Source organism: Salmo salar, chromosome ssa23, assembly GCF_905237065.1.
Source record: "Salmo salar chromosome ssa23, Ssal_v3.1, whole genome shotgun sequence".
NCBI lineage: Eukaryota > Metazoa > Chordata > Actinopteri > Salmoniformes > Salmonidae > Salmo > Salmo salar.
In genome coordinates, this window is record NC_059464.1 from 31,125,334 (window position 1) to 31,269,512 (window position 144,179).

Sequence of the window (144,179 nt, forward strand, 5' to 3'; positions counted from 1 at the left end):
CAGCCACCATAGTCATAGACTGTTCTCTCTGCTACCGCACGGCAAGCGGTACCGGAGCGCCAAGTCTAGGTCCAAGAGGCTTCTAAACAGCTTCTACCCCCAAGCCATAAGACTCCTGAACATCTAGTCAAATGGCTACCCAGACTATTTGCATTGCCCTCCCCTCTTCACACCACTGCCACTCTCTGTTGTCATCTATACATGGTCACTTTGATAACTCTACATGTACATACTACCTCAACTGGCCGGTGCTCCCACACATTGACTCTGTACCGGCACCCCCTCCTGTATATATTGTTATTTTTTGCTGCTGCTCTTTAATGGCTTGTTACTTTTATCTCTTATTCTTATCCCTATTTTTTTGAAACTGCACTGTTGGTTAGGGGCTCGTAAGTAAGCATTTCACTGTAAGGTCTACCTACACCTGTTTTATTCTGCGCATGTGACTAATACAACTTGAAATACAGGACTGTTCCAGGAATAGTGTGAGATATTGACACCATAACACATGGTCAACTTACTAGACTACAATGTCCATTGCAATGAACTTTGAATACTGGTATCCCCGTCAGCCGACGCAATTTTATACACATGAACACACAGGCTTCAGATGAGCACATCAACTTCAATAGAGTAAATAAATTGACAATGCGTCAGTAATACTCTATCATTATTTAGAGAGAACCCCCCCAAAGTTGGACTTTTGTTGCCTTTTGGAGAGCTCATGTCTCATTCGGGGGAGCTAAGCCCCCGACTCCACTGTAATTCACCTTGTGCTTCAGTCCTTGATCGCTGTCCAGACTGCAAGGGAGACTAGACTCTAGTCTAAACTAGAGACAATCAAAGATTTGTATCGTTTTCAGACCAGCTTTATATGCTGCGTCTGAGTCGCTCGGTATTTACTGTGCCAACAAGTAATTGTGAACAGTGAACAACAGGTCTTTATGGCTGACCTGAGTTGCTCTGTAGCAGCCTGAGAGTATATGATCATATTGGATGCAGCCTTTTGCATGAATAGGCCTAGATGTAGAATGTGTTTTCAAACACCTTCCCATTTCCCCTACCATATCTTCAGTGTTGTCCCAGTTGCTGCCACTGCTCCATGGAAATGTGAACAGCAATAAGGTGATCATCACAGAGTTCCAGGAGTTTTGTCGCCAGAAATTGACCTCTACTATTTCCAGCCCCAAGAACTCAGGAGACATCCCCACCAGGTAACTTTAAACCTGATTTACTAAACATTTGCTATTTTACATAATGAGTAAATCATATATGGTCACTATTAAACTCATATTATAAACTGGGTGGTTCAAGCCCTGAATGCTGAATTTGGCTAACAGCCATGGTATATCAGACCGTATTCCATCGGAATGACAACATTTCTTTTTACTTCTCTAATTATGTTGGTAACCAGTTTATAATAGCAATGAGGCACCTCTGGGGTTTGTGGTATATGGCCAATTTATTTACCACGACTAAGGGCTGTCTCCAGGCACTCCACGTTGCGTCGCACTTCAGATTAGCCCTTAGCTGTGGTATATGGCCATATACAGTGCATTGTGAAAGTATTCAGACGCCTTGATGTTACAGCCTCACTCTAAAATGTATTAAATAAAAACATTCTCATCAATCTACACACAATAACTCATCATTACAAAGCGAAAAAATATTTGACAAATGTATAAAAAAATATTTAAACGTATTCAGACCCTTTGCTATGAGACTCGAAATTGAGCTCAGGTGCATCCTGTTTCCATTGATCCTCCTTGAGATGTTTCTACAACGATTGTAGTCCACCTGGTAAATTCAATTGATTGGACATGATTTGGAAAGGCACACACCTGTCTATGTAAGCTCCCACAGTTGACAGTGCATGTCAGAGCAAAACCCAAGACATGAGGTCGAAGGAATTGTCTGTAGAGCTCCGAGACAGGATTTTATCGAGGCACAGATTTGGGGAAGGGTACCAAAAAATGTCTGCAGCATTGAAGGTCGCCAAGAACACAGTGGCCTCCATCAATCTTAAATGGAAGACGTTTTGAACCACCAAGATTGGCCGCCCGGCCAAACTGAGCAATTGGGAGGGGCGAAGGGCTTGGGTCAGGGAGGTGACCAAGAACCCGATGGTCACTCTCACAGAGTTCCTCTGTAGAGATGGGAGAACCTTCCAGAATGACAAAACATCTCTGCAGCACTCCACCAATCAGGCCTTTATGGTAGAGGGGCCAGACGGAAGCCACTCCTCAGTAAAAGGCATATGACAGGCCGCTTGGAGTTTGCCAAAAGGCACTTAAAGGACACTCAGACCATGAGAAACAAGATTCTCGGGTCTGATAAAACCAAGCTTGAACTCTTTGGCCTGAATGCCAAGCTTCACGTCTGGAGGAAACCTGGCACCATCCCTATGGTGAAGTGTGGTGGCAGCATCATGGTGTGGGGATGTTTTTCAGTGGCAGGGACTGTGTAACTGGTCAGGATTGAGGGAAAGATGAACAGAGCAAAGTACAGAGAGATCCTTGATGAAAACCTTCTCCAGAGGGCTCAGGACCTCAGACTGGGGTGACGGTTCACCTTCCAACAGGACAACGACCCTAAGAACATAGCCAAGACAACTCAGGAGTGGCTTCGGGACAAGTCTCTGAATGTCCTTGAGTGGCTCAGCCAGAGCCCGGACATCTCTGGAGAGACCTGAAAATAGCTGTGCAGTGACGCTCCCCATCCAACCTGACAGAGCTTGAGAGGATCTGCAGAGAAGAATGGGAGAAACTCCCCAAATACCCAAGAAGACTAAAGGCTTTTATTGCTGCCAAAGGTGCTTCAACAAAGTACTGCGTAAAGGGTCTAAATACTTACGTAAATGTGATATTTCTGGGGTTTTTATAAATAAAATTTGGAAACATTCCTAAAAACCTATTATTGCTTTGTCATTATGGGGTATTGTGTGTAGATTGAGGGAGGAAAAAACAATTTAATCCGTAAAAAAAAAGGCTGTAACGCAACAAAGTGGAAAAAGTCAAGGGGTCTGAATACTTTCCGAATGCATTGTACCACACCCCCTCGGGCCTTATTGCAAAGGCTATACAAAAGCTTAGTTTTTTTTCTTAACTGAGATGGTCTCCTTTTGCTCTAGGATCCGTCTGAAGCGCCTTATCAAGGGAAATGCCATGTATGAGAAGCGCTCGGCCTACAGACGCTGCTGCTGGTACATACATACAGAGGTCCTGGTTCGCTTCAGCCAGGAGGCTCTCCCTGTGCCCTGCCAGTGGAACTACCTCACCTCTGGGGCCCATGTGTCCCGTGAAGAAGCCTCGGCGGCCACAGGCTCACAGGGCAACTCCCCAACCACCCAACAGACCTCCACCACACCCTCCTCCTCCAACAAGACTCCCTCATCCTCCAACAAGAGGAAGAGTGCCGGCAGCATGTCCATCACCAAGTTCATGAAGAAGGCTGCCAACCCTGAGCAGGTAGGACAGTCTGATAAACTATGCATATGAAGTCCTTTTGCTCAGATCCTATTGCTAAGACGGCTGTGTATCAGATTTTCATGAGCACTCCTTTGTTCCAGGCTCATGAGATGGATGGGTTCCAGGCAGACACAGAGGAGGATGAGGATGAAGCAGACTGCGTCATAATCCGTACACAGAAAGGTGAGACCTCAAAATAACTTTCCTCACAGATTGTTTGGCCCTGATGAACATGTTGTATTTGGTTTCCCTAGATATAAGTAAGAAGAGAGGTATTGACAGTGACACTAAATATGTCTTCCCCTGCAGGATCTACAAGAAAGGATACCTCCCCCACAGAGAATGAGAGCACAGAAAAAATGGAGGTGACCCCCTCTGATACGACTGCTCTGGCCCATTCCCACCCCGGCCACCGCCTAAGAACTGCCCCCTAACTCTGGGGGTGTGTACCCAGTGTCAGATAGAATCAGGTCTTCAATTAAGATAACATTCTGTAGTGGCACACATGCCACCCACACAGTATTACTTCCCACTCTGCTCCTCTAAGTACCAGACATCTGCGTGTAAAAATGAAAGTGTCTGACAGAGAAACTTATTAGGACATGGTATATTTTAGTCCAATGCTCAACCATTTTATTACTTGGTTCAGTTGGAGTGTCAGACATGTTTATATGGATGTCTTTTCTTGGTGAGGAGTGGAAGGTGGCTCAGACAGTCAAGACTCTGCTACTACGGTAGATTGGGTGGCCATTCTAGTAGTTGCTGTGTGCTGGCCCATGTGTCCACCTTTTTATACATGTATACAGTACTAGTCAAAGGTTTGGGGACACCTACTCATTCAAAGGTTTTTCTTTATTTTTACTATTTTATACATTTGTAGAATAATATTTAAGACATCCAAACTATGAAATATCACATATGGAATCATGTAGAAAACCAATAGTGTTAAACAAATCAAAATGTTATTTGAGATTCTTCAAAGTAGCCACCCTTTGCCTTGATGACAGCTTTGCACACTTTTGGCATTTTATCAACCAGCTTCATAAGGAATGCTTTTCCAACAGTCTTGAAGGAGTTCCCACATATGCTGAGCACTTGTTGGCTGCTTTTCCTTCACTTTGCAGTCCAACTCAACCAAATTGAGATGGGTGGAATGAGGTCGGTTGATTGTGGGGGCTAGGTCGTATGATGCAGCACTCCATCACTCTGCTTATTGATCAAATAGCCCTTACACAGCCTGGAGGTGTGTTGAGTCATTGTCCTGTTGATAAACAAATTATAGTCCCACTAAGCGCAAACCAGATGGGATGGTGAATCGCTCCAGAATGCTGTGTTAGCCATGCTGGTTAAGTCTTCCTTGAATTCTAAATAAATCACTGACAGTGTCACCAGCAAAGCACCATCACAGCTCCTCCATGCTTCACGGTGGGGACCACACATGCGGCGATCATCCGTTCACCTACTCTGTGTCTCAAAAAGATGTTGGTTGGAACCAAAAATCTCACATTTGGACTGATCAGACCAAAGGACTGATTTCCACCGTTCTAATGTCCATTGCTCGTGTTTCTTGGCCCAAGCAAGTCTCTTATTGGTGTTTTTTAGTTGTGATTTATTTGCAGCAACTCAACCATGAAGGCCTGATTGACGCAGACTCTGAACAGTTGATGTTGAGATGTCTGTTACTTGAACTGTGTGAAGCATTTATTTGGGCTGCAATTTCTGAGGCTTGGTAACTCGTCCTCTGCAGCAGAGGTAACTCTGGGTCTTCCATTCCTGTGGTGGTTCTTATGAGAGCCAGTTTATTCATAGCACTTGATGGTTTTTGTGACTGCACTTGAAGAGACTTTCAAAGTTCTTAATTTTCCAGATTGACCTTCATGTCTTAAAGTAATGATGGACTGTTGTTTCTCTTTGCTTATTTGAGCTGTTCTTGCCATAATATGGACTTGGTATTTCACTAAATAAGGCTATCTTCTGTATACCACCCCTACCTTGTCACAACAACTGATTGGCTCAAACGCATTAAGGAAAGAAGTTCCACACACCTGTTAATTGAAATGCATTCCAGGTGACTACCTCATGAAGCTGGTTGAGAGAATGCAAAGCTGTCAAGGCACAGGGTGGCTTCTTTGAAGAATATCAAATATTTTGATTTGTTTAACACATGATTCCATGTGTTATTTCATAGTACAATGTAGTAAAAATAAAAACCGTGGAATGAGTGTGCCCAAACTTGACTGTATATATATATAATGCATTTGTTTTTTTTAAATTACTTGACCTGGTTGAATTAAATGTACTGCACTTTTATATTCCTTGTTCCCCCCGCCTTATCTGGATACCTTTATCAACATCCCACCACTCATCCTTGTATGGTTTGTTAATGGGTTTCAATATGGCAGGTGCTGTTTTTCAGGCTGCTAAACAGTGCCTATTTTGTGTTCTTAATAATGGTTTAGAGGTGGAATAGTAAATGGTCAGCCATTATTAAAAACGTCGCCACTGAAAAATGAAAGGCAAACTGCAGAGACATTCAGAATGCTTTCCTGTCCCAGTTTTCAGGTATGATTAAAGGTGTCACACTTTGTCTTTAAATAAAGCAATATTTAAACATTAACATGTGCATATATTGGCGAAAGATAAAAAGCAAAACACATGATTCAGCTTTGATACTTAGAGCATTACCTTCATTTAAGTGATTCCTAAACAAGGTTCGGAAAACATTTACATCTTGGTACATAGATCAGAGACAAGCTGTGATGAGATGACTAGTGTTGCTGTTCATGTCTGAACTGAAACATTGGGGAAGTTATGGCTGCCTGTGCGCAGGTTACACAGATGCTGTGAGGAGAGGTAGATTGTCATCCCAGCCAGCACGGGGACAAACCTCAGTTCATTGTTGGTCTCAAGTGTTGATTACATACAGTACAAAAGAAACCGCCACTATCAAACAGATTTCCATGTTGCTGACAATTTAGAGAAATCTGATGAAATTAGCCAAGTAGTAACTGCTTTGACAAAACCCTTTTGCCCTCCTATTCAAAGGGAGCTTCTAACATCAGCTCTGTCCAGTAACCTTCACTTAAGGTATAATTTGACATGTTTGCTGCTGCTAATCTCAAATACAATATTACAGGCTCCATCTTAAATAAAATGGCTTAACCAATAACTATCATACATTGTAGTCCACAGCTGGTCTGGCTCACAAAAAACAGCTACTGAATCCTAACCACTAGACAAGCAGTGTGGTCCACCACTCACACAAAGCTAGAACTGTATATCTGAATTTGTTGTAAAAGCAGGATTTATGTTGGAGCAGAGCAGAATGGGGTCTCATACCATGCTAAGGTGACTGATTGCCTAACCGTAGGTGTAAGGGAGCCATTTCACAGTCCTCATCCTATATTCAGGGTACAATACAAGAAACACTGTATGGCGTTTGTCTCTTCCCCCTCCCCATCTCTTGTCCTTTAATGGATTAGTAGTTATTTCTACAGCCTTAAATGTGGTTTGGGGATGAAGGTGTCATCTCCAACCTGGGAGGGGTAGGAGACCCAGGGACAAGCACAGCTTCTGCTCAGCTAAGTGTCTGAATATTCTCCAGTAGCTCTGGCTTGAGGAGTGCAGGGCTCTTTCCACCGCCAGCCGCAATGTCCGCTTGCACTGCAGCATCCCAGGAAAACATCAGAAGAACCGCAGGGACCTCCAAGAGAGACAGACAGTCAGAACCTTCCCTTTGTACAACAAAAGTAAATGGATGGAATTGTTTATTTTGCCTGACATTTACATTTGTGACAATACTGTGCGTCTCTGCTTACCAGGCTACATTCATTCAGGGCCACCTCTTGGTCCTCCTGGAGTTTGTGTCCTCCAGGCGCCACCAGTTCAAAGGGCTGCCAGCCATCCACCAGGGAGTCCCGCACAAACTGGAAGAGCACAGACACCTTGTCCCATGCCAGGAAAGTGCCTGAAGGGCATAATGTGTGATAAGAGCCATTAGCCAGCCAATACAAGTTGAGTAAAGGTAACAAGAGGATACAACTATAAGAAGATGTAAGATAGTTTTTCACAATTTCTGACATTTAAACCTAGTAAAAATTCCCTGTCTTAGGTCAGTTAGGATCACCACTTTATTTTAAGAATGTGAAATGTCAGAATAATTGCAGAGAGAATTATTTATTTCAGCTTTTACTTCTTTCATCACATTCCCAGTGGGTCAGAAGTTTACATACACTCAATTAGTATTTGGTAGCATTGCCTTTAAATTGTTTAACTTGGGTCAAATGTTTTGGGTAGCCTTCCACAAGCTTCCCACTAAGTTGGGTGAATTTTGGCCCATTCCTCCTGACAGAGCTGGTGTAACGGAGTCAGGTTTGTAGGCCTCCTTGCTCGCACACGCATTTTCAGCTCTGCCCACAAATTCTCTATGGGATTGAGGTCAGGGCTTTGATGGCCACTCCAATACCTTGACTTTGTTGTCCTTAAGCCATTTTGACGACAACTTTGGAAGTATGCTTGGGGTCATTGTGCATTTGGAAGACCCATTTGCGACCAAGCTTGAACTTCCTGACGGATGTCTTGAGATGTTGCTTCAATATATCCACACAATTTTTGTTCCTCATGATGCATTCTAATTTGTTAAGTGCACCAGTCCCTCCTGCACCAACACACCCACCCAACATGATGCGGCCACCCCCATGCTTCACGGTTGGGATGGTGTTCTTCGGCTTGCAAGCATTCCCCTTTTTCCTCCTGTTTATACTTGCGTACTATTGTTTGTACAGATGAACGTGGTACCTTCAGGCGTTTGGAAATTGCTCTCAAGGATGAACCAGACTTGTGTAGGTCTACAATTTTTTTCTGTGATTTCTTTTGATTTTCCCATGATGTCAAGCAAAGAGGCACTGAGTTTGAAGGTCGGCCTTGAAATACTTCCACAGGTACACCTCCAATTGACTCAAATGATGTCAATTAGCCTATCAGAAGCTTCTAAAGCCATGACATCATTTTCTGGAATTTTCCAAGCTGTTTAAAGGCACAGTCAACTTAGTGTATGTAAACGTCTGACCCACTGGAATTGTGATACAGTGAATTATAAGTGAAATAATCTGTAAACAATTGTTGGAAAAATGACTTGTGTTATGCACAAAGTAGATGTCCTAACCGACTAGCCAAAACTATAGTTTGTTAACAAGAAATGTAGAGTGGTTGAAAAACAAGTTAATGACTTCAACCTAAGTATATGTAAACTTCCGACTTCAACTGTATGTTGAGACAGACTTCAACACTGCAATCAAATTGAGAGGCTACTGCCAAATATACATACAAATGACTATCCAGGTCAACGAGCATCTTTGCTCATATCTTGTTTATACATCTGCTTATCACATTAAAGTAGGTGTTTGTTGGCAGATACAGACCCTGCAGTATGTTTCCATCAGGCAGTCGTACTCTCAGCAGGGTGTAATTGTACTTCCTCCTCTCCCTCTGCTCCTCTCTCTCCCGCATGGCCTTGGTACGCAGCATAGCGTTTTTGTCCACCACCTCGTTCCTGAATATCACACAACCACCAAGAATGCACCTTAACACACGTCATAACTGGAAAAACCCCCCCAACAAGAATACACGTCATGTGCACTAACCAAGTGAACCCTACTAACACTAATACAATAATCATTTTATACAATAAATTCATCTCTTAAAGATGCACGATGCAGAAATCACTCTGCCATTTCCTGGTTGCTAAAATTCTAATAGTTTGAATCATTTCTGTTTATGTGACTAAACAAGTATAGTGTAGAGCAGTGGTCACCAACTGGTCGATTGTGACCAAGTGGTCAATCACCAAACATTTCTGTAGAAATGCTAAAGATAAAGGTTGTGTTCCTTTTTTTCTTCATGTTGCGCGGTTGGTTGATTCACAAAGTGTTGTCATTTTCAACCATTCCATTCGTCTGAAAAGACAAACTTGCCGACCTGGCAGACCGGGAGAGCTGTGGCTAAATCGAATGAGCATACTGCGCTGGCCAATCGAATAGCTCAAATCACAGTGCCTACCTACAGCTTCCATAACCCCTGCCACAGCAAAGAAATAGCGCACATAGAACAGGTCTACCGTTTCTTAGACTTGCTTTCAATGGGAATGACAGATCTATAACACACATTTCTATGTGAATTTGGCCAGGTTGCCCAAAAATTACATATTGCAGCTTTAAAGTATGAGTCCATACTTTTGCTTCTGCTCCCTCTTGAGCTCTTCTGCAGTGAGGTTGTAGAACTCTGAGGGAAGTTCAAAGTGCATGGCGTTGGGGGAGGGTCTGAAGGCCTGGGGCTGGCGGTCCAGCTGGGCTCTGACTGGCTCTCCCCTCTGCAGCCGGTCCCTACTCTCCTTCATCACCTCCAGGGATTCTGGGTTATGCTCCATCAGCACCAGGAACTCCTCACTCTCCTCTGGGAAAGGAAGACAATCAGCTAATCAATTCCCAAATGCAATCCAACCACTTACCCCTGGTACCCCCTATAGTACAGTACGCCTCTGCAGAAGCATACTAGGCCACACAGACAATAGGAAGTATAGACTGCATTTGAATGGGTTTACCATGTCCTTCCACATCCAGCATGATGCTCTGAAAGCCCATAGCTTCCAAGAACTCCCGACTACCCTCCACAGTCTTTACCTTTTCCTACGGAGAGAGAGATCAGACAGGGAGAGACCAGTGAATGGACCACATCGACAGAAAACATTGAGTCTCACATTACCCTCCACATGTCTCAAATACAGTGGTGGGAAAAAGTACCCAAGTCTCATACTTGAGTAAAAGTACAGCTACTGTACCTTAATAGAAAATGACTAAAGTAAAAGTGAAAGTCACCCAGTAAAATACTACTTCAGTAAAAGTCTAAAAGTATTTGGTTTTAAATATATTTAAGTATCAAAAGTAAATGTAATTGCTAAAATATACTTAAGTACCAAAAATAAAAGTATAAATAATTTAAAATTCCAAAGCAGACCACCATTTTCTTGTTTTTTTACATTTACGAATAGCACAATCCTACACTTGGACTTTATTTACAAAAAATGCATGCGTTTAGTGAGTCCGCCAGACCAGAGGCAGTAGGGATGACCACATGTTCTCTTGATAAGTGCATGAATGACAATTGTCCTGTCCCGCTAAGCATTCAAAATGTAACAAGTACTTTTGGTTGACAGGGAAAATGTATGGAGAAAAAGTACAATCTTTTCTTTAGGAATGTAGTAATGTAATAGTTGTAAAAAAATATTAGTAAAGTACAGATTTAAAAAAACTACGTAATTTTTACACCACTGCTCAAATATACCTGGAACACCTTGTTGCTGAGTTTGATCTTCCTGTACTTCTCCTCTGTCGGGTTCTTACAGATGTTTTCAATGTACCTGACAAGATCGGGAAAAAAATTATGGGGTGTCAAGACACTCTTTGCGTGAATTCTTGTCAATGTGACAATGTACACTCAGTGGCCAGTTTATTCGGTACACCACCCCGTTCACACAAATGGTTCGCTCCTAAAGACAGTAAGTCGCGTGGCCTGCTATATAAAGAAACTGTGTGTGATATGAACGTCATTGCCAGGCGCGCCAGATCCTGTATCTCAAAAATGGATGGCCTCCTGGGCTTTTCACATACATTGTCTAGGGTTTACAGAGAATGGTGCGAAAAAAAAATAAACATCCAGTCAGCAGCAATCCTGTGGGCAAAAACAGCTTGTTGATGAAAGGTCAAAGGAGCATGGAAATAATTGTGCAAGCTAACAGGCGGGCCACAAACAGGCAAATAACAGCGTAGTACAACAGTGGTGTGCAGAACGACATCTAGGATGCACAACTTGTCAGTCCTTGTCATGGATTGGCTACTGCAGCAGACAACCACACTGGGTTCAACTCCTTATCAGCTAAAAACAAGAAGAAGTGGCACCAGTGGGGATGCGATCACCAACACTGGACAATTGAGGAGTGTATAAACGTTGCCTGGTCCGACGGATCCCGGTTCCTGTTGCATCATGCTGATTGCAGAGTCAGGATTTGTCATAAGTAGCATGAGTCCGTGGCCCCATCCTGCCTGATGTCAACGGTATAGGCTGGTGGTGGTGTAATGGTGTGGAGAATGTTTTCCTGGCACACATTAGGTCCCTTGATACCAACTGAGCAACGTTTCCATGCCCCGAAGAATTCAGGTTGTTCTGGAGGCAAAGGGGGGGACCAACCCAGTACTAGATGGGTGTACCTAAAAAAAAAAAAAAAAAAAAAACTGGCCACTGAGTGTATATCACACATTCTAAACTGGGTGGTTCGAGCCCTGAATGCTGATTGGCTGACAGTCGTGGTATATTAGACCGTATACCACGGGTATGACAAAATTTAACCAGTTTATAATAGCAATATGGCACCTCGGGGGTTTGTGATATATGGCCAATATACCACGGCTAAGGGCTGTGTCCAGGCACTCCGCATTAGGTCGTGCATAAGAACAGCCCTTAGCCGTGGTATATTGGTTATAACACACCCCCTCGTGCCTTATTGCTTAATTATAGGACAGTTCCATCACCCTCCATGTTTCTCACTTGCTTATGATGTCCACTGCAGCCTTGACTTTCTCCCTGTCCTTGTTGAAGGTATGAACCATCATAATGGAAGCCTCCACTGCAGCCTCTTCAAACCGCTGTTGGACAAGACGAGGTTAATCATGTGTAGTCAGGACCATACTAATCAAAAAGGATGGTTTGTGGCAAATTACTGCTAAGATTTTTTACATCAATACTTCATATCAAAATCAGATCATGATAATTATGCTATCATGATATCATACGACTTTAAAAATGAGAATCACTTCTGGACCTACCATGAAAATGGCCTCTTTAATGTGCACATCTCTCTCGCTCTTAGTTAAGGTGGCTCCAGTAAGCGGGCAGGTGAAATACACACCTGTTACTGAGAGAAATGCCAAATCCTTAACATTGGAGCCCTGTAAAAGATTACATATACTAGCGATAAATGAGACAACTCAATGGCAGTCGTCGCACAAATAATTTCTTTGTGAGCAACAGTAAAGGAAAGTTAATTGATTTAATGTATTCCTTGCCTCAACAGCTGTTGTCTTTTCCTTCTCAGCTACTGCTGCAGCTTCTGCCTCAAGCTCTCTTTTCACTGTGAAAAATTATTAAAGACCATTACCCACAACCCAATTCTTTATTTCTGATTATTTATTTCTGACTACTGTTGTGAAACACCTGCACAGTCTTGACAACATCATCAGTCATTAAGCAGCAATTCTTGGATGCATGCACTACCAGTCAAAGGTTTTAGAACACCTGCTCATTCAGTTTCTTTATTTTTATATTTTCTACATTGTTGAATAGTGAAGGCACCACAACTATGAAATAACACATATGGAATCATGTAGTAACCCCCCAAAAAATGTGTTAAACAAATCTAAATCTATTTTATATTTGAGATTCTTCAAAGTAGCCACCCTTTGCCTTGACAGCTTTGCAGACGCTTGGCATTCTCTCAACCAGCTTCATGGGGTAGTCACCTGGAATGCATTTCAATTAACGGGTGTTCCTTGTTAAAAGTTAATTTGTGGAATTTCTTTCCTTCTTAATGCGTTTGAATCAATCAGTTGTGTTGTGACAAGGTAGGGGTGGTACAGAAGATAGCCCTATTTGGTAAAAGACCAGGCCCATATTATGGCAAGAACAGCTCAAATAAGCAAAGAGAAATGACAGTCCATCATTACTTTAAGACATGAAGGTCAGTCAATACGGAACATTAAGAACCTTGAAAGTTTCTTCAAGTGCAGTCGCAAAAACCATCAAGCGCTATGATGAAACTCTCTCATGAGGACCGCCACAGGAATGGAAGACCCAGAGTTACCTCTGCTGCAGAGGATAAGTTCATTAGAGTTACCAGCCTCAGAAATTGCAGCCCAAATAAATGCCTCAGAGTTCAAGTAACAGACACATCTCAACATCAACTGTTCAGAGGAGACTGAATCAGGCCTTCATGGTTGAATTGCTGCAAAGAAACCACTACTAAAGAACACCCTGCCTTTCTAAGGTCTTCGAAAGCCAAGTTAACAAACAGATCACCGACCATTTCGTATCCCACCGTACCTTGTCCGCTATGCAATCTGGCTTCCGAGCTGGTCATGGGTGCACCTCAGCCACGCTCAAGGTCTTAAACAATATCATAACCACCATCGACAAAAGACAATACTGTGCAGCTGTATTCATCGACCTGGCCAAGGCTTTCGACTCTGTCAATCACTGCATTCTTATCGGCAGACTCAACAACCTTGGTTTCTCAAATGACTGCCTCACCTGGTTCACCAACTACTTCTCTGATAGAGTTCAGTGTGTTAAATCGGAAGGCCTGTTGTCCGGACCTCTGGCAGTCTATGGGGTGCCACAGGGTTCAATTCTCAGGCCGACTCTTCTCTGTATACATCAATGATGTCGCTCATGCTGCTGGTGATTCTCTGATCCACCTCTACGCAGACGACACCATTCTGTATACTTCTGGCCCTTCTTTGGACACTGTGTTAACAAACCTCCAGACGAGCTTCAATGCCATACAACTCTCCTTCCGTGGCCTCCAACTGCTCTTAAATGCAAGTAAAACTAAATGCATTCTCTTCAGCCGATCGCTGCCCACACCTGCCCGCCCTTCTAGCATCACTACTCTGGACCTGGACGGTTCTGACTTAAAATATGTGGACAACTACAAATACCTAGGTGTCTGGTTAGACTGTAAACGCTCCTTCCAGACTCACATTAAGCATCTCCAATCCAAAATTAAATCTAGAATCGGCTTCCTATTTCGTAACAAAGCATCCTTCACTTATGCTGCCAAACATACCCTTGTAAAACTGACTATCCTACCGATCCTTGACGATGTAATTTACAATATACCTTCCAACACCCTACTCAGCAATTTGAATGCAGTCTATCACAGTGCCGTCCGTTATGTCAACAAAGCCCCATATGCTACCCACCACTGCGACCTGTATGCTCTCGTTGGCTGGCCCTCGCTTCATATTCGTCGCCAAACCCACTGGCTCCAGGTCATCTATAAGTCTTTGCTATGTAAAGCCCCGCCTTATCTCAGCTCACTGGTCACCATAGCAGCACGCGCTCCAGCAGGTATATTTCACTGATCACCCCCAAAGCCAACTCCTCCGTGGGCCTCCTTTCCATACAGTTCTCTGCTGCCAATGACTGGAATGAACTGCAAAAATCACTGAAGCTGGAGACTCATATCTTCCTCACTCACTTTAAGCATCAGCTGTCAGAGCAGCTTACAGATCATTGCACCTGTACATAGCCCATCTGTAAATAGCCCGCCCATCTGTAAATAGCCCACCCATCCCCATATAGTTTTTTTGCTCCTTTGAACCCCAGTATCGCTACTTGCACATTCATCTTCTGCACATCTATCACTCAAGAGTTTAATTGCTATATTGTAATTATTTCACCACTATGGCCTATTTATTGCCTTACCTCCCTAATCTTACTTAATTTGCACACACTGTATATAGACTTTTTCTATTGTGTTATTGACTGTACTTTTGTTTATTCCATGTGTAACTGCGTTGTTTGTGTCACACTGCTTTGCTTTATCTTGGCCAGGTCGCAGTTGTAAATGAGAACTTGTTCTCGACTGGCCTACCTGGTTAAATAACAGTGGAATAAAAATAATAATAAGAAGAAGAAGTAGAAGAAGAAGAGACTTGCTCGGGCCAAGAAACATGAGCAATGGATTTTAGACCGGTGGAAATTGGTCCTTTGGTCTGGAGTCCATATTTTAGATTTTTGGTTCCAACTGCCATGTCTTTGTGAGACGCGTTGTGGGTGAACGGATGATCTCCGCTTGTGTATTTCCCACCGTAAAGCATGGAGGAGGTGTGATGGTGTGGGGGTGCTTTGCTGGTGACACCGTCTGTGATTTAGAATTCAAGGCACACTAACAGCATGGCTACCACAGCATTCTGGAACAATATGCCATCCCATCTGGTTTGGGCTTAGTGGGACTATCATTTGTTTTTCAACAGGACAATGACCCCTCCCGGCTATGTAAGGGCTATTTCACGAAGGAGTGATGGAGTGCTGAATCAGATGACCTGACCGCCACAATCCCCCGACCTCAACCAAATTGAGATGGTTTGGGATAAGTTGGACCGCGGAGTGACAGAAAAGTAGCCAACAAGTGTTCAGCATATGTGGAAACTCCTTCAAGAATGTTGGAAAAGCATTCCAGGTGAAGCTGGTTGAGAGAATGCCAAGAGTGTGCAAAACTGTCAAGGAAAAGGGTGGCTGCTTTGAAGAATCTCAAATATATTTTCATTTGTGTATCACTTTTTTGGTTACTACATTATTCCATATGTGTTATTCATAGTTTTGATGTCTTCACTATTATTCTACACTGTAGAAAATAGTAAAAATAAAATAAAACCCTTGCTCACCCTGGAGCCGGATGACATCCTGTGAGGTTTGTACCCGGGGGCGTGGCTGCCCCTCGATCCTGGCCAAGGCTGCAGCCCCTGCCTTCTGAGCTCCTTCAGTAGGAGCAGCATAACAGGGCTTGGCAGGGCCACTGCTCTGCACCACTTGGGGCTTGGAGCTGCATAGGACACATTCAACATTTGGCTGCAAGATGTGATGTATAAAGTTATATAGCTATCTACACTCACAAGGGGTTGCACCCTAGTCTTTGATCATGACTCTGTTCTATTACATTAGACAAAAGAGTCATTGGACGAAGATGTCTTCTATATGGGCCCCTTTGCTCAGTCTGAACGTTAACACCTGTGGCTTGCAGTACGGTTTTGTAAACATAAGACTTTATTTTTCATATAAGCAAGAAATAACTTAAAAAGTTCAAATCTGGGTTTCCCAACTCGCTGCACGTTTTGGTTTTTGCCCTAACACTACACAGCTGATTCAAGTAATCAACTAATCATGAAGCTTTGATTACTTGAATCAGCTGTGTAGTGTTAGGGCAAAAACCAAAACGTGCACTGAGTTTGGGAATCGCTGGGTTAAATTGATAAACATTTGATATGGTTAGTGATCCCACACGGCCATATCTCCATGTTACATCGCTTGTTAACGGAAAACCGAAGGAAGACCAGAGGCGACCACCTGTGCTAATTAGCGTGCTCCGACACCTGTGTGTAAGCTTAACTCGGGAAGTGTAGTTTCTTTGAATGGAGGCACCCATAGCTGTATGGATGTGTAAAACTCCTACAGTAAGAATATATATATATATATGAAAGATTATTTGTCGGTGACGAAAGATTAGGGTCATATGTTTCGAAAGCCTTATCGCAAGAGATTATTGACCATTCTAAACGTTGAAACTTTCGGGAAACTAGGGAGAAGGCAGAATGCCGACTGGAGTTTGAGAACTAGGTTCACCCTGTCCTGAACATTAGAAACGTAAACAACGGAGCCCATCCAAGTCACGGGTGAGGTCAAGGCTCGGTGAACGCAACTCTACGAATTAGACATACCATATAACTGTCAATTATATTAACTAAGAACTGACAACAGTATAGCAGCTATCGTTAGCTCGCAAAGTTTGTTTACCTAGCGTCTTCTGTGAGTTTCTTTCCTGGCCCAGCTGACTTGAATTTTAAATCTTTCTTCATATCCTCGAAAAATTTCTTCATTGTTTACTGTTTATCACAGTAAAATAGCCTGGGAATACAGCACAGGTCAATAGGTGCGCTGACGTGAGAAAGCTTAGTAAATTGTTGCCATCAAAATGCAAGGGAGGAAGTGGACCGGAAACGGGTGTGTCATTTATTAATGGTAAATTGTGTACATCAGCCTCTTGTGGTCTGGAGGATGTACAATCAGGATGCTGTGTTCCAATGAAATACATTAATCCTGAAATTAATAATTGACAAAAAATAAGTATCATAAAATAAATTAACTAGTGTTAAGGGCTGGCTTAGCACAAATTAAAACGTATTTTGTAAACATTTTAGATTATTATTTTAAACCTATATGAAATGGAGGTAGACATTTTTAAATGGTCTCCAATACCAGTGTAACATTCAATTAAACGTGTGTTAGAACTGGAAAAATAAACCGATAATTTGGAGGCCGAACACCTATCGTGAGCATTTCTGATATCGTTCATTACGATATCGCAAGTGGCGACGTGGTCTAAGGCACTGTATCTCTGGTTCGATCCCGAGCTGTATCACAACCGGGATGATCGGGAGTCCCATAGGGCGACGCACAATTGGCGAAGCGTCGTCCAGGTTTGGCCGGGGTAGGCCGTCATTGTAAATAAGAATTTGTTCTCAATTGATTTGCTTAGTTAAATAAATAAAAAATAACTAGCCTATACTAGAGAAATGTAAGTACATTTTTGTAACCTTTATTTGACTAGGCAAGTCAGTTAACTGGTCAACATAGCAGCACCAACCCGTGCACTCACTGGTCACCCCAAAGCCAATTCCCCCGTGGGCCGCCTTTCCTTACAGTTCTCTGCTGCCAATGACTGGAACAAACTGCAAAAATCACTGAAGCTGGAGACTCATATCTCCCTCATTAGCTTTAAGCACCAGCTGTCAGAGCAGCTCACAGATCACTGCACCTGTACATAGCCCATCTGTAAATAGCCCATCCAACTACCTCATCCCCATACTGTATTTATTTATTTATTTATTTAGCTCCTTTGCACCCCAGTATCTCTACTTGCACATTCATCTTCTGCACATCTGTCACTCCAGTGTTTAATTGCTATATTGTAATTATTTCACCACTATGGCCTAATTTTTGCCTTCCCTCCCTTATCCTTCCTCATTTGCACACACTGTATATAGATTTTTCTATTGTATTATTGACTGTATGTTTGTTTATTCCATGTGTAACTCTGTGTTGTTGTTTGTGTCGCACTGCTTTGCTTTATCTTGGCCAGATCGCAGTTGTCAATGAGAAGTTGTTCTCAACTAGCCTACCTGGTTGAATAAAGGTGAAATAAAAAAATTAAGTTAAGAACAAATTCTTATTTTATAATGACGACCTATCCTGGCCAGACCCTACCCTACCCTAACGACACTGGGACAATTGTGTGCCGCCCTATGGGACTCCCGATCATGCCGCTTGTGATACAGCCCGGGATTGAACCAGGGTCTGTAGTGACACCTCTAGCACTGAGATGCAGTGTCTTAGACCGCTGCGCCAATCGGGAGCCAATTAAATGGGTTAAATGAAATGGGTTTGCTAACATGGGTTATTGTTAATGGTAAAACTTATGGCTACAACAATCAAACTAGTAGTAAATAAATAAAATATTTGTGGTGCTTATTGTTAAGTTTATCATAATATAGATTTTGGCAATATTGGGCTCCGGAGTGGCGAGGCAGTCTGAGGCACTGCATCTCAGTGCTGGCGGTGTCACTACAGACCCTGGTTTGATTCCAGGCTGTATCACAACTGGCCGTGATTGGGAGTCCCATAGGGTGGCGCACAATTGGACCAGCGTCGTTTTTAAATAAAGGTTAAATAAATAAATACAAAATATCATCCAGCTCTGTGCGCTTAGGGGTGGCATATATTCGCTGTATGACTGCGAACGATTGTTAATTTTTATATTTTTGTCAATCTGTTGGTAAAGACACGCTAAAGAAAGGTTTGGTTTCTATTCTAAACCTTTTGTATTGATGTTAGTATGCATTTCCTAATTAGTAGCCAGTCAACTTAGGAAAACGATATCGAATTTATAGTGTACATATAGTAGAATATGATTGGTTTGAAGAATGGATTGACAAAAAATTAAACCAATTATAGTCGCTAGTAGGAGGGATTTCCGCTCTGATAATCACGGTTAGCGGAAGCTATTCTTGTGAAGCTAACCGCCTCATCTCGCGCTATTGAGAAGCTAGCTTGCTATCTAGCTAACTTTATCGTTTTGCAGGTTTTTTGTCGGCTTGAAAACGGCCAAGAAGCAACGCACAAAGACCTCCAGTGTTAGCTAAAGAAGAAAGAAAAGGCTGCACAGAGGGGCAGAACAATGCCGCACAATTTTCAACCCGGAGACCTGGTCTTCGCCAAAATGAAGGGGTACCCCCACTGGCCAGCCAGGGTAAACTAGCAGCAGCCAGAGAGAAGCGGGTGGGCGGAGGGGACGCTGGAGTTTTGCTGTGCATCCTTGGCAATGACTGACATAGCTAATATTATAGCCAGCTAGCCTTGCCTCGTGCTTGGAAATATAGAATTGCTTTGTTGTCCTACCATTCTGTTTGCAAAATGTTTGTTGCTGGATCTTTTTTATGCAAAGTATAACCAGGCTACTTGGGGAATGACGTTCATGTTTGTGTTGTGTACATGTATTTTGTCCAACCAGGCAGTGCTAAGTAGCTAGCTGTACTGTGCTTTTTGGTGTGCGTTGATTGAAGATTAAATGTTTGATTTGCAGACTCACTGCCCTGTAAAATAAAATCCTAGCTATAGTTGTTAAATAATCAGGTGATTTTTGGTACAGTAAACACAAATATTTGGTTTTCTGGAAATGACTTTGATGTGTTAACCTCTTCCCAGGATTTGACTGTTATTTGAAAATTCAACAGATTGTACCAATCAAGGTGTCTGTCTGGAGTGAAGGGTTCAGACAAGGCCACAATATTGTCTACTTATTTCCAACCTTATTTTCCTAATTTTCCCAACTTGACTTGAGGATCAGACTACAAAGAGCAGTGAATATATATTCTCTCCTGTACCTAGTTTGGATGTCTCTCACACTTTTGTTTTTGTTGTGTGGTTCTCGTTCTTCTAGATTGAGGATGTCGCAGATGGGGCAGTGAAACCCCCTCCCAATAAAATCCCTATCTTCTTCTTTGGGACCCATGAAACGTAAGTGCTGTGTCTGTTTGATTTAGAATAGCAGGATGGGAATCTCAGGATGGACTTGAAACTGTGGTATACTACATTCACCATTGTCCTTTATTAGATCAGTTATATATAGAGAGAGAGATTGATGCAAAAAATAAATGTTGATTTGTATTTATTTTCCAGCTGGTTCTGTTTATCCTGTTGTCCCCAGCTACCTAATGTGTTGTATGTTTACTTGAAGTATCGGCACTCGTATTTCTGTGATGTGTCCTCCATGTTTGTTGATGCACTATATTTTCTTTAACTTATTTTAAACTTTTGAAACCCATTCATGAGTTTTTCATTACTGGTTTATGTCTTAAGTGATCTAGGTCCATTTGTGTGTGTGTGTGTGTGTGTGTGTGAAAAGTTTAGTGTTTTGGTCATACAGCAGTAGTTTTGCACGATGGCAGATGGACTATTCTTAAACCACCACTAGGTGGCAAAATAACTGTCAGTACTGTAGTTTGTTGCCAGTTCATGGCTTTCACATCATGCAGAAACTCTGTGTCATCTACCCGGTAAGCATGGAGTTTGTCTGCGCCAGGTATTGGCTTTTTAATTTAGTGACTCAGAATTATAGTCTCGTAAATACTATCGCAATATAAAGTAATGTGTTATCAAATCATGCTCTCTCTTCCTCAGAGCATTCCTTGCACCAAAGGACCTTTTTGCCTATGAGAAGCACAGTGAGCGCTTTGGAAAACCTAACAAAAGAAAGGGCTTCAACGAGGGCTTGTGGGAAATCCAGAACAACCCTCACGCCTCCTACAGTGCTCCTGCAGTAAGTACATCTTATCAGAAGTCCAACTCAATACCGTTTCTCTAATACTGACCAGTTACAACTGAGTGCTGTTACCCCTGGTTTCTCTCTTGCTGTGCACTGAGATCCATTTAGATCAGTGACTCATTCCCCTAAAAAGTGCCTCAGGTCTCAGTTTAGGATGTGATAGATTGGCCAAGTTACAGTACCATGCAGCTCCCTGTTGGTGGAATTATCTGCTCGGTCAGCACTCTGTATCACATGTTCTTCAACAATCACTTATAAGCGGTAACGGAGCATTAGGTCTCAGACCAACAGGGTCTGAGACAGCTTCGTCCTCCAAGCAATACGACTGATGAACAACTAATCACCCATGGAATATCTGAACTGACTATACACACATACACTGACCAGGGTAGCAGACTCATCGCTTTTCGGCAATATTCGCCATTTGGTTCTCAAAATAGGCCATCCACGTGAATCGTGTGGATCTAAAGGTTGTTTCTCATAGATGAACATTTTAGAAGAATACAGGCATAGAAGTTGACCAGATTTACCAGAAAGTCTACTAAAGTGTGACTTTGACCTTGTTTCATATCAAATTTATTTATAAAGACCGTCTTACATCAGCCAATGTCACAAAGTGCTGTACAGAAACCCAGCCTAAAACCCCAAACAGCAAGCAATGCAGGTGTAGAAGCACGGAAAAACTCCCTAGAAAGGCCAGAACCTAGGAAGAAACCAAGAGCGGAACCAGGCTGTGAGGGGTGGCCAGTCCTCTTCTGGCTGTGCCAGGTGGAGATTATAACAGAACATGGCCAAGATGTTCAAATGTTCATAGATGACCAGCAGGGTCAAATAATAATAATCACAGTGGTTGTCGAGGGTGCAACAGGTCAGCACCAGTTGGCTTTTCATAGCCGATCATTCACAGTATCTCTACCGCTCCTGCTGTCTCTAGAGAGTTGAAAACAGCAGGTTTGGGACAGGTAGCACGTCCGGTGAACAGGTCAGGGTTCCATAGCCGCAGTCAGAACATTTGAAACTGGAGCAGCAGCACGGCCAGGTGGACTGGGGACAGCAAGGAGTCCGAGGGTCCCAAGGAGGGCTCAGGTCCTCTGAGAGAGAAAGAAAAAAGAGAGAATTAGAGAGAGCATACTTAAATTCACACAGGACACCGAATAAGACAGGAGACATTCTCCAGATATAACAGATTGACCCTAGCCCCCGACACACAAACTACTGCAGCATAAATACTGGAGGCTTTCTTGCCTATTTACATCCTTTCGTTCACAGACTAGGTTATTTTTCAATGTCAGTTTGCAATTGATGCAACTGCGAGATGTCTGAGATTCTCTACTGTTACCACGAGAACCTCCCGCCCTTAAAGTGGCAGCTGAACATTTGTCTCACTTAACTGACTCCTATTTGAGTGTACAGTTGCAAGAAAGTATTTGAACCCTTTGGAATAACCTGGATTTCTACAAGAATTGGTCAAAAAATGTGATCTGATCTTCAGTCACAACAATAGACAGTGTGCTTAAACTAATAACACAAATTATTGTATTTTTCTTGTCTATATTGAATAAGTCATTTAAACATTCAGTGTAGGTTGGAAAAAGTATGTGAAAGCTAATTGGAGTCAGGAGTCGGCAAACTTGGAGTCCAATCAATGAGATGAGAATGGAGATGTTGGTTAGAGCTGCCCTGCAATATAAAAAACACTTTCAAAATGTGAGTTTGCTATTCACAAGAAGCATTGCCTGATGTGAACCATGCCTCGAACAAAAGAGATCTTAGAAGACCTAAGATTAAGAATTGTTGACTTGCACAAAGCTGGAAAGGGTTACAAAAGTATCTCTAAAAGCCTTCATGTTCATCAGTCCACGGTAAGACAAATTGTCTATAAATGGAGAAAGTTCAGCACTGTTGCTAATGCTAATGCAGAATGCTCAATGAGGTTAAGAAGAATCCTAGAGTGTCAGCTAAAGACTTACATAAATCTCTGGAACATGCTAACATCTCTGTTGACGAGTCCACGATACGTAAAACACTAAACAAGAATGGTGTTTATGGGAGGACATCACGGAAGACGCCACTGCTGTCCAAAAAAACATTGCATGTCTGAAGTATGCAAAAGTGCACCTGGATGTTCCACAGCGCTACTGTCCAAATATTCTGTGGACAGATTAAACTACAGTTGAGTTGTTTGGAGGGAACACACAACACTATGTGTGGTGAGAAAAAGGCACAGCACACCAATATTAAAACCTCATCCCAACTGTAAAGTATGGTGGAGGGAGCATCATGGTTTGGGCCTGGACAGCTTGCTATCATTGACAGAAAAATGAATTCTCATGTTTATCAAGACATTTTGCAGGAGAATGTTAGGCTATCTGTCTGCCAATTGAAGCTCAACAGAAGTTGGGTGATGCAACAGGACAACGACCCAAAACACAGAAGTAAATCAACAACCGAATGGCTTCAACAGGAGAAAATACACCTACTGGAGTGGCCCAGTCAGAGTCCTGACCTCAACCCGATTTGAGATGCTGTGGCCTGACCTCGAGAGCAGTTCACACCAGACATCCTAAGAATATTGCTGAACTGAAACAGTTTTGTAAAGAGGAATGGTCCAAAATACCTTCTGACCGTTGTGCAGGTCTGATCCGTAACTACCGAAAATGTTTAGTTGAGGTTATTGCTGCCAACCAGTTATTAAATGCAAAGGTTCAGTTTTTCTACCCTGCACTGTGAATGTTTACACTGTATTCAATAAAGTCATGAACATTTATAATAGTTTGTTATTAGGTTAAGCAGACTGTGTCTTGTTGTGACTGAGATGATCAGAACATTTTATGACCAATTTATGTAGAAATCCAGGTAATTCCAACGGGTTCATACTTTTTCTTGCCACTGCCTTATTGAGCTTAGAACATTCCAAAAACCTTTTTATTCAGTAACCTTTAGTAATTTGTTATTAAAATACTCTTCTTCAAATACTTTCATTGCGCTCAAGTACTCCTTGTAAACAATGTCAGATTAGAGCCCTGTGTAATTGTGTTTATGTATATAAGTTATTGTATTTTAACACTGAAAGCACCTTGCAATGTATTAGATGTGAGACAGGATTTGTGTTTTACTTTTCTTTATGCACCTCTATAGAACAACTTGTCAGGTCGGGTGCATTGAAGACTGATGTATTCCTGTCTGGGGAGACTAAGATTATCATTACATGTCATGATAAACCTTAAACCCAGAGCCTAACTCTACCCCAGGACACTATTTTTAAATGTGTATCATGTACTTGTTATTCTCTGAAGATAAGCAAACGTTCTTGCACTTCGCATGGATTGTTTTTGCGCGTTTCTGTGCAAACACCATTTGTCACCCTTTTGGGCCCTCACCAGTTTGCATCCCTGACTGACACTTGCAAACTACACACAACCACACATACAGTCACCATACTCACTGCTACTATTCTTTTTATATTTTCTGCTCAGTCCCTTTAACCTGTTTACACATATACCATTTTTTATTCTTTACCTCATTTATATAGCTTTACCTCAACTGTCACCAGTACTCCTGACATTGATGTCAGTACTGGTACCAACCGTGTGTGTGTGTTTGAATCTTATTCATAATGGTTTATTTCTTTTATATGACTTAGTATTTCTGCATTGATGAGGAGGGCTTGCAATTAAGCTTTTCACTGTCCTGTTTACACATGCTGTATCCTATGCATGGGATAAACATTGATTTAATTGATCTCTCCATTCACACCATAGCCTGCCAGCTCGTCTGGCAGTGACGCTAATGACGATGCAGCAGGAAGTGATGCAGAGGATGACAAGGAAGCAGTGGTGCCCAGTAAGGCAGATTCAGGAAGTGAGGTAGATTCTGACTCAGGAAGTGAGGATCGAGGAGGTGGTGGCGGCAGTGGTGGAGGAGGGATCAAGAGGAAGGCCCAAGCTGCCAAGGTGATTGCGAAATTATAATTTTAGTGTTTCGGGATTTTAATGCCCTCCGAACAAAACTGTGGTTGCTTAGATGCGCCTCTGTTATAATATAACATCTCTGTTCTATCTCTCATTCAGCGCCCCCCTGTGAAGAAGGCCCGGGGTTCGTCCAGTGACAGGGATGGCGAGGAGAGTGGCTCACCCTCTGAGCCAGACCCTTCCCCTTCTGACTCAGACTCTGGAAAGAACAGTGACCAGGTCAGTTGACACATGCACACGTTGTACACTAGCATGAGAATATTAATTGATGGGGTCTTGTTTGTTTGCCCCTGTAGGACTTCACCCCAGAGAAGAAGGCGGCAGCAGGCCGTGGCAGTGGGAAGAAGGCTGGAGGTGGCAAAGGGAAGAAGGTGAGGAAAGGGACGCCCTTCAGGTGTCAAACAGCCCTTGGAGCTGAGTAGATAAAGCACTGTTTGTGGTTTCACAGTGACTGCTGGCTCTCTCATTGTGTTTTATCTCTCTCTGTTTCTCTCTGTGGGCTGTTGTAGAAGGCGGTGTCTGACTCAGACTCTGACTCTGGGTCTCAGTCGGACAAGAAGAAAGGGGGCAGTGACTCAGAAGATGAGAAGCCACGGCCCGCTCTGTCTGGATCCGAATCTCAGTCTGGCTCCAAATCCGACTCTGACTCAGAGCCACAACCACCTCCACGGAAGGCCCCTCAAGCGCGCAAGAAAGGTGAGAGCTGTAATGTCTGGTATTACACAGTGTATGATAACTGTATTTGTCACTGCATAACCCTCTTTGCCATTTGTCCCAATCAGAGAAGCCTCTGCCAAAGCCTCGGGGTGGACGGAAACCCAAAGCTGCCCAGGCTAGAGCACCGGCGTCTTCCTCTGACAGCGACAGGTCAGCATGGCTCTAGTCTGTTCCACATTGGTTGTGTGCTATGTTAATACATTTATAAATGACTTGTATCAATAAATTAGTACATTATGAATGATATCCTATACTGTGTACTATAGCGACAGTGAGCCTGACCGCGTCAGTGACTGGAAAAAGAGAGATGAGGAGCGTCGGAAAGAGCTGGAGGAACGGCGGAAGAAGGAGCAGGCAGAGGAGATCCTCAAGTATCGGGAGAGGGAGAAGGAAGAAGATGAGCAGAGAAAGAAGGACAAGGAGAAGGGAAAGAGCAGTGGTGAAAACAGCTCAGATGAGGGTGTAGATGATCACCCACTGAAGAAGTCCAAGAAACCCCCACCGCCACCCATCCCCGCCCCCTCCGACTCTGACTCTGGACCTGAGGTAACTAGCATGGAAGACTGTTTAAAGAGTGGACATTTGTTTGTTTTTGTATCATCTAGAATAGATTTGTTGAACATTGTATTTAACCATAATCAGGTGAAAAAATCTGCAAAGCGTTCAGACAACCAGAAGAAAGGGAGAACAAAGAAAGAGAGGGATCATGGTAAAGGCAAAAAGGAGAAAGAAGTGAAGGAAAAGCGAGCCCAGCGGTCAGAAGAGAGGCCCAGAGGGAGGTAAATGCACATGGCTGAACCAGACAAAAGATTAGAGTACAGATCACATTAGATATCTTCATTAAATATAAATGCACACAGATCACTGAGCTCTCTCCCTCAGGTCCAAGCCTGACAAGCCCAAACGCAAACCCGAGAGACCTCCCGAGAGGAAAGTAGAGAAGAAAAAAGGTCAAAGCTCAATGTTACTCCCAATTTACGGTGTCCATTTGGAAAGCATGCATATGGGAAACTCATTAGCATAGTCTCATATTGTGACAAACGGTTGGTCCGATACAGTGCCAGAGCCAGATAATATCAACTTTTCATGTCCTTACTCCTTGTCTTTTTGTGTCTGCACACAGAGCCAACTCCAGACGAAAAGCTGCAGAAGCTGCACACTGACATCAAGTTTGCGCTGAAAGTGGACAACCCAGTGAGTAAACATAAGGGGCTCCATTCATTGCCAACAGAAAAGTTATTATCACATAGTTGGGATTTTACAAGCAGCATGACAAGTGGCATGAGGTATATAATTGTTTTGTTTACCAATTAAGGGTTACTTGCACATTGTGGTATTCTATCATGTTATGTCTGCTCTGCAGGACATCGAGCGCTGTCTACTGGCCCTGGCAGAGCTCGAGGCTGTGCCGGTCACCAGCCACATCCTGCAGAAGAACTCTGATGTTATCGCCACACTTAAAAAGGTGCCTTTCCGTCTGAACCCCTTAATGAAAGTGAACTTTATAGAGCCGCTGTGTACATTTCATTATCTCTCTTGTTTTTCTGGCCCTTGTGAACCACGCTGTTGTTCTGATTGATGTTTGTCTTACTGTAGATCCGTCGATACAAGGCAAGCAGTGCCGTTATGGAAAAGGCCAGCCAGGTCTACAATAAGTTAAAGGGTCAGTTTGTGGTCAAGTCTGAAATGCCAAGTAAACACAAAGCTGAGGGAAAAGAGCAGGAAGAGGATGGGAAGGAGACACAAAATTCTGGTAATTGTCTCAGCCCATATTTTTACGATCACAACTGATGGACTTCTTCTTTACTGTTCTCACATTCTCCTTAATTTTCCTCCTCAGGATATTACTCCTCTTAAAAATGATATTAATTCAGACTTTTGCTGTGTGTAGCTAACAATGAAATGAAAGGTCCATCATTTGTAGCCAGTATATTGATTTTGCATTACTTGCTATCAGATGTGATCCCTGTGAATGGGGAATCAGAAGTCCAGAAAAAGGAATGTACTGAGTTAGAGGATACCCCAAAATCACCGGTCCAGGAAGAGAATGATGAGCGTATGGCTTCAAGCCCTAACAGGTAAATAATATTCTCCTATGTCACATCTTGGTCTTGTCCATAGTAATATTGCTCTGCTAATTGGTACCATGCCACCATCACAAAGATATGTAGCTCTAGTTCTGAAGTCTTGTCTCTTCTCCATGGTAGGCCCAGTCCTGATAGTCCTGCTGAGCAGCAGACGCACACTGATGATGAAACGCACCACGCTCTCTCTGCAGAGACTGAACCGCCAGCAATAGAGAGCTGAAGAAAATGGAGTGCAATTGTTTAACACAGCTAACAGCTCATTAGTCTCGTCCTGGATACATGGCGCTGTGCTGACCCCTTTCTTGTTCACAATTGTATTTTTCCTTTTATACGACACCTTGGCCTGTCCCCAATCTCTTCCCCCCCACAAAGCTACTTTGCTTTATTATTCTCCCACGTGAACTCTAACTTTGGTCTTTCATATTGTATGTATATTGAGAGATTCCATTTTTAGCACTTCTAACAGGAAATTTAGGGGGAAAAGAGGAGCCTTGTGATGAATGTTCTGCAGTAATTGCATGTCACGTAATTCAAGGCTTCTGTTGGCTTTGAGAAAAATATTGGAGCTGATAGAGAACCTAGAAAAGGCTAATGTGTGTTGGACAAGTATGGGTGTCTTGACCGTTGGTTATGAATATTTTTCTTTTTATCTGGTCATTTCTTATTAATTCAGTCTCACCATGAAAATCTAAAGCCATTGAACATAATCACATGTTTTCCAACTAAGGTCCACCTACTTTTTTATAACAAGTATGTTTTCTGATATTGCAACAACTTTTGATTTGTGGAATTATTCGCCCTGTCATCGTGTCTTCTCCATCTGCTTTCAATAACTTGCCTATTGAATGGGATAATATACATTGTGTACAGAGTGAACAATATCATCTTAATCACAAGTTGTCCATATCCCATGTAGCTGGAGCCCATTTGGCATTTGCTTGTCATACATACTTTGGAAGTGTTTTTAGTGCTATGTAAATTGGTAAAATCATTTGTATCGTTGAATAAAAATCTAAGCATGGTGGTCCTAATCTGAACACTTCTGTTATCAAAGGCAGCATGTCATCACATGGTACTTCATGGAAGTCCCATATTCCCATAATAAAAATCCAGTTTTGTTGGGGTGTGACTGGTGTAATAACTACACATTATAACCCTTGTAACCAGGCTTGGGATGAGGAATTGCAGTGAATAAGAGTGCATTCGGAAAGTATTCAGACCCCTTCCCATTTTTCACATTTTGTTACATTACAGCCTTACTCTAAAATTGATTAAATATTTTCAATCTACACACAATACCCCATAATAGCAAAGCGGAAACTGATTTTTAGAAATAAAATAACCTTATTTACCTAGGTATTCAGACCCTTAGCTATGAAATTCAAATTGAGCTCAGGTGCATCCTGTTTCGATTGATCATCCTTGATGTTTCTACTACGTGATTGGAGTCCACCTTTGGTAAATTCAATTGATTGGACATGATTTGGAAAGGTAAACACCTGTCTATAGAAGATCCCACAGTTGACAGTGCATGTCAGAGCGAAAACCAAGCCATGAGGTCAAAGGAATTGTCCATAGAGCGGCGAGGCAGGATTGTTTCGAGGAACAGATCTGGGGAAGAGTACCAAAAAATGTCTGCAGCATTGAAGGTCCCCAAGAACACAGTGGCTTCCATTATTCTTAAATGGAAGAAGTTTGGAACCACCAAGACTCTTCCTCGAGCTGTCCGCACAGCCAAACTGAGCAATCGGAGAAGGGCATTGGTCATGGAGTAAACCAAAAACCCGATGGTCACACTGACAGAGCTGTAGAGTTCCTCTGTGGAGATGAGAACCTTCCAGAAGGACAACCATCTCTGCAGCACTCCACCAATCAAGCCTTTATGGTGGAGTGGCCAGACGGAAGCCACTCTTCAGTAAAAGGCACATGCCAGCCCACTTGGAGTTTTCCAAAAGGCACCTAAAGGACTCTCAAACCATGAGAAACAGATTCTCTGGTTTGATGAAACCAAGATTGAACTCTTTGGCCTGAATGCCAAGTGTCACGTCTGGAGGAAACCTGGCACCATCCCTACGTTAAAGCATGGTGATGGCAGCATCATGCTGTGGGATGCTTTTCAGCGGCAGAGAATGAGACACTAGTCAGGATCGAGGGAAAGATGAATGGAGAAAAGTACAGAGAGATCGAGATGAAAACCTGCTCAGGACCTCAGACTGGGCGAAGGTTCACCTTCCAACAGGGCAACAGCCCTAAGCACATAGCCAAAACAATGCAGAAGTGGCTTCGGTACAATTCTCAATGTCCTTGAGTGGCCCAGCCAGAACCTGGACTTGAACTCAGTTGAACATCTCTGGAGAGGCCTGAAAATAGCTGTGCAGCGACACTCCCCATCCAGCCTGACAGATCTTGAGGATCTGCAGAGAAGAATGGGAGAAACTCCCCAAATACAGGTGTGCCAAGCTTGTAGCGTCATACCCAAGAAGACTTGAGGCTGTAATCACTGCCAAAGGTGCTTCAACAAAGTACTGAATAAAGGGTCTGAATACTCATGTAAATGTTTTCAGTTTATATATATGTGTGTGTATATAAATTTGCAAAAAAATCTAAACTTGTTTTTGTCATTATGTGTTATTGTGTGTAGATTTATGAGGGGGGAAAACGATGTTATCCATTTTAGAACAAGGCTGTAAAGTAACAAAATTTGGAAAAAGTCAAGGGGTCTGAATAATTTCCGAATGCACTGTATATGGGTCTATGCTCGCTAGTGCATTTTTAGATTGGTCACCGGTGTGAAATAGTTTGTTTTTATGACATAATATATACTGCTCAAAAAAATAAAGGGAACACTTAAACAACACATCCTAGAACTGAATGAAAGAAATAATCTTATTAAATACTTTTTTCTTTACATAGTTGAATGTGCTGACAACAAAATCACACAAAAATAATCAATGGAAATCCAATTTATCAACCCATGGAGGTCTGGATTTGGAGTCACACTCAAAATTAAAGTGGAAAACCACACTACAGGCTGATCCAACTTTGATGTAATGTCCTTAAAACAAGTCAAAATGAGGCTCAGTAGTGTGTGTGGCCTCCACGTGCCCGTATGACCTCCCTACAACGCCTGGGCATGCTCCTGATGAGGTGGCGGATGGTCTCCTGAGGGATCTCCTCCCAGACCTGGACTAAAGCATCAGCCAACTCCTGGACAGTCTGTGGTGCAACGTGGCGTTGGTGGATGGAGCGAGACATGATGTCCCAGATGTGCTCAATTGGATTCAGGTCTGGGGAACGGGCGGGCCAGTCCATAGCATCAATGCCTTCCTCTTGCAGGAACTGCTGACACACTCCAGCCACATGAGGTCTAGCATTGTCTTGCATTAGGAGGAACCCAGGGCCAACCGCACCAGCATATGGTCTCACAAGGGGTCTGAGGATCTCATCTCAGTACCTAATGGCAGTCAGGCTACCTCTGGCGAGCACATGGAGGCCCCCCAAAGAAATGCCACCCCACACCATGACTGACCCACCGCCAAACCGGTCATGCTGGAGGATGTTGCAGGCAGCAGAACGTTCTCCACGGCGTCTCCAGACTCTGTCACGTCTGTCACGTGCTCAGTGTGAACCTGCTTTCATCTGTGAAGAGCACAGGGCGCCAGTGGCGAATTTGCCAATCTTGGTGTTCTCTGGCAAATGCCAAACGTCCTGCACGGTGTTGGGCTGTAAGCACAACCCCCACCTGTGGACGTCGGGCCCTCATTACCACCCTCATGGAGTCTGTTTCTGACCGTTTGAGCAGACACATGCACATTTGTGGCCTGCTGGAGGTAATTTTGCAGGGCTCTGGCAGTGCACCTCTTGCTCCTCCTTGCACAAAGGCGGAGGTAGCGGTCCTGCTGCTGGGTTGTTGCCCTCCTACGGCCTCCTCCACGTCTCCTGATGTACTGGCCTGTCTCCTGGTAGCGCCTCCATGCTCTGGACACTACGCTGACAGACACAGCAAACCTTCTTGCCACAGCTCGCATTGATGTGCCCTCCTGGATGAGCTGCACTACCTGAGCCACTTGTGTGGGTTGTAGACTCCGTCTCATGCTACCACTAGAGTGAAAGCACCGCCAGCATTCAAAAGTGACCAAAACATCAGCCAGGAAGCATAGGAACTGAGAAGTGGTCTGTGGTCCCCACCTGCAGAACCACTAATTGTCGGGTGTGTCTTGCTAATTGCCTATAATTTCCATCTGTTGTCTATTCCATTTGCACAACAGCATGTGAAATTTATTGTCAATCAGTGTTGCTTCCTAAGTGGACAGTTTGATTTCACAGAAGTGTGATTGACTTGGAGTTACATTGTGTTGTTTAAGTGTTCCCTTTATTTTTTGAGCAGTGTATATTTATGCAAGTTATAAAACAAATTAATTGTCATGTTTTTACATGTGTTTGTGCTGTCATGCATAATGCTCATTGAGTTGGCTGTGGCAAAAAAAAGTCAGGTAGGTCAAAGGCTACATACTGTGCAAAAATTGGACATTGACACACTGACAGACTTGGTGAATAATTGCATTTTGCATAGAGAATATGACTGGAAAATAATTATCATCCATTCACATTAAACTGCGTACTAGTTGATAATTGATTTCCATAATGAGAATTCCACATGAATTCAACCAGTCAGCTGACTTTAGACGCCATTTTGTCAGCGGAGTATAGGACGCCCCATCTGGCCTCGCCTTCTCTGGCCGGGATTAATAAACAGTTACGAATCGCGGAAAGACGGTACCCGGGTGGATGAGAGACTGTCTTGCGGACCGGTTCGCACCCAAAAGACGTCTACTTTGTCCCCGAGGACAGAAGCGACAAAAGTTAACCAACAGCCATGGCGTTGAAGATTGTTAAAGGGAGCATCGATCGGATGTTCGATAAAAACCTTCAAGATTTAGTACGTGGCATTAGGAATCACAAGGAAGATGAGGTAAAACTATTAACTGTGTTTTCTTTAATGTCTGATTTCACACTGTCAGTAAGTAAACATTCGTGTAACGCATCTCATTGCAAAATAGCTAGCTAACGTTAGCCAGATCACCTACTATACTATTTGATGGCCTTGCCAACGTTAGCTTTCTGCCCGGCTGTAATATGCTATTCCTAGGTAGTTGCTATCCACATATGCAGATAAACTACAATGAAAATATGTAACGTTATATAACAAGTTAGCCAAGACTGAGTTGTAAATGCACTAATAACAACTAGTTGTCCAATTAGTCAACTAGTTAACTGTCATTACTCAATAATAATCGTCATATGACTAGCTAACTAACGTTAGCTTGATAACGGTAGGTTTCATCGCCTCTTCGAATAATAGTTGGCCGGTCTTGCACGAGTCTACTTCTTACTGGTGGTGAAACGCTACCTTGTTACGCCTCGTGGCAGTTGGTTTCAGGTGATCACCTTGCCCGATGATAATGTGCCGTACAACCATTCAAACTTTAGTTAAGTAGCTAGCAAGTGACAGCTAGGAAACTAACTAGCCAAGCGTATACACCTCAGCTGGTGATGATGCGTGGAATGATAACGCATCCGTCTTGTTCAGCACTATATTCTCTTCATTGATATGCTAACGGACAGTAGTGAAAAAGTTACTTTTGCGTATAATGGCCTTCTATTGCATTAATACAAATAACAGAGACATGCAAACAAGATCTCGAAGGCGATTTTATTTTGAAGGCCTCTACAGCGTCAGTCAGTGACAACGTTGCATAAGGTGGACGAAAGGATGCATTTTCCACACACCTCTGACAGCCTAGACTGAAAAACGTTCCCATTTAATTTACCCTTAAGCTACCACACTTTATCCACCTTTAATTAATTTAGTTTGTACAGGTATGCAGATAGTGAACTGATATTCAAGAAGTCAGACAGCAGATCACCTGATGATGGGCATATATATATATATATATATATATATATATACTAATGTCATAATCATGCTTTAGTAATATGGTGGTTGTAGACTATACTAGTTACTTATGCTGAACAGCAACGTCAGAGGATATTCAATGTGGTTTGGAAAACTTGAATATTCATACAAGAAAAGGTTTACACAAATATTTCCTTAACGGCACAGCCTCAATAATGGTTGATACAGTTGGAAGTCGGAAGTTTACATAAACCTTAGCCAGTTAAATTTAAACTCAGTTTTTCACAATTCCTGACAATTAATCCTAGTAAAAATTCACTGTCATAGGTCAGTTAGGATCACCACTTTATTTTAAGAATGTGAAATGTCAGAATAATAGCAGAGAGAATTATTTATTTCAGCTTTTGTTTCTTTCATCACATTCCCAGTGGGTCAGAAGTTTACATACACTCAATTAGTATTTGGTAGCATTGCCTTAAAATTGTTTAACTAAATTGGGTGAATTTTGGCCTATTCCTCCTGACAGAGCTGGTGTAATTGAGTCAGGTTTGTAGGCCTCCTTGCTCGCACACACTTTTTCAGTTCTGCCCACAAATTTTCTATAGGGTTTAGGTCAGGGCTTTGTGATGGCCACTCCAATACCTTGACTTTGTTGTCCTTAAGCCACTTTGCCACAACTTTGGAAGTATGCTTGGGGTCATTGTCCATTTGGAAGACCCATTTGCAACCAAGATTGAACTTCCTGACTGATGTCTTGAGATGTTGCTTCAATATATCCACATCATTTTCCACCTCATGATGCTATCTATTTTGTGAAGTGCACCAGTCCCTCCTCCGATCTTTGTCCCCATGTGCAGTTGCAAACCGTAGTCTGGCTTTTTTATGGCTGTTTTGGAGCAGTGGCTTCTTCCTTGCTGAGCGGCCTTTCAGGTTATGTCGATATAGGACTCGTTTTACTGTGGATATAGATACTTTTGTACCTGTTTCCTCCAGCATCTTCACAAGGTCCTTTGCTGTTGTTCTGGGATTGATTTGCACTTTTCGCACCAGAGTACGTTCATCTCTAGGAGACAGAACGCGTCTCCTTCCTGAGCGGTATGACGGCTGCGTGGTCCCATGGTGTTTATACTTGCGTACTATTGTTTGTACAGATGAACGTGGTACCTTCAGGCGTTTGGAAATTGCTCCCAAGGATGAACCAGACTTGTGGAGGTCTACAGCAGTTTTTTTCCCCCTGTGATTTCTTTATATTTTCCCATGATGTCAAGCAAAGAGGCACTGAGTTTGAAGGTAGGCCTTGAAATACATCCACAGGTACACCTCCAATTGACTCAAATGATGTCAATTAGCCTATCAGAAGCTTCTAAAGCCATGACATCATTTTCTGGAATTTTCCAAGCTGTTTAAAGGCACAGTCAACTTAGTGTATGTAAACGTCTGACCCACTGGAATTGTGGTACAGTGAAATAAGTACAATAATAAGTGAAATAATCTGTCTGTAAACAATTGTTGGAAAAATTACTTGTGTCATGCAAAAAGTAGATGTCCTAACCAACTTGCCAAAACTATAGTTTGTTAACAAGAAATTTGTGGAGTGGTTGAAAAATGAGTTTTAATGACTCCAACCTAAGTGTATGTAAACTTATGACTTCAACTGTATATAGTTCCCTGTGACGTACTGATAGCTTTTATGGTAGGTAGAAGTGCTCCTGTCTTAATGGGTGTTTCTCCAGTGTTTTCAGAATGATGTCAGTGAAGGTGTTTGGTTAATTAGGCTAGATCATTACAGAATCAGCATCATCACAGAGTGGGTCGACAGCGTTTTACCTTGTAGTCCAATAGAGTGCACTGTTGTTAGGATGAGGTTTGGAGGAAGAAGTTACTCCAGAATGAATTCCTTAGGTTTAAGAAATTATGTCACTTAGCAGAGACCATTATGCTGTTAGGCTGGATATATTGCCACCATTCAATAAAATGATGCCAGTCAGTAGCTAGGACATAGGGAGTATTTTATTGCTGAATGCTCTTAAGCAGCAGAGCGAGCATGATCAGGCCTACTAAGAAATGTTGAATTGGGAATGAGATTTAGGACTAGGTGTGATATCTAGAGTTTACCTGTTCTAACATTTCAAGTTGTCTATCTTGGGTTATTTTTATACACACCTTGATTGGTCACTGCTGCTGGTTTCAGCAGAGTTGTGGTGGCCACTGAGTGCTAATATGCCCTGGCAGTTATATGGGAAAAGAAAGTTCATGTTTTGTCATGATTTTGACCATTGTTTAGGCAGACATACAAAGCATAATAGCTTCGACTGTATTTGACCACTCTACTAAGCCATGATCTTTTGATTCGGGTCCTAATGCATTCCCTTTTGTGTAACCCAACCCAGCATACCTAGATAAGGTGGTTACCCAGCCAACAGTGGACAACTCACTAAAATATTGAGTGTGTGTTCTCTCCTGGCCTGCCCAAGGTTTCTCATGGACACTCTCTATTTACTTTACGTATATATGCTGAGGGAAATAACACAGATCCATCTATTCTGTCACTCCCTCATTTTGAAGGTAAGCAGATGTAGGAAGGTGTGAAGGCACACTGAATGCAATTGACATTAAATCACATATTATTGTCTTCTAAAATCTGGAACACTAACAAGTATGGCAGGTATTTTATTTGCCTGTTCATGTCCCCTGATAAAAAAAATAGTGTCTGAGAAGGTCTCTCCACTGTCTCCCCATACCTCCTTTAGAACCTGTTGTGCTGTAAAAATGTAGGTCTTGGCTCTAGAACAACTATTACAAATATTGCAATTGGATCTGAATCAGGGCCTGCCAAATGTGGGTAGATTTTGGCATTGGCGTGTCTATTTCACCACCCACGTTGGCGGGTGGTCAGAGATTCACCGGGCAAAAATTTCACTGGCATTTGTGAATACAAATAGTCAAGTATGATCACATTTATTGTAAAATAAATGCTGCAGTAGCTGTTTTCAAAGTATTTCTGTGTCACAGCTTTCTTCATCTTCCGATGATATAGAGAAATCGTCGTCTGAGAACGTGGACCAATACGCAGTGGAGTTGGTGCTCATCATCTTAATCTATTAAATGACGTTGAACACAAGAAAACAACAAGAACGACGAATGACAGTTTTGCAGGCTATATAAAACGCAGTGCAAAATCAATCTCCCACAAAAGACAAACACACCCTCGTATATGGGACTCTCAATCAAAGGCAAATAGACAACACCTGCCTTCAATGAACCCAAACATAGAATACATGAAAATCAAACAGTGCCCAAAAACCCCGGAATACCTAAATCAACTGCCCTACAACAAACACACCACCCCGAACCACATAAAATAAATACCCTCTGCCACGTCCTGACCAAACTACAATACCAATTAACCCTTAGACTGGCCAGGACGTGACATTCTGCCATTTTGTTTCATAGCCAACATAATCTCACACTCAATTCATGCAAATATGTACAAAAAGTATTTCTGCAGATTTTGTGTGGTTTAATTCGTGTGATAATACACACATTTTTGTGCGACTTCATTTATAACAAATGTGTTAACAACCCAATATTTTTAATCAACCAAGGTTGTCACCGAAATAAGTATAATATAATAGTAGCTTTATGTATTTTTATTTTATTTATTAATGCCAATGCTGTTTTCTATGCTTGTTTTTGCTTAATACTTTGGGATACTGGTGCTGTGTTGAGTAAAAAGTTGTAGTTTTTTTGTGGTATCGATGAAGGTATTTGATTGGGGAATTAATTACATTGATATGTCTAGTGAACAATGGATAAGCAGCAATGGGCATGACGGATACAAGTAGTCACTACGGGTGTGATCAAGCCTTACATCAATGTTGCCTGAAGCTGAATGGAAGGTGCTATGCCCTGACCAGTTATTCAGAAGAAAATCCTCTGTGACTGTCTAATTTGAATAAGTTAACTTACTAGTGTTGACCCAAAACAAACACATTAAAAACAGTTAGTTTGTAAATGTGTATAAAGTGTTATTACAACCATGGTGTTCTTTTATTACGGAAGCTTTTTAAAAAAAAACATTTTTATTTAACCTTTATTTAAGTTGGCAAGTCAGTTAGGAACGATTTCTTATTTACAATGACGCCAAACCCTAACCCGGACGACGCTGGGCCAATTGTGTGCCGCCCCATGGGACTCCCAATCAAGTCCGGTTGTGATACAGCCTGGAATCGAACTAGGGTCTGTAGTGACGCCTCTAGCACTGAGATGCAGTGCCTTAGACCTCTGCGCCACTCAGGAGCTTGTACAGTGCATTTGGAAAGCATTCAGACCACTTCCCTTTTTCCACATTTTGTTATGTTACAGACTTATTCTAAAATGGATAACACATTTTAAAAAATCCCTCAATCTATACACAATACCCCATAATGCCAAAAGAAAAACAGGTTTATAGACTTTTGCTAATTTATTACAAGTGAAAAAACTGAACTTTCACATTTTACATAAGTATTCAGACCCTTTACTCAGTACTTTGTTGAAGCACCTTTGGCAGTGATTACAGCCTCAAGTCTTCTTGGGTATGACGCTACAAGCTTGGCACACCCATTCAATCATAGACTGAAAACCCTCACAAGCCTAAAACATATCTGATCAGAAGCTTGGGTTTATTACATTTTTATTTTATATATGTGTAAAATTAATGACATTTCAATTGCTGTAAGACCACTCCCCTTAGCCTGTATTTTAGCTGGTTCACTGAGGTAAACCAGTGGTGAAAAGTAATCTGTGAGTATCATGTGGAGGTTGTCATTCAGTCTGATGTCCTGTCTGGTTTCTGTGTCTCTGCTCAGGCTAAATACATCTCCACCTGCATCGATGAGATCAAGCAGGAGCTCAAGCAGGACAACATTGCTGTCAAGTCCAATGCCGTCTGCAAGCTCACCTACGTAAGATCACAGATCAGCACCTCTCACTGAAACTGGCCTCACTGTGAACAACAACAACAGAGATGCACAACCAAAAACACTTCAGCTATATCCTAGGCCTGCTATGCATTCTTTTTTGCTAGATAACAGCTACTTTGATTACTGCCCATACTCAGTAAAAGCTATTTGAGAATGCATGTAGTGGACTCCCTCAATCTCTCCCCTTGTGCGTTAACAGTTGCAGATGCTGGGCTATGACGTCAGCTGGGCTGCATTCAACATCGTGGAAGTCATGAGCTCCTCCAAATTCACATTCAAGGCAAGATAATCTGTATGTGTAGTATATTTAAATTTTTTGGGGGATATTCGAGAGCGTTTGAGGTTAAATATGGTGCTTCCTCTTTTCAGAGAATTGGTTACCTGGCCGCCTCCCAGTGCTTTCATGAGAGCACTGATGTAATCATGCTGACAACCAATCAGATCCGAAAGGTCAGTGATGCTTTTTTTCTCTTGCACCTTTGGCCTACCTGTGATGAAGGAATCATGATGTATTAAAGACCATCTCTGATACCGGCTACACTATATATGCAAAAGTATGTGGACACCCCTGTAAATGAGTGGATTCAGCCATTTCAGCCACACCCGTTGGTGTATAAAATCAAGAACACAGCCATGCAATCTCCATAGACAAACATTGGCAGTAGAATGGCTTTACTGAAGAGTTCAGTGACTTTCAACATGGCACCGTCATAGGATGTCACCTTTCCAACAAGTCAGTTCATCAAATTTCTGCTCTGCTAGAGCTGCCCCGGTCAACTGTAAGTGCTGTTATTGTGAAGTGGAAACATCTAGGAGCAACAACGGCTCAGGCACGAAGTGCTAGGGGACACAAGCTCACAGAACGGGTCCGCTGAGTGCTGTAACGCGTAAAAATCATCTGCAACACTCACTACTGACTTCCCAAACTGCCTCTGGAAGCAACGTCAGCACAGGAACTATTCGTCAGGAAATGAAATGGGCTTGCATGGCTGAGTAGACGCACACAAGCCGAAGATCACCATGCGTAATGCCAAGCATCGGCTGGAGTGGTGTAAAGCTCACCGCCATTGGACTCTGGAGCAGTGGAAACGCATTCTCTGGAGTGATGAATCACGCTTCACCATCTGTCAGTCCGACGGACTAACCTGGGTTTGGTGGATGCCAGGAGAACGCTACCTGCCCCAATGCATAGTGCCAACTGTAAAGTTTGGTGGATGAGGAATAATGGCCTGGGGCTGTTTTTCATGGTTCGGGCTAGGCCCCTTAGTTCCAGTGAAGGGAAATCTTAACGCTACAGCATATAATGACATTCTAGACGATTCTGTGCTTCTAACTTTGTGGTAACAGGAAAGCCCTTTCATGTTTCAGCATGACAATACCCCTGTGCACAAAGCGAGGTCCATAGAGAAATGGTTTGTCAAGATCGGTGTGAAAGAACTTGACTGGCCTGCACAGAGCCCTGACTTCAACCCCATCGAACACCTTTGGGATGAATTGGAACACCGACTGCGAGCCAGGCCTAATCGCCCAACATCAGTGCCTGACCTCACTAATGCTCTTGTGGCTGAATGGAAGCAAGTCCCTGCAGCAATGTTCCAACATCTAGTGGAAAGCCTTCCCAGAAGAGTGGAGGCTGTTATAGCAGCAAAGGGGGGGAACAACTCCATATCAATGTTCATGATTTTGGAATGAGATGTTACATACTTTTGGTCATGTAGTGCATGTCCTGTCCTTCTTTTTTCTTCCTCTTTCACTTTCTCTACCTCTTTCTCTCTTTTACATCCATTTTTTTCTTTCAGGATCTGAGCAGTCCTAACCAGTACGACACCGGCGTGGCTCTCACTGGCCTCTCTTGCTTCGTGACCCCTGACCTGGCTCGGGACCTGGCCAATGACATCATGACTCTGGTGAGTTACATTCTCCATCTCAAGAGTTCTTGCTGCACATTTTTGTCTGTGGTTTCATGCTTCTCTGACCTCGCTCTCGGTCTGCGCTGCAGATGTCCCACACAAAGCCTTATATCAGGAAGAAGGCAGTCCTGATCATGTACAAGGTGTTCCTGAAGTACCCCGAGTCTCTGCGCCCAGCTTTCCCCAGGATGAAGGAGAAACTGGAAGACCCTGACCCTGGTGAGAGAGACTAGTACCTACCTGCCTACTCTGTTGGTTGGGGCCAGACACATTTTATCACCTAGAATCATAAAGTATGCAGTAACTAAGGAAATGATTGTCTTAACTGGAGGGAAGCTATTTTAAGTATTTTGGATGTATTTTATCTAATTCGTGTCCTAATGATTCCTTCAGCATGGATGTTGTTGATCTCATCTGTGTGATGCCTCTTTCCTGCAGGGGTCCAGTCAGCGGCTGTTAATGTCATCTGTGAGCTGGCCAGGAGGAACCCTAAGAACTACCTTTCTCTGGCCCCGCTTTTCTTCAAGCTCATGACCTCCTCCACCAACAACTGGGTCCTCATCAAGATCATCAAGCTGGTGAGTGAACAGGAAGGAAGCTGTGGAAATCACTGTCAGTAGCTAGGTTTCCATCCTATTGGTGATATATTTCCATGTGAGCATTTTTTAAATCAGTCTAAATAATATGCACGTAGGTCGATTTCGGTTGTCAGTCGAACGGTGTTTCCTCCGACAAATTGGTGCGGCTGGCTTCCGGGTTAACCGGGCGGGTGTTAAGAAGTGCGGTTTGGCTGGTAATGTTTCGAAGGACGCATGACTCCACTTTCACCTCTCTGGAGCTCGTTGGGAAGTTTCAGTGATGAGACAAGATCGTAATTACAAAAAACAGGCAAAATATGCACATTTTCCCACCAGTGGTGTGTTTCCACCAAACTGACTGTTTGTGGATAGAAAGCAATGTGTGATGATATAGACGTTTACATGTACCGAATAAAAATCCATTGCATTTTCAACTCTACCGATTTAGTTTTATCACAAACTATTGCATTAAATAGTTAATGTCCCTACTTGTGTCTTGGCACAAGCGCTCTAGCCAACAGCTCACAGATACAGTGTGGGTAGGCTAGCCTACATTATGAGATTATTATGGGTAAGAGCAAGATTATTTGTCAAGCGGCAGCCAGGGATCGATCATAATGCCACCAGAATAAGACCCTCGATATTAAATTGGAAAGGAGCGTCAAACTCATCACCTTGCACATTCACTACTCTGAAGTTCATTAGCTGGAGACTCATATCTCCCTCACTAGCTTTAAGCACCAGCTGTCAGAGCAGCTCACAGATCACTGCACCTGTACATAGCCCATCTGTAAACAGCCCATCCAACTACCTCATCCCCATACTGTTATTTAGTTATTTATTTATTTTGCTCCTTTGCACCCCAGTATCAATACTTGCACATTCATCTTCTGCACATCTATCACTCCAGTGTTTAATTGCTATATCGTAATTACTTTGCCACCATGGCCTATTTATTGCCTTACCTCCCTTATCTTACCTCATTTGCACACAATGTATATTGACTTTTTCTACTATATTATTGACTGTATGTTTGTTTACTCCATGTGTAACTCTGTCTTGTTGTATGTGTCGAACTGCTTTGCTTTATCTTGGCCAGGTCGCAGTTGTAAATGAGAACTTGTTCTCAACTAGCCTACCTGGTTAAATAACGGTGAAATAAAAATAAAATAGTGAGCTCCAAAAGTATTGGGACAGTGAGAATTTGTTGTTTTGGCTCTGTACTCCAGCACTTTGGATATGAAATGATACAATAACTACGAGGTTAAACTGCAGACTGTCAGCTTTAATATGAGGGTATTTTCATCCATATCGGGTAAACCGTTGAGAAATTACAGCATAGTCCCCCCATTTTAGGGGACCAAAAGTATACAAATTCACTTATCTGTATTAAAGTAGTCCCCCAAGTAATGCTAACCTCTCACCATTACAATAACAGGGGAGGTTAGCATTTTTAGGAGGGTATGATATTTATGCCTCTAACTTTCTCCCTTGTCATTATTTACGATTCATTCAGGATTATCCTTTAATCATGGTAGCATCCACTTTAATGTATAAGTGTTTAGAAAAATATGATATTCTTAATTACAATAAGTGTCTCCAAAATGACTACATTATTTACCATTCATTTCTATTAAATCCAAAGTGCTGGAGTACAGAGCCAAAACAACAAAAAATGTGTCACTGTCCCAGTACTTTTGGAGCTCACTGTATATTAATCTGTAGCCTAATAATCAGCATGCTTTCTTGAGTCGTAGTGGGAGGACCATACAACATCATTGCGTGACTAAAAGTTTACTTCGATAGGATGGTTATTAATATTTGCTCATTATTAATTTTATCGACACACAAAGATCTCACCTTGTCTAGCGTATATTGTTTTGTCGATATTTGGAAAGTTTACCAACAAATGAGCTGTTTACACCAGGAGTGTATCGACATTTTTTTTAAATCTGACATACTTTACTCACAAAGGTTGGATGGAAACCTGGTTAGTGAGTCAGTGGAAGTTACAAATGATTGCCCTGTATCACAACATGGAGAGGTGTTGTTCCTTTAGTGTGTGTAATGGTGCCGTGTGTTTTTCAGTTTGGTGCCCTCACACCCCTGGAGCCTCGCTTGGGGAAGAAGCTGATCGAACCCTTAACAAACCTCATCCACAGGTGAGACACCTACACAAATCCAACAACCAATATGGGTTTTGTTGAATCACAAAAAGTTGTCTGAGGAAAATAATGACCTTCTGTGTATCTCTACTCCTTTTCTTACCCCTTCTTCCTCTCACAGTACCTCTGCTATGTCACTTCTATATGAATGTGTCAACACTGTGATAGCAGGTCAGTATTCCTCTTTTCACTTGTTCTTCTTGTATCTCTGTTTAGTCGTCTGGTTATCTGTGTGCTGGGTAGCCTTACATCTTTGTGAAGCTTGTGTATAAACTGAAGATGTGCGCATTTGAACCAAGCTATTTTCTCATTAAAAAAAAAATATATATATATATATTATACACCTTGCCATGTCTATAGTCTTCGATGTGGGCAGTTGTTTTGTTTGCGCCTTTGATGTGCTACTGAGGAGGTTGTTGACTCAATGCAGTTTGTTTTATGTTAAGTGAAAAACACCACTGAGCTTTCAAGATCACAGCTCTAGCTGTGAACATTTAGTATTTGACAAGTATGTAAAGTTGTTGTCACAGCAGGATCTTATTGTTTGTCCTCTGTTGCAGTGTTGATTTCCCTGTCCTCTGGGATGCCAAATCACAGTGCTAGTATTCAGGTAAGTCCCAGACACCATGTCCACTTTTTCTCTCTTTTAGCGAATGATGTGAACGCTTTCCACTCCAGTTTGATAACAATGCGTGTTTACATCTTTTGTTTTTATCATCACAAGTCTGTCGGTAGATGAACACCAAAAGATTGCGCAGGCTAGTGAAATTGTGATTAAAATGCATTCATTTCTGAGCTCCTAAAATTTATAGAAATTCAAACTGTTCAAATGACTTTAGCTGGGTTCTATAGCTAGTGGGTTTCACCCACTTTCTGTGAATGTGCAGAATTGCTGTGCGCACATGCCAATACTGGAGCTTGTTTGGAAAGGTTTATATTGATCGTAATGGCATGTTTCTCTCTCTCAGCTCTGTGTCCAGAAACTGCGAATCCTGATTGAAGACTCGGACCAGAACTGTGAGCCCTCTGTCAATGCCTGCAGTGTGTCATTCTCTCATTGTCTGCGTGTTTCTGAGTAGCCACCCATCTAGTTTACAGCGATCTAGATCCCAAAACTCTGGATAACTCGACATTTTGACCACTCCCCCGAAATGCGGGCCATTTGAAATGTCACTGTGCATAGTTGCAATTGCGACTATGTCACAAGGTAGGGTTTTGTCTTTATACATTTATTATACATCTCTACTTCAACAGGCTATTTAGTTTCTAAACAGTGAGTATATTTGAGCAGTAATTCATCAGTATTAGCAGGTCCTCTAACAGTAAGTTAAACCATCTACCATCATTATGATGCATCTGGTGATTCGAGTTATCTGGGCTACTTGGTTGTGTGTAGATTAGATATACGTGGGCAGCTATGTTTTTAAAACATTTTGAGTTCTCTATACTGTTCCTCAAGGCCGTTTCGCTAGTTAGGATCATAACGTCAGACTCTTTCCTTCTTTTTCTCCCATCGACACCTTTTAAACTATTAGTCTCAAACATAGTACTGTTTACAAGGCTGCTCCTGACCTGCTCTGATGAAGCCAAACCTGTATCTGCACAGCGATAGCACTTTACCTCAAGGTTGCATTCACACATATTGATCCATAAACCTGATATACAGCTATCTTTTCCGGAGGTATCAACCGTTCCGATAATAATCTGTTTAGTGGATGTTATATATTGCCTGATTCCGCAAAAAAAAAATGGTGTCTGTTATCGGATTAGTCCACTGTAGCTACATCTACCTATGACTCAAGTTGGTGGCAAAAAAAACAAACTTCCATGTGTATATGTTGTCTTGTGTGAATGTCTGTGTTCTCGCCATCGTTCTGTTTGTTTGTATTTTCCTTTTCTTTGTGTTTTTAATTTCATGTTTTGTAGAGAGAATCTAATAGATGTGAAAATATCAGGTTGTTAGTAAGTATGTTATGTATGGGCTATTCCATGCTAACAGAATTATGCGGAGACTCAAGATTTTTCACTTTAGAATGTATGCCAAACAAAAAACATTGATTTCAAAGTTTAATAAACCGTACAACTCTATGCACAATGACTACTTTGAAAAATGTACACTGGTAACAGAATTACGGCAAACCATTCCTCTGTTTTATTGTGTTACCAGACTTGTATCTGCACAGTTCTTCCTATAAATGTGTTTTTGTAAAATGTTCAGTGGGATTGTTAAAAGTAGTCCTTGTGCATAGAGTTCTATGGTTTGTTAAATGTTGAAATCAATGTTTTATGTTTGGTATATATTTTAAAGTGGGGCTGAACTTCCTAATTTAGCCTCTGTTTCAATTGTCCTCATTAGAAAATGTGACTGAGAACAAGATCTGGGTCTTGGGCGGCGTGCTGGGATGTCAGTGTCGTGTGTGTTTGAACTTGGGAAGCGTTTGTACTTTCACTCAGCCAAAACAGTACACAGCTAGTCACTTGAAACAGTTATCTTGAAGGAAGTAGCCTAGACTTAAAGTCTAAGCTACTTCCAGGTCTTGTGTTTGGAAGTAGCCTAGACTAGCTAGCAAGCTAGTTAACTCCTTTCGCCAATTAGCTTCAGCTGGCCGTTGTGCCACCGTGGCACATTTGATCTGACTTTGGATAGCTTATCTCTTGGGCTAGTTGGGGACTGTCAATAAATTACTCAATCTATGGGACTATATTTTCATGTTGCACATCTTTGTTGTCTTATTAAATGCTTTCAATATTTCTATTTTAATTTCTACAATTTGTAGTTGGTTTGAGGTTAAGTCATTGAAATTTGCAGCTCTAGAAATGTTAAATATTGTCCCATGTACTGTACATTGTGTAATTTACTTATGGTCCCTAACTAGCCACATAGGGCTATCGAATGTCAAACCAGATTGACCATTGGTATTACGATCGGGATGCGTGCAGCTGCGCTTTGAATTGAGGATTAGTTGGGTGCTGTGGGCAGGATTGAAATAAACCCAACCCAAGGAAAACTTATGGTACCCTAAATTCCGTGACGTACCATTTCTTTCGTAATTATTTCACAAATCTCCATTTTTGGACGAGAGTGACTACGACAAATGTATCCTATTTACACTTTGTAGTGAATTTTGACAGTAGAATAAATATTTTGGAATAATATCGATGCCACAGGCTGTTTAACTACCAGAGAAGTTGTTTACTGCCTTCAAATAGAAAAATCTGATTCTCAGCGTAATTATATAATACGGGCATTCAGAATAGTGACAAGGGCCTACAGTAATGAGTCTGTAATGTAATCCGTGAGGTTTCAGTGGATGAGAGCGTATAGTGGAGACTGAGACAGTGCATTCGGAAAGTATTCAGACCCCTTGACTTTTTCCACATTTTGTTACATTACAGCCTTAATCTAAAATGGATTAAATCGTTTTTTCCCCCCCCTCAATCAACACACAATACCCCATAATGACAAAGCAAAAACAGGTTTTTAAACATTATCTGTAGGGGGGAAAACTATACATTTACATAAGTATTCAGACCATTTACTCAGTACTTTGTTGAAGCACCTTTGGCAGCCATTAAGGTTGATTCTTCTTGGGTATGACGCTACAAGCTTGGCACACCTGTATTTGGGGAGTTTCTTCTCTGCAGATCCTCTCAAGCTCTGTCAGGTTGGATGGTGAGCGTCACTTCATAGCTATTTTCAGGTCTCTCCAGATATGTTCGATCAGGTTCAAGTGTGCGCTCTGGCAGGGCCACTCAAGGGCATTCAAAGACCTGTCCCGAAGCCACTCCTGAGTTGTCTTGGCTGTGTGCTTATGGTCATTGTCCTGTTGGAAGGTGAACCAATCGCCCCAGTCTGAGGTCCTGACCGCTCTGGAGCAGGTTTTCATCATCTTTCCCTCGATCCTGACTAGTCTCCCAGTCCCTGCCGCTGAAAAACATCCCCACAGCATGATGCTGCCACCACCATGCTTAACCGTAGGGATGGTGCCAGGTTTCCTACAGACGTGACGCTTGGCATTCAGGCCAAAGAGTTCAATCTTGGTTTCATCAGACCAGAGAATCTTGTTTCTCATGATCTGAGAGTCTTTAAGTGCCTTTTGGTGAACTCCAAGCGGGCTGTCATGTGCCTTTTACAGAGGAGTGGCTTCCGTCTGGCCACTACCATAAAGACCTGATTTGGTGGAGTGCTGGTTGTCCTTCTGGAAGGTTCTTTCATCTCCATAGAGGAACTCTAGCTCTGTTAGCGACCAAGGCCATTCTCCCCCGATTGTTTAGTTTGGCCAGCCGGCCAGCTCTAGGAAGAGTCTTGGTAGTTCTAAACTTCTTCCATTTAAGAATGGAGGCCACTGTGTTCTTGGGGACCTTCAACGCTGCAGACATTTTTTAGTACCCTTCCCCAGATCTGTGGCTAACACAATCCTGTCTCGGAGCTCTATGGACAATTCCTTCGACCTCCTGGCTTGGTTTTTGCTCTGACATGCACTGTCAACTGTGGGACCTTTATATAGGCAAGTGTGTGCCTTTTCCAAATCATTTCCAATCAATTGAATTTACCACGGGTGGATTCCAAGTTGTAGAATCATCTCGAGGATGATCAATGGAAACAGGATGCACCTGAGCTCAATGTCGAGTCTCATAGCAAAGGGTCTGAATACTTACGTAAATAAGGTATTTCTGTAAAAGAAATTGTACATTTGCAAAACTTTCTAAAAACCTGTTTTTGCATTGTCATTATGGGGTATTGTGTGTAGATTGAGGATTTTTTACATTTATTTCATACATTTTAGAATAAGGCTGTAATTTAACAATGTGTAAAAAGTCAAGGGGCCTGAGTACTGGGAGGCAGGCTATAGCCATAAGGTAATGTATACTACAGAGTGTAAAGGCATGATGTATGGCTTGTGGAGCAGTCTCCATAGTGCAGAACCGCTACTCTAGTGCATGTGGAAGTAGAATAGAAGGCCCTGTGTATAGGGCCCAGGCCACTGAGTGTGTTATTTCTGTTCATAGTGAAGTACCTGGGCCTGCTGGCCATGTCCAAGATACTGAAGACTCATCCCAAGTCTGTCCAGTCCCACAAGGACCTCATCCTCCAATGTCTGGATGACAAGGACGAGTCCATCCGCCTGAGGGCTCTCGACCTGCTCTACGGCATGGTGCTTGTCACTGTCATAACACATGGTCATTGAATACACACTGACCCTACCCCCATGTCTTCACCACCTATATCTACTCATGGGGAAATGCCCTAAGCTCAAAAACCAAATTTCATTGATATCTACAGTACCACTAAAATGTTTGGACAACTACTCATTCCAGGGTTTTAATTTATTTTTACTAATAGTGAAGACATCAAAACTATGAAATAACACATGGAATCATGTAGTAACCAAAAAAGTGTTGAATAAATCAAAATATATTTTATATTTGAGGTTCTTCAAAGTAGCCACCCTTTGCCTTGATGACAGCTTTGCCCACTTGGCAATCTCTCAACCAGCTTCTTGAGGTAGTCACCTGGAATACATTTCAATTAACAGGTGTGCCTTGTTAATTTGTGGAATTTCTTTCCATCTTAGTGCGTTTGAGCCAATCAGTTGTGTTGTGACAAGGTAGGGGTGGTATACAGAAGATAGCCCTATTTAGTAAAAGAGGAAGTCCATGGCAAGAACAGCTCAAATAAGCAAAGAGAAATTAGTCCATCATTACTTTAAGACATGAAGGTCCGTCAATATGGAACATTTCAAGAACTTTGAAAGTTTCTTCAAGTGCAGTCGCAGAAACCATGAAGCGCTATGATCAAGTTACCTCTGCTACTCAGCCTCAGAAATTGCAGCCCAAATAAATGCTTCACAGAGTTCAAGTATCAGACACATTTCCACATCAACTGTTCAGAGGAGACTATGTGAATCAGGCTTGCAGGGTTGATTGCTGCAGAGAAACCACTACTAAAGGACACCAATAAGAAGAGATTTTTGGTTCCAACCGCCGTGTCTTTGTGAGACGCAGAGTAGGTGAATGGATGATCTCCGCATCTGTGGTTCCCACCTTGAAGCATGGAGGAGAATGTGATGGTGTGGGGGTGCTTTGCTGGTGACACTGTCAGTGATTTATTTAGAATTCAAGGCACACTTAACCAGCATGGCTACCAGCAGTCCCACTAAGCCTAAACCAGATGGGATGGTATAATTTGTTTTCAACAGGACAATGACCCAAAACGCACCTCCAGGCTGTGTAAGGGCTATTTGATCAAGAAGTAGAGTGATGGAGTGCTGCATCAGATGACCTGACCTCCACAATCACCTGACCTCAACCCAATTTGAGATGGTTTGGGATGAGTTGGACCGCAGAGTGAAGGAAAAGCATCCAACAAGTGCTCAGCATATGTGGGATCTCCTTCAAGACTGTTGGAGAAGTATTCCAGGTGAAGCTGGTTGAAAGAATGCCAAGAGTGTGCAACGCTGTCAAGGTAAAGGGTTACTACATGATTGGTTACTACATGATTCCAAATGTGTTATTTCATAGTTTTGATGTCTTCACTATTATTCTACAATGTAGAAAATAGTAGAAAATAAAGAAAAACCCTTGAATGAGTAGGTGTGTCCAAACCTTTGACTGGTACTGACTGTATGTATAGCCTAATGCCTCCCTGATCACAGTCCAGTTTCTGATGTCCCCATTGCTCTGTTTCTCATTAACTACTCATTGGTGTGGTCTTAGGTGTCCAAGAAGAACCTGATGGAGATAGTGAAGAAGCTGATGCTGCACGTGGACAAAGCCGAGGGAACCACTTACAGAGATGAGCTGCTCACCAAGATCATTGACATCTGCAGCCAGAGCAACTACCAGTACATCACCAACTTTGAATGGTCAGCACAACTTACTGGCAGGGCAAATGTATTGGTCTGATTCTTTTAGATTCATACTTTCTGTGAGTTTGAATCTCCGTGTCTCTCAAATAGAGTTGAAATGCTCACGATTCAAAACGCATTGCAGTAATGCGTCTTGCTGTAAATTATTTGTAAATAATTCACAAAAGTTTTTGCATCGCACTACTTGTCTTCTTTTTTGGGGTTTACCTGCCATTTAGGGGCCTACCTTCCACTGACTTTCTCACCTGTCTCTCAAGTACATCAGTCTGACCGTCTGTCTCTGTTTCCGTCTCTCAGGTACATCAGTATCCTAGTGGAGCTGACCCGTCTAGAGGGCACGCGGCACGGCCACCTCATCGCCTCCCAGATGCTGGACGTTGCCATCCGGGTGAAAGCCATCCGAGCCTTCGCCGTGGCCCAGATGGCTACTCTGCTGGACAACGCCCACCTGCTGACCGGCAACACACAGCACAACGGCATCTGTGAGGTGCTCTACGCCGCCGCCTGGATCTGTGGAGAGTTCTCCGAGTATGTATTCATCCATTCCTCCTCTATAAGAACACATGCACACACACGGTTTTTAGCAAGAATGTTTTCCACTAAGTCAAACTAGCTAAAATCAGGCCAGTTCAGCCCTGTATCATTGGCTTATCCCTCATCCTGTGCCATCCTCCTATCTCCCCCCCAGACACCTGGAGGACCCCATGGCGACTCTGGAGGCCATGCTGCGGCCCAAGGTGGCCACCCTGCCAGGCCACATCCAGGCCGTGTACGTGCAGAACGCTGCCAAGCTGTTTTCTACGGTGCTGCGCGGCCAGGAGGGGGCGCCAGTGGACAGCAAGGTGGCCCAGGAGACCAGCCAGCTTCTCATTGACAGGCTGCCTGTGTTTGTCCAGAGTGACAACCTGGAGGTGCAGGAGAGGGTGAGTCACACGGCTAACATCGGTCAACCTCGGGGCTATTGGCCATTTGAAAGGAGAATACCTTTTCCAGTATACTTCTCTCTCTGTGCTCCCCTCTACCCTCCCCAGGCTTCCTGCATCCTGCAGCTGGTGAAGTACATCCAGAAGCTGCAACAGAAGGACGTGGAGGTAGCTGAGGAGGTGACAGCTCTGTTTGCTGGAGAGCTCAACCCTGTGGCCCCCAAGGCACAGAAGAAAGTGCCTGTCCCTGAAGGGTCAGTCTGCCTGCTGCTCTCCCCTACTCACAATTAAGCTTATAGTAATATACAACATCAGAAATATATTTTATAGTACTACACTGAACAAAAATCTAAACGCAACAGTTTTGTCACACAATGCCACAGATGTCTCAAGTTTTGAGGGAGCATGCAATTGGAATGCTTACTGCAGGAATGTCCACCAGAGCTGTTGCCAGATAATTTAATGTTCATCTCTCTACCATAAGCCGCCTCCAACATCGTTTTAGAGAATACAGGCAGTACATCCAACCGGCCTCATAACCGCATACCACGTGTGACCACGCCAGCCCAGGACCTTCACATCCGGCTTCTTCACCTGCGGGATCATCTGAGACCAGCCCCCCCGGACTTTTAAAATAATTTTTATTTCATTGGACAGCTGATAAAACTGAGTGTTTGAACAACCGAAGAATTTCTGCACAAACTGTCAAACCGTCTCAGTGAAGCTCATCTTCGTGCTTGTCGTCCTCACCAGGGTCCTGACCTGACTGCGGTTTGGCATCATGGCCGACTTCAGTGGGCAAATGCTCACCTTCGATGGCCACTGGTATGCTGGAGAAGTGTGCGCCTCAACTGATTTATCACGGTTTTAACTGTACCCGGGCAGATGACAGACAGCGTGTATGGCATCATGTGGGCGAGCGGTTTGCTGATGTCAACGCTGTGAACAGAGTGCCCCATGGTGGCGGTGGTGTTATGGTATGGGCAGCCATAAGCTACAGACAACAAACACAATTGCATTGTGTCGATGGCTATTTCTATGCACAGAGATACCGTGACTAGATCCTGAGGCCCATTGTCGTGCCATTCATCCATCACCTCATGTTTCAACATGATAATGCACGGCCCCATGTCGCAAATATCTGTACACAATTCCTGAAAGATGAAAATGTCCCAGTTCTTCCATACTCACCAGACATGTCACCTATTGAGCATGTTTGGGATGTTCTGGATCAACTTGTACGACAGCGTGTTCATGTTCCCGCCAATATCCAGAAACTTCGCACAGCCATTGAAGATGAGTGGGACAACATTCCAGTAGGCCACAATCAACAGTCTGATCAACTCTATGCGAAGGAGATGTGTCGCACTGCATGAGGCAAATGGTGGTCACACAAGATACTGACTGGTTTTCTGATCCACACCCTTACCTTTTTTTAAGGTATCCATAGATTGGGGCCTAATGAATGTATTTCAATTGACTGACTTCCTTTATACAGTACATTTGGAAAGTATTCAGACCCGTTATCTTTTCCCCCCTTTTGTTACGTTACAGGCTTATTCTAAAATGGATGAAATGTTTTTCCCCCTCATCAATGTACACACAATACCCCATAAGGACAAAGCAAAAACAGGTTTTCAGAAATGTTTGCAAATGTATTCAAAACAAGAAACTGAGATATCACGTTTAAATAAGTATTCAGACACTTTACTCAGTACTTTGTTGAAGCATCTTTGGCAGCGATTATAGTCTTGAGTTTTCTTGGGTATAAAACTACAAGCTTGGCACACCTGTATTTGGGGAGTTTCTCTCATTCTTCTCTGCAGATCCTCTCAAGCTCTGTCAGGTTGGATGGGGAGCGTCACTACACAGCTATTTTCAGGTCTCTCCAGAGATGTTCGATCGGGTTCAAGTCTGGGCTCTGGCTGTGCCACTCAAGGACATTGAGTCTTGTCCTGAAGCCACTCCTGCATAGTCTTCAAGCCGATGTTAATGCGAGTGTAGCGAAATGCTTGTGCTTCTAGTTCTGACAGTGCAGTAATATCTAACAATTCCCCAACAACTACCTAATACACACAAATCTAAAGGGGTGAATGAGAATATGTACATATAAGTATATGGATGAGCAATGGCCGAGTGGCATAGGCAAGGTGCAATAGATGGTATAAAATACATGTGATATGAGTAATGTAACATATGTAAACATTATTTAAAGTGGCATTGATTGAAGTGACAAGTGATCCAATTATTAAAGTGGCCAGTGATTGGGTCTCAATGTAGGCAGCAGCGTCTCTGAGTTAGTAATTGCTGTTTAGCAGTCTGGTGGCCTTGAGATGCTGTTTTTCAGTCTCTCGGTCCCAGCTTTGATGAACCTGTACTGACCTTGCATTCTGGATGGTAGCAGTGTGAACAGGCAGTGGCTCAGGCGGTTGTTGTCCTTGATGATCTTTTTGGCCTTCCTGTGACATCGGTTGCTATAGGTGTCATGGAGGGCAGGTAGTTTGCCCCCAGTGATGCGTTGTTCAGATCGCACCACCCTCTGGAGAGCCTTGCGGTTGAGGGCAGTGCAATTGCCGTACCAGGCAGTGATACAGCCTGACAGGATGCTCTCAATTGTGCATCTGTAAAAGTTAGTCCAGGCTTTGGGTGACAAGCCAAATTTCTTCAGCCTCCTGAGGTTGAATAGGCGCTGTTGTGCCTTCACCACACTGTCTGTGTGGGTGGACCGTTTCAGTTTGTCTGTGATGTGTACGCAGAGGAACTTACAACTTTCCACTTTCTCCACTACTGTACCATTGATGTGGATAGGGGGATGCTCCCTCTGCTGTTTCCTGAAGTCCACGATCATTTCCTTTGTTTTGTTGACGTTGAGTGAGAGGTTATTTTCCTGACAACACACTCCAAGAGCCCTCACCTCCTCCCTGTATGCTGTCTCGTCGTTGTTGGTAGTCAAGCCCACTACTGTTGTGTCGTCTGCAAAGTTGATGAGTGAGTTGGAGGCGTGCATGGCCACGCTGTCGTGGGTGAACAGGGAGTACAGGAGGGGGCTGAGCACGCACCCTTGTGGGGCCCCATTGTTGAGGATCAGTGAAGTGGAGATGTTTCCTACCTTCACCACCTGGGGGCGGCCCGTCAAAGTCCAGGACACATTTGCACAGGGTGGGGTTGAGACCCAGGTTCTCCAGCTTGATGATGAGCTTGGAGGGTACTATGGTGTTGAATGCTGAGCTGTAGTCAATGAACAGCATTCTTAGATAGACATTATTTTAGTCCAGATGGGATAGGGCTGTGTGCTTAGGGTCGTTGTCCTGTTGGAAGGTGAACCTTCGCCCCCAGTCTGAGGTCCTGTGCACTCTGGAGCAGGTTTAAATCAAGGATCTCTCTCTACTTTGCTCTGTTCATCTTTCCCTTGATCCTGACTAGTTTCCCAGTCCCTGCCACTGAAAAACATCCCACAGCATGATGCTTCCACTAGGGTTGCACATTTTGGGGAGTATTCAGAGGTGGAAACGTTCCGTGGGAATTAACGGGAATATATGTGAATTAACGGAAATATATGCAAATGAATATTAATACCATTTAAATGTAGATTTCTTTTGCATTGGATATATTTACCATATCTTATGGAGACAGAAACAAACATTTTACCTTATCATAAGTAGACATAATTGCAAATGATTAAATCCTTCCAATAGAAATATTAAAAAACAATTTAGTTACGAATTGAACTTTAAGTGAGTTGACTCTTCACATGGGATGATTTCACTGAACAACAAAAGAAAGGGAATATTGAATGATCCATAACATCTCCCACAAACATTTAACATACATCTGTAAAATGATAGTCTAGAAACTAAAGCTTTGGTTGTCTTCCTCTCAGGCTTCCATGTCTTCCTGGACGTCCTCAATGTACACCTCTTGAACATCAGACTCTGAAGCCTCATCTTCACCTTCCAACCTTGTTGAGGATGGCTCGTTGTCAGGCTCATAAAGCCTCAAATTTGCCCGGATGGCCACCTATTTTTCAAGCCTGTTGCGTGCTTTGGTGTGTGTGTTCCCAAACAAGGACCAGTTGCGCTCTGAGGTGGCTGATGTTGGTGGGATTTGGAGGATGATGGAAGCAACAGGGGAAAGCGCTTCAGATCCACAAACTCCCTTCCACCAGGTGGCTGATGAGATATATGTTGGCACGACTGCCATATTGTATCTCCATCCCAAAGCCCTTGCTTGGAAGTGTACTTTGCCAGACTGCCAAGAACCATGCCCTCATCCAGGCCAAGGTGGTGAGACACAGTAGTGATTACACCATAGCCCTTGTTGATCTCTGCACCAGAGAGGATGCTCTTGCCAGCATACTTGGGGTCCAACATGTATACTGCGGCGTGTATGGTCTTCAGGCAGAAGTCTTCACGCTTTTTGATGCGTTTCAGAACTGCAGTTTCCTCTGCTTGGAGCAACAGTGAAGTGGGCAGGGCAGTACGGATGTCTTCTCTTATATCTGCAAGTAGAGTCTGAACATCAGACAGGATGGCATTGTCTCCCTCAATCCGTGCAATGGCATCTGCTATAGGTTTCAGGCTGCTTACCACCCTCTCCCAAAATGCATCATCCAGGAGGATCCTCTTGATAGGGCTGTCCATATTGGCAGACTGATATGGCTATTTCTTGGCGAGACTCCTTCCCCTCCAGGAGACTGTCAAACATGATGACAACACCACCCCAAAGGGTGTTGCTGGGCAGCTTCAATGTGGTGCTCTTATTCTTCTCATTTTGCTTAGTGAGGTAGATCGCTGCAATAACTTGATGACCCTTCACATACCTAACCATTTCCTTGGCTCTCTTGTAGAGTGTATCCATTGTTTCAGTGCAATGATGTCCTTGAGGAGCAGATTCAATGCATGAGCAGCAAAGCCAATGGGTATGATGTGAGGGTAGGACTCCTCCACTTTAGACCAAGCAGCCTTCATGTTCGCAGTATTGTCTGTCACCAGTCCAAATACCTTTTGTGGTCCAAGGTCATTGACTACTGCCTTCAGCTCATCTGCAATGTAGAGACCGGTGTGTCTGTTTTCCCTTGTGTCTGTGCTCTTGTAGAATACTGGTTGAGGGGTGGAGATTATGTATTTAATTATTCCTTGCCCACAAACATTCGACCACCCATCAGAGATGATTGCAATACAGTCGGTTTTCTCTATAATTTGCTTGACCTTCACTTGAACTCTGTTGAACTCTGCATACAGCAAATTAGTAGATAAAGCATGTCTGGTTGGAGGGGTGTATGCTTGTGAAGAAACATACAGAAATGTCTTCCAATACATATTGCCTGTGAGCATCAGAGGTGAACCAGTTGCATACACAGCTCGAGCAAGACATTATCAGCATTTCTGACTTCGTTCCCCCATAGAGTCAAAAAAAATATGATTCCAGCAGGACCATAAGCTGTTGCAATCAATAAGGTTTCTGATTAATAATTTTCACCTCGACTAGAAGTAGAGGGACTTTTGTCAGAGGTTGCTTTTTGTGAGTGCTGAGGGAACTTTATGCACTTGGCCAGATGATTCTGCATCTTTGTTGCATTTGTTACATATGATTTGGCACAGTATTTGCAAACGTTACACAGCTTTTCCTTCTCCATTAGCTGCAGTGAAATGTCTCCACACATCAGATGGTGCCTGTGGCATTTTCCTGTAAAGTGTAGAAAAAAAGAGTAAAAAAGAAACAATCCACAATTCCATGTACAGATAAATAGTTAAGCAGTTAGATTAAACAACTCCTTTGTAAGATAAATGTTTTAAAATGAAACATGTATGGAAACAGGTGAATTAACACTCCTCAGTTAGCAGGCTCAAGCAAGCTAAAACCCACATGGTAGCAAAAACTAACTAGCAGAAATTGTTAACAAGTTAGAAATGATTTAAACACACTTTGTAGGCTACTATTTACTAGTTAACAAAAAAATCATGTATGTCATATAAGATATGTTCACCCCACCCAGTATTGTAATCAAAAGCATGTAGTCCTTGGCTCAGACAGTGTAGTAGTGTGGGCTCAATAGCATCTCATTAGTGTGCAAGATCTTGAGAATCAGCTGTACACTTGATGGAAGAATGCACTGTGCATGCAAAGGGTTGCAATTCCATTGAGTTGGGGATAGTTTAACCAAAATATGCCACAAGACCTAGAATTGCTTTATGTGTATCCCACAAAAAAGGTTCACTGTTATAAGCTAACTTTTTTGATGATTTTAAGCAAAATTCCCCAAATTCCCGGGCTTAACTACCCATGGAAAATTTCCAGAAAAGTTTCCGACCCTTTGCAACCCTAGTTGCCACTACCATACTTCACCGTAGGGATGGTGCCAGGTTTCCTCCAGACGTGACACTTGGCATTTAGGCCAAAAAGTTCAATCTTGGTTTCATCAGACCAGAAAATCTTATTTCTTGTGATCTGAGAGTCTTTTTGGCAATCTCCAAGCGGGATGTCATGTGCCTTTTTACTGACCACTCTACCATAAAGGCCTGATTGGTGGAATGCTGCACAGATGGTTGTCCTTCTGGAAGGTTCTCCCATCACCACAGAGGAACTCTGTCAGAGTGACCATCAGGTTCTTGGTCACCTCCCTGACCATAGCCCTTCTCCCCCTCAGTTTGGCCGGGCTGCCAGCTCTAGGAAGAGTCTTGGTGGTTCCAAATTTCTTCCATTTAAGATTGATGGAGGCCACTGTGTTCTTGGGGACCTTCAATGCTGCAGACAGTTTTGGTACCCTTTCCCAGATCTGTGCCTTCGACCTCATGTCATGGTTTTTGCTCTTACATGCACTGTCAAATGTGGGACCTTTTATATAGACAGGTGTGTGCCTTTCCAAACTATATCCAATCAATTGAATTTACCACAGGTGGACTCCAATCAAGTTGTAGAAACATCTCAAGGATTATCATTTGAAACAGGATACACTGGAGCTCAATTTTGAGTCTCGTAGCAAAGGGTCTACATACACCTTCGCTAAATACATTTAAACTCAGTTTTTTTTTTTTACAATTCCTGACATTTAATCCACAATTTCTTTCATCACATTCCCAGTGAGTCAGAAGTTTACATACACTTACATACAATTTACATACAATTAGTATTTGGTAGCATTGCCTTTAAATTGTTTAACTTGGGTCAAATGTTTCGGGTAGCCTTCCACAACCTTCCCACAATAATTTGGGTGAATTTTGGCCCGTTCCTCCTGACAGAGCTGGTGTGACTGAGTCAGGTTTGTAGGCCTCCTTGCTCGCACGCACCTTTTCAGTTCTGCCAACAAATTTTCTATAGGGTTGAAGTCAGGGCTTTGTAATGGCCACTCCAATACCTTGACTTTGTTGTCCTTAAGCCATTTTGCCACAACTTTGGAAATATGCTTGGGGTCATTGTCCATTTGGAAGACCCATTTGCGAGCAAGCTTTAACTTCCTGACTGATGTCTTGAGATGTTGCTTCAATATATCATCAGACCAGAGGACATTTCTCCAAAAAGTACGATCTTTGTCCCCATGTGCAGTTGCAAACCATAGTCTGGCTATTTTTATGGTGGTTTTGGAGCAGTGGCTTCTTCCTTGCTGAGCGGTCTTTCAGGTTATGTCGATATAGGACTCGTTTTACTGTGGATATAGATACTTTTGTACCTGTTTCCTCCAGCATCTTCACAAGGTCCTTTTGCTGTTGTTCTGGGATTGATTTGCACTTTTCGCACCAAAGTACGTTCATCTCTAGGAGACAGAACCCGTCTCCTTCCTGAGCGGTATGACGTCTGCGTGGTCCCATTGTGTTTATACTTGCGTACTATTGTTTGTACAGATGAATGTGGTACCTTCAGGCATTTGGAAATTGCTCCCTAGGATGAACCAGATTTGTGGAGGTCTACAATTTATTTTCTGAGGTCTTGGCTGATTTTAATTTTCCCATGATGTCAAGCAAGGAGGCACTGAGTGTGAAGGTAGGTCTTGAAATACATCCACAGGTACACCTCCAATTGACTCAAATGATGTCAATTAGCCTATCAGAAGCTTCTAAAGCCATGACGTTATTTTCTAGAATTTTCCAAGCTGTTTAAAGTCAGTTAACTTTGTGTACAGTCGTGGCCAAAAGTTTTGAGAATGACACAAATATTAATTTCCACAAAGTTTGCTGCTTCAGTGTCTTTAGATATTTTGTCAGATGTTACTATGGAATACTGAAGTATAATTACAAGCATTTCACAAGTGTCAAAGGCTTTTATTGACAATTTCATGAAGTTGATGCAAAGAGTCAATATTTGCAGTGTTGACCCTTCTTTTTCAAGACCTCTGCAATCCGCCCTGGCATGCTGTCAGTTAACTTCTGGGCCACATCCTGACTGATGGCAGCCCATTCTTGTATAATCAATGCTTGGAGTTTGTCAGAATTTGTGGCTTTTTGTTTGTCCACCCGCCTCTTGAGGATTGACCACAAGTTCTCAATGGGATTAAGGTCTGGGGAGTTTCCTGGCCATGGACCCAAAATATTGATGTTTTTTTCTTTCCCGAGCCACTTAGTTATCACTTTTGCCTTATGGCAAGGTGCTCCATCATGCTGGAAAAGGCATTGTTTGTCACCAAACTGTTCCTGGATGGTTGGGAGAAGTTGCTCTCGGAGGATGTGTTGGTACCATTCTTTATTCATGGCTGTGTTCTTAGGCAAAATTGTGAGGGAGCCCACTCCCTTGGCTGAGAAGCAACCCCACACATGAATGGTCTCAGGATGCTTTACTGTTGGCATGACACAGGACTGATGGTAGCGCTCACCTTGTCTTCTCCGGACAAGCTTTTTTCCGGATGCCCCAAACAATCGGAAAGGGGATTCATCAGAGAAAATGACTTTACCCCAGTCCTCAGCAGTCCAATCCCTGTACCTTTTGCAGAATATCAGTCTATCTCTGATGTTTTTCCTGGAGAGAAGTGGCGTCTTTGCTGCCCTTCTTGACACCAAGCCATCTTCCAAAAGTCTTCGCCTCACTGTGCGTGCAGATGCACTCACATCTGCCTGCTGCCATTCCTGAGCAAGCTCTGTACTGGTGGTGCCCCGATCCCGCAGCTGAATCAACTTTAGGAGACGGTCCTGGTGCTTGCTGGACTTTCTTGGGCCTGAATCCTTTTTCACAACAATTGAACCACTCTCCTTGAAGTTCTTGATGATCTGATAAGTGGTTGATTTAGGTGCAAGTTATTCAAACTCAATCAGCATGACAGAGTGATCTCCAGCCTTGTCCTCGTCAACACTCGCACCTGTGTTAACGAGAGAATCACTGACATGTCAGCTGGTCCTTTTGTGGCAGGGCTGAAATGCAGTGGAAATGTTTTGGGGGGATTCAGTTCATTTGCATGGCAAAGAGGGACTTTGCAATTAATTGCAATTCATCTGATCACTCTTCATCACATTCTAGAGTATATGCAAATTGCCATCATACAAACTGAGGCAGCAGACTTTGTGAAAATGTATATTTGTGTCATTCTCAAAACTTTTGGCCATGACTGTATGTAAACTTCTGAACCACTGGAATTGTGATACAGTGAAATAATCTGTCTGTAAACAATTGTTGGAAAAATGTCTCGTGTCATGCACAAAGTAGATGTCCTAACCGACTTGCCAAAACAATAGTTTGTTAACAAGAAATTTGTGGAGTGGTTGAAAAACGGGGTTTAATGACTCCAACATAAGTGTATGTAAACTTCCGACTTCAACTGTTCGTATGTAAATAAGGTATTTCTGTTTAGATTAAAACAAATAAAAATAAATGATATACCTTATGGGGTATTGTGTGTAGAATGATGAGGGGAAAAAATGTATTCAACGTAACAATGTGGAAAAACTCAAGGGGTCTGATTACTTTCCGAATGCACAGTATGAACTGTAACTCAGTAAAATCTTTGAAATTGTTGCATGTTGTGTTTTTAAATTTTTGTTCAGTGTACTTTATGCAGCCCGTTGGACAATTTTAGATAATACAAAGTAGCTTTGTTGTATATGCTGTTTGTAACTACATTTCCATTCACAATTTTTATGCGAGCAAAGTCATACCGTATAAAAACAACTGGATGATTCGGTACAATTTTATAAATGCGGACAGAGAATTTATTGTCTCGGTTTTGTCCCCAGTCTGGACCTGGATGTGTGGATCAACGAGCCTCCGTCTGGGAGCGAGTCTGAGGATGAGGGTAGGAAGACCAAGGGCAAGGCTGTGTTTGCCAAGGAGGAGTCCAGACACACCAAGCCACGCTACACTGAAGTGGACGAGAAGGAACTGGCTAAGGTAAGATGGGAATTTACAAGCCAATAATCCGTGCTGTCTATGCATTGAGATACAAGCTCCTTAATTCTTTCAACAGTTGATCTGTTGTTAAATCTTTGGTGATACTAAAACAGTCAGACACTGAAGAGGTACACCGGTAAACACCACAGCATTTTCATATGACTGACTTGATACTGTTTCTCCCTCCCAACAGAGGAGAGAAGTAAGGAAGGCAGAGCAGGCCAACAACCCCTTCTACATCAAGGCCTCCCCGTCCTCTCAGAAGGTACGCACTGCATCATCACCCAATCGGCTGCTCGTCTTATGTGTTAACCTGACTCTTACAGAAATGTAATTCATTACACATTTCAAACCACTTAAATATACAGTACCAGTCAAACGTTTGGACACACCTACTCATTCAAGGGTTTTTATTTATGCTATTTTCTACATTGTACAGTAATAGTGAAGACATCAAAACTATTAAATAACACATGGAATCATGTACTTAACAAAAAAGTGTTTTTGTGATTCTTCAAAGTAGCCACCCTTTGCCTTGATGACAGCTTTGCACACGCTTGGCATTCTCACAACCTGCTCCATGAGGTAGTCACCTGGAATGCATTTCAATTAACAGGTGTGCCTTGTTAATTTGTGGGATTTCTTTCCTTCTTAATGCGTTTGAGCCAATCAGTTGTGTTGTGACATGGTAGGGATGATATACAGAAGATAGGCCTATTTGGTAAAAGACCAAGTCCATATTATGGCAATAACAGCTCAAATAAGTAAAGAGGAACGACAGTCTATCATTACTTTAAGACATGAAGGTCAGTCAATCCGGAACATTTCAAGAACTTTGAACGTTTCTTCAAGTGCAGTCGCAGAAACCATCAAGCGCTATGATGAAACTGGCTCTCATGAGGACCACAACAGGAATGGAAGACCCAGAGTTATCTCTGCTGCAGAGGATAAGTTCATTAGAGGTACCAGCCTCAGAAATTGCAGCCCAAATAAATGCTTAACACAGTTTAAGTAATAGACATCTCAACATCAACTGTTCAGAGGAGATTGCATGGATCAGGCCTTCATGGTCGAATTGCTGCAAATAAATCACTACTAAAAGACACCCATAAGAAAAAGAGACTTGCTTGGGCCAAGAAACAGGAGCAATGGACATTAGACTGGTGGAAATCTGTCCTTTTGGTCTGATGAGTCCAAATTTGAGATTTTTGGTTCCAACTGCCGTGTCTTTGTGAGACGCAGAGTAGGTGAACGGATGATCTCCGCATTTGTGATTCTCACCGTGGAGGATGAGGTGTGGGGGTGCTTTGCTGGTGACACTGTCAGTGATTTATTTAGAATTCAAGGCACACTTAACCAGCATGGCTACCAGCGGCATTCTACAGTGATACGCCATCCCATCTGGTTTGCACTTAGTCCCACTATCATTTGTTTTTCAACAGGACAATGACCCAAAACACACCTCCAGGCTGTGTAAGGGCTATTTGACCAAGAAGGAGAGTGATGAAGTGCTCCATCGGATGACCTGGCCTCCACAATCACCCGACCTCAACCCAATAGAGATGGTTTGGGATGAGTTGGACCGCAGAGTGAAGGAAAAGCATCGAACAAGTGCTCAGCATATACTCCTTCAAGACTGTTGGAAATGCATTCCAGGTGAAGCTGGTTGAGAGAATGCCAAGAGTGTGCAAAGCTGTCATCAAGGCAAAGGGTGGCTACTTTGAAAAATATATTTTGAAAGTGTAACACTTTTTTATTTTTTTATTTTGGTTACTACATGATTCCATATGTTATTTCATAATTTTGTCTTCACTATTTAGAAAATAGAAAAATAAAGAAAAACCCTTGCATGAGTAGGTGTGTCAACTTTTGACTAGTACTGTGTGTGTGTGTGTGTATATTAGAGGTCAACCGATTAATCGGAATGGTCTTTTAATTAGGGACGATTTCAAGTTTTCATAACAATCGGAAATCGGTATTTTTGGACGCCGATTTGGCCGATTGTTTTTTTATTTTATTTTTATTATTTTATATATTTTTTTTTGTATATATATATATTTTTTAGTAATTTTTTTAATTTTTTTTGGACCTTTATTTAAGTAGGTAAGTCAGTTAAGAACACATTCTTATTTTCAATGACAACCCACCGTTCCTAGGCTAACTGCCTTGTTCAGGGGCAGAACGACAGATTTTTACCTTGTCAGCTCAGGGATTCAATCTTGCAACCTTATGGTTAACTAGTTAGCACCCCCATCCCCCAACGTCTTAGAATCAAAATAATTAAATTGGCTAGAAGCCCATTCACATCCCTATGTTATTGTGTGTGCGCAGGTATACCAGGAGGCTGTTGGTGTGGAGCACATTCCAGTGGTGCAGATTGACCTCAGTGTGCCTCTCAAAGTCCCAGGTCAGTTTCTCTGGCCACTACTTAATAACCAATTGATTTCGAAGTACACTGTATCAGTCAGTGGATCTGCACACAGGACTCCAAACCTAACCCGTATCCCTCTTTCTCTCTTCGCCTCTGTCATAACTAAATCCCTCTTCTGTACCTCTTTCTGTCTCGCCTTTTTCTTTCTGTGTAATAACTTGACCCCACTTCCTCTTTCTCTTCCTTTCTCCTTCCCGTTGGGTTTAGGGATGCCAATGTCAGACCAGTATGTGAAGCTGGAAGAGGAGCGTCGGGAGAAAAACAAGGCGAAGAAGAAGGACAAGAAGAAGAGGAGGGAGAAGGGCCGGCAGAGGAGGGGGGACTCGGGCCCAGAGAGCGAGGAGGACATCACCCCCGCACACATGGTGGACATCGTCACTGAAGAGATGCCAGAGGTACAGTAGGCCAGGGGTAGAGGCCAGGCACTTTCATAGGTGGTTCAGAGTATTGCAGATAATAGAAATGTGGCATACCTTTGATAATAATCGCATATGCAAGGATGTTGTTTTGCTCTGTCACTAACTCCATTCTCTTCCTGTCTCAGAATGCCTTGCCCAGTGATGACGATGACAAAGATCCCAACGACCCCCACAAAGCTTTGAACATCGACCTGGACAAGTGAGTTCACTCATCGTCACTGACCTCTCTCTGTATTACAGATGTCCACTAATGGATTAGTATGAAAGTGTAGGATATATAACCTGACTGTGTTATTATCTACTCTGTGGGGGTGTATAATCTCTTCCTGGCTCCACTGATGAGAGGCTGGTGCTGGCCTGGTCCTCTTCATCCTCACACACTCCCTCTCACTGTGCTGTGCTCTGCTCTGTGGTTCTTTCCCTCTGTCTCTCTTATGCACGCACACACACATCTGTCCTCTTGACTGTGCAGTTTGCTGGTGGCATCTCACAGGTGAGTACCTTCCCAGCCCCAGGAAAAGCTCCGTCTGGGCCTGGACTCTCGACTGACTGATCTGCTTTCTCTCTGTCTCTCTCTCTGTCTGTGTTTGGGCATGATGTGACTTTTACAGTTTGAAGTTTGATCCTTGTTTTCAACAACACACTCTCCTCCTGCTCACCCCTCCTCCATTTGAAACCTTCTACAAGCTCACTTCAGAATATCAGCATTCCCTCCATACAAAACTCTGTTAATGTGCCCACTTTGTGGCTGGAGCTGAAGAAAAGCGCTCTCACTTCTCACTGACATGAACAGATTGATGTGATAAGATGAGAGTTTATGGATTTCTCAGTGGAACTGCTGATTTTCTCAGTCAAATCCCCAAATCAAATCCTCACCCAATCCATGGATCTTCTTCAACATAATGTGAATCGTTAGTTACTGAGTATGGTAACAATGTGATTATTGTGGATAGTCAGATTAATATAATAGTTCAATTAAAACGTTTACATGCTTTGCAAGAACAAAAATGTCACATAATCCTGTTTACATGGACACATCTGAAATCCATCTACCTGATGTCACTCTGATCAATGCAGGACATCCCCTATCAAAATAAACATTCTACCCCAGTGACCATTCTGAGGACATATAAAGTTTGAATGTGTAAACTACTTCTAAGACGCATACATTCAGTTGTCCCGAACTCACTTCACTCTCGCTAAAGAGGGAGGCTCGCTCGGCTGCTGCTAGCACATGCAGATCAAATGCACTGCTAGAATGCCGATTTAAGGTGTTTATATGTCCTAATAATTTGAAAGATTGCTCAGAAAACCAGGTGTTTTAATCGGCATATACTTACTTTGATTTTGACTGTTCGCCGATTTAAGATGAGCAGAGTAGTGTTTACATGACTATTGCATAATCTGCCTGCTGCCATAATCAGTTTAATATCAAATTATTACTGTGCATGTAAACTTACTCAGTTACTGCAGTCACCAACAGAGGCATCAATCCAGTTCTGATATTGGATAAACGTGTTAAAGGTTTGTGCTGAGTAAGTTTGCGTTTGAAATGTCATGCACCTGAGTGGAGTGGATGGACTTGTCTCAACTAGCTTCCTTTCCTAATCTCCTTTCTTTCACTGGAATTGAGTAAGTGAATCGACTGGATAGGTTTTCACCATGCTGCTTATAACCTGTCTTTTCCTCCCAGATCAGTGGTTATGGAGGAAAGGAGGCTAGTTAAGACTATTGAGAAACAGCCGATGGCTGTAGTTTGACCAGAATCACCATGTACACCCAGGGCTGTGGTTTTATGTGTCTCCTCTCTGTGCTCTCAGGCCCCTGGCAGACAGCGAGAAAAAGCTGCCAGTCAGGACACACCGTCCCGATGAGGTCCTCAAGAGCCCCGTAGAGGATGGGGAGGGGTTGGAGGTCGCTTCAGAGCCCAAGAAGAAGTGCGGAAAGGAGAAGAAGGACAAGGAGAGGAAGGTGAGGCCCTATTCTTTATGTCCTTGGAATATTTTTCATATTTTTGACATCTCTGTTTTTTGTGACCTTATTGTCTTAAGGAGTGTTTTTGTTGTCATTGTAGAAGGGTAAAGAGAAGAAGAAGAAGAAACGCAAACAAGAGGAAGGGGAGGATCTTATGGAGGCTGGGTCAGAGGAGCCTGTCCACTCAGAAGTGACCAACGATGTGGCAGCCCAGCCTCCTGCCTCCACACCGGAGGTATGACATCACAAAGGGATGGACTACCTTTTTTACAGGGACAAGATTTGCACAATGTCATTCTGTGTAGGGTATCGAAGAATTAAGACTGACACTAAATCATTTTTAACTAATCTAAGAATTTGATTGAATTAAATGTATATAAGATAATCTGTCAAGCAAACACATTTCTTTGGTCATTTTCATTTATCAATCATTGTCATTGCTTCTTTCAAGGCCCCTCACCATCCTATCAGCAATAAAGATTAAATCAAGTATCAATCAGTATTTGTTCTAAGATTGCAGTATGTCTAGTCACTATCTTGAAATACTTGATTTATTCATGAAAATAACAGTGTAATCTCTGTATCCATTTTCATGAAGCGGTAGTGCTAAAATGTTAACCTCTCTATCCCCCCCGTGCTCTTGCTCCCTCTCCCTCCCTCACTGTTGTAGACTTCGGATCTGGATTTCTGGCTCTCAAATGCTCCAGTGCCCTCCGACCCTCAGGTTGAGTTCCTCTCTCTCTCTCTCTCTCTCTCTCTTAGTCACTCCTTGTCCTTGTTGTCATTTATTTGTGTTCTAACAGTACCTCTTCATCCATCCTCTGCTCTTGTCTGATCATCTTCGCCATGCGTGGTTCTTTCCTTCCTTCCTTCCATCCACTTTTCTCTTTCACCCTTGCATTACTGCCTCTCTTTCTGAGGTCACGTAACCCTACTCATTCTGGGCCTGTCGTGTTTTTAATGTTGGTTCTCTCTGTTTTGGTTTTGCTCGGTGTGTCTGTTTCTCGTCAGTGGTGGGGTCACAGTTGTTGTTGTCAAGTTCAGGGGCCTCAGTGTCTGGAATCATGCTGACGGTTCTTGTTGTTCCTATTAAACCAATGCAACAACAGCACAGCTCTTCATGTGTAGTATGACTACATATAGACTGTTTTTGACTACATACTGAGTGTGTGTGACTCTGTGTGTGACTCTGTGTGTGACTCTGCGTGTGTTAGACCAGGTGGAAGACTAATGACAACAGTACAGTATTCAGTTTAAAGCCAGACTAGTTCATAAAGTTTAGCTCTGTGACCCCACACTCTCTGTCCTCTGTTCTGAACTACTGTATGGGACTGTTTCAAGCAGAATCTGATCATTAGATATACCTTGTTCGCGGGGCTCTGCATGTTGATTTTGTGTTTACACCACACCAACTGTCTGCCCTCAGGAAATAAGCTACGTCTAGCAGCCACCCAAATGTGACTTCACAGTTCACACATCCTGTCAGAACATGTTTCTGTATTTCTGTTTTTTGAGTCGATTATTGTTCCATTTAAGTACAGATGTGAAGGGATACTATTGACAATGGGTCCATTGGAACAATGTCAGGATTTGACAACTTCAAAACAACAAACAAATTACGACTAACCCAAACTATTACCACCTGTACTGGTATATGATCAATAAATGACAGCGTATGTCAATAATCCTTTTAAATGTGTCCATACTAACTTTGAGGGCTGTGTGTGTGGTGACAGGAGGCCGCAGCAGTAACGGACGCTCCCCCTGCCTCCACTCCTGAGGCTGAGTCTGGTGTGGTTGCCGTGGTCGCAGACTCTGAGCCTGAAGAGACTGTGAGTTACTCCACTTTACTGATGATGTCATAATCACGAGACAAATCTCAGCTGTTACTAAGGATACATTTTATTTTATAAACCTTACAAAACATACACATACAAGCGACAGCATCATTCATTACTAAGGATTCTACATTAAAGACTAGCGCAACAGGATACTGTATTTTGACAGATCTTGTCTGAGCACAGAAACTCTCCCTCCCTCTTTCTGAATAGACTGCCCTTTACACCATCCCCTGCTTGTTTCCCTCTCAGAAATCCTCGAAGCACAAGAAGAAGAAGCAGAAAAAGGAGAAGGACAAGAAGAAGAAGAAGAAGCACCATCATCATCACCATAGCGATGGAGCCAGAGATGAATCTGTGCAGAACGGCACGGTGGAGGACGAGGAGCCTCTACCAGTCAGTAAACAATCACCTTTTAGTCTGTCCACTCAGTCCAATCCCTGTCCACTGGACGTTCAAGTCATAAATCAAATCAAATTCAACTTTATTTGTCACATGTGCCAAATACAACAAGTGTAGACCTTCCTGTGAAATGCTTACTTACAAGCCCTTAACCAACAGTGCAGTTCAAGAAGAAAATATTTACCAAATAAACTAAAGTAAAAAGTAACACAATAACGAGACTATATACAGGGGGTACCGAGTCTGTTTGCGGGGGTACAGGTTAGTTGTGCCCCCGCAATACTGTCCATATAAAACTTCCCTACCTTCACCCATTAATTTGACACAAGTATGTCAAGTATGCAGTGTGTATACACTCCCGATATATACATAATCCAGACCTGGGTCTGGTTCGCTTGTTTGCATATTGAGTGAGAAATGACCAGGCTCTTCTCTCTTTACAGCCCATGTCCAATTACGCCCTGCTGGCTGAGAACTCCTACATCAAGATGGTGAGTGGGATGGAGCGAGACGCTTGGGTCCACTGGAGGAGTATACTATTGTTGTGTATCTTCTATGTGAATAGCCACTCAAATTGGAACTGGGAGGAGTCGTACCATTGATATATATATAATACAGTGCATTCAGAAAGTATTCAGACCCCTTCCCTTTTTCCACATTTTGTTACATTACAGCCGTATTCTAAAATGGATTTAAAAAATCAATCTACACACAATACCCCATAATGACAAAGCAAAAACAGGTTTTTAGAAATATTTGCACATTTTATTAAAATTAAAAACAGAAATACCTTATTTACATAAGTATTCAGTCCCTTTGCTATGAGAGTCGAAAATTGAGCTCAGGTGCATCCTGTTTCCATTGATCATCCTTGAGATGTTTCTACAACTTGATTGGAGTCTACCTGTGGTAAATTCAATTGATTGGACATGATTTGGAAAGGCACACACCTGTCTCTGAAAAGGTCCCACAGTTGACAGTGCATGTCAGAGCAAAAACCAAGCCATGAGGTCGAAGGAATTGTCCGTAGAGCTCCGAGGCACAGATCTTGGGAAGGGTACCAAAAAATGTATGCAGCATTGAAGATCCCCAAGAACACAGTGGCCTCCGTCATTCTTAAATGGAAGAAGTTTGGAACCACGAAGACTCTTCCTAGAGCTGGTTGCCCAGCCAAACTGAGCAATCAGTGAAGAAGGGCTTTGGTCAGGGAGGTGACCAAGAACCCTATGGTCACTCTGACAGAACTCCAGAGTTCCTCTGTGGAGATGGGAGAACAAGATTGAAGTGTGTAGATTGATGAGGGAAAATAAAAATGTAATCCATTTTAGAATAAGGCTGTAACGTAAAAAACGTGGGAAAAGTCAAGTGGTCTGAATACTTTCCGAATGCACTGTATATACTGTAAGTGGACCCCTCCTTATGCTCCCTCTTTTTCTCTCTTTCAAGATGAAGCAGGATGCTGATGAGGTATTGGCTGAAGTTCTGTGAACTGCAGGCTATGGGTTTTACAGGAGAATCTTCTAGATGTTCTGTGTGGTTGTGCTTTTTCTCAGACTGTGCCCCCTGGCTTAATCACCCTGTGATAACCAAGGTGTTATGCAGAGACATGTGTATATTGGAAAATGTAACCCTGTTATTCACAACACCATAAGCCAGGGGCATCCTCTTGAGTGTGTGATGTTACGATTCTACTGTCCTATCAGTGCTGTTTCCAGGTTGCTTCATAAAAATCCCATGGGATTCATGTTGGGATTGGAATGGTTGAATCGATTTGCTGGTTTGCATGCAAGTCAATTTGCTGGGCTCCTTGTGTGACTACTGCTGGCTACGGAGTGGGTTGACCTCCGCTTCATCCCTCTCTCTTTCCCTCTTTAGGTGTGTGACATCCAGGGGAACCTGCATGACGGTAGCCAGGTGGTGGTCTCTGTCATCTTTGAAAATAAGTGTGACAGTTTCATCAAGTCCATGGAGTTCAATGTGATGGACTCTCTCAACTCCAAGCTGCAGCGGCCTGAGGGAGCCGGCCCACACGACAGCCTCACTGTGCCCTTCCAACTGCCCCCCGGTGAGGAAGCAGGAGAGACTGGGAGGAGGAAAAAGCTATGGAGACTGTTGTTGAAAGAAGAGCTAAATTCCCATCCAAATAATCAAATTCCCAGTTTACATTCAAACGAATCAATTTTTTCTCTCTCTTGTTCCTCAGGGATCTCTAACGAGGCACGGTTCATCTTCTCAGTGCAGAGCATTGTGATGCCCCAGAAACTGAAGGGAACCCTCACCTTCATAGTCAAGGTGAGTTAGTCTTGCTCTCCACAAAGCCCTCACATTCCCCCACTATCCCTCTTTGACTCTGGGTACAGTCTATTTCACTGCTCAAGGTTCTACTGACCTTTTCCCTCACTTGTAAAAGTGTATTGTTAACCTTCTGCTGTTATAATGTTCTCCCACAGACTGAGGATTCCTCCACTCATGAGAAACTAGACTTTAAACTGCACTTTACCTGCACCTCATACCTGATCACCACTCCCTGCTACAGGTCAGTGCAGCTAGCTGTCCCCAAAGAACCTCATTCTGCTGTTTTTAATAATAATGAACGTTACCTAACTGTAGATTTGGAGCTATTGGCTTAGTGTGTTGTGCCCTGATCTGAATTTAAGATTAAACTGCTTGTGAGCTAGTATGTGATGCGTAGTGAATGTGATTGTTGTTGTTTACAGTGACGCGTATGCTAAGCTGTTGGAGTCAGGGGACCTCAAGGGAAGCTCTCTGAAGCTGGAGGGAGTCAACCAGCCTTTCCACCATCTAGTGGCTAGGATCTGCTTCCACCACCACTTCTCTGGTGGGTACACTGGGACTGGGGAAGGGGAGGCAGGGGGGGAAGGTGTGGGATATGATAGGGACTGGGGAATACAGGGGGAGAGGGTAGGGCATTGGGAGGTATTAGGTTGAGAGTGGACATTTATTGAGGTGATTTGTAGTTCATTGTGTCGTCTTGCAGAAATCTCCATCTTTGAATGAACATTTAGATGATGATGTGATAAATAAAGACCTTTTTAGATTTTGAGTTGTTTAATGAGCTTACGTTTGTGTTCCCGTCTCAACCAGTGGTGGAGAGGATTGATTCCTGTGCCTCCATGTACAGCAGGTCAATCCAGGGTCACCACGTGTGTCTGCTGGTCAAAACTGTAAGTAGCTGCCTTCCTCCTCGTCAGTCAGGGGGCCAGACATCCAAATATTGGTCTCCATTTAACTCAAATGAGATCTTCTCCTCAGACATCCTTGTAACGTTTGCCCTCTCTGTCTGTGTCCCTGTCCGTCGCAGGCTGATCAGACCGTGTCTATCGACGCTAAATGTGACGAGCCGGGGCTGCTTAGGAATGTGCTGGATGAGATCAAGCTGACCTTCTCTCAGTGCTGATTGTGTCTGACAGCTCCTTGGTGCCCCCCTACCCCCTGCTCAGCCCCTCCCTCACTGAAACACATGTAATCATGTTACAAACACTGCGGCTGGCACTCCCAGGTTCACCTTATTAATTAGTCCTCAGAATCACACATTTCCTTGATGCCCCTCTTGCACTCAGAACTGCTCTTTCTCCTTCACTGTTTCACTGATTTGCTCTATACAAACCCCCTCTGTGCGCTTTTAGTTTCAAACTGTTTTTCCCTGCTCCCCCCTCCACTCTCTCTCTCATGGTCATTACAGTCTGTGACGGTCGTGTAATGTAATCTGACAACTGGACTTTTTGTTGTTGGTTGAATTGTGTTTTTACTGTCTTGATTTGTATTTGTTTTCTGACGTGTGTCTCCGCCTTTCCCCCTGTTGCATTAAACATCAGCGTGTTACTACTACTCTCCTCCATAGTCCCATAGAATGTGTGACTTCTTCTGACTGGCCCAAGTTGGAAATGCCATGTCAACTTTAAACTGCTCTAAGCTGACCTCATGTCTGAAGGAGACTGACCTCCCCTCTGGTGTCACTGCTCCATGCTTCAACTATGCTAAGCTTCAGTTTGACCCGTGTCGCAGTAACATATCAATCCCTATAAGAATTTGAAATGCCTGAGCTGGAAAGTTACACTAAGAGTGTATTAGGAAAAAGAGAATGCAGGCGGTTACACTTTGACCAGGTCAGAACTTAGACACGCTGGAACTCCCCGAAAAAAAAGTATGTTTCTGCAACCTTTTCCAAAAGTGAACATCGGCCGGTTTCCTTGCTCTGTCTCTTATTATAGACATGGGTAGAATGGTGTCTTTTTACAATTGTATGATTTTATCGCTTTGATTATGCTGTAATCGTGGAAGGATATTGTACTGCTCATCTGCCGCTCTCTCTTGCCTCAGGCATGTCTACAGTATCTGAAATGAGTGACAAAGTAATATAGAACTTGCGGAAAATATCACATATTGCCGCTAGCACCTCTCACGTGGCTTTGCTATAATAGCAGGCTCTCCATACTTAACTGTTAAAGTTATCCTATGTGTTGATAGGCTTAGTTTGAGATCACCTATGGGGATGGAAGGCTATTCTAGTCGTAATTTCATTCTGGGAGATCAATGGTACTTAGTTGATACATTTTATTTTTAATCAGTATTAACCAATGTGGCTTCTTGTTTACTATTCCTTTCTTGACAAAGCAAACAAGTCGTCAGTCAAGACATTTGTCTTTCATATCATCCAAACCTCTTGTGTCTGTGTCACTAACTCTCGCACTATACAATACATCCTACATGTCACTGATATACAGTCATAAACCGATCTTACTCCAGTGTTCTCTTCTCTCAGAACTGCCCTGCCGCCACATGTGCATTGGCACAATGATGAACATGAATGGTCATCATTTAAATGGCTTCTTCCTTTCATGACTTGCTCAGAGGTACTTGCTGTCTAGTTACACTCAACGCGTCTCACTGCCTGGTCCAGCACGATGTAGTAGCAACTTTAAACTGATCCCATCATGTTTTGGTTGTATCCCAACTAACCCGCATTCCTTTCTTGCAAGTGTAGATGAGCCATTCCATGAGTTTCTTCTGCACCATATTAGTGTGAATACAAAGTGAAGAACTTTCAGGGATGTTATCCACAGAACATATCCTTCCTGGAAAAGTGCTTTGATTTAAGATACAGAATGGCAATGAAAAAAGCACCTGTAATCATACATTGTACTAATTAAAAAGTTCTGTGCAGAGTATTTCATAAAAATGTGTATCTTGCATGATTAGGAAATGTATACTTAAAATATATATATTTTGCCTATCCAAGGACACTCACACACATACAAAACTCCCTTGTCATTTCTTGGTTGTCTTTTTCTTCAATCGTTTTTTTTATATGAAGTGAAAGTTGAATTAATCATGCTACAGTTTTTGATGGTGTTGTATTTTTATCTATAAGTTCATACAATTCAAATGATATCTTTGAATATTTTAAATTATTTAACATCAGGGGAAGGAGGTTCTATTTGGTGTCATGGCGCTGAGAGGAGTAGAGAAGAAAAGGTCTTGTGATACACTTCAGAGAAGCTACCCACTGTCTTAATACTTTTTTTCTGGTCAATTGTAGTGATTATCTTGCTGAGTTTGGCTTATGACATTAAAATATATTCACATCGCTCCTTGTTTGAAGGTCTGGTCCAACTCCTTCATTGTCGATTCTCCAGCTATAGGATGTAATAGTTTTAAGAGGGGACTACATGAGCAAGACAAAATTAGTCATATACTATCAACATTCCCTTTTAGAACAGAGAAGTCTACCCAAATTGAAATAAAGGCTGCTATAGTCTGTTAAGGTGAACCAATAAATTCCCACATATCATTATTTCAGGCTTTTTATTCACATCTGATCACTATGTACGATGTCTGAGTATCAAACATGCTGTATAATCAAAGGATATGCAAATACTACCTTATCAAGGATATTTAGTTGGCCAACATCTCACTTCAGCATGCACTATAGTGGCCTTTCCCAAAAACCTGCCTTCCCCAATAACTAATACAGTACACTGTGTGAAACTGCATATTCTTTCTTTGTGTACAAGTCCCTTTAAATTATAAATGTCAATATAGCCTAAGTGATTTGGAGGCTGTGTGTAGGTACTGTCTAACTTCAATTCCCATATGGAAAGAAGTGGAGGTGCTCAACCACCATGAGTCGAGGTGCAACAAAAAAACACTACCATTTTTTTTAACAAGATTAAAATATTAACGTTTCGGGCTTCATGATTCTGAAGAATTCAATTGCAGACCGAAACAATATTTTAACCTTGCTTAACTATTAACTTAATGCCGAGCGAGTGTTGTGCCTTTTCAATAACTTCAATTCCCAGAAAGCTTTGCGAGCACTTTATTGCTCAGGGCACCAAGCTTTGTGGGACCTGCTTGAGCGACTTTAGTGGCGACACGGTGAAGTGGCTACTGTTGTGTAATTGAGGAGGGGACATCCCTACTCAGACAGCCGTTAATTTGTTTGTTTTCTGGTTTGCTTTGACTACTACAATTTACTTCGAGCAATTCTGTCTTACGGTCAATGAGGATCAACAACAGATTGGCGAGAGGAACTACTGTAGCAAGCTAGCTTTGGGTTTGTGGATTGGTTGGTTGTCAGCGAGAGATTTACGGGGTGGTTTGTTCGATCACAGTGGAAGAGAACCGAACGCGAACGTAATAACACGACATTTTTGTAGATGTGAGGAAACGTGAACAATCAAAAGGTTTCTCAGAGGTTGGTTGTGGTGGAATTAGATAACTACCTTTGTTCTCTAAAAAGGTCTAGATAGGTTTTTGTTTATACAGATCGTCGCGGACTATGGCTCATGGACATCATGTAGCCAGTTCCCAAAAAGCACTAATGTTAGAGATGAAAAGTCTTCAAGATGAGCCAGTTGAAGGGTTCAGGATAACTTTAGTGGACGAGTCGGACTTGTACAACTGGGAAGTTGCAATATTTGGACCCCCAAATACTCACTATGAGGGAGGTTATTTTAAGGTGAGTATGCAATTGCTGAATATTTAAGATGGCCATCAAATCACTCAAATAGTTATCGCAGTTGTTTTGTCCAACCTTGGTTAACCAGAACAAATTGTGCCTGGTCAGTGTTCTCTTTCCCCTGAACTACAGTAGAACGTCTGTAAATATTATGGCGAGAAGAGTTATATTTTGTCACTTTTGTTTGTGACGTAGCTAACTATTGACAACCAACCTGGCCTAGTTTGCCGACATGAGATGACCAGCTCGAGCAACATCTGACGATCCACAAAACATGTTAACGTTTTCATGGAAAACTTTGGAGAAAACAGACATTGTCAACTTATATCACTGTATTCAGCAGGGCCGGACTACCGCATTTGGGGCCCCGACACCTATCTCCAGTGCCCCCCCCCCCCCCCAACACATTTTGCCATGGGGCAGAGAGAAATGTTATGGATATACATCTGCTGATAATGATGATAAAGACCAAATCGGACCTATTTCTATTGTAGTTTCTTATATAGTGCAATAGTAATGGTGTATTTTTGTTGGCACTAACTGGCTTGTTGGTCAAGGCCTATGGGGAAATTCATGTGTTTTTTTTTTTATACCTGAGATAATCACATTTTGTGAATTATGAAGCATTTATGTAATCAAAACAAGCACGTAAAGTCTTCATAGTTCATAAAGGTCTGGTTAACTGACTGATATTACCTCATAGAATAAAACGTATAAGATCTCGTAAGCCTTTGTTAACCTTAAACCTTATTTTATGCATTTATCCCAAACCCCCATTCTTTCCCCATTAATTTCCCCGATTGGAATGGCTGAACTAACCAGAGGTAACTTAATTCAGTTTTTTAGAACTAAAGCTGGCGATCTCTGTAAGCCATCAAACAGTTCCATCGTTTTCATAGTTAAGCAATAGCAGCTGGTAGCATTGTCCATCCTGTTTGAAATAGACTAAGTTGAGCTGGGTGACATGGCCAAAATATATCACAGTATTTAAAATAAAATGGACAGTTTTAAATTTGCTTTATGAGTAGTGCATGACCGTACGGTGGCAACATACATTCTAAGTGATTTAAATAGGTCTTTCTCCATTTTAATAATGTTCTGCATTTTCATACATTTCTGCATTTCCTACACTCATTTGAGAGCATTTCCACACTGCCACGTAGGACTGCACGATATGGGCAAACAATCTAGGCCTTGTTTTTAACCAAACGTTGCAATTGCGATTTGACTTGTGATTTAGTGCAAAACACTTGAGTGAACTGTTGGAATCATGGCAATATAATGATTATTTTAATTATATAGTTAGAATATAATAGAGGGCACTTTGAATACAGTGTTTGACATGGCAACAAATGAAAATACCAGGGAAGAGTTATTGTGACAGGGTAGGAACCTAAGTGTTTCCTAGGGGACCCTATAATCTTTGGCTACATTTAATGTTTTCTCTTAGCTACTTCATGTAGCTTACATATTCTTGCTTTGCGAATAACTCTTTGTTTTAGAAGAAACTGTGGCACAAACAACATGCTGATTTAGGACTCCACCATCACTAGTATTATCGGGCTGTATAGATCATTATGTTTGCTCTGACTCAGTACATTTATTAGCTAGCTAGTGATTAGCATTAGTGGCTAATAAGATTTAGGCCCAACTTGTTAAGAAAATACAAACTAGCTTTTTGCAGATTTTAGAAACAAACTAATAGTGTAATTCTAAACATTAGTGGAGTTATATTAAGAAGCAAAGTGAACATCATTGTTATCAACATTGTTAAATGTGTTGCATTGACCATGCAGACTGAACGCAGGTGTCTGGTGGTCGAGGAACAACAAATGCGCTTCTTGAGTGGCGGGGCTAGGTCTATGTGGAAAGCGGCATGGAGATGGACGACTCAAATAGCGAAGTAAACTATAAAAGTAGACGTTAAACACAGAGTATCACATTTAACAAAACAAAAATTCAAATACCGTTAAAGAAGGTAAAGTAAAAACCCAAACCAGTTCATGCATCAATACCGGTATATCGTAAAATACAGTATACCGCCCAGCCGTCACTCTAAGCACCTAGTATTATAGCCTAGTCTCAGTACCTACATATATTTTCTTATTGATATTTGGATTGTAAACACTCAAACGATGGCGTGTTTGTTTCTCGTAGACTGAAAATGTGGGTTTTTGTCTCACTGGGATTAAGCTGACTTAGCATCCAACCTGCAGACGGCTTTTCCTGTTTGTGTCCCTCTCAGCAAAGGCAACTTTATGTTGATAGTACTCCTAACTCTATGTATTAGCAAGGGTTGTTTACCATTTAGTCTAAAATGTATATCTGGTTGTAGCTACTGTATTATAGTACTAACCAGTGTGGCAGATTTAAGTTCAAAAGTAAACAATAACCACAACAAGTATGAATAACTTACCCAAACTGTCCATACAAACATAATTAAATCGCTCTTTTGGAAAACAGGTCTAAAGACAGATACAGATTGTGAGAAACATTTTCTTTCTCTGTTATCTTGTAATCCCTACCTTTATGAAAAAAGATTGCAGTCAGAGTGCAGTATAACCGCATGAATTTTGCAGTGTAACTGCAGTTAAAGCGCAGTATAACCACAGACAGAAGGGGCCAGATGTCTCACAGGATGTATAAATCTGAAGCCTCTGTTTAGAACGTTCAAATATGGTGATGAGGGGAAGTCCAGTGGCGGTAAGTGGGATAATAATACTTATTTGTCTGAATTCACACATGTACAAGTGTGTGTAAATTTGAAATACATTTTTTGCATATCCCTCGGAGAATTGGGTCACTGCCAGGGTCTGCCATTTTCAACCATGACGCAATTAGGGTTATGTGCCTTCCTCAAAGGCAGATGGGGGATTCGAACTAGCGACCTTTCGGTTACTGACCCAATGCGCTAACCGATAGGCTACCTGCCAGCCACATAAGAGAGAAGATGGAGCTAGATAAAACTTTTCTGACCTTCTGCAAATTTTCTCATCGATGAAACACTAGAACTCAATGCAAGTTTATTTTCCCAAAACTAGAATCTGTTACAAACGCTGTGCAGTAATTTTTGTGGACTTTGCCAAAGTTTCAAAAAATGGTGTTGTTTAGGAGTGCAAGGGTGAATTGAGTTATTGCACACATGCAATTCACAGAGAAGACGTTCCCTAACAGATATATGCAAATGCATGCTAAAACGTACCAATAGGATCTCGCTAGCTCGTGCTCTGCCCACCTCCTTGCTTGTTCTGCCCACTATACTAAATTGACTCCCATTGGAAATTACGCAGATGAGATATCTTAGGTTAGTTACCAGTATATTTGGTATAACTGCAGTTCAAGTGCAGTACACTGCAGCTATTCTGCAATAACTGTGTCAACAATACCACAGTCGACTGCAGTCACTAACTTACGGCAGTTTAAGTATTTTTTTTTGTGTATAGGTATTGTTTAGCCTGCCTAAGACCTTTGTGTAAAACGAGGCTCATGTCCTCTGTTTTGCCTGGCAACAGTGGGTGGTATAGCTTACAGAGGGAAGTGCAGTAGGTTAGACCTCTTCATTACTTGCCTAGCTCAGAAAGTACACTGAAAAAAAATTAAAAAGCAACATGCATAATTTCTAAGATTTTACTAAATTACAGTTCATATAAGTAAATCAGTCAATATAGGGCAAGAGCTCTCGTTACAACGATAAACAGGCATCAAAGTAGGCAGTGGTGTAAAGTACTTCAGTAAAAAATACTTTAAAGAACTACTTAAGTAGATTTCTGGGGTATACTATTTTTATTTTTGTCAACTTTTATTTCACTCCGTACATTTTCCCTGACACCCAGAAGTATTTGTTACATTTTGAATGCTTAGCAGGACAGGAAACTTCTGATCTGGCGAACTCACTAAACACAAAGGCTTCATATGGAGCGTGCCCCTGGTTCTCCGTAAATTACTAAAAAATCTATGAAATAAATAAATAAATAAAACAAGAAAATGGTGCCGTCTGGTTTGCTTAATATAAGGAATTTGAAATTACTTTTACATTTGATACTTGAGTATATTTTAGCAGTTACGTTTACTTTTGATACTTAAGTATATTTAAAACCAAATACTTTTAGACTTGTACTCAAGTAGTATTTTACTGGGTGACTTTTACTTGAGTCATTTTCTATTAAGGTCTCCACTTTTACTAAAGTATGACAATTGGGTACTTTTTCAACCATTGAAAGTAGGTCAGGGCAAAGTGCTTTTTTTCTTTTTACTACAGTAGTAGGCCTATGTTGTAAATGTGAACTCTTTCTGAAGGAAGGGTTGTGAATAAAGATAACCTGGACTAATGACTGGGTCTCCTGCATATCTAGGTACTCCACTATTGTTCAGTTAGGGTTGTTTGCACCTGATTGCATCAGTCAGAGGTGGTGTTTCCAAATGACATAATTGTGATACATTATGCTGATCTTTGTCAGCTCAGCTAAAGATCCCAGTTATTCAGAGACCTGTTTAGGCTTCCAGTCTTTTCTGAGCTGTGCAGTAGGTTAACCCGGCACTGTGTTAGCGAGGAACATTTGTATTGTGGGTGCTGTGTACAAGCATTGTTGGCCCAGGAATGCACAGCTTGGCTGTGAAATGCACAGCAGGCCTGTGACTCATTGTTCCTTCTAACAAACGTCTCCAACAAACCAGTTTCCCTGTTCTGACTAAGACCCTCCCTATCTACACAGGTTAGACAAACCCTCTGTTACGTGCTGCTTTTACTTATTTATTAAAGAGTCAGTCAAACAATGACGTATGCCTATTCAATACCGGAGCAAAACATTTACATCAGGGTGTAACTCCTGAATGTGTCACCAGACCAAACAAAATATTGATGGTACACTATATATACAAAAGTATGTGGACACCCCTTCAAATTAGTGGATTCTTCTATTTCAGCCACACCCGTTGATGACAGGTGTATAAAATCGAGCACACAGCCATGCAATCTCCATAGACAAACATTGCCGTAGAATGGCCTTACAGAAGAGCTCAATTACTGTCAACGTGGCACCGTCATAGGATGCCACCGTTCCAACAAGGCAGTTTATCACATTTCTGCAGTGTTAGAGCTGCCCCGGTTAACTGTAAGTGCTGTTATTGTGAAGTGGAAACATCTAGGGGCAACAACAGCTCAGCCGCGAAGTGGTAGGCCACACAAGCTCACAGAATAGGACCGCCGAGTGCTATAGGGCGTACAAATCATCTGTCCTAGGTTGCAACACTCACTACCAAGTTCCAAACTGCCTCTGGAAGCAACGTCAGCACAAGAACTGTTTGTCAGGAGCTTCATAAAGTGGGTTTCCATGGCTGAGCAGCCGCACACGATCCTAAGATCACCATGCGCAATGCCAAGCGTCGGCTGGAGTGGTGTAAAGGTCACCGCCATTGGACTTTCTCTGGAGTGATGAATCACACTTCACCATCTGGCAATCTGACAGACGAATCTGGGTTTGGCGGATGCCAGGAGAACCCTACCTGCCCGAATGCATAGTGCCAACTGTAAAGTTTGGTGGAGGAGGAATAATGGTCTGGGGCTGTTTTTCATGGTTTGGGCTAGGGCCCTTAGTTCCAGTGAAGGGAAATCTTAACGCTGCTGCATACAATGCTATTGTAGACAATTCTGTGCTTCTAATTTTGGGGCAACAGTTTGGGGAAGGCTCTTTCCTGTTCAGCATGACAATGCCCCTGTGCACAAAGCAAGGTCCATGCAGAAATGGTTTGTCACGATCGGTGTGGAAGAACTTGACTGGCCTGCAAAGAGACCTGACCTCAACTCCATTGAACACCTTTTGAGATTAATTGGAACGCCGACTGCGAGCCAGGCCTAATCGCCCAACATCAGTGCCCAACCTCACTAATGCTCTAGTGGCTGAAGGAAGCAAGTCCCTGCAGCAATATTCTAACATCTAGTGGAAAGCCTTCCCAGAAAAGTGGAAGCTGGTATAGCAGCAAAGGGGGGACCAACTCCATATTAATGCCCATGATTTTGGAATGAGATGTTCGACGAGCCGGTGTCCACATACTTTTGGTCATATAGTGTAGGTCTGCAAACAACACTAAAATACAACACAGTGAGGAATAAAGTAGAAGTAACCTAAACTGCTTTTCCAAATACTCAATGCACTTGACATTTGTATGGAGGGAACTCATCTCATTCATTGCCAATGTGTAGCCTTCATTTAAATATTTGTCCATTGCCAAACACTCTTTGCTGGATCACACACTCACAAACAACTACCCTGTTCTCACTAGCTGTGTCCTCAGCAGTGCTAGGGCCTGAGAGGCTGCCTTTCCTGGTCAGCTCGGTCAGCCCAGGGCCTGCATCCTAATGCTGAGTGACACTTGCAGCACCACTGCATTCCAGCCCGGGTTGACCCTGTCCCTGGGACACGGGCCGAGGACCCAAGTCACCTGCCCAGAGAATTGGTTCTGTCAGGGCCAGAGGGCAGAATCACTGCTGCCTGGGCTGGTAACACTGACTTTCCCTCAAGCTCAGGGCTCAGGGGAGATCTGCTCAGTCCATCAAGACCCAGTCTGTCCCCGCTCTCTCATGTTCGCTTTCTTCATCTTGGGGACTGCATTGTCTTCCCATTCCCTTCATTAACACACCAGCAATCCTATTAGCTTAGCTGTCCCTGGCAACCTTCCACTGTGCCAGCCAGCTCTTTACGCTCATAGTCAACAACATGTCCCCCAAGCAGAGTAGGCCAAAGACAGCCCTCTTGTTTTTCTTTTGACAACAGAGCCTTCAGCTTTAAGATGTTCATATTGTGTTGCTTGAGTTCAAAGGCTGTCATGATGAGGAATAGCTTTAGCTCCCCTACTTCCTTTAAGTGATGTCATAGTTTCTAAACCCAGAGACGCAACATCGCAAGACTTCCAGGCACGCTCTCGAAGCAGACCAGGCCAGAGTTTGGGGTTTGAGGAGTCAGTGAGAGAAGTGAAAAGTTATTCCTTAGTTGTTAATTTTCTCAATCTAAAAGCACAACCTAGATTTCAGCTTATGTCTTAAGTATTTGAACATGTTATTACTCCAACCTCGTGAACGTGACGAATGGACACATTTTATTTTTATCCAAAACTACTTTATATCAAAGGAATGCCTTTGATTTGACGGCCTGCACATGCGCAATTCAGCGCGAGATGACCGTTGGACACGATTACGTGTTTCAGCGCATGAGCTTAGCTAGCCAACGTCACCTTTGACCGTGATCGGGGATTTCTATTGGAGTAGCAGTTTCTGCTAATCTTCATACTGTACTGTCTTTTGGTGACATCATTCATACACTTCCTCAACCACAAGGTCATATTCATTTTCAACTATGAGATTTCTGCCACGAATGGTGTATTTCAAAATGTACTTTTTTGCACAACACAATTAAAGACCACTTGGTCCGTGAACCGCAGGCTAGAGGGCACACTAATTGCCTTCAACGTAACGTGTGGCCGCTGCATTCAGTCAGTTGACAGACACTCATTCAACACCTGGCTATGGTGGCAGTCTGGTGGCCTTAGGCTGGTGAGAGGAGGAGGAGGTGGCCTGCGCAGGGCTGTTCTGCCTTGGCCGATGGAGTCATGTTTCCCCCTCTGGCTGCCTGGCTCGCACACAGAAATGAGAGCTGGGAGAAGGAGAGAGAGAGAGGCAGTGCCATTCCTGGCCCTACTCGAGCTGGTGCCCCTGGGGGCCCTGTGAAGAGCGAGCCTGCCATTAGAAAAGGGGGCCCATGCAGAGGTAGTCCTACAGTACTCCTTCCAACAGTCAGCCTAATTATGATGGTGTGCTTACATGTTCCGAGCCTGGGGGTGATATCCTACTAAGAGAACAGCTCCATTGACAGGCAGCCTGTTTCAGCTTTGGTTTATTTCAGAAATAGGCAAACGTTTGGGCTAGTTTAGCATATCTCCAGATATTCCTTGACTGGATGAGGTTGAATGCAAAGCACTTGCACATCCAATGTTTTCCCTACATGGATAAATTGCTAATTTAGCCTACTTCCATGGGAATTGGGCCCAACAATAATGCTTTGTGTCAGAAAGGTTTAAATAATGGTTGGTGCCTTGGTCCACAGCTAATTCAGTCCTCTCATGTCCCAGGGAACCTTATAGTAGAGCCAGTACAGATGTGTGCAGCATTGCTGCATTGTTGTCTTTTTACAGTACTAAGGGTCTGGGTTTTCACAGGCCCTCTCGTCATCGTGTCAAGTTGGTTGGCAGCTAGTAATTAGGCTAATTGCATTTGTGAAGTGGACCGTCGTTCAGTCTTGACGGTGGTTCTGGTGTAGCCTGTACTAGTGACTGTATTTCTCCTCCCCCACACTAAAAGGGTTCTGTTAAATGAGGCAGGACCCTGGTGTGTCTGGGTAGGATCATCTAAAGCACCTCTATCACATTCTAGTCTACAAAGATGTGTGGGGTGCTCTGCTGTTCTCAAGGGCACGTTCCTCTTTTCATTCACACTCTGTAGAGCAGCCAGGAGAGAGGCAATGAGAGCGAGACAATCTGAGAGCGAGGGAATCTGAGAGCGAGGGACAGCAAGCTTGGGGACTGGTAGAATGGTGTCGGCAGACGGGGAAGGTGGTGCGTTGGGAGAAGAACAGAATGATTAGTTCTGTGAGGGTTTATGCTGCTTTAGCTGACCTGGTTTACTTTTCCCTGATTCCAGCCTACCTTCACAGGGTGTGTTCTCTCTGACTGGCTTTGCCACACATGTTTTTAGGTCACCATCCAAGAAAGATGGGTCTAGGTAGGTTACAAGGTTGATGCTGAGCCTTGCAGTTCTGCTCTAGATCCTGTTCTTCCTGTGCCAGCCTCTCTTCCTCCTCCTACTGTCTGCCTGGCTGACTGAAGCAGCAACATATCCTCCCAGTTCGGTACCTGTTACTAGGTGATACATAAAAGCAGCTGCCGCTTGTTTCCACAGGGCTCTCAGGAGAGCCTCACTTCAGAGAAACATGGAGCAGAGCAGCTAGGAGAGGAGAGGCTTGGTGGGGTGCAACCAGGAGAGGAGAGGCTTGGTGGGGCGCAGCCGAGAGAGGAGAGGCTTGGTGGGGCGCAGCCAGGAGAGGAGAGGCTTGGTGGGGCGCAGCCAGGAGAGGAGAGGCTTGGTGGGGCGCAGCCAGGAGAGGAGAGGCTTGGTGGGGCGCAGCCGAGAGAGGAGAGGCTTGGTGGGGCGCAGCCGAGAGAGGAGAGGCTGGGTGGGGCGCAGCCGAGAGAGGAGAGGCTGGGTGGGGCGCAGCCGAGAGAGGAGAGGCTGGGTGGGGCGCAGCCGAGAGAGGAGAGGCTGGGTGGGGCGCAGCCGAGAGAGGAGAGGCTGGGTGGGGCGCAGCCGAGAGAGGAGAGGCTGGGTGGGGCTGGGTGGGGCGCAGCCGAGAGAGGAGAGGCTGGGTGGGGCGCAGCCGAGAGAGGAGAGGCTTGTTGTAGTGTGCATTGAGGAGCTAGGTTCAGGGGTGTGTGTGTGTGTGTGTGTGTGTGTGTGTGTGTGTGTGTGTGTGTGTGTGTGTGTGTGTGTGTGTGTGTGTGTGTGTGTGTGTGTGTGTGTGGCATGTACGTACTATGTGATTAGAGACAGTCAAGCCTCACGGGCCTGGAGGGGATATTTGAGTGTGTTTGTGTAGAGTTCAGAATTTGGCAGGGAAATGGAGCTAATATCCCTATTTTGAACCTCTTGTTAGTCACCTCCTTGGGATGTACTTGATGAGGTAGGCAGGGTACAGCAGCAGTCACACTCCACTGTCCTCCCTCTCTCCTCTCATCCCTCTGGGCTTGGTGTCAGTTTTGCAGACAGGTCAGGGTTTTCTCTGCTGCCATGGAAAGTTTCCCTCCTCCCTCTCTGCCTGTGAGTGCAGCCTGCCTGCCATGGGCATTGTGAGTGTCAGTGCTCTCTATGGAGGATAGACCCTACTTTCTGTTTCCCTTATCCCCCTCTCTATTACCCATTTCAGACTGAAGATGTAGTAGCATATATTACCTGCAAAAATATAAGGCAATGTTTATATGACCCCCTTTCAAAGAGCCCCTTATTTACCACTCTCTTGCAGGTATACCCATGTTTTACATCAGTGGGTAACTGGCAAATTGGGTGTGGTGGAGCGTGTTGTTAAACCATGGAATTTGTTTGCATTTCAAATTAGGGTGGTGTTAAACAGTGGAAGTGTTTATGAATTTACCTGCCAAAAACAGAGAACCATTCACAAAGACCGATACCTGTATTTTGGTTACAGGGCCTGTGAAAATGCAGGAATTATGACACGGTCTTTAGGTGGCTTTTAATTGATCATGTGTTTTACCCCCTGCCCCTTTCAGATATACCAAGAAGTTGGTATAAAAAGTATGCATGATAAATTACAGGGAATTATGTCTGTGTATGAAAATAATATTTCAGACCAAGAGTCAGCCAGGATCAGCCATTTTCTATACTTTAACTCATGCAAAGAAATAAAACCCTGGGTTATGTCTAGTGTGGGTTGCATCTAGTGTGTTTTATAACGTGTCTTTGTTCCATTCCTATCATCAGGCAGCAAGTAGGCTATGTTGGGCAGAGTATGAGTGTTCTATTGAGATCCATGTCGTGGCTCTATGTGGACAGGGAAAGTGTGAAGCCCTCTATAAGCCACGTGGTGAAATGTTATACCATTACCATCTTACAGGGATCCCTCTTCCTGCTTTAATAAACCACTTGTGCTTATATATTGTAACTCAGAGGTCACCTTACGGGGCTTAAATGTCCCTCTGTGTTTCCACTGGCCTTAGCACCCTCACTGACTGCTATGCTAGCTGGAGCTAGGCTGGTATGTAAGCTGCAAGGCTGTTGTCCCTGTGTTGTGTTGCCCGTCTCTGTCTGTATGTTGAGTGTTTATGTGAACCCCAGTCATTCTGGACCCGAGCCAGTTCGGAGGCATGGCCCCAGACTTTTACAAGCTAACAGGATTCTATTAGGCCTATGTCAGGCTTTCCACTCTGGGCTTGTTGTTGTATGGGCCTGGTAAATATGGCAACATCCCCCTGTTCAATTTGCTAGTCACTAAGGGCTCATACAATGCAATCAGCAGTAGGCCACAAGTAATGGTCTAATGTCGGCGAAGGCTTGTGTGGAGTTTATGCACAACCCCCACCCCTTACATGTTCCACCCCTCCCTCTTGAAAAATAAGTTATTATCTCGAGACTAACCTGGTTGACCCCAATTAGTCCACTGGTCGACTGCTGTTGGTCGACCGAGATTGTTTTAGTCGAGCAGAGAGATATATATTTGCGCCACTCTCAGTGAACTTATCCATTCCGGAGGCCTAGACTAAAAGCCAATGTATGCTTGATTGTACAATGTGGTCTGAGGGTGTATCAATTGCAGAGGCCAACTCGTGCTCTGTACCACATCACCATCACTTCCTTGACAACAGCTTTGAACTGCTCCACAAAGCGCAAGAAGTATGAATGCCCTGACTGAGGCCATATCACTGTAAATGCCGCATGGCCAATGAAGATGTCGGATTGACCATGCGCCCAAATGCACAATACACTTCTCTCTCCAGAATGCGCTCTTGCCCGCCAATTTGTGCACATTCATTGTTTCATAACTTCATTGTGTGAGTTGTTTGCGTTTGATTGTTTAATGTATATCAATTCCCCATTACATATTTCACCAGTGGACACATTGCGGAGTGCACAACCTATGTTACATTTGTGAGAAACAAGTTTTGGTTTATTTAATTCCATCCGTTCTGTCAATTTAGTTATTGACAGGAGCACTGCAAACAAAAGACAATGTTGAGTAAAGATGCGCACACATAGAAGCGGTCCTACAGGCTACCTAGCCTGCTCGCAAATGTAGGCACATAAATGTGCATATTTGGGGATCTGATAGTATTTTTGATTGGCTTAACACACCACCACTCAGTCATGTTTTCTTCACCTCAAACAGCAAGCAAACAAAATCGTTTTTTACATCCATTGAGAATTACAATAGTTCCTCAAAGTATTAGAAACATCTTTCGAGCTCTCTCCCTTTCGATAACCACTCGGAGTGAAAGGGAAAAATGTAACGCTCTGATCCAGTGGAAACGTCATAAAATAGGCTGCTTGACTTGGACTGAAATAGGTTCTGGTACTGTTTTATATTTAGGTGCAGGAGCGCCACAATACTACTAGAATTTTTTTTTAATTGTTAAAAAAAATGTATACCCCATTTTCTCCCCAATGTTGTGGTATCCAATTAGTAGTTAGTCTTGTCTCATCGCTGCAACTCCCGTATGGACTCGGGAGAGAAGGTCGAGAGCCGTGCGTCCTCCGAAACACAATCCAGCCCAGCCGCACTGCTTCTTGACACAATGCCCACTTAACCCGGAAGCCAGCCACACCAATGTGTCGGACCCGGAAGCCAGCCACACCAATGTGTCGGACCCGGAAGCCAGCCACACTAATGTGTCGGACCCGGAAGCCAGCCACACTAATGTGTCGGACCCGGAAGCCAGCCACACCAATGTGTCGGACCCGGAAGCCAGCCACACCAATGTGTCGGACCCGGAAGCCAGCCACACCAATGTGTTGGAGGAAACACTGTGCACCTGGTGACCGTGTCAGCGTGCACTGCACCTGGCCCGCTATTGGAGTCGCTAGTGCGCGATGGGACAAGGACATCCCTGCTGGCCAAACCCTCCCATAATCCGGACAACGTGCCTTAAACCACTGCGCCACTCGGGAGGCCCTTGCCACAGTACTTTTGAGCTAATATTCTATAAGAGGAACAGGAGCTCAAGCAGTAGAAAATTAGAAGTTCCGGGACTTAGGGCCCAGAATATTTTATACAATGTTGAAAGTTCACTAGTGCAAGCTTTGGGCAGAACCCAGTTAAATAGTTGATACAATGTTTCAAGTTCTTTTTACCGCAGGCTGCAATGTTTTTATTTGTTGCCTTTATGTAGGCTATTTTCACATAGTTGGCAATAGCAACAGAAGTTACTTTTTAGGTTTATCATTTTCATTTAGATTTGGATAGAATTTTGATTAACCACATGACAATGATTTTGACATATGAAGACGGTATTGTAAATTTAAATGAATCTGTTTCACAAAAATGTGCATATGAAAACCATAACTGGCACGCAGATCGGTAGAAATGGTAAGATATATTTTCATTCCACATGAATGCTGACTCCATGTGTAGCCTATTACCAGCAACTTCAGGAGAGTGATGGCAGAATCTGAAAGCCAGAAGGAGCGGGAGGAGAATAGTTGGGTCAGGTATTTTTTCTTCTGGTTATCTAGATCTCTGGCGTATTCTTGAGGCATCAAACCGTAAGGTTAAAGCATCAGACAAGCTCAATGCATATAGTTGATTTTATTAAAGCACATGGGGTGTGTCTATATATTGAAAAATACAAGTTTAAAAATGTTTAGCAATCGATTGGTTGAAAGAACAGACGACTTTCGGTCGACCAAGATTATTTTTTTTGGGGGGGGGCAGCCCTATTGAGAGGAAACCAACAACCCCCCCCCCCCCCACTAGCTAACCCTGAGCCTTGGAGGAATGGGAGGGGTACCATGCTTTATTATTCGCAATGTGTGTGCCAATCACCAAGGGCTTTGTGTCAAAAATCAAGTATACTTTAAATGCCCAGATGTCATACTCCTTTTGGCTTTGACAACAGCTGATCAATTAGATATGGGGATACGCTACCAAAATCAACGAATAGTGGGAAACAATGCAATCTTGCATGACTCATTCTCAGTATGCCAAAATCGAATGCGCCATTTTGAAAATCGAGTATGGTTTAAATGCCAGGATGTTATACTCGTTTCAGCTTTTCATCTAGTAGAATTTGATGCACACTTTTCCACAATACATTGGAAGAGGTGGTCTGCGAGAGATGGGCCCTAGTTCTCTTCAAGTAGCAAAACAACAAAACTAGGCTACTTAATTGGGAAAATGCCAAATAGCAAGCTTCTGCAGTGGTGTTCAAATGTAGACTAGAGATGGGATCTGTAGTCCTCAGATTCAATAGTGTGCAACTGCAGCCCGCAATTCCCCCCCCCCCCCCACCCTCGAGCATCCCATTGGTTCTTTCATGAACACCGCCCCCTCAAGCATCTCATTGGTTCCTGCATGAATGCACCCCCCTCGAGCATGACATCTTCATGTTTGTGTGACACTTTCGAATGTGGGTCAAAAGGGAAATAAAAGTGTTGAGTTTTTTTGGATTTTTCTCCCGCCTGCTGTGTACTGGAATCTTATTTGCTAGCTAGCATGAGTGACACCGGTTGACAATGTCCTTTGCCCCTGCATGCCGAACACTGTCGTTAACAGAACTGCTGGGAAACAGTGCCCGACCAGGCGGGAGCCGAAGGATACTACCTGTCGCCCCCACCTCCCTCTAGCACAGCAGGCGGGAGGTTGGGGCGACACCGTGTGCTACCTAGCTAGCTTCCTGCTCCAATACACAGCAGGCGGGAGGTTGGGGCGACACCGTGTGCTACCTAGCTAGCTTGCTGCTCCAATACACAGCGGGCGGGAGGTTGGGGCGACACCGTGTGCTACCTAGCTAGCTTGCTGCTCCAATACAAAGCAGGCGGGAGGTTGGGGCGACACCGTGTGCTACCTAGCTAGCTTCCTGCTCCAATACACAGCAGGCGGGAGGTTGGGGCGACACCGTGTGCTACCTAGCTAGCTTGCTGCTCCAATACACAGCAGGCAGGAGGTTGGGGCGACACCGTGTGCTACCTAGCTAGCTTGCTGCTCCAATACACAGCAGGCGGGAGGTTGGGGCGACACCGTGTGCTACCTAGCTAGCTTCCTGCTCCAATACACAGCAGGCGGGAGGTTGGGGCGACACCGTGTGCTACCTAGCTAGCTTGCTGCTCCAATACACAGCAGGCGGGAGGTTGGGGCGACACCGTGTGCTACCTAGCTAGCTTCCTGCTCCAATACACAGCAGGCGGGAGGTTGGGGCGACACCATGTGCTAGCTTGCTGCTCCAATACACAGCAGGCGGGAGGTGAGGGCAACACAGTTTGTTAGCGACACTTTGTGCTAATTAGCTTGCTAGCTACCACATGGTATCACTCCTGGTGTCGCTCGTAACGGAGTACTTCTTAGGACTAGCTGGCTCATAGTGTCCTTCGCTCCCGCCTGCCAAACACCTGCCCTCGCCGTCGTTAACAGAACTGCGGGAAAACAATGCGACAGGTGGGGGCGAAGGATACTACCGGTGTGTACTAGCCGCCTCTTCTTCTGTGGGGTTTATTGGTGGTTGGCCTGTAACGTTATGGTGCATTACCGCCATCTACTGTCCTGGTGTGCCCCTGCCTCCCGCCTATGTACTGGAGTCATAGCTTAAAAATGTATAAAGAGGTGTTTGAACACCCCGAATTGCGGGCTGCAGTTGCACCCTTCTCCTCAGATTGCGTCTCTGACCCTCTCACATTAATGTGAGTGTTGGTGACGATTTCAAAAACTTGTCTGGGAATGGGACAGCTAAATCGGGGCTGAAATCATGTAGTGTACACCCGGATTAGTAGTTTTTGTTTTCCTTAAAATGATCATGAGTATTGCATTGTAGGCTACATCATTGAAAACAGAAGTCTTTTTTGGGGGGGGAACTTTCTGTTTTCTCCCCGAAAAGTGTTTCTTGTTCTCTTGGCCTTCGTCAGAGATTTAAAAATGAAATAAACCATCTTTTGTTTTCTGACTGTGTCGCCACCGGGGACTCTGGAATTGGCTGCGTTATTGATGACATATTAGTCAGGCCTTTTGATTTGAACATATGGATTGTTTTTGTAGGCTACCTATTTCATTTATGGATCAAGCCTTAGCAGTCATTCTGATCTCGTTCCCAATGATCAGTGCTTTAGTTTATTATGTTTCTTTCCAGTGGTTCTGAATTTACGATGCACCCGACTAAGTTTTTCTGTGCAATAGCCTTTTGATTTGAACATTTTTGAAAATGTTTGGTGTGTGTGTACTAGGCTATTGGATTTAATTTATATAGGTTAGAGCACTTTGGTTTCACTAATAAATATGTTGAAATGGAACCAAATTACCCGTTTCTGATAGATGGGCTATATGGTCTACTACAGTATAGGTTGAATGTGATAGTCTACCTATAACCAGCCTGAGTAGGCCTGTAACTCCATTCCTATTCTATTCAGAGTAGATAAATGTAATCACATTGGAAATGAGCTATTATCAGGCTGGTTAATGCAATGCATGTCTGTTGAATTTGGAAAGATCCACTTGCACTTGGCCCCGCCCCACGTACTCAGGCCAATCCTATACATTTCACATGTTGGTGCTCATGGGTCGTTTTGAATGGAAATTACCCATAGCCTCGACTCCAATGTCTATGGCATGACAACGATAGAGGAGTTGACTAAAGCATACTGATCTGGTACCAAGCTAAGATGGGCCTAAATAAAGTAGTTATGACTAGACATTTGACCAGAGTTGTACTCTTACACCTTATTCAGCTGGCCTCTGCCTCTTGCATCCCTAATTAGTGTGCTCTTCTTCTCTCAGGCTCAGATCAAGTTCCCCATCGACTATCCTTACTCTCCTCCGGCCTTCCGCTTCCTCACCAAGATGTGGCACCCCAACATCTACGAGGTAAGAGAAAGAACAACACTCACCCTATCTGTCATTACACAATCACCTCTTTCTTTGGCTTTTCCCCTACATAATAGTCCAACGTCCTTTTGTCTCTGAATAGCTTTAACTTATCTTCTATTATAAATACTTTGACTCTGTTGCTATCATATACTTTAACAGTGGCCTGGTGTATGTATAGATAAGAGGTGTCAAACTCATTCCAATTAAGACCTAGACAACCAGGTGAGGGGAGTTCCTAACTAATCGGTGACTTCATTGATCAATTCAAATTGCCTGGCTGGGCTGATGAGACAGTGGATTATGCAGTCCAATGGAACAAAGTAAATTGGCATCTTAACGTCACAGATTTAGCCGGTGGTAACTTGTGGAATAGACACCGGCTGGAATGTGGTTTTAACCAATCAGTATTCAGGATCAGACCCACCAGTTGTGTAATGTATAACAATCACACTTAATAGACTTTTTAAGGAGGGTTTATAGCAAGAAAAACAACGAAACACAGGTGTTTTGTCAATGAAATCATATGGATTTCAAAAAAACAACACAAAACCCTATCTTCAACACAAATGATATGCTTCAGAAATAAAAGGATAACAAAATAACCCCCACAAATACTATAATTTAAATGCATAATTTTAGCAAACACACCCAAATATTCAATAACCATCGCAATGACCCAATAACCTTATGTTTTGGTTAAACTCAAGTTCAGATTTGGCTAGAAAAGCCTATTTGGTTTTGCCCAACCAGGAAATTATTAATTTATAATTCTGTTCTTTATTTTCCCCTTTTTGATCCCCTTTAGTTAATTCAGTTCAGTTAATAGTCTTTGCGAATTTAAATAATATTTCCCCCCAGAAAGCAAAAAGATAGCCAGCAGTGGATGATCACAAAAACAATGAGGGGGAAAATGGACGGATCTCACCGGAGTTTATAAGTCATTAAACTTTCTCTGTGATCCATTTCGTTCATCCCAAACAAGGAAATAATCGGACATTTCAGGAACACGTTCCCAGTGCCAAACAATACATCCCAACAAAGGAAGGCATGGACTGTGTTTTGCAGGCTTCAGTTCTCGTCTCGCAATTTGTAACTGGTGCCTATGCGGTTTACCCGGTGTCTTCATCTCCCAGGAAGGCTATGGAAAAACACACCTCCCCTCCATGTTCCTCAATTCCTCATTCATACCTTTTTCAGCTGCCCTTCTTAAAGCAGTAGTGCTCTTTTTAGGCCACAATCTCTCTCATCCATACAGAATGGAATTATTTTAACATATGACAGAGAATCATTGCCGGACCGGACCACTTCAGTGCAAGAATGGACGAGAAATAGTCAGATGCTTTAGAAAGTGGACGTGCCTTTACCCAGACCAAATCTCCCGACAGGAAGTGTGCATGTTTCCTGCAGGCATTATAGTATTTGGTTTGTCTGGCCAGGCAAATGCCCACTCTCCGTTTTACTTCTTTTGCCATTGCCTGCTGTCTCTGAGGTTGTAAGGCAGTTGGTGCGGAGATGGAGCTGTTGAGATCATCCTCTCCAGAGGCCCTTGGAGATTCCTCTCCATGGAAAGCTCAGCAGGGATTTTTCCGGTTGTTTCATGTTTTGCCGTGTTGATGGCATAACGGAACTCAGGAATCCATTTAGGCCAGTTCCAGTGATGTTCTTTTATAAAAGAGGCAATCCGAGTCTTGATGGTATGATTGTGTCTCTCTGTAAGATTGGCTTGTGGACGGTAACTTGTGGTAAACATGTGTCACCCTCCTATGATTTACAAAGATCCTCCATAACCGTTCCTGTGAACTGGGGTCCACAATCAGATATGAGGTACTCAGGGACTCCTGAGTGGGTGAAGGTGTGTATTGTTGGCAAACTGTACAGGCTTTCACATGTTCCCATACGTCCTGGAAACAGATTACCACCAGGCAACCTCCAAGATGCGAAAAAGAGTCTTCAGCCGTCCAAGATGGCAGGCCAGTGAAAGGTCATAAAAGTAATCCAGATAAAGGGAGTCAAGGCCTTTGTTACCACAAGTTGATATTTATTGACTTCTCCTTTAACAGGGATCCTCCTGTACAGGATTCCTTGGAGTACTTCGAATCCAATCCGACCTGGACGCTCACTGGAAGCTTCTTTGTTCTTCCTAAGGTCACTAACCTCTTGGTCCTGAGCTTGAGTTTCAGCAATCTCAGCAATAGAGGTGGGAAGAATGCAAAGGCTTTGAGTGGTGGTGCCTGCAATGTATGCTTCTTGGCTTGCTGCTGGAGCCACTGCTCTGGACAGAGCATCAGGAACAATGTTCTGATGTCCATTCTGGTAATTCACTCTGAACTGGAATTCCTGAAGGCACAACATCCAGCGTGTGAGCCTGGAAGACATTTTGGGGCTGATGAACACCCATGTAAGTGCCAAGTGATCATTAAATACATCCAACTCAAACCCCTCAAGATAATGCCTCCCCTTTTCGATTGCCCACACCACTGTGAGGCACTCCTTTTCCGATGTTGAGTAGTTGTGTTCAGCTACTTTAATGCCGTGAGGCATATGCAATGACTCTTTCTCCACCTTCTGTCAGTTGAGTGAGGACCGCACCAAATCTACATCACTGGCATCCGTTTGGACTTGGAATGTCTGCAATAGGTCTGGCTGAGCCAACACTGGTGCATTAACAAGAGCCTGCTTCAAATGCTCAAAACTGTTCTGACACTCATTCAATCCATTTCCAGACCACTTCCTTTCCCTTAAGCCGATTCAGAGGGGATGCTAGATCTGCAAAGTGGGGAATGAATTTGAAGTACCAGGCTACCAGCTCAAGAAACCTGTGTAGACTTTTGAGGTCATGTAGAACCGGATAGTCTGTCATCACTGTCGTTTTGGCTGGATCTGTCTCAACACCTCTCACAATGTGACTCAAGAACTTCAGCTGGTCTTTGAATACCTTAGCGTCATGAAGCATTGAGAACACAGCCTCCAAGTCTTTCACAGGTTGCTCTGGGTTGGGAGAGAACACAGTCATATAATAAAATGTAGACAAAACAGATCTGTTCTCTCAGGTTCCCTAGAACTTTCTCCATAATGTGCTGGAAGGTAGCACCGGCGTTCTTAAGCCCAAACGGCATCGCTTTGAACTGATAAAGGCCTATCTGAGTGATGATCGCTGTCTTGGCCTTTCTCTCCTCAACTATTGCTACTTGACAATGCCCTGACTTCAGATCCAGGGTAATGAAACCGGAAGCTCCATGTAGAGACTCCAGGAGGTTGTGCATGATGGGCATAGGATAAGCATCCTTGTGCGTCTTTGCATTCATCCCTCTGAAGTCAGTGCAGAACCTCTGGGAACCATCCGGTTTCCCCACCAGCACTACAGGAGCAGCCCAAACAGATTGTGAAGGCTCAAGGATTTTGTCCCATTTCTTCCACTTTATCTACAATAATCTTTCTCTTGTAGGGTGACACTGTAGGCCCTGCAGCGGACTTGGACTTTGTCTTTGGTGTAGATTTTGTGTGCCTCATCCGTGGTTTTCCCTAGTCGACCAGAACACATAGGGCCGTGATTGGAAGAGGAATTGAACCTCAGACTGCAAGTTGGAGAAAAGAGCAGAACACTCTGGATCGTCTAGGAGTGTCGAGGGTGTTGTAGGCACAGCGATGTACTGTCGTGGCCAAATGTTTTGAGAATGACACCAATATTAATTTTCACAAAGTCTGCTGCCTCAGTTTGTATGATGGCAATTTGCATATACTCCAGAATGGTATGAAGAGTGATCAGATGAATTGCAATTAATTGCAAAGTCTCTCTTTGCCATGCAAATGAACTGAATCCCCAAAAAACATTTCCACAGCATTTCAGCCCTGCCGCAAAGGACCAGCTGTCATCATGTCAGTGATTCTCTCATTAACACAGGTGTGAGTGTTGACGAGGACAAGGCTTGGGATCACTTTGTCATGCTGATTGAGTTCGAATAACAGACTGGAAGCTTCAAAAGGAGGGTGGTGCTTAGAATCATTGTTCTTCCTCTGTCAACCATGGTTACCTGCAAGGAAACGTGTGCCGTTATCATTGCTTTGCACATAAAGGGCTTCACAGGCAAGGATATTGCTGCCAGTAAGATTGCACCTAAATCAACCATTTATCGGATCATCAAGAACTTCAAGGAGAGCGGTTCAAATTGTTGTGAAGAAGGCTTCAGGGCGCCCAAGAAAGTCCAGCAAGCGCCAGGACCGTCTCCTAAAGTTGATTCAGCTGCGGGATCAGGGCACCACCAGTACAGAGCTTGCTCAGGAATGGCAGCAGGCAAGTGTGAGTGCATCTGCACGTACAGTGAGGCAAAGACTTTTGGAGGATGGCTTGGTGTCAAGAAGGGCAGCAAAGAAGCCACTTCTCTCCAGGAAAAACATCAGGGACAGACTGATATTCTGCAAAAATATCTACAGACACTAATGCAGCAAACTTTGTGGAAATTAATATTTGTGTCATTTCAAAACTTATGGCCACGACTATACAGACTGACTTGGGTTGTTGTTCCATATTTTTGTGCTCTTGTTTCCCGGTGTGACCTCACTGGGCTTGAGCCTCTAAGGGGAAAAAAATAGTATTTTCTTTGATTACACACCCCATACGTCTTTTCCCCAAGGTCGATTATGGTTTTGGTCTTGGTGAGGAAGTCAAGACCCAAGATGATAGGAAACGCCAAATGGTCATCCTCTAAAATGAACGTTTCCAAAGACCACATGCTGTTATGCCAGTTGTAAAGGAGCTGAACTTTTCTGAAAGCACCATGCACTTTACCATCTGCCAGGGGAGAACTTTGGTTCTCTCACAACTGCTCTCCTGGACATGTGATTTTCTGCCAGAGGCTTTTCTGCATCAGGGTGAAAGTACACCCTGTATCAAGTACCGCTTCATATTGGAAATTCCTGACCCCCACTGTTCCTCTGAGGCAAACCGCCACCCGAGGGTTACAGTTGAGAATTTTTCTCACCAGCTCTGGTTCTGTGATGTTAGGCTTCCACTTCAAACAAAGTGCTCGGAAATCATAAGCAAAGTCCCTCAGACTGAGTTGGAAGTTGAACCATATCTCTTAGTTTCTTCTCTACCTCTGTTAAGTAGTCAGTTGGCAAAAATGCTACTTGGAACGCCTCTTTGAGCTTCACTCAGGTGGTGATTTTCTTATTTTCTGCCATCCACCAGCTCATGGCTGGTCCTTTGAGAACATTAGATAGGGTCCCCATCAGCTCAGGGTTTGACAAAGGTCTCACGGATAGGAAATTGTCACATTGCTCCAAAAAGTTCAAGATATCTGAGATGTCCTTGGAACCATCAAAGTGAGGGAACTCCATGCAGATTGGAGGCGTGGAGAAATGATTGGCACCTGACGCATGGCCTTGTGAACCAGCCAGGGTGCTCAGGCCTGGGGTGCCTAGGCCAAATGCACCAGGACCAGGAATACTAGTGGTAGTTCTTGAGTTTATGCACCTCATTCTTCCATTTCTCATCCCTCCTCAAGATGCATTCAAACACCCCTTTTTCCAGTTGCTTAATGGAATCCTTTGTGGTTCTCCATTTCGTCAATTTTTGCGTTGACATAGCCTCTCAGGCTTTCCTCTCTATTTATGGCACTCACCAAGGATTTTTTCAAATCATCCACAAGACCATTAACTGTGCTTAGTCATTTATCAAGATTATTGCTGACCAACTCAATTTCCTCCCTCACAGTAGGCTGATTTGGGTGGCTCCTCACTCTGTTCATCCCCGCTTTCCCCCTCCTCTTCATGGTCTGAGATGTACAGTGAGCTGAGCAATAAAGTTATTTCCCCCACAGGATTTCTCATTGTGACGAATGGACCAAAGATGGGCGTAATTTGGATAGGGACACCCGAGTGCTGTTGGTTCATGTCCTCAGGCTCAGAGCCTAGCTCTAGTTCATGAAAGGGACCATTTGGCAGAAGGGTTTGCATCTCCTCCTGAGACATTTTCTTGATTTGCGCACTGTTAGATATGTGGCAGTGTCACAAATGTATTGCTGGTAACTGACCTGTTTGTGTTCCTGTAGAACGGGGACGTGTGTATCTCCATCCTGCACCCCCCAGTGGACGACCCCCAGAGCGGAGAGCTGCCCTCTGAGAGATGGAACCCTACACAGAATGTCAGGTACTCTATGCACCACACCTTTCCCTCACACAATGATCATTCTCTCACTCAACCCCTTCTCCCCATCTTTGATATATGGTTGACTATTAGTATAAATGTGGAATTTATCAAACACAAAACAAAATCTATAATATATTTTCACTTGATTCACATACATTTCTTCCTGAGACCAGCCAAGAGCTGAGTAAAAAACTCAATTATCAGCTTCCATTCAGGGAATGCATAAAACTGCTTCGCCAGACCAAATATATACACTCCTTACTTGAAACATTAATACAGTATCTTAAAACCCTTTATATCTATTATAGACATGTTTGCACAGTGGTGAACCTGTAGGCCTTCAGTGTGTAACAGGTTGGTGATTCTGAAAGGACAGCAACCAAAATACCAGCGCACTCATGTAGGAGAGTGCACTTTTTGTAAAACACAAAGGGCCACTGGTGTAGTGGAGGGTATCACTTCTTCTTAATCCCTACTGATGCATATCAAAGTAGTGTAGTGAAGGTATACAACTTATCAATTATGTAGTACAATGGAGAAATCATGCACAAAGTAGCCTATACAATCACAAAGCACGTGAATTATATTCACATGCGCGCACCGCACACATAGCCAAGTTTCAGTGGAATATCATCTCCAGGCAGCAAGAGTGTGCAGCTCTCAACTGGTTTTGGCATGGAGCAGCTCACAGAAGAATGACATCGGTAGCCGGTAGGGTAGGAAAGACGTTTCAACTTTTGATATCTACCAGTAAATGCTAACTAAGGAAACAGTCGGTATGCAAACTAGGTATTGAAAAAGTTTAGTCCTAAGTGTTGGTTAGTAGGCTATTTATGATGCGCAATTGTCATCATGAGCTGTTTGCATCATGGATGGACCTGGGTGGACAAAGGCCACACCCACTGGGTAGCCAGGCCCTGACACCCCGCCCAATCAGATTGATGTGGTTTAAGCATTGTTGTGGACTTAGACTGTCACATTTTTGTATTTTTTCTTTTTAAAAAAGGGTGATTTTGGGAGTAAAAATCTGAAAATGGATAGGAAAACAGGATTTTTCACACTGGGTACTTTTCCTTCACTGGGTGGACCGTTTGGGAGCTTTTGGCAAAATATGAGTATACCCACTTCTCCAGGTACCACTACACCATTGCATAGGGCCGATGGAAAGACAGCAGTCACATACAGCATGATGTTAAAGGATAAGCAGTCCATAAACTCTGACATAATAAGACAGTAGGTCCCAATCATAATAATACAAAAACACGACCATTAAACATTTCCCAGTCGAAATGTAACTATTACTTCCCATTGCATAAACATTTCCCGTTTAGCACACAAAGTGACCTAAAGTTTAAAGTAGAACTGACAGGTTGTAAATCACAGTTGGCCTGATACATTATTTACTGCCTCCATACAGGATACACTGTTTCAGTTACTCAATATTCTGGACAAAAACGGACGAATGTAACTAAGGCTGGGAATGTCGATACAATAAAACTAGCAAGAGCAATGATCACAAGTCAGTCATAATGTGGCTAATAGGCTAGCATATCTATTTATGTAGCAAGCTAAAAACACAGAGCCTAACGTTAGCTAGCTAGCTGCTAGGAGGATGACATGCCATTGGAGGAGTGGGTGAGTGAGACATTTTCCCCTCATATCATTTTTTGGTGACTATACACAGATGGAGATGCAGGTGTCATTTGGTTAGCTAGCAAGAACTTGGAACGACTGTTATCCAGTTAGCCACAGTGAATTTGTGAATGCAAGAGATATGCTATCTACTCAGATTTCAGAGCACTCTTATCTGAGTGTGCCAGAGTGCAGAACAACTAATGCATTTAGAACAACTAATGAATTTACGAATGCGCAACACCTGCTGAATATTACTGGTGTCAGTAAACGTAGACAAAAAAGTAATAGTCAAGAACAGTCTAGATAAACAACTTAACCTCTATGGGCTATGTGGGACGCAAGCGTCCCACCCCTGGTACACCCTATCAACAACAGGTGAAATATCAAGACCGCCAAATTTGAAAACAATTAAATGTCATAATTCAAATTTCTCAAACATACAACTATCTTACACCCTTTGAAAGATAAACAACTCCTTAATCTAACCACGTTGTCCGATTTCAAAAAGGCTTTACGGCAAAAGCATAAAGTTAGATTATGTTAGGAGAGTACATTGACAATAGCTGTGTGTAATGTTTTGTCAATTCAAAGACAGGCGTCACCAAAAGCAGAAAACCAGCTAAAATGATGCACTAACCTTTGACAATCTCCATCAGATGACACTCCTAGGACATTATGTTAGACAATGCATGCATTTTTTGTTCTATCAAGTTCATATTTATATCCAAAAACAGCGTTTTACTATGGCGTTGATGTTGAGGAAATCGTTTCCCTCCAATAACCGCCAGTCAAGCAGCACAACAAATTCAATAATTACTATTCGAAAACATTGGTAAAATATTATATTGTCATTCAAAGAATTATAGATTTACATCTCTTGAACGCAACCGGATTGCCAGATTTAAAAATAACCTTACTGGGAAATCACACTTTGCAATAATCTGAGCACTGCGCCCAGAAAAATACGCTTTGCGATACAGACTAACCGCCATGTTGGAGAGATCTAAAATCGAAAATACTATGTAAATAATCCATTACCTTTGATTCTCTTCATCAGATGTCACTTCCAGGAATCCCAGGTCCATAACAAATGTAGTTTTGTTCGAAAAAGCTCATAATTTATGTCCAAAAAGCTCCATGTTGTTAGCACATGATCTATGCTCGCCGGACTTGTCTTCATAAACGAGGGGGAAAAAATATTTACGTTCGTTCAAACATGTCGAACGTTGTAAAGCATAAATCATTAGTGCCTTTTTTAACCAGAACATGAATAATATTCAAGGCGGACGTTTGCATTCTCTTTTAAAACGTATTGGAACGCGAGTACCCAACATGAACTCGCGCGCCAGAGTCTAATCGGCCACCACCGTTCCAAGGCTCTTGTTCGTTCAGTTCTCACAGTATAAGACTCAAAACACTTTCTAAAGACTGGTGACATCTAGTGGAAGCCATAGGAAGTGCTCAACAATTAATAAGCCCCTGTGTTTCAATGGCATAGGCTTAACCTCTATGGGGCAGGCGGGACGAATTCGTCCCACCTACGTAACAGCCAGTTGAATCCGTTGGTGCGATTTTCAAATACCTTAAAAATCCTATTACTTCAATTTCTCAAACATATGACTATTTTACAGCTATTTAAAGACAAGACTCTCGTTAATCTAACCACACTGTCCGATTTCAAAAAGGCTTTACAACGAAAGCAAAACATTAGATTATGTCAGCAGAGTACCAAGCCAGAAATAATCAGACACCCATTTTTCAAGCTAGCATATAGTGTCACAAAAACCCAGAAGACAGCTAAATGCAGCACTAACCTTTGATGATCTTCATCAGATGACACACCTAGGACATTATGTTATACAATACATGCATGTTTTGTTCAATCAAGTTCATATTTATATCAAAAAACAGCTTTTTACATTAGCATGTGACGTTCAGAACTAGCATACCCCCGCAAACTTCCGGCGAATTTACTAACAATTTACTAAATTACTCACGATAAACGTTCACAAAAAGCATAACAATTATTTTAAGAATTATAGATACAGACCTCCTCTATGCACTCGATATGTCCGATTTTAAAATAGCTTTTCGGTGAAAGCACATCACAGGGCTAGCTATTTAGACACCCAGCAGGTTTAGCACTCACCAATATCAGATTTACTATAAGAAAAATGGTCTTACCTTTCCTGTTCTTCGTCAGAATGCACTCCCAGGACTTCTACTTCAATAACAAATGTAGGTTTGGTCCAAAATAATCCATAGTTATGTTCCAACAGCGACGTTTTGTTCGTGCGTCCCAGACACTATCCCAATGGTAAATAACGGTCGCACGCACGGCGCATTTCGTGACAAAAGATTTCTAAATATTTCATTACCGTACTTCGAAGCATGTCAACCGCTGTTTAAAATCAATTTTTATGCCATTTTTCTCGTAAAAAAGCGATAATATTCCGACCGGGAATCTGCAATTAGATAAACAGCCGAAGGAAAATATATCACTGGGTCGAATCGGGGACGCGCCTAATTCCATTGTCCTCTGATGGGCCACTTGGCAAAGGCGATTATGTGTTTCAGCCTGAGGCTGCCTCGTCATCGTTCAGGTTTTTCCCGGGCTCTGAGAGCCTATTGGAGCCGTGGGAAATGTCACGTTACAGCTAAGATCCTGACTCTTCAATAAACAGAAGCAAGAACAACAACACCTTGTCAGACAGGCCACTTCCTGCATGAAACCTTCTCAGGTTTTTGCCTGCCAAATGAGTTCTGTTATACTCACAGACACCATTCAAACAGTTTTAGAAACTTTAGGGTGTTTTCTATCCATATGTAATAAGTATATGCATATTCTAGTTACTGGGTAGGAGTGGTAACCAGATTAAATCGGGTACGTTTTTTTATCCGGCGGTGTAAATACTGCCCCCTAGCCCTAACAGGTTAAAGGTAATTCAACACATCAGGTATCCACTTCCTGTCAGAATTTGTCTCAGGGTTTTGACTGCCATATGAGTTCTGTTATACTTAGACACCATTCAGAGTGTTTTCTATCCAAACCTGAACAATAATATACATATTCTAGCTTCTGAGTTGGTGTAGGAGGCAGTTAAAAATGGGCACATATTTTTTTCTAAATTCTCAATACTGCCCCCTAGCCCCAAGAGGTTTAAGCAGCTCTGCTACGGCAAGTCAAATTGTCAGTAAGGTGTTCTCTCATTTGTGTGGAAGTAGGCAGTTAGCAAGCTAGCCAACAAGCTGCAGAAGGACGAGGAATCTACAATTCCCCATCGTTTATTAGTGCAATTTTGACAGCCGACTAGCTGAAGAAGTTTGAGGGTTTATCTAAAGTACCTTCGTTAGATTTTATCTCCTCTTGCCCTGGCTAGCATTAGTTGTTGATCTTGTTGTTGATGTGCATAACTGAGGGAGAGAGAGCCTACCTTTTCATGGTTGTTTAATCAATAGGACTGTAAAGTTCCCAAATGTAAGAGAACTCCTGTTGTATTTACATATTTGCAAAAATCCATTCAGGTGTATTTTGTGGCTTTTGGCGAATACATTCTAATGATCTATAAACACACAGTAAGGGTCAAAGTGAATGATGGTAGGTCCGTGTTGCAAATGGCTTGTTTGTATAAAGGCCTACTGTAGCTCAGATTGGCTACAGCGCACTGGTCTGTGTAGACTCCGGTCCTGGACAAGACAGATGGTTTTATTTACCGCAGTGTCTATTAATTGTGCAAACGCACGGCTGCTTTCCCACTCTATTTTGCTATATAATTTTCACAAATGCCTTAGCATATGTAATTCCCAAACATTCTATGAATTCATGAAATCTTGAAAATGACCATATCTAAGTGGTCACTTGTCAGAATTTTAAAAAAAGAGTGTCATTCTTCCTGGGGGTGTCTATGAACAGATTTTAATAAGATGTCATGTTGCTAAAATGCTGTCAGTTCCAATTTAAATGCAATAATGTTCCACACACACAAGTTATTTTCAAAGAGATGGCTAACAACAGGAAGCGCTCTGCAATAAATAACACAGTTCCACTCACCAGATGATGATCATTTGAAACTTAACTTCTTGTTGAAAGTTATTCTTGAGAAGGGAGAAGCTAACAAATTATCAACAACCTCTTTGATATCACCTGCTGCAGCCAACGCAAACTAGCCAACAACAAAAGCTAGAAGGGCCAAGTTTCCATAAGTTTTGGTAAAAAACTGTCCCACCCTTTAAGTCAAAATGTGATTGGTTGATTCCACTGTCATTCCAAAATGTTGCCCTAATGCAGTTGAATGGCAGATGCCTTTATCTAGCTTCTGATTGCCTAGCTGATGGCTGACTTGGCAAGCTAGATTTATCTCCCCAGATACCAGCAAAGAAAAATCCTGATTGGATATTTTTTTCTCTTCAGTGTTAACCCTTTCTTTTCCAACAAAAACTGACGTGATTAAATCAGAACATCATTGAAAATAATATAATTAATATTATTATGTTATTATAATCATTTTATTAATTCTTAGCCCTTCTCTGAAGGTGTAGAAGGCCAATTGTTCCCCACTGTGTTTGGGTTAGTAATAATTTGTAGAGTGGCTCTATTTTTCCTCAGCATGGATTTTTTTCACTATTTTGAATGTCTAAAGAATCTATATGTTGTTCTGAAATATGAATACAGAAATACTGGACATTTTGAACTCTTATGATGGTGTTTTGACAAAATGACAGTCATGGTCTTGAATTTGTATTTTTCTGGTCTTGACTTGGTATTGAATCGGTCTATCTTTAGGTGGTCTCGAACACAACACTGCCAGAGAGAGACCACAGGTGTGAAAAAGTTGGTTATGAGTAGATGGTATACAGCTGCAGATGGAAGTGACACAGAAATTTACATTTTCTCGGCATGCGATTTGGAGCTTTTCGTAGGTAGAGAGTTACACGGAACCCAAACCGGCTGTGCGCGTGCACCATCGTGCATACATTTATTTTGTCCCCCCACACCAAACGCGATCACGACACGCAGGTTAAAATATCAAAGCAAACTCTGAACCAATTACATTAATTTGAGGACAGGTCGAAAAGCATTAAACGTATGGCAATTTAGCTAGCTAGCTTGCACATGCTAGCTAATTTGTCCTGTTTAGCTAGCTTGCTGTTGCTAGCTAATTTGTCCTGGGATATAAACATTGAGTTGTTATTTTACCTGAAATGGACAAGGTCCTCTACTCCGACAATTAATACACATAAAATGGTCAACCGAATCGTTTCTAGTCATCTCTCCTCCTTCCAGGCTTTTTCATCTTTGAACTTATATGGTGATTGGCATCTAAACTTTCATAGTATTACCACGACAACCGTCAAAACAGTTCGTCTTTCAATCACCCACGTGGGTATAACCAATGAGGAGAGGGCACGTGGGTACCTGCTTCCCTAAACCAATGAGGAGATGGGAGAGGCAGGACTTGCAGCGCGATCTGTGTCAGAAATAGGAATTACTTCTATTTTAGCCCTTGGCAACGCAGACACTTGTTGGCGCGCGCAAAGTGTGGGTGCAATAATTGAATAACATGGATTTCTACATTTATTTTGCAATGCTCGCGCACGGTCTGGTCAGCATGTTAGGTTAGTTAGCTGGCTAGTCCCTAGGCGATGACAGCAAATGTACTTTAACCTCGCTTGGGTACGGGGCAGTATTTTGACGTCCGGATGAAAAGTGTGCCCGTAGTAAACTGCCTGCTACTCAAGCCCAGAAGCTAGATTTGGATAGAAAACACTCTGAAGTTTCTAAAACTGTTTGAATGATGTATGTGAGTATAACAGAACTCATATGACAGGCAAAAACCTGAGAAAAAATCCAACCAGGAAGTGTGGAAATCTGAGGTTGTAGTTTTTCAAGTGATTGCCTATCTAATATACAGTGTATGTGGGGTCATTTTGCACGTCCTAAGCCTTCCACTAGATGTCAACAGTCTTTAGAACATTGTTTCACGCTTCTACTGTGAATGGGGAGAGAATAAAAGCTGTTTGAATCAGATGAATGTGAAAATGACATGAGCTCAATCACGCGCGCTCCCGTTAGGTGTGTTCCATTTCATTTCTGAAGACCAAGGAATCGTCCGGTTGGAATATTATGGAAGATTTATGATAAAAACATCCTAAAGATTGATTCTATACATTGTTTGACATGTTTCTACGAACTGTAATATAACATTTTTGACTTTTCGTCTGAATTTACTGCGCGAGCACAGTGCATTTGGATTACTCGACTGAACGCACGAACAAAAAGGAGGTATTTAGACATAAATATGGACTTTATCGAAACAAAACATTTATTGTGGAACTGGGATTCCTGGGAGTGCATTCTGATGAAGATCATCAAAGGTAAGTGAATATTTATAATGCTATTTGTGACTTCTGTTGACTCCAAAATGGCGGGTATCTGTATGGCTTGTTTTGATGTCTGAGCGCTGTACTCAGATTATTGCAAAGTTTGCTTTCGCCGTAAAGCTTTTCTGAAATCTGACACAGCGGTTGCATTAAGGAGAAGTTTATCTATAATTCTGTGCATAACACTTTGTATCTTTTATCAAAGTTTATGATGAGTATTTCTGTAAATTGATGTGCTCATTCACCGGGCGTTTTGGAGGCAAAACATTTCTGAACATTACACGCCAATGTAAAATGGGGGTTTTGGATATAAATATGAACTTTATCAAGCAAAACATACATGTATTGTGTAACATGAAGTCCTATGAGTGCCATCTGATGAAGATCATCAAAGGTCAGTGATTAATTTTAGCTGTATTTCTGGGTTTTGTGACGCCTCTCCTTGCTTGGAAAATGGCTGTGTGGTTTTTCTTGTCTAGGTGCTGTCCTAACATAATCTAATGCTATGCTTTCGCCGTAAAGCCTTTTTGAAATCGGACACTGTGGTTGGATTAATGAGAAGATCATCTTTAAAATGGTGTATAATACTTGTATGTGTGAGAAATTTGAATTGAGATTTTTGTTGTTTTGAATTTATCGCTCTGCTATTTCACTGGCTGTTGGCAAGGTGGGACGCTAACATCCCACATACCCTAGAGAGGTTAAACTAACTTTTACCCATTCATCTGTGAAGACAGCTAGCTAGTGTTCATATGGATGTCACCGTGACATGCCAATTAACTAACGTTACTGCCCTCAGTTAGCACGACGACAAGGCAAGCCGGTGCTAATGCTTTCCACTTGGCAGCTGTTTCACGATGTCGCCAGCGGTAGCTTGTAACGTGGCCAATTGCTTTTCCCTCCCAGGATTATATTTCAAGTAGAATGGCAGCCTACACAAGAAATAACTAATATTTGTAACAATCTAGATGTGATAGTCTACTCAATGGGGAGCGCATGAACGGCAACTAGTGTTGCGCGAGTAGGCTGTTTGTTCACCCGCCCGCAATTGCTAATAACCCATCTGCAACTGCCTGTCTATATGTGATAAAGTGAAAATCTGAAGCCCGCACCCGACTCTATCTTGTTAATATAGAAAATGCGCTGTAGATTTCAGGTCATCTTGGATGCATATTTTGTGGTTGAAAAATACTATCAGTTTTTATGATACTGATAAAGATGGCACCTCTAAAGATGGTATCTAACTGTGCATTCTATCAAGATGCTGAAAGAAATCATATTTCTCCACTCCTGAGTCAAATTTTAGCCTACATTTGGTGTATCATTTTACTGCAAGAAATGCTTAATTATGCAGGAGTTAATATTAAGGCTATGTGAGAGGTTATACAGTGAGGGAAAAAAGTATTTGATCCCCTGCTGATTTTGTACGTTTGCCCACTGACAAAGAAATTATCAGTCTATAATTTTAATGGTAGGTTTATTTGAACAGTGAGAGACAGAATAACAAAAAAATCTCCCTCAACCTGGGGCTCCATGCAAGATCTCACCTCGTGGAGTTGCAATGATCATGAGAACGGTGAGGAATCAGCCCAGAACTACACAGGAGGGTCTTGTCAATGATCTCAAAGCAGCTGGGACCATAGTCACCAAGAAAACAATTGGTAATACACTACGCCGTGAAGGACTGAAATCCTGCAGCGCCTGCAAGGTCCCCCTACTCAAGAAAGCACATATACATGCCCGTCTGAAGTTTGACAATGAACATCTGAATGATTCAGAGGACAACTGGGTGAAAATGTTGTGGTCAGATGAGACCAAAATGGAGCTCTTTGGCATCAACTCAACTCGCCGTGTTTGGAGGAGGAGGAATGCTGCCTAGGACCCCAAGAACACCATCCCCACCGTCAAACATGGAGGTGGAAACATTATGCTTTGGGGGTGTTTTTCTGCTAAGGGGACAGGACAACTTCACCACATCAAAGGGACGATGGACGGGGCCATGTACCGTCAAATCTTGGGTGAGAACCTCCTTCCCTCAGCCAGGGCATTGAAAATGGGTTGTGGATGGGTATTCCAGCATGACAATGACCCAAAACACACGGCCAAGGCAACAAAAGAGTGGCTCAAGAAGAAGCACATTAAGGTCCTGGAGTGGCCTAGCCAGTCTCCAGACCTTAATCCCATAGAAAATCTGTGGAGGGAGCTGAAGGTTCGAGTTGCCAAACGTCAGCCTCGAAACCTTAATGACTTGGAGAAGATCTGCAAAGAGGAGTGGGACAAAATCCCTCCTGAGATGTGTGCAATCCTGGTGGCCAACTACAAGAAACGTCTGACCTCTGTGATTGCCAACAAGGGTTTTGCCACCAAGTACTAAGTCATGTTTTGCAGAGGGGTCAAATACTTACTTCCCTCATTAAAATGCAAATCAATTTATAACATTTTTGACATGCGTTTTTTCTGGATTTTATTGTTGTTATTCTGCCGCTCACTGTTCAAATAAACCTACCATTACAATTATAGACTGATAAATTCTTTGTCAGTGGGCAAATGTACAAAATCAGCAGGGGATCAAATACTTTTTTCCCTCACTGTAATAGACCTAAAGTCAGTGTCCAGTTTTCAGGTTCCATTTAACTCATCTGAACACAGGCAGGTCACCTGTGATACAAGTCAGTATTCAACATCCTGAACAGTAGGCTACAGTTCCCTTTATGTGCCATTGGCCTATTTGAAGTTCCCATCTTGTGACTGTCGAATTTGTATAGCTCCTCATAATCATCATAGCTGGCACTGCTATCATCCTCTTTTACCAGTTCGCATATCTTTTCTGGCCTTCTTATTTATTTAAAACTCAATTTCACAGCTTTTTTGTCTTATGGAATTAAACTTAACACCACAAAGACATTGTCCTATTTTCCTCTGTGGGTTACGTAAACTTTTTCTGCCCATTCCCAAAAGTGATTGTTGTGTAGGCCATTTGGCATGCGTAGACTACAGTTAGTGCATAATCCTAAACTTTAGGGCTAATGTCAACTTAAAATAATGAAAGAAAAACCTCAATGTTGGCTGTTTTTTAAGGTGTTATTTTCTCTTTGTTCAACCCACCCGCCCTTCATCCACACAATGTTGCATGACCCTAAACACGCCCGCCCCACAGATATAACTGCGGGTTATGCATCAACCCTCGCATCACTAACGGCAACAACACTTGTGTTCTTCGCTCCCACATGCCAACCACTTCTATCCCGCAACTGCATGGGAAGTAGATGAGTTAGTGGAGCCAATATCAGGGGGTGACAATCACAGCAAGCACACGCATACAAACAACATCACACATCATTAGTACTGTCCTCAACAATAAACAATTGTCAGTTTTATTAACTTAAACTGTACAAATATTTTGTTTGTCAAACTAACAGTGAAACCACTGCTGAGCAAATGGACTTACTGGAGCTTAGCTGATTTGTCTGCCTGGCATCTAATAACCCTGGTGTTTAATTCTCACACACACTCACTCACTCATAGGCAATTCTAGGTCTTGTGGCATATTTTTGTTAAACTATCCCCAATTCAATGGAATTGCAACCCTCTGCATGCTTAGTGAGTTCTTCTATCACATGTGCAGTGCACTTCCATCACATGAACAGCTGATTCTCAAGATCTTGCACACTAATGAGATGCTATTAAGCCCACACTACTACACTGTTTGAGCCAAGGACTACATGCTTTCTGGTAAGTTTTGATTACAATACTGGGTGGGGTGAATATATTTTATGACATAATTTTTTTGTTAACTAGTAAATAGTAGCCTACAGCAAAGTGTGCTTAAATCATTTATAACTTGTTAACAATTTCTGCTAGTTAGTTTTTGCTACCATGTGGGTTTTAGCTTGCTTGAGCCTACTATCTGAGTGTTAATTCACCTGTTTCCATACATGTTTCATTTTAAAACATTTATCTTACAAAGGAGTTGTTTAATCTAACTGCTTAACTATTTATCTGTACATGGAATTGTGTATTGTTTCTTTTTTACTCTTTTTTTTTTATTTATTTTTCCAACTCTTTACAGGAAAATGCCACAGGCACCATCTGATGTGTGGAGACATTTCACTGCAGCTAATGTGGAAGGAAAGGCTGTGTGCATTTGCAAATACTGTGCCAAATCATATGTGAAAAATGCAACAAAGATGCAGAATCATCTGGCCAAGTGCATAAAGTTCCCTCAGCGCTCACAACAAGCAAACTCTGACAAAAGTTCCTCTACTTCTATTCAAGGTGAAAATTATGAATCAGACACCTTATCGATAGCAACAGCTCATGGTCCTCCTGGAATCAGAAGTTATTTTGACTTATTGGAGGAACGTAGTCAGAAATATGCTGATGAATGTCTTGCTCGAGCTGTGTATGCAACTGGTTGACCTCTGAAGCTCACAGGCAATGTGTATTGGAAGAGTTTTCTGCATGTTCTTCCCCCAGCATACACCCCTCCAACCAGACATGCTTTATCTACTAATTTTCTGGATGCAGAGTTCAACCGAGTTCAAGTGAAGGTCAAGCAAATCATAGAGAAAGCAGACTGTATTGCAATCATCTCTGATGGGTGGTCAAATGTTCGTGGGCAAGGAATAATTAACTACATCATCTCCACCCCTCAACCAGTATTCTACAAGGGCACAGACACAAGGCACAACAGATACACCGGCCTCCACATTGCAGATGAGCTGAAGGCAGTCGTAAATGACCTTGGACCACAGAAGGTATTTGCACAGGTGACAGAAAATGCTGCGAACATGAAGGCTGCTTGGTCTCAAATGGAGAAGTCCTACCCTCGCATCATACCCATTAGCTTTGCTGCTCATGCATTGAATCTGCTCCTCAAGGACATTGTGGCACTGAAAACAACGAATACACTACAAGAGAGCCAAGGAAATGGTCAGGTATGTGAAGGGTCATCAAGTTATAGCAGCAATCTACCTCACCAAGCAAAGTGAGAAGAATAAGAGCACCACATTGAAGCTGCCCAGCAACACCCTTTGGGGTGGTGTTGTCATCATGTTTGACAGTCTCCTGGAGGGGATGGAGTCTCTCCAAGAAATGGCCATATCACAGTCTGCTGATACGGATAGCCCCCATCAAGAGGATCCTCCTGGATGATGTATTTTGGTAGAGAGTGGTAAGCAGCCTAAAACTCCTGAAACCTATAGCAGTAGCCATTGCACGGATTGAGGGAGACAATGCCATCCTGTCTGATGTTCAGACTCTGCTTGCAGATGTAAGACAAGAAATCCGTACTGCCCTGCCCACTTCACTGTTGCCCCAAGCAGAGGAAACTGCCGTTCTGAAATACATCAAAAAGCGTGAACTTCTGCCTGAAGCCTATACACGCCGCAGAGTACATGTTGTACCCCAAGTATGCTTGCAAGAGCATCCTGTGGTGCAGAGATCAACAAGGCCTATGGTGTCATCACTACTGTGTCTCGCCACGTTGGCCTGGATGAGGGAAAGGTTATTGGCAGTCTGGCGAAGTACACTTCCAAGCAAGGGCTTTGGGATGGAGATGCAATATGGCAGTTGTGCCAACATATATCTCATCAACCACCTGGTGGAAGGGACTTTGTGCATCTGAGGCTCTTTCCCCTGTTGCCTCCATCCTCCAAATCCCACCAACATCAGCCACCTCAGAGCGCAACTGGTCCTTGTTTGGGAACACTCACGCAACATTCTGACCAATGCAAGGGTTGAAAAATTGGTGGCCATCCGGGCAAATTTGAGACTTTTTAGCCTGACAACGAGCCATCCTCAACAACGTTGGAAAGTGACAGTAAAGATGAGGCCTCAGAGTCTGATGTTCAAGAGGTGGACATTGAGGAGATCCAGGGAGAAGACATGGAAGCCTGAGGCAGGCAACCAAAGCTTTAGTTTCTAGACTATCATTTTACTGATGTATGTTGAAAACGTTTTTGGGAGATGCGATGGATCATTGGGAATCATTCAATATTCCCTTTCTTTTGTTGTTCAGTGAAATCATCCCATGTGAAGAGGCAACTCATTTAATTAAAGTTCAATTCGTAACTAAATTGTTTTTGTTTTTTCTATTGGAAGGATTTAATCATTTGCAATTGTCTACTTATGATAAACCTTTTACCTTATGTTTCTGTCTCTGTATGATATGGTAAATATATCAAATGCAAAAAACATCTGCATTTAAATGGTATTAATATTAATTTGCATATATTTCCGTTAATTCCCATATATTCCTGTTAATTCCCACGGAAAGTTTCCACCTCCTGAATATTTCCCAAAATGTTCAACCCTAGTTGTGACCCATGTTTTGTTTGTTGTTTTGTCATAGTTGTCTCTAGGGGGGCATATTTGGAAGGGAATAATGTGGGCTGAGAGTGTCAGGTTATCGTCCAGTTCTGGCATTTAGGTCGCCACAGACTAGTACATGTCCCTGAGCCTGGAAATGGTTGATCTCACCCTTTAGGATGGTGAAGCTGTCATCGTTAAAGTATGGGGAATCTATTGGGGGGATATACAGTTGAAGTCGGAAGTTTACATACACTTAGGTTGGAGTCATTAAAACTTGTTTTTAAACCACTCCACAAATTTCTTGTTAACAAACTATAGTTTTGGCAAGTCGGTTAGGACATATACTTTGTGCATGACACAAGTAATTTTTCCAACAATTGTTTACATGCACTAAGTTGACTGTGCCTTTAAACAGCTTGGAAAATTCCTGAAAATGATGTCATGGCTTTAGAAGCTTTATAGTCTAATTGACATAATTTGAGTCAATTGAAAGTGTACCTGTGGATGTATTTCAAGACCTACCTTCAAACTCAGTGGCTCTTTGCTTGACATCATGGGAAAATCAAAAGATATCAGCCAAGACCTCAGGAAAAATTGTAGACCTCCACAAGTCTGGTTAATCCTTGGGAGCAATTTCCAAATGCCTGAAGGTACCACGTTCATCTGTACAAACAATAGTACGCAAGTATAAACACCATGGGACCACGCAGCCGTCATACCGCTCAGGAAGGAGATGCGTTGTCTTCTAGAAATGAACGTACTTTGGTTCGAAACAGGTACAAATGTATCTATATCCACAGTAAAACGAGTCCTATATCGACATAAACTGAAAGGCTGCTCAGCAAGGAAGAACTGCCATAAAAAAAAGCCAGACTACGGTTTGCAACTACACATGGGTACAAAGATCGTACTTTTTTGAGAAATGTGGAGGGTGTCTCGCTGGTCTGGGCGGGTTGTCCGTTGCTCCTTTGTGAGATGCTTGGGCTGTGGTTGAGGGTGATGTCCTTCAGGGTCCTAGCAGAAGTTGGAATTGCTGCCTTGTATAGGTGGACCTGGTCATAAAGGCTGTTCAAGTCCAGGGTAGAGTGGTGGGCAAGGTAGACATTTAGGTTTTGAGGCACAATCCCGGGAAATGCTTGCATTCACCCGCTGTATGGTGGCAAGGTGAATGTATTTTCATGGTAGCAGGGTGGAGATAACCACTTGTGCGTTGGGGAAAGTGGAAGAAGGTTTTTCAATCACACCCTTGAGTGGTGTGGCCACCCTTTCCTGCTGGGCCATCAGGTTGTTTGTGCCCGTGTGAATTGTGGCTGGGGGACCCTAGTCTGTCCTCTGACAACAGATCTAGGGCATGCCTAGTGTTTTTGCACCAGAGTTTAGCCACTTTATGTGTTTGGAAAAAGTTTATTCTCTTGAATGTGTTTGCCATTTGAGTCGATGAGGAGCACAATTTCTGCCGTTTGTGTCCTCAGTGGATGTGTGGGGGTTGTCAGGGGGGCTGTTAGGAGGGCGTGGGGTCTGTTGGGTTGGTGGGTCCTGTGTTGTCTGTCCCATTGTTGTGTTGAGGTTGTCGTCCAGGTCTGAGATGGGCTGTTCTGCTGGCTTCTCTGGGGGAGTGTCCTGCTCTCTGTCACACGTCAACTTTCTCACCACCTCCTTCACTGCTGTTAGCTGTGCCGTGTGTTCCTCTCCCTCCTTCACTGCTGTTAGCTGTGTCGTGTGTTCCTCTCCCTCCTCCTTCACTGCTGTTAGCTGTGCCGTGTGTTCCTCTCCCTCCTCCTTCACTGCTGTTAGCTGTGTCGTGTGTTCCTCTCCCTCCTCCTTCACTGCTGTTAGCTGTGCCGTGTGTTCCTCTCCCTCCTCCTTCACTGCTGTTAGCTGTGTCGTGTGTTCCTCTCCCTCCTCCTTCACTGCTGTTAGCTGTGCCGTGTGTTCCTCTCCCTCCTCCTTCACTGCTGTTAGCTGTGCCGTGTGTTCCTCTCCCTTCTCCTTCACTGCTGTTAGCTGTTCCTCTCCCTCCTCCTTCACTGCTGTTAGCTGTGCCGTGTGTTCCTCTCCCTCCTCCTTCACTGCTGTTAGCTGTTCCTCTCCCTCCTCCTTCACTGCTGTTAGCTGTGTCGTGTGTTCCTCTCCCTCCTCCTTCACTGCTGTTAGCTGTGCCGTGTGTTCCTCTCCCTCCTCCTTCACTGCTGTTAGCTGTGCCGTGTGTTCCTCTCCCTCCTCCTTCACTGCTGTTAGCTGTGCCGTGTGTTCCTCTCCCTCCTCCTTCACTGCTGTTAGCTGTGCCGTGTGTTCCTCTCCCTCCTCCTTCACTGCTGTTAGCTGTGCCGTGTGTTCCTCTCCCTCCTCCTTCACTGCTGTTAGCTGTTCCTCTCCCTCCTCCTTCACTGCTGTTAGCTGTGTCGTGTGTTCCTCTCTCTCCTCAAGTTCTCTCACCTCAGTCTGGAGTGCAGCCAGTTCTCTCATACAGCCGTCCATCTCCACCTTCGGCCTTCCGGGTCTTGTAGGGTGAGGGTGGTGTTGTGCTAGTCTGTTCTGTTTGTATTGTGTAGACTAGCTCTCTGAGCTCCACCATGTCGCTCTCCAGCTCTGTGAATTTATCCCTCAATGATGGAGGAGCAGTGTAGTTTTGGGACCAGGGTGTGTTCAGTGCTGGGGGGGGGGGGTGTGACTATCCTCGTCTGCAGGACAGTTTGAAGAGGTGTGATCAGACTCACTCAGGATGGGGGAATCGTCACAGAGCGAGAGCTTTTCCTGCTGTGCTCTCTTTGATCCCGTAAAGGTCCTGCTGGAACTGCTTGAGGATGCCCTGTACCAGTACTGTCCCAGACTTGTACACGTTGCCAGAGGTTGTGTCAATTTCCTCCTATTCTGAGTTTCCACGCTGGGCCAATACCCTCTCTCTTGACAGTGTATGCTCTTATAGCATTGTGCCATTCCAGGGGATGGTCTGTGTGGAAAATTAAGTTGCTTACATTCCCCTTTTTGTATCAATCAGTTTTCACACATCTCACTTCACACTTCAGTGCTAATTGAAGTTGCAGACAGGTCTGTTATGTCCTAGCAGCTTGGTATCTTAGTAGCCTTGTTTATACTAAGCTTTATATAACAAAATAACCTAGAAATTGTCTTTTACTTTTTGACTTCAGAAGGAGGTTCAGACTGAACATCACTCAGTCAGTCTTGTGTTGGATGGAATTTTCAGGTTTCTGCTGTGTTTCTTCTGCAGGTTTTGGTTTGTTAGAAGTTTTTCCCGATAGTCCTTCAAAGTAATAATCCATTCAGGTAATTCTGTCCAAAATCAAGGTTTTAGGTATGGGATTTGGATTTAAGGTTTTGATGTAGAGGGTAGTATCCTGTATAAGTCCTTGTGGAAAAAATCCAAGTTTTTCTATATTTATCCAACTTTAATTCAATTTATTTTCAGAAGAACTCAGGAACTCATGACCTCTCTTTTTTTTCTCTGTTTCTTCACTATCGCTCTCCCTCCCTCCTTCACTTTATCCCTTCCTCCTTCACTCACTCTCTCCCTTCCTCTCTTTCTCCTTCTCCATTTCTCCTCTCTCTCTCGCCATATCTCCCTCCCTCCCTTAGGACGATCCTTCTGAGTGTCATCTCTCTGCTCAACGAGCCTAACACATCCTCCCCGGCCAATGTGGACGCCTCCGTCATGTACCGCAAGTGGAGGGACAGCAAGGGCAAGGACAGAGAGTTCACAGAGATCATCAGGTGGGCACTAAACAATCACACACACACAGAGCGTGGCCAGGCACAGAAAGAGCGACGAGATCATCAGTTAGGCGGACACATGCGCACCCATGGACACATCAAGTGTGAGAACGGGCTACATTCAAACCATCAGGTACACCCTGTACCACTTCCACAGTTAACCCTTTATGTCTCTTCGCTGTCTCGCTTAACAGGAAACAGGTCCACGCCACCAAAGTGGATGCTGAGCGGGATGGAGTGAAGGTGCCAACCACCCTGGCAGAGTACTGCGTCCGCACCCGTGCCCCACCCCCAGACGAGGGCTCCAACCTCTTCTACGACGATTACTATGACGATGAGGACTTGGAGGACGAAGACGAGGAAGATGGCGAGGACTGCTGCTACGACGAAGATGACTCGGGAACCGAGGAGTCCTGACGACCCCCTCCCCACCCCTTCTTCACCCCACTATCACCACACCCCCCTTAAACTGAACTCATACTCCACCCTTCGTCTATACACCCTTACAGATCCCCCACAGCAGTGCAGCCACACCTGCACGTTAAACCCAGATGCGTTTAAAAGCTACGGAGTTAGTTTGTCCATTTGTTTCTGGTGTTTTTATTTTCCTGTTGGTCAGTGGAGTGTTAGAGAGATAATGTTAGATCTACATATTATTCACATGGTTTGCTCTTCATGGCGACGCCCCTCAATTCTCAATTACCGCTTGCTTTTGAAAGTTTTGCGTAAGGCCTCTGTCTCCTGTAGAGTGTCTGTACCCATCACTAGCTCAGGCCTGCCTGCCTCTGTCTGGGTACAGACACTCTACAGGAGACAGAGGCAGGCAGGCCTGAGCTAGTGATGGTCATCTTAGCTGTGTGACCTCTCACCTGGTTGACAGCTGTGTGAAGCCAGCCTGCCTGGCCCACGAGCCTAGCTGAGGCTAGGAGACCCTTAGCTCAAAAGCCAAGTCTTACTGAGTGACTTGACGGCCTGTAATGATGAGATGGGAGTATTGCAGATGGTTGATGTTATAATACTGATGTACTCTTTCGGAGACCTTTGCACCCTTTCATACACATTTGTTTCGGTATGTTAAGTGGCAGTGGTCTGAGCTCGGTGTCTTTACCCATGGCCTGAACAACCGAGTTAAACACACAGCTCCTAACACTGATCACCACCACATGCTTTTTCATAAGTCCAACACCACGTGCTTTCATCTCATGTAATTCCTCACCAGCCACCTCAACTGCTCATCTAAAGATGGGAGTGAGGAATAGTGTCTCAATGTGTGTCTATATGGGTGTTTCGGTGGTGGTTCATTATTTTATTCAAATATAGTGCAGGAATGCTGTGCAGAGAGAAGTGAGTTAGACACCTCCCTCTGGCAAGTCTGTGCAACAGTGATGGCCTCGCACAGCAGCCATCTTGAATTAGCTGATTTGTTTAGATTGCATCCTGTCAGTCACTTCCCAAAACATTTCACATGACTAGAAGTGCTCGCAAAACGAGTAGCTCCATCACACAGGATTTGACACACTAAGTACAAACTATAACAGTATTCACACCACACCACATTTCTGTTGCTTCAGTAGTGTGTAAATGTTCATTCATCGTTACAACGTGACTATTTGATGCTAAGTTTTAGAGATGAAAAGTGCATTTCCCAGCTGATGCTAGGGATGTGGATAGGGAGCTCAGTGGTATATGTTAGGAGCAGGTCATACAGCCAACCCACTAGCATGTTGGGTGGTATTAGGCTCGGCATAGTGCGGTTGGGAAACTGTGATGATTGAGAATGGGTCGAGGGCTCCCCTTTGTGTTCTTTTGATGTAGTCTTTTACTTCAGACTTAAGGTGTTTACAACTATATTTTTTCCCCTTTACATGTACCAAGTGCAATGATTCTCAGCCTTTTTTGTTTTAAACACCATGTCATGGGGGTTATTCATTGGACTTATCAGTACATTTACCACCCGTTTGTTTTCGATACAGAAACATTCAGGTATTCTATTTTTTCCAATAGAGAAAAACAAGTGATTACTGAACACTTGTACTCTTTATGTCGTGTTAACATCTTGAGTATGAAGCATGTACACATCAATCCAATCATCATGAATTAATGTAACTGTTTTACATTCACCATATACAGCTGTTACGTTATGTGAATAACCCCCATTTTGTTTTACTGTAATGTTTGGGGCAATTGGAATTTTGTGAAGCTGCCGATTTTATCATGTAATTTCCCTCCCAATGTGCTACCTTCCCATCTATACAGACGTCATCAGCGAGGGACCCCCGGCTGTTACCAAATTCCTCAGGAAAACAAAACCACTAACTTTTTCACATTAGACTGAATCTGACCACTGTGTGTGTGTGTGTGTGTGTGTGTGTGTGTGTGTGTGTGTGGACAACTGTTCTCTGCAACGCTGGTCCCCCAAACCTATCACCTCTGCTTCAAAGACTGTTTATAATCTTTACCTTGATATTAATATGCAGATGTGGATATTTTGACGATAATTTGATGTATTTTTGTTCTTGTTTGTATTTTCTTTTCTAATGTTTTGTACATCTATTTAAAACCTAAATAAAGATCTTTATTAGAGTGTTGAGATGTTTCTTAGACCAGGAGTGAATTAATGGTTTCTAACAGATGAGAACTTTAGTTATCCATCCTTTTTATGGTCTATTCATATATTTTGATTGACTAACAATAATTTGAATAAGATTCTGCCCTGGCTATTATTCATTCATCCCTATTTTGTGTTCTCTTAGACACTGTGGGAATGTATGACTCAGGGATAACTTGAGGTAAGACTGTTATTCCTCTACTCACTCTTATCCTGAGTGTTGAATGTAGAGAATGAAGCCACTGGCTCAGTTATGGAACCTTTGATGTCAGAGGTCAGGCGACCCCAGAGTGGATGAGGAAAGTTGATGAGATCTGTACCCTGCAATCACCTTTAGAGTTTGGGATGTGGCAACTGTTAATAAATCATTAAGAACACATTGTGTACTATAGCTTATTTATTTATTACAATCTGTATGTGTTCTCTTACAGACAACGTGGGGATGTACCACTCAGGGATAACTGAGGACTGTTTTGCTTACTATTCTCATAGGCAGTGGCAGGCTTACTATTAGGCAGAAGTGGCAATTGCCTCAGGCCTCACATCCATCATCAAGGGGCCTCATGAGCTGGGCAAAAAATAATAAAATAATTTCTCCGCTTGATGCCCTCCATGCTCCGATCAGAGCGGGGCTGAGAAAATAATCAGAAATATTTAATTTTAACAGAAAAATTACCTAAGCTAACATGTCTTAAGTAAAAAGTCAGGTGCTGCTAATAATACTGCCATCGTTGCCAAGGCAGAGGTAGAGGACATGTATCTGATGCTGTCTGGCCAAAAAGAGTATGGCATATCAGATACACCAAAAGTATGTGAACACCTGCTCGTTGAACATCTCATTCCAAAATCATGGGTATTAATATGGAGTTGGTCCGCCCTTTGCTGCTATAGCAGCCTCCACTCTTTGAAGGCTTTCCACTAGATGTTGGAACATTGCTGTAGGGACTTGCTTCCATTCAGCCACGAGCATTAGTGAGGTCAGGCACTGATGTTGGGTGATTAGGCCTGGCTCGCAGTCGGCGTTCCAATTCATCCCAAATGTGTTCGATGGGGTTGAGGTCAGGGCTCTGTGCAGGCGAGTCAAGTTCTTCCACACCGATCTTAACAAATCATTTCTGTATGGACCGTGCTTTTTGCACAGGGACATTGTCATGCTGAAACAGGAAAGGTCCTTCCCCAAACTGTTGCCAGAAAGTTGGAAGCACAGAATCGTCTAGATTGTCATTGTATGCTGTAGCGTTAAGATTTCCCTTCACTGGAACTAAGGGGCCTAGTCCGAACCATGAAAAACAGCCCCAGACCATTATTCCTCCTCCACCAAACTTTACAGACGGCACTATGCATTGGGGCAGGTAGCGTTCTCCTGGCATCCGCCAAACCCAGGTTAGTCCGTCGGACTGACAGATGGTGAAGCGTGATTCATCACTCCAGAGAATGCGTTTCCACTGCTCCAGAGTCCAATGGCGACATGCTTTATACCACTCCAGCCAAACTTGGCATTGTGCATGGTGATCTTAGGCTTGTGTGCAGCTGCTCGGCCATGAAAACACATTTCATGAAGCTCCCAACAAACAGTTATTGTGCTGAAGTTGCTTCCAGAGGCAGTTTGGAACTTGGTATTGAGTGTTGCAACCAAGGACAGACGATTTTTACGCGCTTCAGCACTCGGCGTTAGTGTTTTGTGAGCTTGTGTGGCCTACCACTTTGCGGTTGAGACATTATTGCTCCTAGACGTTTCCACTTCACAATAACAGCACGTACAGTTGGCTGGGGCAGCTCTTGCAGGGCAGAAATTTGATGAACTGACTTGTTCGAAAGGTGGCATCATATGACACTTGTCAGCAACGGGTGTGGCTGAAATAGCAGAATCCACTAATTTAAAGGGTTGTCTACATACTTTTGGCGTATGATCCACTATTGCTAGAGATCCTCAGGAACAACCACACGAACGTGACAGAGGAAAGAAAGGTAAACTCACGATGTAATGGAATGATGCAAAATGTAAGGAAACTAACACTGAAGTCGGTGACAGTTATAAGTGTACAGTATGTGGGTATAACTGACAGTGGCCACAGATAGCGTAATCAACATTGTTTCCATGTCATTTCAATGAAATTACCTTGAACCAACGAGCAATACACGTTGAATTGACGTCTATGCCGTGGGAAATCAACTCGGTAAGTTTGGCTCAGTACCGTCATATCCGCATGACTAAGTCTATAGCTTGGGTCTCCACATTTCATCCCAAGTTATAAGGCCAGCATTTCATGAACTTCATTGTAGAAAAGGTGATATGTTGATCAGTGGAGGCTGCTGAGGGGAGGACGGCTCATCATAATGGCTGGAACAGAGCGAATGGAAACCATATGTTTGATGTATTTGGTACCATTCCACTGATTCTGCTCCAGCCATTTACCACGAGCCTGTTCTCCCCAATTAAGGTACCATCAACCTCTTGTGATGTTGATATGCTTCAGTTTGCTGCCATATGACTGGTTTCACTTCTCCAGCAATCATACGGTAAAATAGATCTAAAACTGTTTATTTATATATCCAAATGGCTTATTAATTTACCTAGCTCTTATCAATATCTCTTCTCAATGTGTAGATCACAGTGCATGGAGAATGTTATTTTTTAGTTGTTCCACTTGGAACCAACAAGGAAAGTTGAAGATGAGATCCGTACCCTGCAGTTACCCTGAAAGATAGGGTGGTGGCGACCTATAGGATTTCCTGATGCTCTCATTAGCTAAGCTATTCAAACATGCCTTTATGCCGAAAATGGATGAGCGATAAACTAACATGGTTCTTCAAACAATAGCCTTGTAAGAAGAGAAAATGTATGTTGGTTCTGTAAATAACTCTTATTAGGTTGGTGTTTTCGTTCCTCAAGGGGGCAGCATTTCATTACCTTTCCCAAGAATCTGGAGTATATAACTAGCGTCTGTTTACACATGGTTTCAATCTGCTGACCCAGTGAAACTGCTTTACATTCAACAGTAAATGTTACACAGACAACTGACCTTAACTTTCCACCACAGTCCTATTATAACTTGCCTAGTGAAATAAAGGTTCAATAAAATACAAATGTAAAATAATTGTTGGCAGGTGGTTCTCTTCACTTAGAAAATGGCTCCTATTGCAGTAGTGTGGGCAACAACAACAAAATAATGTGTACACAAATAGTAAATTGAAACATCAAACTGTTTCAGTTTGATTATCTGATGGTTCTATGTCATCGCAAAGGCTACCTCACCTGTTGGGCATCGAGGGAGAAGACCCCATCCTTGTCTGATTAGAGATCAAATGGACCAGTTGGACCATGTCCTAACTTCAGAACACACACACAGCAAAGACACCTGTGCCTCAGTATCACCATCACATTGTACTTCAGACTATAGTTATCATGACCACTTTTTCTCAGCCTTAGCTCATCTTTGTCTTCTCAGATCACTCCTATTCCCCAGCGACACACTCTCCACCCTGCAGTGTCCCCCACTCACTCACCCACACCGGACCTGCGCTCTGCCCTGTATGTGACTGAGTGGTGGATGGAGGTCTGGTCCTTGTGAGTCATATGTTCTCACCTCTCAATGGCTGACTGATGGGAGAGGGAAAAGTGTAGGGCCTGGTGGGTGGTGGTCCGTGTGTCAGTCCTTTCCTCATATGAACCGAACTGTCACAGATTGGAGAGGTGAAAAGTGCTCCTTCCATATGGTGTGTCAATTATATAAGTCTGACCTGTGCGTACATGTGCCTGTGTGTTGTGGGTGGCAGGGGGAAACTTCTTGCCTTACTGTATGTCGGGATATGCAAAGCTTAGTCTCAAAGGCAATTCACGGGGATGGGGAAGAGAGATAGAGAGAGAGATAGAGATGGTAACAATAATACAAAATTATAAAAATGGACTGTGTGACATGTAATGCCTCTGTTGACTCCCCAGCCGATGTGTCCGTCTGTGAGGGTGAATGGAGCCGTTCTCTATGCAGCACACACACTTTAACAACAAGCACTGTGCTGCGGCTTCCTGGCATGTTAGCTCTCCCACTGAGCCTTTGTACAATTCTGTTCAGTCAGAGGGTTCTGATCAGTTATTTCTGCTGTCTACTGCTCTGCTCTGCTCTCACTTCCTGTTCTTCCAGGGGTCCAACAGACTGGTGTGGGGCTGTGACACAGAGGACTTAAAATACTGGGTCTCAGTCAGGACACAGTCATGGTTTGACTCCCTATGGTCTCTCAAAGATAATTGGCCACTTTCCAACTCTCTGAATTACATGTCCTCTCCAGGAGGAACAAGGAAGGTGTACCATTAAATCGTGTCTGTGTGATTTACAGGTATGGCCGAGGGCATGAGCTTGTTCCCTCTGGATTAATAGATGACTTCAGTGTTCTTCACATTCTCAAATGGATAGAGATGCTGGCTGTGGCCATTAAGGAGCACAGAACAGCCACATTAGCCTTTTGCCTGTGTATCTGCCACTCTGTCTCTGTCTCAGCCTAGATCTTAAGAACAATTGTATCTATCGCCTCATTTGAAAATGAATTGGCTTACCGACTAATATGGAGAATATAGTGTTTGGGTGCATGCGGGCGTGTCTGTGAACACCACTGTACCAAATAGACTCAGTAGCTAAGATTCCATCCAATTTGCGACCGATTTTCATGTGAATGTTCTCATTTGCCTAAAACAATATGCGCATTTTCTCACCAGAGATGTATTTCCATCAAACAAGCTTTTTAAATATAAAAGGCTGTGCGTGATGATGTAGTCCACATAAAAATAACTTTTAAATTCCTATGTACAGAATGAAAAATACAAGTTAAAAAAATGTGTTTCCATTGCATTTTTAACTCTACTGATGGTTTTGTCACAAAAACTATTGCTAATGTCCCCACTCTGGTCTTGGCACATACGCTCTAGCCAACAGCTTGCAGATACAGTGCAGGTTGGCTACCTACATTATGAGATTATTTCTAGGCTATTTGTCAAACGGCAGCCAAGCATCAATCATCATGTCAACCAGGTTTCCATCCAACCTTTTTATGCAAGTAGGCTAAAACATGTCACGACAGGCCTGATGGAAACACATTTTCGGTAAACTTACCAAATGTTGACAGAAAACAAAATACGCTAGACAAGGTGGGATCTTTTTGGGTCGGTAAAATTAATTATGCGAGAAATGTCGGTGGAAACGATGTTATGCGCAAATATGTATATATAATCATCATATCGAAGTAAACTTGGGAGTCACGCGATGACATTTTACGTGGTCCTCCCACTACGACTCGTTGGGAAAACATGCGTTTTTTTAGGCTACAGATGAAAATATACTGCTCAAAAAAATAAAGGGAACACTTAAACAACACATCCTAGATCTGAATGAAAGAAATAATCTTAATAAATAGTTTTTTCTTTATATAGTTGAATGTGCTGACAACAAAATCACACAAAAATAATCAATGGAAATCCAATTTATCAACCCATGGAGGTTTGAATTTGGAGTCACACTCAAAATTAAAGTGGAAAACCACACTACAGGCTGATCCAACTTTGATGTAATGTCCTTAAAACAAGTCAAAATGAGGCTCAGTAGTGTGTGTGGCCTCCACGTGCCTGTATGACCTCCCTACAATGCCTGGGCATGCTCCTGATGAGGTGGCGGATGGTCTCCTGAGGGATCTCCTCCCAGACCTGGACTAAAGCATCCACCAACTCCTGGACAGTCTGTGGTGCAACGTGGCGTTGGTGGATGGAGCGAGACATGATGTCCCAGATGTGCTCAATTGGATTCAGGTCTGGGGAACGGGCGGGCCAGTCCATAGCATCGATGCCTTCCTCTTGCAGGAACTGCTGACACACTCCAGCCACATGAGGTCTAGCATTGTCTGGCATTAGGAGGAACCCAGGGCCAACCGCACCAGCATATGGTCTCACAAGGGGTCTGAGGATCTCATCTCGGTACCTAATGGCAGTCAGGCTACCTCTGGCGAGCACATGGAGGGCTGTGCGGCCCACCAAAGAAATGCCACCCCACACCATGACTGACCCACCGCCAAACCGGTCATGCTGGAGGATGTTGCAGGCAGCAGAACGTTCTCCACGGCGTCTCCAGACTCTGTCACATCTGTCACATGCTCAGTGTGAACCTGCTTTCATCTGTGAAGAGCACAGGGCGCCAGTGGCGAATTTGCCAATCTTGGTGTTCTCTGGCAAATGCCAAACGTCCTGCACGGTATTGGGCTGTAAGCACAACCCCCACATGTGGACATCGGGCCCTCATACCACCCTCATGGAATCTGTTTCTGACCGTTTGAGCAGACACATGCACATTTGTGGGCTGCTGGAGGTCATTTTGCAGGGCTCTGGCAGTGCTTCTCCTACTCCTCCTTGCACAAAGGTGGAGGTAGCGGTCCTGCTGCTGGGTTGTTGCCCTCCTACGGCCTCCTCCACGTCTCCTGATGTACTGGCCTGTCTCCTGGTAGCGCCTCCATGCTCTGGACACTACGCTGACAGACACAGCAAACCTTCTTGCCACAGCTCGCATTGATGTGCCATCCTGGATGAGCTGCACTACCTGAGCCACTTGTGTGGGTTGTAGACTCCGTCTCATGCTACCACTAGAGTGAAAGCACCGCCAGCATTCAAAAGTGACCAAAACATCAGCCAGGAAGCATAGGAACTGAGAAGTGGTCTGTAGTTACCACCTGCAGAACCACTCCTTTATTGGGGGTGTCTTGTTAATTGCCTATAATTTCCACCTGTTGTCTATTCCATTTGCACAACAGCATGTGAAATTTATTGTCAATCAGTGTTGCTTCCTAAGTGGACAGTTTGATTTCACAGAAGTGTGATTGACTTGGAGTTACATTGTGTTGTTTAAGTGTTCCCTTTATTTTTTTGAGCAGTGTACATTATGAGTGCTGTTGGCTAGAGCGCATAATACCAGAGTGGCACACACTATATAACGCAAGTCTTTTTGTGAGAAAGCCATCAGTTGAGTTGGAAAAAACAAACATTTAACGTGTATTGGTAATTTAACCGCAAAATTATACAGTATTTTATGTACCCTACGTCATCACGCACAGCCTTTATTATGCAACAAGTCAATTTGATGGCAACATCTCTGGTGGGAAATTGTGCATATTGTTTTTATGCGGATATAGAATATTTGCATGAAAATCTGTGGCCATTTGTATGGAAACCTAGCTAGTGTAGCTAATATGACAGCCCTGCTAGCCCTGCACTGGTGGAGCTAACTGCTGTCTCAGATTGCTGTAGACAAGACTGTGAGCATCTCAAGGACCTTAAACTGTGTTTTACCAAGTGACTGGATAAGAGTTCTGCAATCCATAATAAATTAGCTGGGTTATGTCATAACAAATGACACTGGCAGTGGACTGTAACGGTTTGACATGGTTGCAGCTGTCACAGCATTCATCGTCTTCAGAAGAAATAGAAAAGTCCTCGTCAGAAAAGGTAGACCAATACGCAGCGGAGGTCGTGTTCATCTTTGAATTTAATAAATCTCTAACGTGAACACGATACAAAAAAACAACGATAGTGCAACAGTTTTACAGGCTACAAAACACGCAATGCAAAAACAATCTCCCACAAATCCCAAACACAAACACACCCTAATATATGGGACTCTCAATCAAAGGCAAAGAGAAAACACCTGCCTTCAATTGAGAGTCCCAACCCCAATTCATCAAACATAGAAACACAGACTACCTAGACTAAACATAGATCATAACCCAAAAACCCGGAAATACTAAATCAAACGCCCTTCTCCCAAAACACCACCCTGAACCACATAAAACAAATACCCTCTGCCACGTCCTGACCAAACTACAATACCAATTAACCCTTATACTGGCCAGGACGTGACAGCAGCAAAGCATAGAATGACAGTCAAAAGCTAAGATGTTGTCATGCTATATGCTCTAAAAAATGAGGGATTCAACAGGGGTTCTTCTACGATCCTCAAAGTTCTTTGAAGAGCCATAGGGTTCTTGGCACTGAAATCTGCCCCCAAAAGGTTCTTCCAAGAACCCCATAGGAGGTGGGGTTCATTGAGGAAAATCCTTAGTTGGTGGGGGTTCTTGCAGGAACCTGACTGCCCAACTGAAAAATGTGGATTTGAATTTGAAAGGATAGCAGGTGCAGGCACTTAACTGAAAAATGTCAAGATCTCCTCAATGCAAGGTAAGGTTTGTCCCTTGTATGATCTAAATGGATATTGTTTTCTGATTGTACCATCTATCTTTTCATATTTGTGCAAATAACCCTATGACAGAAAATGGACACAATTCAATGGATATCAATCAACAAAGCGGTAACAATATGTAGGCTATGAGAATATGTTGAAGGCTATCTGTATTGGGTGCAGATGACTCATTTTTGTGTCTATCTGCAGGTATACAGACGAGGAGGTATACAAAGGTACAGTATGTCAATTGGTATTGGTATGTTATGCAGATCACATTTACCATCCTCCTTCCTTACCTCTTCAATGAATATCCCATTGGCCTCTACATTATGGACAAGGTATATGTATGAAAACCATTATCAAAACAGTTTTTTCATTCACATTTACCACAAAAAACAAGGTATGAATACTGTTGTGTGCATGTTTTGTTAATCATCTGTATAATTACAATTTTTTTGATTCACAGACTTTACCCTCCCTACATCTCTGAATATAACAGAAAACCTATTTGATCACCATGCACTGAAAAATCATTCTGGCTTTGGATACGGAGAACATCAACACATTAACATCAACACACCAGAGGATAAACCCATTGGACTTGGGGCTCTGTTGGGAGTTTACCTCATATTTAGATTTTTTTATTCTGCTTTTTTATTCTGCTTTGTGTTATTGTTATTTCTATCCATATTATTATTATTATTATTCATAATAATACTTAGTATTGGTATGTTACGCAGATCATAATAATAATAATGGGGGGGGGGGGGGGTAGTTAAAATATTATCCCCAGCAGACTTGGGGCTCTGTTGGGAGTTTACCTCATATTTAGATTTTTTTATTCTGCTTTGCCACTAAAATCATAATAAACACTGACAACTAAAATATTGTGTTATTGTTATTTCTATCCATATTATTATTATTATTATTATTCATAATAATACTTAGTATTGGTATGTTACGCAGATCATAATAATAATAATGGGGGGGGGTAGTTAAAATATTATCCCCAGTAGGTTCTACAAAAGGTTCTTTGAGGATCCATTAAAAGGGGGTATTTGAAGAACTGTGGGGTTCCCCCAGTTTCAATTTGAAAACACCTAAACGATCCTCCAGGAACCTTTTATTTTTAGAGTGTACATTTGTTTTCCTCTTCAGAACAGGTTGAGTCATGAAGTGTCAGAGTTAAGACTGTATTTGTCATAAGGCCAGTCTACCTACCTACCTACAGCCTTAAGTTCGGTCTTTTCAGTGTCTCTGTTAAAGCGTCAGGTGTGTTATGGTTAAAGAGACTGACAATTCCAATTAAAGTCTAATCCAATTGTTAATTTACTATAAGGCCTCCTGTTTGTGTGTCAGCACCCAATTCAATTAGGTGCCGGACAGATAAAGGGCATCGTCTGCCCCAGGAGCAATGAGGTGCCTGTAGGTTTCCATAGGTGTCTCTGTGTCTGGCTATACCTCTCACAAACAGGTAAGGAAGAATAGAAGCAATGGTTATATTTTGGGAGAATAAATGACATACTGATGAAATGTTCATTGTATTTCACAACACAATTCATGGGCCACAGAGTGGCACCTCTGACAGTTGCGAGGCCTTTTCAGAAAATAAACTGACAACTATAATGAGTGGTCAAAGTGAAAAATGCAATAGAAAAGGTCAAACTGAAATGTTTATGAAAAGTGTCTGTAGCAGGAAGTCACTGACATTTTGGTCAGGATATTGTGCTGCGCTCAAACCTAGATTCTTTGATAAAACAATTTGTGGGCCTATGTGCCTTCGCCATCATCCACCTGATCTTTTCTAAAGAGTCTTCTTCCTCCCATTTTTAGACACATAAAATCTATTTGTTGCTGAGGCAAGGTTTCCAGGGAAACAGATGAGTTGATCTAAACCTGAAGAAGGGCCAAACATCTGTAAATTAAATCATACAGCCAGCTGCACTGGGATATGCTCCACTGAGTTCACTTTCTACTGCTGCAGGTATACAGTAGCCTATATCACAATAAATGTCTAAACATATTTGGTTATGTCAAATCATGTTCCATTGAGAGTTCCAATATGTAAAACAGCACGTGAAAACTGTAAGATGGGAACCACATGTTAACCATTTTGTCATTTTGCTGTATTTTGTTCCTTCTCTTTTCCACTGGTATATCATATTTGTATTTTAAAGGGTATATGGTTTTGATTGATGCTGGAAATTGGTGCAAACTATTTGATGTTGCAGTGTATCTGATATAGATTGTTGTTGTTTTAATTGTATTTGTCCCCATCAAATAAATGAATGGACACACTTCACACTAACTAAATAGGGTAATTACTCATGAGGGATGATCACCTGGTCAATTATTGATGCCACTTGCAGCATGATGCGATATAAACACCAACAAGAACAACTTAATACGTTTATACTCATGTCTAAGCTTGTGTGCGCTCAAAGCCTGTTGATTCCTTCATATATATAATGTAAACACGTCCTGTAAGAGTGTATCTTCTGACTAATTCATGAGCTTCAGTGATTGTGACTGGCTCTCTTGAGGATCTCATCATTTTCTCTTATTGGTCGGCACCCAACATCGCCCGGGAGAGTGTATAAAAAGCATCATATTATCCCATCTAGCGCAAGTCCATCTCTAGGGTGCGGAGGAGACTATATAGTTCTGCAAACAGTGCGCGATCCAGAGGAGGCGGGAGAAAACACCTGTTACGGAAGAATCAAGTCGACAAAGAAGCCTTCACGTCTTCAGTAAGTTTATTAGGCTGAACTCAACCGGTGTCTAAAATAGAATATTTGTCTCACTCAAGAGCGCATAATGAAATATATTTCGGCACCGAGAGCATACAAACTTCTAATTTTCACTTGTTGCACTTTATTTCCGCGTTAAGGTAGGCATAGGCTAATGCAAACTACTACATTATTTACTTTTTAAATAATACATTGACTTTCTTCCAGTACACCACGTTTTGCTAAAATCTAAGGAGATCCGTATTGATTCTCTATAAAGGCAGAGTTATTATAAATTCAAGCTTGTGCAAATTCATCACAGACCAGACCTGCTTTAGCCTATCATTTTGTCCGTATCTTCCATATCTTAGTTAATATGCACAACATGTCAGTTAAATGTAACTTAACTGAATAGAATACAATAGAATACCATGACTGTTAAAGTGGATTTCAATGTGCTTATTAACAATTCTCTATAGTATTAACTGGTATACGACACCTTGCCGTTGTTGTGCCGAAAATCTCCCCCTGCCTGTTCTATAGAAAATATTTGACTCTGATGTGTGCCACAGAAAGTATTTGACTCTAGCCACAACATTATGGAAATTAGAAGGGGGGGTAAAATTTAGGGAAACAATAAACTTTTCAGAACAACTACTAGTTGAATAAGACATGGAGAGATGACGAATTTTGGCAAAGAGATTTATTTATAGACTAATACACTTGAAACAAATAGCCAAACCGAAAACTGCAGACATTACTTGCGCCTCCCCCGCGATCAAATCGACATAAAAAATAAAATGAAACGCAGCCAAACGTGATCAGAAATCTCAACTAGCAAGCAAGTCGCAGCAATGAAGAATTGAGTGCGTGCGCGTTCACACGAAGGTGGGGGGGGAGATTCTGGCAGAGGGGGGATTTTCGGCACAACACCGTTTCTCAAGTTATAACGCGTTAGTTGCTTACTGGACCCTGGAAATCTGTGTGAAATGTTAACTAGCTAACGAACTAACCACTATCTGTTAACTAATGTTTTCCCTATACAGCATGTGGTTAATTTTCAGAATGAGAGAATTAGGTGAAAATGAGGCGTTGCTTGTTAAGCAAGTGTAGCTGGAGCTGGGCGTGGTTTAACTTCTCAGGGCTACGTGGGACGCGGGACACAGCCAGTGAAATATCATGTCATAATTCAACTTTCTCAAACATACAACTATTTTACACAATTTTAAAGATACACTTCTCCTTGATGTAACCACATTGTCCGATTTCAAAAAGGCTTTACAGGGAAAGCAAAACATTAGATTAAGGTTAGGAGAGTACATAGACAAAAATAATCACACAGCCATTTTCCAAGCAAGGACATGTGTCAATAAAACCCAAAACACAGCTAAATGAAGCACTAACCTTTGACGATCTTCATCAGATGACACTCCTAGGACATTATGTTACACAATACATGTATGTTTTGTTCGATAAAGTTCATATTTATATCCAAAAACAGCATTTTACATTGGCGCGTGATGTTCAGAAAATGTATTCCCACCAAAACGTCCGGTGAATGTGCACATCAATTTACAAAAATACTCATCATAAACGTTGACAAAATAAATAACAATTATTTAAAGAATTATAGATACACTACTCCTGGATGCAACCGCTGTGTCAGATTTTAAAATAGCTTTACGGAGAAAGCACATTTTTCAATATTCTGAGTACATAGCTCGCCATCACAGCAAGCTATACAGACACCCGCCAAGTTCGGGGCCACCTAAACTCAGAATTAGTATTAGAAATATTCTCTTACCTTTGCTGATCTTCGTCAGAATGCACTCCCAGGACTGCTACTTCCACAAGAAATGTTGTTTTTGTTTGAAATAATCCATATTTATGTGCAAATACCTCCGTTTTGTTCGTGCGTTCAGAGCACTATCCAAAGGCATAACGCGCGAGCGCGGTACCAGAGACGAAAAGTCAAAATGTTCCATTACCGTACTTAGAAGCATGTCAAACGCTGTTTAAAATCAATCTTTATGGTATTTTTTACGTAAAATTGCGATAATATTCCATCCGGACAATAGCATATTCATTCAAGAAGAAAAAGAAGGAACGGCGCGCTCGCGGGATCGCGCATATCCAATCCCTTTGTCCACAGGCAGTCCACTGATTGACTGAGCTCCTATTATCTGCCCAGTGACAGGAGAATGCTGAAAGAACTTTCTGAAGGCTGTTGACAGCCAATGGAAGCCTTAGGAAGTGCAACGTGACCCCACAGAAACTGTAGTTTTGATAGAGAATCAAAAGAAGAACTACAATTCTCAGACTTTCCACTTCCTGGTTGGATTTTTCTCAGGTTTTTGCCTGCCATATGCGTTCTGTTATACTCATAGACAACATTCAAACAGTTTTAGAAACTTCAGAGTGTTTTCTATCCAAATCTATTAATAATATGCATATTCTAGTTTCTGGGCCAGAGTAGTAACCAGTTTAATTTGGGTACGTTTTTCATCCGGCCGTGAAAATACTGCCCCCTACACCTCAACAAGTTAAGCTGGATGCCACTATAGAGGTGAAAGGAACACCACACACTTTCCCTCTTTCTCACTTTTGCTGGAACATTGTAGAACATATGTCCACAATGTAATAATGTGCAGTGTAGCCCGAAGATACTGTTTTTGTTGTGTTGAACTTGACAGTAACGTGTGTGTGTGAGTGAGGTTTGGATTATATTATTTTTTACTCAGTGAACATTATTTTTGCACACATGTAGCCTTGTGCACTTGATCTATGTCTATAGTGGCCACTATAATAGAGCAAAAATAGAATTCCTGTTTGTTTCATTCTACTTTAAGATGTTTTTTTTCCCCAAGTGCAATATTTATGTGTGTGGTCACAAGCGTTTTATTATGAAGGCTGTCATGGATAACTGCAATATTAGTGTATTGTGTTTTTCTCAAGACTTGAGTGTCATTTGCAGTGAAGTCTAGGCAACAAATAACATTGGATTGCTTTCTTTAAATTTTTTAGCTGTGAGTTAGGTTCACATGAACCACTTTATTTTACACACAGAGACTGATCATGTAGATCATTTTCTTTGTTGTTTAATTAGTTAAAACCTGCATTTCCCCCTAGCAGGGATTTTTTTCCATGTTTCAGTGCAAAAAAAGTGTCACTTTTTTGGGCCTTCACCAGTTTGCATCGCTGATTCTTTACATACAGTTGAAGTCGGAAGTTTACATACACCTTAGCCAATTACATTTAAACTTAGTTTTTCACAATTCCTGACATTTAATCCTAGTAAAAATGCCCTGTCTTAGGTCAGTTAGCGTCAACACTTTATTTTAAGAATGTGAAATGTTAGAATAATAGTAGAGAGAATGATTTATTTCAGCTTTTGTTTCTATCATCACATTCCCCATGGGATTCAGAGCTTTACATACACTTAATTAGTATTTGGTAGCATTGCCTTTATATTGCTTAACTTGGATCAAACGTTTCGGGTAGCCTTCCACAAGCTTCCCGCAATAAGTTGAGTGAATTTTGGCCCATTCCTCTTGACAGAACTGGTGTAACTGAGTCAGGTTTGTCAGCCTCCTTGCTCGCACACACTTTTTCAGTTCTGCCCACAAATTTTCTATAGGATTGAGATCAGGGCTTTGTGATGGCCACTCCAATACCTTGACTTTGTTGTCCTTAAGCCATTTTGCCATAACTTTGGGATTATACTTGGGGTCATTGTCCATATGGAAGACCAAGCTTTAACTTCCTGACTCATGTCTTGAGATGTTGCTTCAATATATCCACATAATTGTCCTTCCTCATGATGTCATCTATTTTGTGAAGTGCACCAGTCCCTCCATCAGCAAAGCACCCCCACAACACGATGCTGCCCACCCCTGTGCTTCACGGTTGGGATGGTTTTCTTCGGCTTGCAAGCCTCCCCCTTTTTCCTCCAAACATAACGATGGTCACTATAGCTAAACAGTTCTATTTTTGTTTCATCAGACCAGAGGACATTTCTCCAAAAAGTACGATCTTTGTCCCCGTTTGTAGTTGCAAACCATAGTCTGGCTTTTTTATAGTGTTTTTGGAGGAGTGGCTTCTTCCTTGCTGAGCGGCCTTTAGGTTATGTCGATATAGGACTCGTTTTACAGTGGATATAGATACTTTTGTACCTGTTTCCTCCAGCATCTTCACAAGGTCCTTTGCTGTTGTTCTGGGATTGATTTGCACTTTTCGCACCAAAGTACATTCATCTCTAGGAGACAGAACGCGTCTCCTTTCTGAGCGGTATAATGGCTGCGTGGTCCCATGGTGTTTATACTTGCATACTATTGTTTGTACAGATGAACGTGGTACCTTCAGGCGTTTGGAAATTGCTCCCAAGGATGAACCAGACTTGTGGAGGGCTACAATTCTTTGTCTAAGGTCTTGGCTGATTTCTTTTGATTTTCCCATGATGTCAAGCAAAGAGGCACTGAGTTTGTTGGTAGGTCTTGAAATACATCCACAGGTACACCTCCAATTGACTCAAATGATGTCAATTAGCCTATCAGAAGCTTCTAAAGCCATGACATCATTTTCTGGAATTTTCCAAGCTGTTTAAAGGCACAGTCAACTTAGTGTATGTAAACTTCTGACCCACTGGAATTGTGATACAGTGAATTATATGTGAAATAATCTGTCTGTAAACAATTGTTGGAAAAATGACTTGTGTCATGCACAAAGTATATGTCCTAACCGACTTGCCAAAACTATAGTTTGTTAACAAGAAATTTTTGGATTGGTTGAAAAATGAGTTTTAATGACTCCAACCTAAGTGTATGTTAACGTCCGACTTCAACTGTACCTCTTTTTTAGGCTGCAACATAATTTCTTTATTCAACACCTCTATAATTAAACAATAAAGCACGAGGGTGTGTGATATATGGCCAATATACCACGGCTAAGGGCTGTTCTTATGTACGACACAACGCAGAGTGCTAGGACACAGCCCGTAGCCGTGGTATATTGGCCATATATCACAAACCCCGAGGTGCCTTATTGCTATTATAAACTGGTTACCAAAGTAATTAGAGCAGTAAAAATAAATGTTTTGTCGTACCCGTGGTATACGGTCTGATATACCACAGCTTTCAGCCAATAAGCATTCAGGGCTCGAACCACACAGTAGTGCCTTAGAACAGCCCTTAGCCGTAGTATATTGGCCATATACCACACCCCCTCAGGCCTTATTGCTTAAGTATACACTTGACACATTGTGGTCAATTTCATTGATTTCATCGTTTTTAGATTCAGTTAACCATTTCTTACACAGATATAGCAAAAGTTGCAATGTTATTTACTCAGTGTGTTAATACATGTATTTCATAACTGCTGCCATGTTTGTGCTTTTGCCTCCAGACAGAGAAACACCCTTGTATCCCACCTGGAGAAGCCTAGTGGGATAATGTGGGTTCTGGACAAGATCCGTGGGTCAGTAGAGACCACTGTTCTCCGGCGGGGGGAGAATGGGGACAAGGACGGCAATACTCCAGTCTACAGCAACGTCCTCACCCCTGATAAGATCCCTGACTTCTTCATTCCCCCCAAGCTGGTCTGCTGCCCCCCAGAGCCTGAGACCCTGGACGTTGTCAAGCCCAAGGAGGGGCTGCGGCCCTCGGCCTCTGAGCAGACCATTGGCAGTAAGAAAATCAGCAGCCCTCGCAGCCCGCGTCTGGTGGCCAAGCTGGCTGGGGACACCAAGAACCTGTTGAGGGCTGCCAACCGTCACATTATCCAGATAGAGAGCGCTGATGACGTGGTGGCAGGGGACACAAACGCTGACCCTCAGTCTCAGACCGCTATGTCACTGCCCTACGTCCCCAAGACCCAGACTTCCTATGGTTTTGCCACTTTGATGGAGAGCCCCCACACCCGCCGCAAGGAGTCCCTTTTCCACTGTGACCAGACCAGCCCCCTGACCTCTCCCAACTCCCAGAGGAAGGGGAAGAGCAGCGTCAGCGAGGGCAACCACCTCAACCCCCCTGACTTCAATGCCTCTCACAACCCTTACCGCTACTTTAGTGGAGGGGAGAGTGACACCTGTTCCTCGGCTGAGTCTTCTCCCTTCAACTCCCCACTTCTCTCCCGCTCTGCCTCGCTGCTCAAAGTCTTCACCCACGAGACACAGGCCAAGGTGGTGAAAGCCAAGAGGACGTTTGCCCGCCACAGCTCCTTGTCCACAGACGAGTGCAGCTCGACCGAGCCCAGTCCCAACGTGCTGCGGCGGCTCCACTCCTCTTCACTCCATGGCGGTGGGCCGTCGGACCGGGAGCACACCGTCAACCTACACAAGGGCGGCAGGGTGAGGCTCAGCGCCGACTACGATGCTGGCACGGCCCGCCTGCGCATCCGCATTCTGGCTGCCGAAGAGCTCTACGACATGATGTACGACATTAAGAGCATCAACTGCTGCGTGTCACTGTACCTCAACCCTGGCAAGCTGCAGAAACAGCGGAGCACTATCATCAAGAACAGCCGAAATCCTGTATTCAACGAGGACTTCTTCTTTGACTCTGTGACCTCAGTGCAGGTGAAGAACCTAGCAGTGAAGATCAAGGTGGTGAATAAGGGCACCAGCCTGAAGAGAGACACTCTGCTGGGGGAGAGAGAGATCCCTCTGGGGAAGCTGCTCCATGGCCTCTAGGTCTGTCCTGGCGATACAGAATAGTACTCTGACTTACACAGAATGAGACTATGAATGATAATGTGCATGAAAAAAATATATATAACTGGGGTTAGATGTTTACTTGGTGTCCCCTGTATTCACATAGAACTGTCTGAAAGGAAGAGTTCATTTACTGTCAATGTCTGGTCTGGGCTAGCAGTTTGTCTCTTAGCTGGTCACCTCCTCAACCTTCTGTTCCCTGTGCCTGCAGCCCTGCACAGCCCAACTTGTAGATCATGTGGTGGACAATCGAATATGGCACAGGTCAAAAAACACCTGCTCGTTTGAGGGACTCACTTTTTGTACTCTCTTGATCTCGACGTTGAATGTCGCATGGCTGCAATTACATGTGACTCAGACAATACAGGATGCGAGTCTCTATGATTCAGTTTTTAGTCAGCACTACAATGCTTTTATGGATCATGGGGTCTTTGATGTCGCCACTATAACTTGATGTGCAAATTATCCTTTGATCCTGATTGTTGTTGCGATCCACAGTAGTCTACTACCGGAAGGAAGGCCAGTCTGTTATGTGACCACAATGTCCAAAACCTGGAGAATAGAGATCAGACGTCACCGTCTGCTTCCCGTGCGCTTGGCATGAATATGTAAATGCAGTGATATGTTAGCAGTTTGTACTTCAGTTTCATAACACCCACAAGCCTTACCAAGAGTGATAGATAGACAGAAAGAGAGAGTGAGAGAGGGAGGGAGGGAGGGAGAGCGTGTATGCATTACATTTTAGAGAGTGTGACATTATTCAAAGGTGTTGAACATGATTTTATACATAGATGTTGTATTTGTATGAGACATATGCTTCAGTATGATGTATACTGCATGACCAAAAGTATGTGGACACCTACTCGTCAAACATCTCTTTCCAAAATCATGGGCATTAATATGGAGTTGGTCCCCCCTTTGCTGCTATAACAGCCTCCACTCTTCTGGTAAGGCATTCCACTTGATGTTGGAACATTGCTGCTGGGACTTGCTTCCATTCAGCCATTAGTGAGGTTGGGCACTGATGTTGGGCGATTAGGCCTGGCTCGCAGTCGGCGTTCCAATTCATCCCAAAGCTGTTCGATGGGGTTGAGGTCAGGGCTCTGTGCAGGCCAGTCAAGTTCTTCCACACGGATCTCAACAAACCATTTCTGTATGGACCTCGCTTTGTGCAGACCATTATTCCTCCTCCACCAATCTTTACAGTTGGCACTATGGATTGGGGCAGGTAGCGTTCACTGAAATGTCACTGAGCTCTTCAGTATGGGCCATGCTACTGCCAATGTTTGTCTATGGAGATTGCATGGCGGTATGCTTGATTTTATACAACAGGTGTGGCTGAAATAGCCAAATCCACTAATTTGAAGGGGTGTCCACATACTTTTACAAAATTATGACTTTGTAAATTATGTACTGCTCCCTGCTGGAGAGTGAATGATTAGCAGCCCTCTGACCCTGAAAAACATATTTAGATTTACATTTTAGTCATTTAGCAGACACTCTTATCCAGAGCGAATTACAGTAGTGAATACATACATTTCATGCATTTAAAAAAATAATAATGTTTTTATTTTTTTGTACTGGCCCCCCGTGGGAATCAAATCCACAACCCTGGCGTTGCACACACCATGCTGGCGTTGCAAACACCATGCTCTACCAACTGAGCCACAGGGAAGACCATATTATAATTTGCTGACTTCATTATTATGTGGACTAGGCCAGAGGACCAAGAAAGGAAAAACATTTACAATAAAAAATATTTACAATAAAAGTTATTTGACATGAAGGATAGTCTTCTACTCTCTGCATGTGCTCTGCTGTCCTTTAAAATGAATTACAATACATCTGATCTGATTGCAATTTCAAGTAGGAGACAGAGGAAAGAAGCAGAGGTTGTTTCTGCAGATGGTTAAAGGGTCACCACACACATTCATCTTTGAGATATGGAGTCATTTAATCATGTCAAACATGACTATTTTACAGAAAATAGCCATTGTTTTTGTGAGTTACATCCCCTGTCATGTTTGAACCTAGACTATACAATAGAGCTCTCTACAATACCATTGCTTTTCCCCAAGCTTATACTTTATATAACTTTATTTTGCTCTAACTGTGAGGATTTTGTTATTGTGGAAAATCGGTAATCTGCTACGATACTATTAAATGATTGATTTGTGTGTGCTCAATGCTCATGCTATGCCTGCTGTACATGGATGCGTGCTCACTGAGTTGTAACCAATCCCTTCTTTGGCTTACATCGGCATGACTAAAAAAACAAAATATTGTCAGTAGATTTTATAATACTTCATTGTAGTAGGCAGGGTCAAAATGTAGCCTAAGTGCTTTTATGATGAAAAAGTAATTAAATCAAAAAGTGAGTTGTTTATTTTGGGGATTGCCAACTATTTTTGTAATTGATTGTCTTTTCTAGTTTCTCATCTACAGATGTAGGATTTTAATTTGAGCCAGTTTTCTACAGCAGTAAAATAATCCTGTAGCAGCAGGAAATGTGAATTATTATGTGGATTATAATTAATGGACATTTTTGTGGGCTTTTTTCGTTAGGGCAAATCAAGTCTGAAATTTCAAAGTGGAAATTACAATCTTTAGAATTCTTTTTAAAACTCAAATACACGACAAGTTTGCATTTCCTACTGTGCAGGAAAATTCTCAGCAACAAAAGAGTTATCAAATTAAGATCTTACATCTGTATTTAAAAAAGACAGCCCAATGTACATTTGAACTAGGAATAATTCTCCTGAGAAATGAAAACTGTGCTGCAAGCTATCTCACTCAACAGGTTAGATACGCAATTTAAAAATGTAAAAAAGATAATCAAAAATTTCAAATGGATTCAATTAACTTTCTCCTCATGACTGTGTTTTCAGTTATGCTATGATTTGAAGTGCTTTAAATACTGTAGGCCAGACCTCCTTGCTGATTATCTTCTATACCAACCACAGGGTTAATTATCCTGGTTGAATACACTGTAAATATATATCTCTTACTAACTAGGCTGCTTATGGTGCCCAGGTGTGTTGTTTTGTGGGATGCCAGTGGGAGGGCTTACTGTCAGCTAAATAATGGATAAATATATGCTTTATACATGCAGTCATGTATCAAATGAATACAGTGATTTTAGATCTGAGCACCTGATTTCTAACAGTGGAGGAATACCCACTGTCCTCTATGATGTGTGTTTTTCTCTGTTTGTTATGGGGAAGCCCAACACCTCTATTGGGAGTGCAGAAAACCTGCAGATGTATAATGTATATAGCCACTTGTAATGGGTTTGCCATCATAGTATGGACTTGCTTTTTAGAATTAGACCTCTGCTTGATGCATTAGACACACAGTTAGCCAATTTGATTGCCAACCTTGATTTAAGTCTCTGAGGGATTGCCAGAATGAACTACAATTAGCTAGCTGTTGGTGTTCGGAAATCCTTCCTCGTTATTCTGTGCTAAATGGCTATTTAATTACACGACCTAAAAAGGTCTGACTGTCAATTTAAAAAAAAATATACTCGGAAGACTCTGCTTATGCGAAATAATGAAAGTGGGGATGATATTTATTTCAGTGATCTAATTTCTGCAGTGGAGAGGAGATGTTTAATATGCTGAACTTGTTCTGTTTCTCAAGAAAATGAAACAAGTGCCAATCCGTCATACTTGATGCCAAATTCTTTAATTGTTATCTCAAGGTGTTAGATAAATTATGGATGCTAGTTAGTATCTATCTACTGTATTGTTATTGCTGGTGTGAGTACTTATGTCTTTTATACTGTGATGTCATTAGTAATGGACACCTGTGGGTTTTCCTGACTGTTCCTCAAACTGTGTTGATATAGGCCTATGTATGACTATGAAATGCCTTTATTAAAAGCAAATGTATTGTAGATTCTTCATGTCATCATTACTACTTTGTTGACATAATGCCATTATACAAATCAGTGCTATAGCAATGACCTTCTCACATTGTGTTAATCATCAGATCTGATACAACAGGGATTCTCATATTAGGGCTCTATTCAATTGGTATTGCGGAAATTCAGCTTTACAGTGTGATTGAACGTTAAAGGCAATGTTCCCGTGTTAGCGGAGACTGTGTTCACGGTAAACGCTGCATATGTCGGCTCAATCGGAAAGTACCTTGCCATTCCTAGCGTGTAATCTATAACGATTCAGTGATACTGATTGAATAGAGCCCTTAGTGTGCTAGTCAGAATAAGAGTTCAGAGAATACATTACTGATAATGATTTTAGAGTCCCAAAGGCACTTGGCTCCATTATCTCCACATAATTGTACACCTCTGCCTAAGAATATGTCTTCTGTGTGAATCAGTAGGGCACCTAATCAGAGCAGCTTCTAATGAAGCAGCAGTCATTATAGCAGCAATCCTCTCTACAGTGTCTAAGGGTCAGTCCAATTACTGCAGTCACCCACTGTCAGCTCTCTATCACATAAACTCATGGAGTCAATTAGATCCTGGATTGTGCCAAGGAAACTCAGTCTGTAGTGTCCCGTATCTTATCAACATATGCTTCGCAGCTGTAATATGTGTCCTATAACTCCTTATCTGATCTCCTCTGATGGCAGTTTAAGTTCAAATTATAATCACTAAGAAGTATTTCACTTTTTGTTATACAGTCCTTTGAGTGTGAACTTTTTTAAGGTATTATCCGGCGAGTGGTCAGGTTCCCTATTAACCTCTAAAAATCTAAGCCGTTGGCGGAATTGTTTTAAGATGGTCATACCATGGATCGTTTCGCTATTTGATTGTGAATTTAAGGACCCCTTTAGATATCCCCCCCAAAATAAAATCAAAATATTTGATAAAACATTGATTTTGGCCTTTACTGCTATTGCCCATAGAAACACATTGAATAACACATTCATAAATGGCAAAATAGACAGTAAAAAAATAAATCATAAGGAATAAGGTTTTGAAGTGTCTGTCCTATATCTAGGGCATCAGCATTTGAGTATCTGGAGCATCAGCATTTGTGGGTTCGATTACAGGCTCAAAATGGGCAGAAACAAAACTTTCTTCTAAAACTCGTCAGTCTATTCTTGTTCTGAGAAATGAAGGCTGTTCCATGTGAGAAATTGCCAAGAAACTGAAGATCTCATACAACACTGTGTACTACTCCCTTCACAGAACAGTGCAAACTGGCTCTCACCAGAATAGAAAGAGGAGTGGGAGGCCCCGGTGCACAACTGAACCTAATTTCAAAAAGGTTTTCTAATGATCAATTGGTCTTTTAAAACTATAAACTTGGATTAGCTAACACAACGTGCCATTGGAACACAGGAGTGATGGGCCTCTGTACGCCTACGTAGATATGCCATAAGAAATCTGCTGTTTCCAGCTACAATAGTCATTTACAACATTAGCAACGTCTACACTGTATTTCTAATCAATTTGATGTTATTTTAATGGACAGAAAATGTGCTTTTCTTTCAAAAAGAAGGACATTTCTAAGTGACCTCAAACTTTTGAATGGTAGTTTATATACAGTGCCAGTCAAAAGTTTGGACACACCAACTCATTCAAGGGTTTTTCTTTATTTTTTACTATTTTCTACATTGTAGAATAATAGTGAAGACATCAAAACTATGAAATAACACATGGAATCATGTAGTAACCAAAAAAGTGTTAAACAAATCTAAATATATCAAGAGTGCCGTTCGGATAGTTTGTACCGTGAGAAGACTGATTTTTGGGATGTCTCATGGTCTGACAAACACCTCTCTAGCTTAAAGATCCACTATGCAGAAATCGCTCTGCCATTTCCTGGTTGCTAAAATTCTAATAGTTGGCCTAATTTCAGTTTATGTGACAAAATAAGCAGTCATTGTGTAGAGAATCATTGTATCTAAACCACTGTGAAATATATTTTCCATTACCAAAAATATTGTACATTCTGCTGTTTGAAGCTGGATCACAAAACCGAAAGTAAAAGACGCAAAAACTAAACTTCAGAACAGGAAGCATAGAAATAGCACACATAGAACAGATCTACCGCTTCTTAGACTTGCTTCAACGTGATTTTTTTACGATACTTAGATTGATGCATGGGGCTTCCTTCCCAGATGCTTTTCTCTCTCTCTCTCTCTCTCTCTCTCTCTCTCTCTCTCTCTCTCTCTCTCTCTCTCTCTCTCTCTCTCTCTCTCTCTCTCTCTCTCTCTCTCTCTCTCTCTCTCTCTCTGATCTAGCTGTATGGCAGCATGGCATACCTGTTCCTCCAAATTAGGTCCAGACCCTGCACCTGTCTCTCCTTACCCGGCTGTGCCTTCTATGAAGGAGCCTCTGTCCCCCTCTGTTTTCTTTGGCTACAGGCTGTTTCCAACCTTCCATAAACAGCAACAGCAGATCTTGTTTCTGTTTAATTGTCAGTTTCAGTTTACATATTCTAAAGTCAAACCATTTGTTTGGAAGTGTAGAACCAATCTTGGCAGCCACATCAGGAGGGGGGTGAGTGGGATTTGGTTCCAAGACAGCATGCAGGAGAAAACAGCTGGTACAAACATGGATACAGATGGTAATTGCTGTCATGGCAGAAACCAAAAAAGAGATATCAAATGAAGTAAATAGAAACAAACAGTCAGAACATACAGGTAACTGTCTAAATAATGGAATCACTTGAGTAAATGAGGGATACAAAGTATATTAAAAGTCAGTGCTTCCACACAGGTTTATTAACATCCCATCACGCTTATGGTCATATATAAAAATGCTGGGCAGGCCATTATTTTGGTTATCATGGCTATGCCTCAATAGGATGACAATGTCCCCATCCACATGACATGAGTGGTCACTGAATGGTTTGATGAGCATGAAAACGATGTAAATCATATGCCATGACCGTCTCAGTCACCAGAACTCAACCCAATTGAACACTTACAGTGAGGGAAAAAAGTATTTTGATCCCTGCTGATTTTGTACGTTTTCCCACTGACAAAGAAATGATCAGTCTATAATTTTAATGGTAGGTTTATTTGAACAGTGAGAGACAGAATAACAACAAAAAAATCCAGAAAAACTCATGTCAAAAATGTTATAAAATTATTTGCATTTTCATGAGGGAAATAAGTATTTGACCCCTCTGCAAAACATGACTTAGTACTTGGTGGCAAAACCCTTGTTGGCAATCACAGAGGTCAGACGTTTCTTGTAGTTGGCCACCAGGTTTGCACACATCTCAGCAGGGATTTTGTCCCACTCCTCTTTGCAGATCTTCTCCAAGTCATTAAGGTTTTGAGGCTGACATTTGGCAACTCGAACCTTCAGTTCCCTCCTCAGATTTTCTATGGGATTAAGGTCTGGAGACTGGCTAGGCCACTCCAGGACCTTAATGTGCTTCTTCTTGAGCCACTCCTTTGTTGCCTTGGCCGTGTGTTTTGGGTCATTGTCATGCTGGAATACCCATCCACGACCCATTTTCAATGCCCTGGCTGAGGGAA

At 42.8% G+C, this 144,179-nt stretch overlaps 6 protein-coding genes across 16 annotated transcripts in view; 5 read left to right on the forward strand and 1 right to left on the reverse strand.

Annotated features, from left to right (window-relative positions):
• LOC106584399 (chromatin assembly factor 1 subunit A) overlaps positions 1-4,247 on the forward strand; it is a 17,155-nt gene extending 12,908 nt beyond the window's left edge. For all 3 annotated transcript variants that reach the window (XM_014169672.2, XM_014169673.2, XM_014169674.2), the window contains 4 exons: positions 1,076-1,214; positions 3,131-3,467; positions 3,569-3,650; positions 3,777-4,247. In XM_014169672.2, coding sequence (XP_014025147.2) covers positions 1,076-1,214; positions 3,131-3,467; positions 3,569-3,650; positions 3,777-3,901 — 683 coding nt within the window. In that variant the 3' untranslated portion in view covers positions 3,902-4,247. The remainder of the gene's footprint in view (positions 1-1,075; positions 1,215-3,130; positions 3,468-3,568; positions 3,651-3,776) is intronic.
• A 1,809-nt stretch (positions 4,248-6,056) lies between these two features.
• On the reverse strand, positions 6,057-17,294 carry LOC106584400 (UBX domain-containing protein 6). Its single transcript, XM_014169675.2, has 11 exons — positions 17,091-17,294; positions 15,965-16,122; positions 12,584-12,648; positions 12,344-12,466; positions 12,066-12,163; positions 10,806-10,881; positions 10,066-10,150; positions 9,698-9,917; positions 8,888-9,018; positions 7,286-7,434; positions 6,057-7,170 (listed from the first exon to the last, which is right to left on the reverse strand). Exons 1-11 carry the CDS (start codon positions 17,171-17,173, stop codon positions 7,045-7,047), a joined length of 1,314 nt encoding a protein of 437 aa, XP_014025150.1. The 5' UTR covers positions 17,174-17,294; the 3' UTR covers positions 6,057-7,044.
• A 2,038-nt stretch (positions 17,295-19,332) lies between these two features.
• LOC106584403 (hepatoma-derived growth factor-related protein 2) lies at positions 19,333-28,983 on the forward strand. Its single transcript, XM_014169683.2, has 16 exons — positions 19,333-19,602; positions 20,293-20,369; positions 21,033-21,171; positions 24,939-25,130; positions 25,248-25,367; positions 25,445-25,519; positions 25,658-25,844; positions 25,931-26,015; positions 26,132-26,411; positions 26,508-26,644; positions 26,748-26,815; positions 26,989-27,059; positions 27,229-27,330; positions 27,462-27,618; positions 27,823-27,943; positions 28,073-28,983. Exons 1-16 carry the CDS (start codon positions 19,531-19,533, stop codon positions 28,170-28,172), a joined length of 1,983 nt encoding a protein of 660 aa, XP_014025158.1. The 5' UTR covers positions 19,333-19,530; the 3' UTR covers positions 28,173-28,983.
• A 3,645-nt stretch (positions 28,984-32,628) lies between these two features.
• On the forward strand, positions 32,629-74,259 carry LOC106584401 (AP-3 complex subunit delta-1). 8 transcript variants are annotated; one of them, XM_014169676.2, is made up of 35 exons: positions 32,629-32,924; positions 38,720-38,815; positions 39,033-39,113; positions 39,203-39,283; positions 40,633-40,740; positions 40,833-40,962; positions 41,182-41,321; positions 43,410-43,483; positions 43,608-43,657; positions 44,047-44,096; positions 44,455-44,503; positions 48,497-48,642; positions 50,204-50,352; positions 50,653-50,883; positions 51,044-51,278; positions 51,387-51,532; positions 61,433-61,586; positions 61,780-61,851; positions 63,918-63,993; positions 64,225-64,412; positions 64,562-64,635; positions 64,909-64,929; positions 66,257-66,407; positions 66,511-66,645; positions 67,081-67,134; positions 68,147-68,242; positions 68,501-68,644; positions 69,094-69,141; positions 70,097-70,117; positions 70,526-70,715; positions 70,854-70,942; positions 71,101-71,186; positions 71,368-71,489; positions 71,756-71,835; positions 71,973-74,259. In XM_014169676.2, exons 1-35 carry the CDS (start codon positions 32,829-32,831, stop codon positions 72,066-72,068), a joined length of 3,759 nt encoding a protein of 1,252 aa, XP_014025151.2. In that variant the 5' UTR covers positions 32,629-32,828; the 3' UTR covers positions 72,069-74,259. The 8 variants fall into 8 exon arrangements, with proteins under 8 accessions (XP_014025151.2, XP_014025152.2, XP_014025153.2 ...); XM_014169677.2 differs by having other exon boundaries at positions 64,240-64,412; XM_014169678.2 differs by lacking the exon at positions 70,097-70,117.
• Positions 74,260-75,013: 754 nt separating this feature from the next.
• Positions 75,014-119,042, forward strand: LOC106584404 (ubiquitin-conjugating enzyme E2 R1). 2 transcript variants are annotated; one of them, XR_001323734.2, is made up of 6 exons: positions 75,014-75,632; positions 92,165-92,251; positions 98,305-98,402; positions 116,325-116,459; positions 116,654-117,209; positions 117,287-119,042. XR_001323734.2 is itself a non-coding variant. In XM_014169684.2 (5 exons), the coding sequence occupies exons 1-5, from the start codon at positions 75,453-75,455 to the stop codon at positions 116,874-116,876; spliced, it is 723 nt and encodes a 240-aa protein (XP_014025159.1). In that variant the 5' UTR covers positions 75,014-75,452; the 3' UTR covers positions 116,877-119,042. The 2 variants fall into 2 exon arrangements, 1 of the variants encoding a protein (XP_014025159.1); XM_014169684.2 differs by having other exon boundaries at positions 116,654-119,042.
• A 10,749-nt stretch (positions 119,043-129,791) lies between these two features.
• On the forward strand, positions 129,792-137,669 carry LOC106584260 (C2 calcium-dependent domain-containing protein 4C-like). Its single transcript, XM_014169310.2, has 2 exons — positions 129,792-130,027; positions 135,407-137,669. Exon 2 carries the CDS (start codon positions 135,453-135,455, stop codon positions 136,689-136,691), a length of 1,239 nt encoding a protein of 412 aa, XP_014024785.1. The 5' UTR covers positions 129,792-130,027; positions 135,407-135,452; the 3' UTR covers positions 136,692-137,669.
• The last annotated feature ends 6,510 nt before the right edge of the window (positions 137,670-144,179 follow it).

Coding starts and splice junctions, on each gene's coding strand:
- LOC106584260 (XM_014169310.2), top strand. CDS start 135,453: ATGTGGGTTCTGGACAAGATCCGTGGGTCAGTAGAGACCACTGTTCTC.
- LOC106584404 (XM_014169684.2), top strand. CDS start 75,453: ATGGCTCATGGACATCATGTAGCCAGTTCCCAAAAAGCACTAATGTTA. Junction 75,633..92,164: donor ATGAGGGAGGTTATTTTAAG/GTGAGTATGCAA, acceptor TTCTTCTCTCAG/GCTCAGATCAAGTTCCCCAT. Junction 98,403..116,324: donor AACCCTACACAGAATGTCAG/GTACTCTATGCA, acceptor TCCCTCCCTTAG/GACGATCCTTCTGAGTGTCA.
- LOC106584400 (XM_014169675.2), bottom strand. CDS start 17,173: ATGAAGAAATTTTTCGAGGATATGAAGAAAGATTTAAAATTCAAGTCA. Junction 12,164..12,343: donor TTAAAGAGGCCATTTTCATG/GTAGGTCCAGAA, acceptor CTTGTCCAACAG/CGGTTTGAAGAGGCTGCAGT. Junction 10,151..10,805: donor TCAGCAACAAGGTGTTCCAG/GTATATTTGAGC, acceptor CTCTCTCCGTAG/GAAAAGGTAAAGACTGTGGA.
- LOC106584403 (XM_014169683.2), top strand. CDS start 19,531: ATGCCGCACAATTTTCAACCCGGAGACCTGGTCTTCGCCAAAATGAAG. Junction 25,131..25,247: donor GGAAGGCCCAAGCTGCCAAG/GTGATTGCGAAA, acceptor TCTCTCATTCAG/CGCCCCCCTGTGAAGAAGGC. Junction 27,944..28,072: donor ATGGCTTCAAGCCCTAACAG/GTAAATAATATT, acceptor TCTCCATGGTAG/GCCCAGTCCTGATAGTCCTG.
- LOC106584401 (XM_014169676.2), top strand. CDS start 32,829: ATGGCGTTGAAGATTGTTAAAGGGAGCATCGATCGGATGTTCGATAAA. Junction 40,741..40,832: donor CCAATGACATCATGACTCTG/GTGAGTTACATT, acceptor TCTGCGCTGCAG/ATGTCCCACACAAAGCCTTA. Junction 66,646..67,080: donor CTCCTGCCTCCACACCGGAG/GTATGACATCAC, acceptor TCACTGTTGTAG/ACTTCGGATCTGGATTTCTG.